Consider the following 144,179-nt stretch of genomic DNA (forward strand, 5'->3'; position numbering starts at 1 on the left):
TCAAATTCATTCATCACTGGAAAATATTAGATTCCTGTGGCTGAAAGACAAAATTGAAAATAAAAAAAGGAAATTAATGGAGGAAAAGGGCTTGGCATCGAGAGGCCGGAATCCAGGCTACTGATTGTTGAGATGCAGCTGATGGGAGCGGTGATGAGCTCTTCAGCTGCACAAATGTTTTTGGGAAGAGCCTGGAACCCAGGGTGGCTTTTGTGCATCCTGATTGGCATTGAAGTGCTTGCATTATCTCTTTGGCCCTCATATAATTTATTTCCCTAAAAAAAAATATATATATATAATATATATATTTATATGAACCCCCCACTGTTACCCTCTGTGGTGCTATATGTAGGAGCCAACGCCTTGCTGCCCCATCACCCCCCTTGCACTATGATATTTGCGATAATAGCTTTACAGAGGACCTCTAGCGCTAGAAGCTCATGCGCAATGTGCAAGGAGAGTCCAAGCTTACAACTTCCTACTTGGGCTGACAGGAGGATTCTGATACAGTCCGCACTGAGGGATCATGGGAAATATAAATTTGATCATTTTTGGGTCTGGATTTCATTATGGGTTTTCCCTTTCCAAAGCGATATTTTCGATATGAAGTCGCTCGGTGAGGCTAGGTTTCCACTTGGTTTTTTTTTGCTAAAAACGCCAATTCAGCCACACAGCGTTTTTTTTGTGAAAAAAAACGCAGCAGCCAGATGTAAGCTGTTCTTCAATAGGAAATCGGACAATGCCATATCCACTTAGCGTTTTTCTGTTTGCCGTTTTTTCAGTCCTCTGGCGTTTTTCTGCTTTTTTGGGCTCTGTGGCAGTTTTTCAGAATCGCAGCATGTTGACGCTCTGGCGTTTTTTGCAACGAAATCTTGGGGTTTTTCTCCAATAGAAGTCTATGGGAGAGAAAAAACGCCATGAAAAAGCCATGTGGGTTTTTTGCCTTGGCGTTTTTTATGGTGTTTTTTTCCACAGTTACAACGCAGAGGATGGACCCGGTATCTGTGAGTCCTACGAGAAATAGGCTGGAAACAAATAGTTTCACACAAAACAAAGTTCATATTGAATTTTACACCATTTGGAACAAACATCCAATACAAACAAACCAACGGGATCCTGCCTTCCGAAAGCAACAGCAAACAATTTGCACCATCATTTGGGGCCAATCTTCCTAGAGGAGCAGACATTCGGAATAAAGCAGGCCTTACAAACCACAGAAAAGAGACAGAAGGGTCCGCCGGGGCGTAGAACTCTACCAAGGAAATGACATCAGGAGGGGCAGATACTCGCCATTTATCCGAATCCCTTTTAGCTGGGTGAAACTTCTAACTTGGAAAGGCTGGAAAAACTGCCTAAGGTCAAAAAAAGCAATTTCCACAGAAAAAAGCCAGAAAAAACTCCAGAAAAAACGCCAAAACGCAGGTAAATGCAGTGGCAGTTTTCCTGGCGTTTTTCATCAAGAAAATAACGCAGGACAAAAACCCAAGTGGAAACCTAGCCTGAAGCAGGAGTGAATCATGGAGCCGCGAGTCCTTAAGTATGTGGACCCAGCGGTGGTGGAGCAGGCAGGAGGGGGGCCAGCGGGCTGATCTCATGCCTTAGAGCTGACTAAGTAAAGTCTGTCTCCAGAAGAGAGAGGCAGATTAAAAATCTTCTCTGAGAGGGCAGTAACTTGCAATCTTTTTGTAAAACCACAAAAAAAAAAGCCTTAAACTTCTTAACCCCTAAAATGCATCAAAAACCTGCGTTTTCAGTATTTAAGCATCCTCGGGTAACAGGTTACAACAAAGAACTTTGGTTATATTATGATTAGGGATACTTTAATCTCGAATGAATCAGGAACGCGCATGAGAAAGCTATAAAGCTGGGACCTTGTGCATCTCCGGTCAGATCTCACCTAGAGTATTGAGGACCATCCTGGAGACCCCATCTTTAGATGGACATTGAAAGAGAGTCCTGAGGAGGCAACTAAAATAGGCAATGGTTTGTAGGATAAAGATCTTAATATGTCCGGCTTGGGGGGGGGGTGGAGAGGAAAGAGAGGGAACGGGAGGGGGTGGATGGGGGAGAGAGGTTGGGAGAGAGAAAAGAGAGAGGATGGAAGAGAGATATTTAAATACATAAAGGGATTTAACAAAGGACAAGAGAGAAGTTTATTTTTTTTAAAGAGAAAAGTTACAAGAATCTAGCACTCAGCGTCAGGTAATGGAGAGTGGCAGATAAGTGGAACAACCTTCCAGCAGTAGTGGTAGAGGCAAATACCATTAGGGGATTTAAACATGGACGGATAGGCATATAGCGCCTGAATTTTTCATGTTCCCATATGAAAAAAGAGGCTTCTGAGTTCCCAAAAGCTTATGAAACTGTACTTTTTTATATTGGCCCAATAAAAGGTGTCACCATAGACTAGGGATTCCGTTTTCTTTTGGGCTATATCCATTTCTTATTCACTTAAATACAGATGTGACCTTCCTTTTCCATGTTTCGTACTCCTCCTCACGCCCGTGCATCTGTACCGAAGCTTCAGGCCGTAATAGATTTACCCCAGGAAGATACGCTTCATATAATCTGGGGGTAATTGATTTTCGGTCTCCTTTGTGCACTTAAAGCCCGTGGCTATTGTGTTTTTATCACCTGATTAACTCTTTAACCCCCTCTGTGGTACTGGAACAATAAGAAAGGACAATTCCGCCCAGAGAAGAACATAACCACCCAACTTAAACAAGGGTTTTTTTTCTCCTAAATGGGGCGAGTATCGTCTCAAAGGTCGGCGTTGAGTTATCTTGTAAACTGCCATAAAACTAAAAAAAAACTAGAAATAAGGACCTCAGGGCCAATCAAGTTAAATAGAACAATATCTAAAATCTATTTAAGCGTGAATTGTGGCCATTACAGAGAAAGCCGACATTGTGTGGCCTCCTAAAAAACGTCTGGTGGCTTTTCAAACATGAAGTGCTTTTAGAAGGAATGACTTCACTTTCCCCAAATGTGCCTTTTATCGTTCTATCCTCTAAATAAACCAATTTACCTGTGTTTAAAATAAGCATTACACATGTTTTAGAAACCCTTATTATGCCATCATAACCTCCCGGGATCTGCAGGATTATTCCTCCCCATTGTTTATTTTACTACATGAGTTTATTTAGTGTATAGACAAGTGAGAGATCTGCTCTAAGTAAACTATTCTAAATCATAAAAAAAAAAATGTTGGGGTCAGATGCTTGCATGTATGTAGCTGCAGAGCCATGCTGAACATAATTCCTACATTATTCATGCATAGGGGGCGATTTCGTGGGGGGCTTTATTCGGTTACTAATGTACGCTGACGCAAGAGGTGCCACGGTGCCTTTTATGTAGAAAGGTGACTAATGCACTTCATCTTATACCCGATCCTGTTAAGTTTGCTGCGTAGCCGATCATGTTACAATGTACCGGAGGGCTTGTTGGGTTATGTTTTTATAAAGTCCCGAGTCTCTCTTTGTCTTCGGACAGATATATATATATATATAGAACCCGGTGGGGTTTGTGCCAGAACTAACAACATTATTCCAGGACTTGAAAGTGTGGGAGAGGAGAAAGAAGCCAAGGGAGCCAAGAAGACAAGGGGAAGGGACTTGGCCTCCTATGTGTTTGTGTGTGGGTGAAGGTTACTGGGTCAGTGGGTCACCGGCAGAAGAGAAGACCTCAGGCGGATCTTTTTCCCAACATCTGGAGCAGACCGCGGCTTACATCAGCAGTCTGGCGCAGGGATCAAACGTCCGAGCTACAATCATGGCTCGGGACACTATTACAATAGGAAAGAACAGCAACAGACTGGTGGAGAAGATGATGAGGGTGCTGCTCCTGGGGGGCTGGAGGAGAATGGGGGGCTGAAGGAGAATGACACAGGATAAGAGGGGATTCTTGGGTGAGGATAGTTTGATTGTAGTCGCGAGATCTTGAAGGGGAGGAGGATGGAGGGAATGCAGAATGTTGGTTGAGAATATTAGAAGGACAGGTTGTAAGTTCCTCTGGACTGGTGGGTTTTTATTGAACGTCTAAAATTAGAATAAGCAGGAAACAGCCTAACAAAGCTAAGGAATTCCAAAAAATAGATAAAGCATTATTATTGTTTCATATAGCGCCATCGGATTCCACAGTGCTGTACAAAGGGCGAATCATAGAGAGGAGGAGACAATGGCTGAAAAAAGACACTTTCTACCCCAGCAATGCCTGGAAGCGAAGCAAGTACCCCGTAACCTTTAAATAGTTCGGTCCTGCACCTGAAGCTTTTTCTTGCAGTTCATGAGGTCATTTACACCATGAGTGGATCCATTATGTGTTCTCTATATGACCTTTCTATGTCCTGTTTTGGATGGGACTAGATGGTGTACATTGACCGTGTTACCTGTTAAATGTGTTTCAGGACAATATTATTGGCCACTTGACCGGAGTTGCCCATTGTATTAAAATGCTGCCAGACCTCTCCTGCCGGCGGTTTCTTTGTGAGGATATCAGTCAGTCCATATAATAAGACAAGGTTTCTGAGGGCTGTTGTGCTGATGATATTGTCTGGTTGTAATTACCTGAGGTTTAATGGTACTTAGACTCAAAATAAAGGTTAACATATGGGTACAATTTAAGCCAATCTCACTTAAGATAATTAATGTTTCTCTCAACATGGTATTTGCCACCTGCAAATATTATTTCTAGATTGCCTTTTTATGTCGAAACTTAACCTAATCACATGCTCTGCGTGGCTGATAATATGTGCCGCTCCATCAGCGGTGGGTTGGTGGATCTCTAGGTCACTTGAGTGGAAAAACTATTGTGAAGTTTAAAAGGTTTCACTGTGCAGAGTCCTCTGGGCACAATCTGAAGTCTATTTGACCATAAAATATTTATGTCCAAACTAAGACCTGAGGTTGTAAGTTGTATGTGGGCCTCGCTGCCCACAATGCGACCAATGATGATGTTTTCTTCATCATCTGGCCTTAAGGTTGGGATAGCTTCTAAGCCCTGAGGTATGTTTGGAGCTCTCTTACCATATCCCAGGTCAGGAAGCGTGTCACATGAAGTCTAATTGTGCAGGTTACACATGACACTGTTGGTCACCAATTCCTAGTACTTATTATTTTATGTGTCTGTATCAGTTGGTGTCCCAGTAAAAATGTTGTAGTACTATATATGGACTGTCTGATACCCCTTTCTGTCCCAAATTAATTAAATAGTGATTTCCTGCTCAAAGGAATAATCATTAATGGTTCCCAACATATCATATTTTAATGCAACTCGATGTAGGACCTTCAGCAACGTATAGAGCTAAGACTAACTAATTAGATTTTCATAGCATACAATACACAGCATTTAAGAAAGGTAACATGGCGTTTAAGGGCCCTGCAACTATTCTTCACTGCATGAAATCTCCACGTATTGTGAGGGCAGCCATGTTGCATGACAACTTCCAAAGTCCAAGACACAACAGATTTTGCCTAATATGAAAAGGTTACCCATGTCCTAAGATGCTACTCTGGGGCTAGACTTTTAAACCACTTCCTACTAGAGAATATTAGGAGTCCACCACAGGATCATTCAATTGTATTATTGTGTTGAGTTGGGGGTACTATTAAATTGTTTGTGGTAGTGGTCCCTTGAATCTCCTTGACCATGCTATATGGTGGTGATGGCTGGACATGTAAGCATTGGCTCGATGGGTTGACATGACATGGACCTCACTGGTTGGAATGGGCTGTCCTTCCTTCCAGACAATATGGGCGAAGCCGCTTTTTGGCCATGCTGGGGGCTCAGGTGATGTTCCTCTGCCCTCTCTGCTTGTTCAGGTGTCTTGTTAAATCCTCTATTCTCAGATCTTTCAGCTGAACCAAGTGCTCCAGGCGCTGGACTTTCATTTGTAAGATCTGCCAAGGCAAGAGATCATTTTGTTTATAGTCTCCCACTAGTATAAAAATGTTATAATATTGAGGTGAGTTTATTTCACAGGAGTTAGGCTTGAGAAAGACCTGTGTGTCGAAACGTTGCCTGTGAAATAAACTCACCTTACCATTTGAGTGCTGAGCCTCTGCTTCTTTATTTTGGATTTATTGAAGGACTTGGTGGTACCCTCGCTCGTGCACCATCTCACAACTGAGTGCTGTATTCCAACCTTTTTTCTCTGTATAAAATAAATCAAAGCACTAGCAGAGAGTAGCACTAATTGGGTAAAAAAAAAGAAAAAAAAAGTTTGCACCTTGCAGGCATCCTGAAAACTCCACATCTCTTCGACCACTTTGATTTTCCAAAAAAGATTTTTAACTCAAATTTTAGAAAAAAAGTAACCATAACAATGTTGGTCATGGCAGATCTAGTCTTCTTCTGGTGACCTAATGATGACCACCCTCGTTTACAAGGCTTTGATTTGAACATAGAATTGTTGCCCAGTGCTGCTCTTAGTGCTTTCAAGTTGGAGTTGGACATCCTTCTTTTCATAAAATTTGGTCACTAAACCAATTTGTCAGTGAGATAACCCCAAACAAGGCCAGGGAATAGCTATAAAGCTACCACCTACCACTGTGGGGTCTGAATGGGTGGCAGGCGAGTCTATCTACTGCTCTCTAAAACCTGCCCGAAGCTGCGTAAAAAGTGCTGTTACGACGACATCTCTCTACTTATAAACACGCGGCTTAATCTTCAAACACTCGCCACCCGCTCGCTCTTTGCTGTGGTCAACTGTCCTGTAATAGCTCTTCTGACTGCGCAATTTAACAATTGTTTTAACCTTGATGTGGATTTATTTTATAACACGAGAACATCTGACTAGCCCTTCCCCCAAAAAACGAGTTCACGAGATGAGAAACAGCTGTTTGAAGAAGGTCCACTCTTTGTTTTTCTTGGGAGCGGTGTTAACCCTGCTGTCACACGGCAGACATGACACGCTCCTGGCCCATGAGAGCACCAGATAGTCAGCCTTTATCTCCCAATTTACAGGACACTTTTATAAATAATCTTCAGGCTTTAGATCTCCGGGGTTTCACAGAAGCAATAATATGCTGGGTTCAGCTTGGTGTATACTGTATGCCTTTGGTACAGACGCGTGTTTATGTCTGCTGGAGCTTCACAGATATAAACACTATTTGTGTCCTTTTTTTTTAAACGAGCACCTTTATTGGCTGGATTGATACCGCCATAAAGGGGTGCTTTGGAAAAGAAAAGTGTTGTGCAAAGGTTTTCTCTTCTATTGTACGTAAAATGGGGAGTTTTTAGCGCTGTCTCTTCCTAGACAAGGTAGCAATCAGCCCTCCTGCTTTCAACACACAGCACATTATGTAGGATTAACTCTTTGAATGCCCTGGGGGTCAAGGCACACCGGTATTTGGAGAATGATGTAAACAAAAACCTTTTTTGTGTCTAAATAATACATTAAAAATACATAAATGTAATAAATTAATATGTTTGCATATGAGGTAGGGATAGTTTACAGTGGGGGGCACCTATGCCATCATAATCCCTGATCCCTAGTAACTAGTTGGCACTCTAGCCCTTTTGGGACAGCTGTATACCTCAGAAAGGGTTAAAACTTCATGCTGGTCAGCATTCACACACAGTTAACAAAGTCTAGCTATGTAGAAGGCCATCTCGGTTTAATGTGTTGAGAGTTGCTAAACATTTCGTTATGATTTATAATTGCAGGCACGGGTGCTAAAAAACAGAACTGCTGTCCTCGGACTTTGTCCACCGAGCGGAAAGAGCATTTCGTTACCTTTATCGTTGATTTAATAGGATATGAATCAGTGGTTTGGATGTGACAGATTTCTGCTTGCTCGTGCTACATCTGCAGTGCTGTGGTTAGAAATATCATTCCACATTGGGGTATAGAACGTGTCAGCTCTTCGGTTAATCACTGTCTGTCTATAAGGGATCCGGCGGTAATTCACTCAGAGAAGCGAATACATTCCACGTACAATTCCTTGCACTTTTATAACTTAAGTTATAAATGCTCGTTCCATATCAAAAGAATCCAGAGGTAGCTTTGATTATTACCGTCTATTGGCATTCTCCTTCCTCCTTTATTATTTATTGATTCATATCGCACCATCATATTCCCCAGTGCTGTAGTGCCTTCAGTAGCTAATGCCCACCAAAGAGAAAAACTTTGAAGGTCATAGAGTCCCTGGTGGTCTAGTGGTTAGGATTTGGCGCTGTGGCACGGGTTTGATTTCCGGTTAGGGAGGTTTTTTTGTTATTGAATAGTAAGGAAGAATTTGCCTGCTTGTTTCATATCAAAAGGATCCAGTGATACATTCTATAAAGTCTATCCACCTAACGCATCTGCTGGACATTCTCCTGCAGAGGTGGTGGAACTAATGGTTGGTCTTTAAATCATATAATAAAAATACTCCTAGTTTGTCATTTCATGCTTTTAACAAGTGTACATGTTTTGAGGTTTATCTTCAGGGAACTATTTTATATCTGTAGATTAACTACTTACTGCCCTGCCATTAGGCGGTGATGTCCAACAAAGAGAAGATCCATTGATTCAATAGCATCTCTGGTGGTCTACTGGTTAGGATTCGGCACGATTCCCGGTCAGGGAAGCTTTTTCATAATAGGGAGGAATGACCAAAGCATGCCTGTTTGTTTCATAAAGTCTACCCACCTAGCACATCTGTTGGATATTCTTGTTCATTATTTATTATTTACTGTTTTATATAGCGCCATCATATTCCCCACTGCTGCAGTACCTTCATGAGATGCTAATGCCCACCAAAGAGAAAGATAAGCATCATTGTGATATTCCTGGTGGTCTAGTGGTTAGGATTCAGTGCTCTCACCATCGTAGCCTGGGTTTGATTTCCGGTCAGGGAAGCTTTTTCATCATTCGATAGGGAGGAAGAATTTGACCAAAGCATGCCTGCTTATTTCATATCGAAAGGATTCAGTGATACATTCCATGAAGTCTACCCACCTAACAAAGCTGCTGGATATTCTCCTCTACCCTTTATTATTTACTGTTTTATATAGCGCCATAATATTCCCCACCGCTGTAGTGCCTTCATTAAGTGCCACTGCTCACCAAAGGAAAGGTGAACAACATTATAGTATCCCTGGCGGTCTAGGGGCTAGGATTCGACGCTCTCACTGCTGCGGCCCGGGTCTGATTCCCAGTCAAGGAAGCTTGTTACATATTGAAAGGATTCAGTGATACATTCCATGAAGTCTACCCACCTAACAAAGCTGCTGGATATTCTCCTTTGCCTTTTATTATTTACTGTTTTATATAGCGCCATCATATTCCCCACCGATATAGTGCCTTCATTAAGTGCCACTGCTCACCAAAGGAAAGATGAACAATATTAAAATATCCCTGGTGGTGTAGTGGTTAGGATTCGGTGCTCTTGCCGCCGAGGCCTGGGGTTCAATTCCTGCCCAAGGACGCTTGTTTCATATCAAAAGGATTCAGTGATACATTCCATGAAGTTTACCCACCTAACAAAGCTGCTGGATGTTCTCCTCTACCCTTTATTATTTACTGTTTTATATAGCGCCATCATATTCCCCACCGCTGTAGTGCCTTCATTAAGTGCCACTGCTCACCAAAGGAAAGGTGAACAACATTATAGTATCCCTGGCGGTCTAGGGGCTAGGATTCGACGCTCTCACTGCTGCGGCCCGGGTCTGATTCCCAGTCAAGGAAGCTTGTTACATATCGAAAGGATTCAGTGATACATTCCATGAAGTCTACCCACCTAACAAAGCTGCTGGATATTCTCCTTTGCCTTTTATTATTTACTGTTTTATATAGCGCCATCATATTCCCCAGCGCTGTAGTGCCTTCATTAAGTGCCACTGCTCACCAAAGGAAAGGTGAACAACATTAAAATATCCCTGGTGGTGTAGTGGTTAGGATTCGGTGCTCTTGCCGCCGAGGCCTGGGGTTCAATTCCTGGCTAAGGAAGCTTGTTTCATATCAAAAGGATTCAGTGATACATTCCATGAAGTTTACCCACCTAACAAAGTGCTGGATGTTCTCCTCTACCCTTTATTATTTACTGTTTTATATAGCGCCATCATATTCCCCACCGCTGTAGTGCCTTCATTAAGTGCCACTGCTCACCAAAGGAAAGGTGAACAACATTATAGTATCCCTGGCGGTCTAGTGGCTAGGATTCGACGCTCTCACTGCTGCGGCCCGGGTCTGATTCCCAGTCAAGGAAGCTTGTTACATATCGAAAGGATTCAGTGATACATTCCATGAAGTCTACCCACCTAACAAAGCTGCTGAATATTCTCCTTCATCCTTTATTATTTACTGTTTTATATAGTGCCATCATATTCCCCACCGATATAGTGCCTTCATTAAGTGTCACTGCTCACCAAAGGAAATGTGAACAACATTATAGTATCCCTGGTGGTCTAGTGGTTAGGATTCAGCTCTCTCAATGCCTCGGCCCGTGTTCGATTCCTGGTCAGGGAAGCTTTTTCATTATTGAATAGGGAGGAAGAATTTGACCAAAGCATGCCTGCTTGTTTCATAAAGTTTACCCACCTAGCACATCTGTTGAATATTCTTGTTCATCATTTATTACTTACTGTTTTATATAGCGCCATCATATTCCCCACTGCTGCAGTGCCTTCATGAGATGCTAATGCCCACCAAAGAGAAAGATGAGCATCATTATGATATTCCTGGTGGACTAGTGGTTAGGATTCAGTGCTCTCACCGCCGTAGCTTGGGCTTGATTTCCAGCCAGGGAAGCTTTTTCATCATTCAATAGGGAGGAAGAATTTGACCAAAGCATGCCTGCTTGTTTCATATGGAAAGGATTCAGTGATACATTCCATGAAGTTTACCCACCTAACAAAGTGCTGGATGTTCTCCTCTACCCTTTATTATTTACTGTTTTATATAGCGCCATCATATTCCCCACCGCTGTAGTGCCTTCATTAAGTGCCACTGCTCACCAAAGGAAAGGTGAACAACATTATAGTATCCCTGGCGGTCTAGTAGTTAGGATTCGGCACAATCGCCACGGCCTGGGTCTGATTCCCGGTCAGGGAAGCTTTTTCATAATTCAATAGGGAGGAAGAATTTCACCAAAGCATGCCTGCTTGTTTCATATCAAAAGGATTCAGTGATACATTCCATGAAGTCTACCCACCTAACAAAGCTGCTGGATATTCTCCTCTACCCTTTATTATTTACTGTTTTATATAGCGCCATCATATTCCCCACCGCTGTAGTGCCTTCATTAAGTGCCACTGCTCACCAAAGGAAAGGTGAACAACATTATAGTATCCCTGGCGGTCTAGTAGTTAGGATTCGGCACAATCGCCACGGCCTGGGTCTGATTCCCGGTCAGGGAAGCTTTTTCATAATTCAATAGGGAGGAAGAACTTCACCAAAGCATGCCTGCTTGTTTCATATCAAAAGGATTCAGTGATACATTCCATGAAGTCTACCCACCTAACAAAGCTGCTGGATATTCTCCTTCACTCTTTATTATTTACTGTTTTATATAGCGCCATCATATTCCCCACCGCTGTAGTGCCTTCATTAAGTGCCACTGCTCACCAAAGGAAAGGTGAACAACATTATAGTATCCCTGGCGGTCTAGTAGTTAGGATTCGGCACAATCGCCACGGCCTGGGTCTGATTCCCGGTCAGGGAAGCTTTTTCATAATTCAATAGGGAGGAAGAATTTCACCAAAGCATGCCTGCTTGTTTCATATCAAAAGGATTCAGTGATACATTCCATGAAGTCTACCCACCTAACAAAGCTGCTGGATATTCTCCTCTACCCTTTATTATTTACTGTTTTATATAGCGCCATCATATTCCCCACCGCTGTAGTGCCTTCATTAAGTGCCACTGCTCACCAAAGGAAAGGTGAACAACATTATAGTATCCCTGGCGGTCTAGTAGTTAGGATTCGGCACAATCGCCACGGCCTGGGTCTGATTCCCGGTCAGGGAAGCTTTTTCATAATTCAATAGGGAGGAAGAATTTCACCAAAGCATGCCTGCTTGTTTCATATCAAAAGGATTCAGTGATACATTCCATGAAGTCTACCCACCTAACAAAGCTGCTGGATATTCTCCTCTACCCTTTATTATTTACTGTTTTATATAGCGCCATCATATTCCCCACCGCTGTAGTGCCTTCATTAAGTGCCACTGCTCACCAAAGGAAAGGTGAACTACGTTATAGTATCCCTGGTGGTCTAGTGGTTAGGATTCGGTGCTCTCGCTGCCGCAGCCCGGGTTTGATTCCCGGTCAGGGAAGCTTTTTCATTATTGAATAGGGAGGAAGAATTTGATCAAAGCATTTTAGTGTAAAATGCATGTACTAATACTCACTTGAACTGTTTCCTGAAGGGTCATCAGTTCTTGTTCCTTTTCCTCCAATAGCAGACGTACATGGGGCTCTAGTTGCGTGTATGGGTTTGAGCGGCCATCCTGCCTGTAAGACAATGCTCCCATAAGTTAAGTTGTCAGTCCGGCTTCCTATCTGTACCGGCAGCATAAGAAAACATGCAGATGGCCCGTATAAACCTCTGGAACCATGTTAAACCCCCTCCCCCAAAAGCCTTGTCTGTAGACCATAAATCTCTCTGCCTTGTGCACTTGGGATTGACCCCTGAATGAGATAGTTTGCTGACTAAACAACATGAAGTCTACAGAGCAATCGAGGTCGGAGAAAGAAAAACACTGCTGGTTTGTCCCTTTCTGCAGATTAAAAAACTGGCTGTGGTCTAAGAAAATGATTAAGTTACCAAAAAAAAAAAGCTTTTCTGGGCCGCTGAATGATCAGTGCTGTTTCTCATTAGAAAACACATTTTTGTTTCCCGAGAGAATTTCAAGAATATGAAAATGCATCAAAAAACAAGAAGGTCACATGGAACTCGAGTTAATGTCACTTTTTGGCCATTGTATGTTTGCTTGATGAGGTCTTGTAGTTCCCACAAACCTCAGTGTGGACTTAGCTTGGAGTTCAGGAGGTAGCGGAATGGTATGATCCATCTAAAGCACTGTACATGTTAGCAGGGTCTTGGTATAACACAGCACCTCAAGGCCGTCCGCATTGAGGGTGTGCAAATCAGGGCCCTAGGGGAAACCCTACACTCCTACATCATTTGGCCAGCTCTCCGAATAGCATGTCTTTACTTATTGGGATTTTTACAATGTTAGATAATAAAGCCGTGGACACAGTGGACGGGATGATAATTCTTACATATCAAAAATCTCTTTGGACACAAAATTTGGGGTATAAACTATTTTCCTTGAGGGTACCGAGCAATTTTGAGTGAGAGTATGAAAGATTTTCAACTTGATGATTGTTTCAGCTGTAGCTCTAGAATATATTCCCACCTTACTGTTTCTGCTCATTGCAAAACTTAGACGAGGGGCCAAATCGACATGGTATCTGGGCTACTGTAAACCACAGTGTCGCCGGCCACAGGTTCTCTTAGATTACCTGCTACTTCCAACAATGCATGGTATGTACTTACAATCAAACAATTAAAGTCTAAAGGGTTAATAGTAATTATAAGGCCACTAACATTACCTCCAGGAGGTGATAACTGATTATCAATTAATTATATTCAAGTGTATTTTTTTGAATGTTATTTAATTTAGCTTTAAAAAGCAGCTAAAGCTGTTACTAAGCTCTTTTGAAAACGAAAGTGATGTTATACTGTGCTACCTAGTTACCCAAGTCTGTCTTATTACATATTATATATATATATATTTTTTTATTATTATTTTTTTGTGTGTTTTCATTTGGAGTAATTAACTTAATAAATTAAGTGACTATATTAATAATTAATAATAATAACAATATTAATGAAATGATTGCAGGGAGAGAACCCCCCTGCCTCATGGGAAGAAAACTTGGGAGAGACATGGCATACAGTGCTACCTCTGACCTTGGCTTCCTGGCCTTGCGGAGGGGAGGCTCAGCTGTCCACCTCTCCATCACAAGGTCACAGGATTTAACAACTGCAAAATATTAACACTCCACATTCCCAGCCCGTAACCCTCGCACTGCCAGACAGACGCAGAGAAAGGTTAAGCAGAACGTTACCGTTTGGGGTGTCTCTGAGGCTGATCATTGGTCCCCGTCAGGGGGAAAGGCTTTCTTGTGGGGGAGAGGATGGCACCGGAACCTGTAAAATCAGAACTTAAACGTCAGATCCCTGCATTGGCGACACTGTATAGCATTTGCACACCGGATGCATTTCGCCTTGGATTTGGAGTAGATAGATAGCACAGGGTTAAGGAAAGAACCTGTTTAATGCACAAGTTCCTGCATGACCTTAAAAACCAGCATCTGAAGTATAATTCATGTGACAGGGCACAGCCCCGAGTATTAAGACAAGCTGACAAAGTTTAACATGTTTGGAGCTGAAATTCCCATATCAGTGCTTTTATTCTGCAGTCACAAATTCCTGACCGAGCGGCCCAGGAAATGAGCAGGAAATGCAAATAAACGTGTTTTTCAGAAGAATGATTAATTCTAGACCCGTGGAAGTAAAACCTCCTCTCTACTGATCCTCGACTTCAAAGGCCAGTAAGCAAAATTTACGACTGTAGCATTAATTCATCGATTTACTATCCTATCCCGTCCCCTTATAAAAGGCTGTCTGAACCAATCAGCAACTTAACAATAGGGGAGAGATAACTGAATGGGGAGGAATAACCATGAGGATCCGGAAGACGGGAAGTTACCACGGCTGTTTCCATGGGATACACGCAATACATAGACGTTCTTACACTTACTATAGGTTGGGGGTCCAGTGTTCGTACTGTAGTATTCTGACTCCTGCAACTGAAAGAACCAAGAAATGATGTCCAATACCCGTCATAAACCAAGGAGCTGAACTCATCCACATCTAGTTTTATTATTTATTGCTTCATATAGCGCCATCATATTCCGCAGCGCTGCACAAAGGGGGGGACAGGACTTAACATGTAGTGCATCACATACATACCAGGGAACTGGTGGGACGCCGGAGCAGTCTTTAACATTGCCCAACCCCCAACCCCTCCTACTCCCATAGAAGTCTAGGTGCTCTGGGGCTAGTCCCGCCCCCATACATGTCTAACTATGCCCCCTTGTCAAGCCACTCCCCCAGTACAGGGAGCACTTTGGTTTCCCAGGTATGATCACGTAACAATTTGGACTTATAGGCCCTCTCAGCCTCTTTGGGGGAAAAGCTTAGAAAGGGGCAGGGCTAGCCCCAGACACTTTAAAACTGTATGGCGGCGGGAGGGATATTGGGCGGGAAGTGGAGGTACCCGGTGTGACCCCCTTCTAAACAATTTTGAACTCGTACAAGGAGACGGGAAGAAGGGGTCACGTGACCCCGTCTTGAAGGGGTCGCACCAGGTACCTCCACTTCCCGCCCAATATCCCTCCCGCCGCCATACAGTTTCTTTCTAAACTAATTTGAACCGGCACGGGGAGACAGCAACGTCTCTGAGTCACGTGACCCCGCTGTGTATGTGAGCATGGATGTGTACTTGTGTTTGTGAGCATGCATGTGTTTTCGTGTGTGTGTGTGAGCATGAATGTGTTATTGTGTAAGTGAGGTGAGATGGAGTGTGTGTTAGTGAGTATGAGTACGTGTGTGCACTTTGTGTAAGTGTGTTTACATCTGTTGTATGTTGGAGGGGGGCAAGGGGCAATGAAGGCACAGACCAGTTGTTTAGGGCCAATGATGGCACAGACCAGTTGTTGAAGTTGGGGGGCCTGTGGCAATTTTTACCTCTGCTTTGGAACGAATACAATGTTTTGTAAAATCTAGAAAGATTCCACAGCAAGCTATCAGGGTGCAAATAAGACGATTGCCCCTTGCCGCCAGACAGACCTTGGCTTGCTGCGTGTCCTTCTCCTTCTGCTTTCCTTGGAGTCTTTCATCGATCTTCTGGCGCAGAGTGTACAGCACCGGCTCAATCACTCCCGGGGCATTAGAGACCAGCTTTCGCACAATGTCCTCGGGGACGTGAAAGTTCAGCTTGGAAAATACCTTCCTGTGAAATAATAATAATACGTCGTTACTGTATGGCCAGCACGCGGTAACGGGGAGCCCCCTCCATTCTAACCTTAACACCGAATTATAAGTAAATAATTCTTTACTCGTTATTTGATACTTATTGAAATGTTTATTCATATAATAATTACTCATTCACTGATAATTATTTAAATAATTATTTACATATTATTATTCACTGATAATTATTCAAAGATGTATTCACTGAAAATTATTAAATTAATTGTTCTAATAATTATGAGTGGATTATGGCTAAATAATTATTTGAATGAATTAGAATATAATTAATTATGACCAGTACAGTAGCTTGTATTAAATTCAGGGGGGGGGGGTGCAAAAATGTTCTTGCGTCTATGAAACTGAGGAACTTATGTGTGTCCCATGGAAGCGGCCATCTTAACTTCCTGTTCTTAGAACCTCCATGATTATTCCTCCCTATTAAGTTATCTCCACCCTATGAAGTTGCTGATAGTTGCTGATTGGTCCAGGCAGACTTTGTCAGGGTAGGGAGAGGAGAAAGGACAGGAAGTTGATTTGATAACGCCAGTACTGTGACATTTTGCCACTTAATAGGGGAGAGATAATGTAATGGGGATACCAATGAAACTGCGTGACCAGGCCACGATGTGGACCTGTGATAGATCTCTATATCCTGACGAGTATCTGAGACATTGGAAGCCACAGCAGGCTGTGCTCAGGTGATTCATTCAGAACTTCAAATGGAATGACAGCGTCTCCTCTCAGATATAATGCGCTTATGGGTTTTATTCATGTCCCTGCAATCAGTTCGTAATCACTCTCTCTCTCTCTCGCCCTCTCGTTCTCTCTCTCGCACTCTCTCTTTCTCTCTCACACTCTCTCTCCCCCTCTCTAGGAGCGGCTGCTGGGTTAAACGAGAGTTTGGAGAGCTGGCTTCCCTTGGGCATTTCCTGATTCATTAGTGAATAGTAGAAGGGATTTAGGTGCAGGAAGACAAGATGGATGCACGGCCCCCCGGGGAGCGGACACAAGCTCTCCATTATTGTTCTTAATAGCCCTTAGTCATTAAATCCAGGTTTCTCTGCTTCTATCCAGACCTGCCTTTTAACCCCGTATATACCATAACTCACATGGCAGCCTCTTTTTAAAGAGGGCTCTCTCACCTTTTTCATTCCTAGTATCAGATTTTCCAAAATATTGCTTTGTTTTCTAATTTACCCCGTTTTTTTGGCGTTTTCAGGCAGCTGCATATCAGCCATTTGTATGAGGTTCTCGCTCTGTTATCTGATCCCCAATCTACTAAACCCCCCGACTCCTTATCATACTGCCTGTGGGGAATAATAGAATGGCTCAGTCTTAATCTCACAGCTGGACTCTCTGACTAATGACAGTCTATGGAGGAACGGACTTCATTAGCATCGCCATAAAGCATCAACTCTATGCGGTGTTTAAACCGTGAAAGTTACCCAAAATATCACATGACTGACAGCGACGCCAGCTCCAGGTCTGCAGATAAAGGAAGTTTATTGGAGTGACCTAAATTCCTGTATACAGTACCGGGGGGTATATTACTGTAAACAGCGCTGGGGGTTATATTACTGTATACAGCGCTGGGGGTTATATTACTGTATACAGCGCTGGGGGGTATATTACTGTATACAGTGCTGGGGGTTATATTACTGTATACAGCGCTGGGGGGTTATATTACTGTATACAGCGCTGGGGGGTTATATTACTGTATACAGCGCTGGGGGTTATATTACTGTATACAGCGCTGGGGGTTATATTATTGTATACAGCGCTGGGGGGTTATATTACTGTATACAGTGCTGGGGGGTTATATTACTGTATACAGTGCTGGGGGTTATATTACTGTATACAGCGCTGGGGGTTTTATTACTGTATACAGCGCTGGGGGGTTATATTACTGTATACAGTCCGGAGGGCTTGATTGTCCCCCTTCCCTATATCATAAGCCCCTAGCCGGAGCACTTACCGGTTGAGAGCCCCCCAGTTGCTCAGCTTCTGCTGCGTCGAGTTGGCCGGGATGTAGTTGTGCATTTCGACAATCTTTGGAAGGAAATGCTTCACGACCTCCGCCACCATCACTGAGAAAGAGAGAGGGGGATAAACGCACATTGGGGTCCGCAGTATACTTCACTCTCTCCGACAAACCCCTGCCACACGCTCCCCACCTTCCCACAATTCTGCCCTCCCTTCCTGACCCGTTTGCACTTTGACCTCTTACCCGTGGAGGACACCAACCCTCAGCATCCCTCCACTACCCCCTCTGCTCGGTCCAAATCCTTCTCCATCCCTCTTTCTTTCTAGTAGGCCTGTGGACATCCCTCCTAATCCTGGTCCCCACGTTTCTCTCCGTTCCCACATCCATCTAGGGCAATCCCCTAACTCCATACCTTCCCCCACTCCTTCTAGAGCGTAAGCTCCTGTGCCAAGCCCCATTACTAGTTCTGTCAGACGCTTTGAAGGTAGGGACTGTAAGAAGTGCCACGGGAGTTGTTGGTGCTATATAAATAAAAGGTAATAATAGTTTATTAAAGGGTTAATATTTGGGGTATCTTGGGGGGGCAGGGAATTCATTCTCTGCGCATGCGCTGCCGTATATACAGAGACTACAGGCAGGGGAGCATGGGCAGCTACAACTCCCATCAGTCTCAGGCAGCCGAGGACTGTCTAGGAGTTGCATCCATAGGGCTGTTTATGCAGATATATAGATCCCTCCGCATTACCCCACGTCCCACCCTCCTGCCCCCCCCCGTCGCTGGGGCCGGGGCCGGGGCATTACCTCCGTCGCTGAAGTCCCGGCTGATGCTCCTCTTGGCCCGGCTGAGCGGAACCCGGTCTATCCAGGCGTATAACTCCTGCAGCCGCTCCTCGCCAAGCTCGCCGCCTGCCCACATCGCGTTATTCACTAACGATCCGAGCCGGAGCGGCCTCTGTTGTCATCAGTTGCCGCGGAGACCGCACCGTTGCTAGGAGACGCACAGCTCAGGACCCGGGCTACAGGAAGCGGGAAGGGACAGAAAGCGTCGACTCAAAGCCAGAAATTCGTGTCCGTTACAGACAGAGACTTGAATTTTTGCGTATTTGAATATTTATAAATTATTTTTATTCACATTTTTTGTGCATTGTTTTAGATTTATAAAGGATTTTTATTCATATTTCTGTGCATTGTTTTAGATTTAAATATTTTTATTCATATTTCTGTGCATTGTTTTAGATTTATATATTGGGTTGGTTTTTTTTATTTTGTGTGCATTGTTTTAGATTTATATATTATTTTTTATTCATATTTCTGTGCATTTTTATATTTATATATTGGGTTTTTTTAGATTTTGTGTGCATTGTTTTAGATTTATATATTATTTTTTATGTATGTTTTATGCATTTAGATTTTTTGGCCATTTCTATATTTTGTATATTATTTTTTATTTCGTTTTTTGACGGCATTTATTTTGTAGATATACACATGCTCTCGCGCAATATTTTAGATTATTATATTTCTATTTTTATTTATCCTTTGATCTTAACTACCAAGCCAGCAAAACAGCATGTTCCAGAAAAAAAGCATGACTTATATGTAGTGCATAAGTCCCCAAGCACTCAGGTGTTCAATCGTTGGGGGGGCAGGGTGACAAGTGGGGCAGGACCACGTGCCTATTTGCCCTGCCTGCCACCTTGCAGCACTAGAGCAAAAATGCCATGGACCTCAATCGACGTTACACATAGCTGCCCCATGCGAATCGGGACTGTCGCATGGGAAACAGGCAGTTGGGAGGTATAGTAGTGTATCAGTGTAGGATCAGGATTGGGGGGCTATTCTGGAATGTGAAAAATCCCCACAAAATACAGTAATTAACGTGTTTAATTGTTTCTATAGGCATATGACGCATGCAGAGAGCAGTTGTGGCTCGTGGACGAGTCCTCCGACTCACCTGTGATGTGATCCCGGAGTGACTCAGAACCCGCTTTATTCGTCAATTTGTATAAATCCGGACTATTTTTAAGACAAATATATGATGAAAACTGACTCAGACTTTAAGAATCCCCCACCCGATTATACCCTTAGTCAGGGCAAATCCGTTCAAGATCCATCAAAGTGTCTTCTTATCAAGATTACAGGACATTCTTTCACTTCAAATATTTATCCCTGAGCACTGATTTCGACACACGCATGCATGCAAACGCACACACACGCATGCACTCGCACGCTCGTAAATCCTCACAGAGAGGCGTGGAAACTGTACACTCGGTGACATCCATTATATACACTTTTTATTGTTTAAAAAAAGACACAAAAACATTATAATTTAAGCCTTTCCATGGTACGGCAGTCACCGTTTTACGATCTATTGCACCCACCCCACCCCCGTTTGTAGGGTCCATGGACGATAACATGCGGTCCTTCTCCATGGTGGGAGGAAAGGGGAAAAGGATGATAGACGTAGATCCGATGGGAACGGAGAAAGTACCATTGAGTTTGCGTCTTGCTGGAGAAGGTCGTTGCCCCGACGAGGAGTCACATGCAGTCTCATGATCGTATACATGTCAGCGCGTCTCTAATTAGACTTCCCCGGCGGGCCAGGAACACAAGACACAGTTTGGTTTGAGATGAATCACAAGTCTTTCCTTTCATCCTTCACTTTAAAACCCAGAAAAGCCGGCGATGAATTCTTATCTCCGGCTACGAGGAGGTGCAAGACCATGAGAGGTCAGATGATTGTGGATGAAACGTGAAGACCATCCAAAGAACCAGTATAAAAAGTCTGACCGTATAACTGAAACATGAATGTACCCATAATTCAGTGCAGAAGATTGCATTGATATAACAAGTGTACCTAACATATGTAAACCGGAGGTCGTCTCGCTTATAACGTCAAAAAACAAACACATTTCTTGGAATGTATACGAAGGAAACACAATATTCTCCAAATGTAAAGAATTTCTTAAATATCAAAAAACGTGCAAAAAGAAAACCCATAAAGTTGGAATAATTTAACGGCACTGGTGAAAAGTACGAATCAGATCCCTTTTTGTATCCGAGACGCGATCGGTTCGGTTGTACGTAAAGGCAGTGCAAATTAACTTTTTTTATATAGAAAAAGTGTCTTGTATAAAGCAGCAGTTTTTTGATTGAAAATTCCTTTTTTTTTCTCCTCGGATTGTGCACTCGAATCGCTTCGAGTGAATAGTGCAAAATTTGCAGGGCAAAACCACCGATATAATGCACTGTTTAAGTGAACCTTGAACCGTCTTCCAGAAACTAGGTCAATTAGCCCTAAAAATGTCCTCTCCTTCATCAAGTGCAAGTCTTCCTGCATAGTAGTTGAGCTTAGCCCCGCATGCCAATTAGAATTCCAGTCGTTCTTCCAGTTCCGTTTGGGATCCGCGGAAATGTTCTAGAAGCCCTGAAAAGCACCCAAATTACCCGGACTGCTTGTAAAACTGATGATTTGGAGGAAAAAGAATCTTCCCAAAACCTAACTTTTCTTCTCCACGTTGGACAGAGATTGTTGGAATCCTGTCTTCATCATCAGTCGTGCCCTTGCTACGTTGAGACCTTCATCTTCAGAACGTATGTAATAAGGCACTCGATGGAACGACGGAATAAGCCTAAACCATTTCGAACAGTCGGCAGCCAAGCAGTCAAAACGTTTTGTGCAATTGTTTAGTCAGAGGCGGACGGCAATCCAGGCAAAGGGTCATCTCCGCTGGATAGGAGGCCTTAAGGCCACCTTCTGAGAAGAAAACAAAAAGGAGAAAAATTGTTCAAATGCTTAAAGATTCAAAATACAAATCATTAGAGGAGATTTCTGGAGAACCTAAGTGTATTTATGGTATTTTTTTTTCTGTCAACATGTCATTGCTTCATTTTTGGAATGGTGAAGCCCAGAAAATATGCTACCCTCTGTCACAATATTAACCAAAAATATTAACGAGCCAGAGGTGACAACTGTCTTGGAATCTAGGTGGATAAGAGAAGATAAGGTGGACAACAGAAGGTAAAATGGATAGCAGAAGACAAGCGGTGTCCCTTTTGGACATTCGACTGCGTAAGAAGTGAAACACTTATGTTATGGATCAATAAAACTTGCACATCCATTGGGCAGATTCGAAAAAGTGGATAAAGAGTAAGACGCCGACGGTCTCGGACAACACTTTTCTCTACACCCCACCAAGCACCACACCAATATGGTGGCTCACCTGCAAGGACACCTCTTTCATGCGAAATTCCGAAGGTTTCACCGGTGGTGATGGCTTCTGTTTTAATTCCTGGAACAAAAGCATTGGTAGAGTGTAAGCTATCTTGATATGGTCAGACATCTCATACAACGTCTAGTTTTTTGCTGTTGTGCTAAATTTGTGGACTTAGTTGGCGGGGGTTTGTGTGTATTGGCGATGACTCAAATGAGTATTTCAACTGGATTGAACCAAACATTTCTCTGGATTTCCTCGCGCTGGAGAAAATTGAGAATTTATGTCTTTGTCTATGGCAACTACCATATCTTAGATGATGAGGTGACCCTCATGAAGAGAGTCACCACAATGGGCAAAGTTGTTCTCCTTTCAAAAAGTTGAATGAATCTCAGCGATCGGCCCAAATGGACCAAAAAGCTCTCTTTTCAAATTATTGATTGAGCAGAAATAATATAAACAAGTGGTTAAAAAAAGTCCCCATTGAGACCCAGCGCTCTTTAATGAGACTGTGTCTTTAATAAGAAAATCCCAACAAGGAGAGGCAACTGTGAGGATTTTTTTGTCATGCTGATTCACTGGCTGTAAACCGAATACAATCCAGATGTTGATTTTTGGATTCTCGAACGTGCTCCTCCTTGTTGAAGCTTTCTCGCCCGTGGGGAGTTTCAGGAGTTGCAGAATCTGCCGAAACTCATCTCAAGCAAAGAACCAAAATTGGTGCTTGGTGTGTGTTACGTTACCCAAATAAAACATAATTACCGGTTTTGTTTTCAGTGTCGGCAATGGTTTGTTTGGAGGGCTCGATGTCTGTAAAAATAAATAAATACAAAAATATATTTTTTATAAGATGCAAATTTGATGGCCTTAAACCCAAATTTCTAATTTTCTTAGATCACTTTACCATGCTTCAGCCCTTTGAAATTCTACATAAATTCGCCTACCTGTGGAAATCCTAGTCTGGCCTGTTGTTTAGCGGTTGGTGGAGGAGGCACAGGAGGTGCTACTCTGGGTTTTGTCACCTGGAATGACAAAAATAAATTTAAAGTTTAAAGGTAGTGGGGCCCACTAATTTCATGGTCAATATTCCCTTTAAAAATTGACATTTCAGATAAATAAATCACAGAGTTACAATCTAGACTTAAATTTAAATTGAGGTGCTAGAGCACGATAAGCTCAAAATTTTGGTGAGACCCAAAACCTCATCATGAAACACAGCAAAAAAAAAATCCAATGGGCTTGAAAATTCCAGAATTTAACAAAAATGTAAGCTTGGAAAAGATACTCAGCACAACAAAGTACCTGGGGTGATTTGGGAATTAATATTGGAGACCTCGGCTGGGGATCAGAAATGAAGGCTGGAGCCTACAGAAGAAGAAGAACAACGGACAAAAATGAGCGCTAAATTCTCACTAGCGCTAGATGGATACAAGATATGAGATCTGAATTAAGAACGAGGCAAGAAATGAGAGACGAGGAGAAGATACGTCTGTGACAGAAGACATGAGAAGCAATGGCCGGTCGAAAAGAAGACCTATTAGGCCACGTGTGGAATGGAATCGCCATGTTCTGTAATGTATCAGGAGACATTTTCTTTTTCTCACCTGCTCTGCGTCCTCACAAGGGACTATTGTTATGAATGCAGATCTAGAATCCTCCAGATTAGAAGTGCTAGCTATTAGCTGGGGTCGACCAATCAAGTGATTTGGGACATCCTTCTTGACAGGCCTGTTGCTTCTGCTGTCTTGGAACAGAGGATTGGTCAAGCCGGAGCCGGAGTTTGTCTTGATTGTCCTAAATCAAGAGATAATAAAGGTATAATTTTCATGAGTATAACATAATTTTATTGAATTTAGAAGCTGAAAAGAAAGGCTTTGTGAATATGGATCTTCATTGGATTTGTGGTATGAGGACTATTCAAGGTCATCTAAAAGGCCTTTCCAATTACTTTTGCTGGTGCATAATGGCATGCGTTTTACCGATTGAACATTTTATCTGCCTAATAGTCACCGAAATCAATACTTGTAATTTTTTTTTGTCCTTTTAGAGTCAGTATCTCCGCCCCGACTGCAAAACGGGTTAAAAGAATTATTCATGGAAGGAAAGGAAGCAGTAAATAAAAAAGACCGGCTGACTCATATATATATATATATTTTTTTTGCAGAGATATGTCATAAGATCCTCTTTCCTCAAAAAAAAACAAAACAACCAAAACCACTAAAACTGTACACAGATGGACATCTGGAGCGTGAAGCCATTACAATTCCATGTCCACTCAAGAGGAAGTGGTCACCGATTTCCGTAGGAAGCAATTTAGGAACTCAGCAATAACAAGAGATGATTAATTGTGAAATATTAGGAGGATGTAGAACTTCCACTTTTCACTCTTCTTCACCCATTAAATGTTGGACAATGAATCCATTATTGTGGACAAACCTCGTCGAAACTGTTACCTTTATTGATTGCTCGAGGAATGAGTCCAATGGCCAAGAACTGAAAGGAACTTACCCAAAGACAACTGATTGGGTTTAACCCCTTAATGACAAAGCCCATATATGTACGGGCTCAAAATGCATTGTTTTCAATGGGTTTAGGGACCGCCCATTGTCCTAATAAACAGGGACTGTGTTGAGTCTGATGGTGATGTATTAAATATGATTTCTAGCACCATAAACTCATATTACTAACAAGTCCTGTGTCTCATCATTTCGAGCCAAGAACACATAGACTATGTCAGCTCAGGATTCGGGGAGGAGGGGGGGGGGGGTTGAGAACAGCCGATGTAACATGAGTCAGACTCCCAGATTAGAGAATTTGTGAAGATTGATTCTTCCTGACATCAGAACTAATCAATGATCGGCCGCAGAGCTCGGGAATTACTGAAGGTAATTACAGCTCGGAACGTCAAGCCTTCTTACAGGATTCCATAAATGATACAACGAGGAAGGCATGTTGATAACTGACTCTCAACGTGCATTTCTGCTAAAGAGCTGCTTTCTCTCCAGTCCCATATCGGCTTCTCTTGGTGATAAATCATTGACTCTCAACCTAAATAGACTTGTTGGACTTCTATGTGCTTTCAACCTAAATGACTGATGTTACATCTGCAAAAATGCCTGAACGCCAAATGCTTTTAAGAATTTTTCTTTTAGAATAAGCCAGACTTACCCTATTGACCCTGAATATATAGAGCGGAATCTCAATTTGTGGTATTAGCATTTAGACCAGACAACATTTGTCGGCCAGGGAAGATGTACACAAAACATTCACTTTATAAGCTGATAATCATACTATCCCGGAGATGGTTATCATTTTATATTAAATAAATAAATAAAACCTATCCACCTGGCACCAAAAATGGTTAAAATGTGTCCTAAGTCACATTATTAATTTTGTTATTAGTATTATTATTAATGGAATACGCAATATTTACCTTTTTTGAGGATAGTTCCTCAGCCTCCACTTGTAGTAATAAATCCCAGCAATAATCAAGACTCCAAAAAGAAAAACAGCCACCAAAATCCCAACGATCAAGAGCCAGTTTCCATCGCCTGCGGAGACGGGTACAAGAACGACGGTTAGTCTTCGGACCGACTCGAACATTTACATAAACAAAGCCCTCGCTGATGAATTTAGGTGGAATAACGTTGTTATTGTCCGAATGCAAGAACGCGAAGAATCGATTACCTGCGGTGATCTCGGTAAACTTGCGGTCACAGAACGGAGGTGCCCATCCTGGCTCGCAGTGGCACTGCCTTTTGTGATTACATGTCTAGACAGGAAAAGGTGTATATTCAGTGAGATGTTACATATGTAGCGTAGTCATTATTAGGTCACCTTTTCAGGGTAGACCAAGATATTTTCATAACGTTCCCCCGATGGGGGTCTCGAGGGGATGAAGACATGGACATTTTGCGCCCATTGTTGAGGCTCATTAAGCCAGCAGGTTTATATGTGATGACTATAAGGGTGGACTGACCTAGGTGTCCACCAAACTGACCGGGGGACCAAGAGTTCACATATGACTCTCGGCAACATACCTCGGACTTTGCCCACACGTGAAGTACGCTAGCGGAGTAGTCAGTCTCTATCACGGACAATTAGACTATTGAAGGGACCTCAATAGATGATATTTGTATGCGACCACAGATGAAGCCGTTGTGGAGAAGACTTACCCCTCTACTGTTACATTTCGCTGAACAATTCTTTTCTCCAAATACTGAAAGGTCCCGGCATTCCCCTTCGAAGCAAACCTGGAAGAAACCAAATTTTAGTGTTTAGCGGGATATCCTCCTCTGGCTCTATCAGTGATCTGCAAGCAAAGTAGAACCGTACCATGCCAAAGCCACACTTTGTCCCGGTCTGGATCATGCCAGGGTCAGAGATGAACCCACTGTCCTTATCCGAGACTTCGGCCACCTTACACTCCTGCCCGCCGATCAGCGTCAGGACGTATTTGTTGTTGGTTATTGGGAAGTCTTTGCCTCTGATACAGTGTAGACGCCCACACTTGACATCCCTGTAAAGATAAGACAAAATGGTTTTTAGACCGAACTGTATGAAAAGCTTTCAAAATACGTACATCTAAACAAAGATGGCTTGGAAATAATGTGTGACGTATAATAATAGAATAATATAATATGTAATATATAGGTTAAAGTGAATATAGGCTTTAAAAAGAGCCACATTTGATATTTCGTACTTTATTCTGCAGCCTCGGTATCCGCTCTCTGTCTTTTTGCAGTGCAGATGCTTGTTGCCTTGAGTGTTGCTCTTGAAGCACATATCCGGAGCAACCTGTGCATCTGGAAGACATCAGAGGGACATTTTGATTAGATTTCAGAAGTCTATGCGAATATAACTCCTCAAGTATCTCCAAATAGAACTTCTCACAAGACCACGGGACAATTTGCTTGGATGACTAAGACATTGGTTGTAACTTGGAGGAGGACCAAAAAACCTGCACGTGCTGTGGGTGGTAGCTGAGGATCGACTTTGAGAACTTGATTTGGAAAAGCTAAACAAAGTATGAAGGTGTATACATATTACATTAGGCTAAAGTATACCCAAGCCTAAATGAAGTTGGACGGTATGGCCATCTTTAGGGGTTTGGTGCTTTGATCAGCACCAGATTATCTTCTCCTGCTAGTGGGATTCCCTAGCAAATCCCTCATCAGTGAGGAAGGTGAGATATCCGTGTTTAAGAGAGGCAGATATCTCCTTGATCTCCTACTAGACCACCACCTTGAAGGATTCCATGAGCTACAGCATGGTTCTGTCTCCAGGATTTAGGATCTGGTCACACTTAAACTTCTGCTCCACCACTGACTTCCTCTCGTTTTCAAACGGGTTCCTCATACATTCTACATTTTTTCTACCACCAAACCACCATTATAAATCGGTAAGCATTACCAGAGCCCCAAAGGGTCTTGCACTGTTGGTTGAGGGACGGGCATTCTCCGTTGTAGCAGTACCCACTGCCATAGCCACAAGAAACTCCATTCTCCTGGAAGGCCTCTTCAGGACATTGTGCAGAGTTCCCAGTGCAATACTCTGGCAAGTCACAGTCCCCCTTTTTTCTGCGGCACATCTCACCAACTGGTCTTATCTGTGAAGATGGAGCATCGGTAAGCTACAGTCTCTATACCTATTACTGGGTAATTATCCCTAGCCTGGATCATGACGTACCTTGCACTGTCGGCAACACTCCCCCTGTGCGCATTCTGCGCCCTCCTTAAGCCGGCAGGTGGTAGCGTTGCAGCATGGATTGGTGCATTCCTGCCACAAAAGCAATCAGAAACATAGATAAGTATACAACTAGATCACGGTACACGTCTACTCAACTGATCAACATCTAAAGTGTGTAGGTCAAATACCCATAACAAACCCAACACTAAATGAATTACCTCGGGGGATCCGCAGTCACATTCCTCTCCGCTCTCCACGAACTGGTTTCCACAGATGGGTCCACCGTACAGCTGGTCGGTGTCTGGAGCATTGAGTAGACAGGTGGGGCTCACGTCGCTTAGAAACGTTTCCAGATCTGCTTGGCTGCAGCTGCTGAACCGTTTGGGGTACACGATGCTGCAAACATAGGACTATATGTTAGATGTCAACTATCATCATGTAGGCTGTAGGGTTTCATACTCAATGGGACCATTCTTAGGAGAACCTTCAATGGAGATGAAGCTTTGTAACTACAAGCGTACAAACATGGCCGCACTGGTCCTGTACTTACCCCACACTTTGAGACATGACACAACCACCATTCTCTCTGGACTCGACACATCGGCAACCTGCCACATCTTCATCGTGGGACATTCCCAAGTTGTGTCCCATTTCATGTGCCATTGTCGAGGCGGCTCCAATTGGGTTGATGCTGTGATCCTTGAGGTTGGGAAAATCCGATGTTAATGACATCAATGCAGAAAAACAAAATGAGAAGGAACTGGGCAAAAGCAATGGTGGGAAACCAGAGAAAGATCTGCGTTGGCTCATTGATGCTACTCAATGGTTATCACTCACTTGGTTAATAGCTCCCGAATCCCCCGTACACATGGCCAGCTTGGTGGCCAGTCCCACTGTAGCACCGTCAAAGTCAATCCCGCTAGATAGAAGAAAAAATGATATCAAAGTTAGGATGAGTCTAGTCTATCATGGGATGTTTCTAAAACCTTTTGGCCTCTAATACAAACTATGTCCCTCTGATATCACTACACGTGTCAATGGGGGACACCAGGAAGGTTGCATCCTGCAGTTAAGAGGTTCTTATTTTGGAAGCAGGGAGGGATATACATCCTGTATCCTCATCACGGTGACCTTTTAGGACTAGTGCTGACTCTGCTGGCCATTTGACGGAGAACACAATGATTGTTAAACTCCTGCTCCCTGCCTCCGACCCACCCCTGACTCATGATGCGTCATGATGTTTAATTCAGCGCTTATTCACACATATCACCAGCCAATAAAACGACCAACAATGCATCTGCAGCCCCCCCCCCCCCGCATCTCCTGGTTCTTACGTAATGAGTTGCGCATTATCGTGGCGCCTTTTGGGGAGAAGGTCTCTTTTGCGCCAGGTCAGGAAGTTATCAAGGGTGGTGCCCGCGTTGGGGCTCACGGTTATCTTGTCCCGATTGGTCCACACCTCCATGCCGATTAACGCTACGCGGAATTTCAGGGACCGATACAGCTGCAAGAAAGAACACAAGTGGAAACTGTGTTATCATACACATCAACAGGGCCATCACATGGACATGGGGACATGATACATAGAATAGGAGTGTATTTTTGGCCAGAGGAAGGGGCGTGAAGAAGCCTAGATTGGCGTCCATGCTGCCCACAAACCCCCATAGGTTCTTATTTATGACATCATTTGTCACATGGACTTACCTTGTCCACATGATTGACAATCTCTTTCATCCGATGCTGAAGGGTAGCCATGTCTCCGAACTTCCGATACTGAAAGGATAAAAAGTAAAACCGGTCACGTCACGCTCTGAAGACACGCGGCCGGGAGAGTGCGGGGCTTCTGTTGCGTACTTACCTCTGCGTTATCTACCACGAGGTAGAGCTCCACGTATTTGGTGCCTGTCTGTAGGGGGGCGGCTTTCTGAAAGAGAATTGACGCCGTACAGATGGTTAGGAACGTAGACAACGACATAAACTGTAGCATGTTGCCCACAGATGGAATCACACTTTGCTTCTCACCCATGGCTGAGGCTTGAGCATTGCAGCTACTTTGGGGCCGTAGTCGTACACCGCGCTCCCGTTACCCCCTTGGCACGCGCCCCTCTTCATCCTGAGGTGTTCGTGTTTGTAGACGGCGTGTACGCCTTGGTCGCCGGCCCCAGGCAGCGGCTCGATCAGGTACATCTCCCCGCCGACCAGCAGGAAGCCACTGGAAGAGGAACTCAATAAATGAATCATCCATATATATCAATAGGAGAATAATCTATAACTCATCATTAACCTCTTCACTACCAGAGTGTCTGAAAAACCAATCAACCGCAGTGTCAGATGTCTCACTTTGGAGGCATATTAGTATTTGGGGGAATGTGGGGGAGGGGCGGTGACTTGCTTGTTGCACCACCAATGTTATAGTTAACTGAGAGGGTAGTAGATAAGGGAATGGCCTCCCAGCAGAAGGTTAATATAGTGAGGGAATTTAAACACACGCATGGGATAGGCATATGGCTCCTGACGAGACCAACGGGCGACTAGATGGGGCCGATCTCCCGGCAGAGTTAACCCCTTCACTTGTCACTTGTTCGTGTATAGGAGCTCTCACTCATATGTAATAACCGCGACCGGTCTCCTTTTGGACTTCTTCGCACTTGTGGTTGTATAAACTCGCACGGGGGGAGTTGTAGTGTAAAACGTGTAAACACCCGCCGCTTCTTTCCTAATTGTACACTAGTAGCGAGGTTCTTCCTATACGACCTATACATTACTGGGGACAGAGAGCGCCCGGCGGGCTCAGTGTTACAGCCTCGGGCCAGGAAACGCACAGAGTGAGAAATGACCTCCGTTCGCCTCATTTCCTGGAAGCCGTTAGGAGATCTGATAACCGAAGCCACTTCCGCTCGGTGGAGCTCCTCGGGGCTCCTTACTCACTCGTTTCAGGTCTACGCCATTAACGCGTCCATCAAGCCCCTCTTACTTCTTTCTGCCCTAAAGACTTGGCTTTTATTTTATGTTATTAGTGCCGTCATCTTTTTATAACCGTCTCGCCCGTGTGTCGCCGCACGTCTCATTAGAATAAGTAGACAGGTAATAATAAGAGGTAGACGTGAAGGGGCCGAGGGGTTTATGGAGGGGAGTCACGCTCATCACACTCATCACTAAAAGTCTATGCAGCTGAAAGGGTTAACAAACTACACATTCATTAATGAACTACAGTTCAGAGATAAGAAATATATAAATTAACAATAATAATTATTATAACAACAATATAAATGCTACTAATAATAAAACAATAATACTAATAATATTAAAACTAGTACTAATAAAATAAATACTAATACTACCACTAACAATAATACAAATACTACTACTACTACTACTAATAGTAATAATAAATTACTACTACTACTAATAATAATAATAATATAAATACTACTACTAATAATATAAAAATTACTACTACTACTACTACTACTACTAATATACCGGTAATAAATACTACTACTAATAATAGTAATAATAAATTACTACTACTACTACTAATAATAATATAAATACTTCTACTACTAATAATAATATAAATACTACTACTAATAATATAAAAATTACTACTGCTACTTATAATAATAATAATATAAATACTACTACTAATAATAAAATAATAAATACTACTACTACTAATAATAGTAATAATAAATTACTACTACTACTACTACTAATAATAATAATATAAAAATTACTAATAATAATAATAATAATAATAATGAGGTTCACACCTTATTCCATTGCAGGTGCTGATGCTGGCCGAAGACTCGACGTCACCTTCCAAATGTCCGTGATAGAAGCAGTGATCCTGGAAACCAAAGACATAGTGAGAAAGGAGACTGGTCTAGAATGTATTCCACCCAGCAAGTGTGCACCATCTCTGCCAAGTGTCCCTGTGCAGTGTGGCCAGTCCCTCTCTCCTCCCCTGATGCCCCTCTTTTCTAGGAGGTCAGAATGTTTGCTGGGTATGAGGGTATCGCAGGGTTCTACGGCCCTAAATGCCCCGATAATGTGTATAGAAACAGGAATGGCTTTGTTATTAACGTAAAAATTCTCCGTGTGGAATGCTTTGGAGAGTGACGGGTCGGCTGGAAGGAGTTAATGCGTCAATGGCGGTAACAGAGACTGTCAGAAACACCTGACGTTCCCCGAGCGCGCTGTCACTCTTATCGGAGCGTGTTTCCAAGGACAGCGTGTGCTAAGAGAACAGATGGAGACAACGCGTTTCCCGGCTCTCCGGGAACAAACTGCCAAGTGAGCTCCGCGGGAGAAACCAGCACAAGGATTCGTATCGAGCGCAGACCCCCTGACGGGGTGATACACAATGGTCACATGCCTCTACTGCCAATGTTGAGCGCAGACCCCCCCTCTACTCAGCCCCTGACGGGGTGATATGCCTCTGATCCTCCAACAGGTTACATATATTATTATATTACATTATTATTAAACCCGACGCATTTCATCTACAGGAAGGGCTGAGCCCTGTATAATGTATAGTTAAATCAGCAAGCCGACCCCCTGTATAATGTATGGTTACGTCAGTGAGCCGGCCCTGTATAATGTATAATGAAGTCAGTGAACCGGCCCTGCATCATGTATGGATAAATCGGTGAGATGACAGCTCAGGAGAAACGCATTGGGTCAGCCGTTATGCTGATACGATACGTACGTGTGATCATCCGTACCAATAATTATTTGTGAAAAGGCAAAAAAAATAAATATAAAAAACGTCACTTTCGAAGAATGAACCCATTTGATTGCATACAGAACGAAGGTACCCCCGAGAAATGCCCCCTTACCTTCCCGTCTGAGGCTTCTGTCACCTGCCCCCCATTTTCCAAGTAATAGGTTAAGGTGTAGTTTTTGCTGATGAGTTCCCTGGAGAAAAAAAAAGATAAAAAATTTAATTTGGATTGGAAAAAAAAAAATGTAAGTCACCAAAAAAAACAAAAACACATTTTATGCAATAAAAAAAATCCAAATTTTATAGACCCAGGAAAGAAGCGGTTAACGCTCGTTACTTAGAAATAGTGATTAATAACGACACAGGACATCCTGTACAGATATATCTGTTTAGTCATTAACGACCCAATTACGAGAGAAAAAAAAACAAAAAAAAACAGGCTTAACCCTTTCACCGCCAGCAGATTAAAAGGCGGATGCCGGGAAGCAGAGAGATTTTCACGATGATGTAAACGTTTTAAAGGGGCAGACACACATTTTTAATTTCATTTCGTCAAGGACTAGTGGGGCAGAAAAGGAGATAAACCCCTAGGAATAGAGTTTCTCCTTAAAAAACATTATATTTTAATAAAGAGAAAGGGTTTTTCAATTAAAAATACATTTAAAAAATATAAAAAATATTACTTTTTTTTTTTTTTTTTAAAAAGGGCCACCCTTTGAAATTCTGGCCATTTTAAGAGCTTCGGGTGCCATAACCGGGATGTATATATATATATACATATATATCGTACCCCCCCCATGGGAACCCCCCCGCCCATCAAAGTGCCAACTGTACCTGTTCTTCTGTAGATGGAGGGTATAGTTTTTGCCTCTGAGATTCAGGGCGTACCGCGCATGTTCTGGGTGCAAATTCTGCAAACAGATAAAGAGACGGGGGTCAGTCAATCTCTTCACACGAAAGCCCGACAGATCGGCATGTCATCGGACCTGTTGTACTACGCTACTGAGTTTGGTGGTGTTATATAAAGCGATAAATAATAATAATAAAGGGGTTCAAACCCACAGCATACAACGACGCAGCGCCCATCGAAACGGTGAAAAAAAAAGTAAATAAATGAATGCGCATGCACAATCTTTAGGACCACACCTCTGAGCATCCCACGGCGGCCATCTTGAATTGTGACATGTACTTAAAACGTAAGGGCCGTGAAACTAAAACACTAAGAAGGACAAACCATAGAAAATCATCCAAAACCACCTAAGAAGCCGATTACTGCCCATGCCCCGGTCTGCGGATTATCTTTAGGGCCACGCCTCTGAGCAGCCCCACGGCGGCCATCTTGAATTTTGACATGTACTTAAAACGTACTAAAACACTTAAAAGGAGGCCCAATGTGTCCTGATTCCATGTACCGGTACTGGAAGGACTATCCTTTATGGTTACTGCCATGTCTGCAGGTACATACATTAAAAAAAACAAACCCAGAAGGGGTTAACTCCTACGAGCGCTGTTTTTGATCAAGGAGGGGGGGGGGGCGTGAGAACGTACATCATGGATGGAGACCACAGGAGAAGACACAGAGAGGCCACAGCAGACTAAATAACCCCGGCCCACATACCCCGACGGTGGTTTAAAGAAGCGTCCCATAATTCATTAAAGATCCCCGCGCAATAAATAACCTTTAAATAAACTCCGCCGGGCCGCTGCATACCTTCTTCATTTATATTACATATACATATACGCTGTAACGGGACAGAAAGAAATCCGGGGCGGAAAAAAAAAATGGCTCTAAACTTTTCAACGTTTTGAAATATTTTCCAAGAATGAAAAACATTTTCTTTATGCATTTCAAATTAAAAAAAAAAAAAAAAATTAAATAAAAAATAATAATAAAAAAATGTAATTTTGGGTGCGATTTTTGGATTTAGTTATTTTAGCGGCGGTTCCGATTTCTTTATTTAGGTTCCATTTCTAGCAAAATAAACATTTTGTGAGTAAAAGAAAATATTTGGGTTAAGAGATGAATTTATGTGCGGAGTAGAGGTTCGGTACGCAAAATGAATATGTTTTGTTACTGGAAAATTGTAGAAAAGAATGTTTTTTTTTTTTCTTGTGGGTGAGTTAAGGGGCTCTTGCGCCCGTCTTGTTTATATTATCTCTGTGTCTGGATTATTCCTCCCCATCCTCCTCTCTCTGTGTGAGTCAGGGACTCACAGACTTCACCTTATCTCCTCGCTGCTTTCATCTGACATGGAAAAAGGGCTTAATATATAGGGGCGAGGGGCGAGGAGGCATCCAGGACTGGTTTATGGTTTATGTTACAAGGGGGTCGGCCATCTTGTATCTGTCATGTTTCAGCTGGCGCTCCCAAGACATTCCATGTATACATTTAACCTCTTCCGTGACCGATGGTCTGCCTTACTTTAAAGGAGGGGGCGTCAACCTTTTAATATTTTTAAATAAATAAATGAATTAATAAAATTATTAATTGAATGAAATTATTTATTAACGCTGTCTACATCGGTTAGAATTTGATGACAGATTAGACCCATTCGGCCCCATCTAGTCGGCCCTTGGTCTTTCCATAGATATCCGTATGTCTATCCCATGCATGTTCCCTCACTGCATTAGCCTCTGCCACTTCCGCTGGGAGGCCATTCCACGTATCCACTACCCCCTCGATAAAATAAAATCTGCTTACATCGCGTCAATGGTTTTGCAGATATTTGGTTGCCAAAGAGAAATAATTTTGAACACCTGTAAGACAAGCTGTATATTGGTGCATAGTACCCCCCACCCAAATCCTTGTTATGGTGGGCTTCCAGCATGACGTTCAGGAAGGAAACACTTTCGTACCTGCGTCAGGTCTCTCTTCGACAGATCCAGGTGAAGCCTCTGTGGGGTTACCCTCTCGTACTTCTCCACATGGGGGAGCTCCACCATTTCCGAACATCCTGCCGGGGGGGGGGGGGGGGTTAGAAACGGAGAACAGTCAGTGCCACCAATCTGCGGACTACAGTAACCTACCCCCCCCCCTAAACCAAATATAGTCCTTTTCTTTATAGACCATGATAAGTCAGAGTTAAATACATATATATGTTTTATCCAACCAGGATCAAGCACGAGTTCCATAGGCATATTTATAAACCAGGAAAGAAACAGTTAAAAAATAATAATATGTATATATATATATATATATATAAATAATAAAAAATAATGTAAATATATAATAAGAAATAATATATACATATTATTAATCTATTTATAGATAATAATATATATGTATATAAATAATAATAAATACATTTTATACACATACACACATATATATATATATATATATATAGGGTTTCCCCATACAGTAAAGAATGTAATTGGGTCAAGGATCAAATCACATTTTGTCAACACACAACCTTCAGCATGAATGCTCATAACAACTGTGAATGCCCATTTATATACATTTACAAAAAAAAAAAAAATCACACAACAAAAGTTTAAAAACAAACAAAGACCCGGAAACACTTAAAATCAGCATTTAAGAGGTTTAGACCCCAGAGCCATCCCCCTTAAAAAGTTTTCTAATATTAGAACTGGGAGGGAGAGAGGCTTTTGTAAAATAATAATAATAAAAAAACATCTGTTTTTCAATGAGTGAAATAAGTATAAATAGCAGCAAGTCATGCAAAAATAAAAAAAAAATAAAAAAAAATAAAAAGCCAAAAACAAAATCAAAAATAAAGGCCCCACACAAAACCATCTCCTTCCATCAACAGGAGTCTGTAAAACACACTGTAATTCCTGCCCATACATTAGGAGTATCTATAGGTCCCTGGCATGGATTTCCACCCAATAATTGCAATCATATTTAAAAAAATGATTTCAAATATGTGTCATATATGTCTACTTGATGCATAATTATTATATATTGATTTATATAGCGCCTCCATATTCCATAGCGCTGTATGATGGGTGGACAGGACAAAACAGGTATGGAATATAATGTGATAACATAATACACTATTTAATAGATAAATATATAGCCACATGTGATACAATGCATATATATATTATATTATATATATATAATGCAGTATAACGTAATAAAATAATACAAAGTTCTATAATTATGTAAATTAAAAAAAATTATAAATAGTAATAATATAATACAATGTAATATTATGATCTAAAATGAAATAATGTATAGAATATAATGCAGTATAATATAAAGTAAGAATATAACACAATGTGATATAAAAATCTAAATGAATTAATATAAAATTAATATAAATAACGTAAGTTAATATGATCTAAAAAAATGTACTATAATGGAGGATAATATAAAATAATAATATAATACAATGTAATATCAAAATATAAATTCAATAATTAATTAATATAAATAGCATAAGTTAATGCAGTGATATAAGGTAATATAATACAATGTAATATAACAATACGAATTCAAATAATGTATACAATTTAATTCAGTGCAATATACAGTCATATAATACAATGTAATATAACAATTGAAAATGAAATGATGTATATAATATAATGCATTATAATATAAAGTAATAATATAATACAATGTGATATAAAAATACAAATGAAGGAATTAATATATAATTAATATAAATCATTGGTTTCATGCAGTGTAATATAAGGTAATATAAGACAATGTAATATCACAAGATGACTTCAAATAATGAATATAATTTAATGTAGTGCAATATAAAGTCGTCTTATAATAAAATGTAATATAACAATTTAAAATTGAATCATGTATATAATATAATGCAGTGTAATACCAGGTAATAATATAATACTATGCAATATAAAATATAAATGAAGTAATTAATATATAATTAATATAAATCAGTTAACATAATGCAGTGTGATATAAGGTAGTACAATGATATGAATTCAAATCATGTATATAATATAATGCAATGTAATATAAAGTCATCATATAATACAATGTAATATAACGTATGTAATATCACTTTACGCATTTGTATTTGTATTGTATATATTATTTATGTGTTCTTTTATATGGGTTTTTTTTTATGTATATGCATAGAATGAATGTATCCTAAAAAAATACACAACTGTATCGTATTCGCTGTAACTCTTTGTATGGAACATTTAGTGAGAGTTACCCCTCCCGGGGCATGGAAGGGTCTCCCAGTTCCCAGAGCTTCCAGTTACATTGCATCCATCACTCACCCAGTATAGTCCAGAAAGCCAGCAGCTGGATGACGGAGTTCATTCTGCTGGCTCCTTACCCTGCCTTATCCCATCGACTCCCCCAGCACTGACTATATCAAGGGCTCATTAGCATATATACATATTCTAATGAGAAGGAGGCTCTGATTGGACGGAGGCTGAGTCACACACTTACTTGTCTGTGATTCATTCATTTCAGGAAATGAGAGATTCAGGGAGATCACCGCATGCGCCTGCTTTGTGCTACAAAAGCATATTATTAGAAACATTGCACTTTTTTTTACGCTATTTATGGCCGAATTGGTTAAATTGTGGAAAGCTACCTTTTCTAGTAAAAACCACCCTATTCCAGTAATGTAGTAAGGCAGTAAATGGATTTTCGGTGGAAGACGTTGGAACGGAGCCCACATGAAGTCCGTGAAGAGGCTTCTGAGGGCTGAGGTCCATCGTTGTCAACGATAGCTGAGATAGTGGTAGATAGGTGGAGCAGTCTCCCAGCAGATGTGGCAGAACGTAATACAGAGAGGGAATTTGCAAGGCTCCTGAATCTAAGACGAGACCGAGGACTGATTAAGGTTTGAGGCTTTACATCAGGAGAAACGGCAACTAGACGAGGCCGATTGGGTCTGGTCTGCCGGCGGGTTCTAGGTTTCTACCTGCGCGGCTCTCAGTAGTTGCCCTTTTATAGGTATAATGAACTATATGTATCAAAATGCCCCATCCTTCCTGGTACATACATGAGTAGCAACAAGTCCAGCAGGACCTGGGTAGGAGCCTCAGAAGCTTCATGTTGGGTTTGTTAAGCTATTGACGGGTTGCCGCTCAGTCATTCGGGGTATTAAGTTACCCCTCTCTATAAACAGTTGGTGTTACTCCCACCGTAATAGGGTTTTCTGCCTCGATAGTAACTTGAAGGCAACTATAGCCATGCTGGTCCAAGAGAAGATGGAGTCCTTTTACTGGCCAACAAAGAAGAAGATCACATAAGCTTCTGGGACCTCAGAGGTCTCTTCTTCAGATGTTTTGGAAAGGAACAGAACCCCCAAAGAGGGTGATATCGACCCATAGAAACGTGGACAATCTCTCTCTTGCCCCACCATGTGGCGTCCATTCTTAGGGAACATAGGAAGCTTGTAGATCAACAGGTAGCCGTCCAGGCATCAGACAACTACAATTCCCATGATCCTCAGACCCGCAGACCGATTTTAGTCGCCTCCTCTGAACTCTCTCCAGAACTGTCTCTACTACTCTAGGTGAGGCACAGACCCGCCACATGTTGCACTGTCCTCAGCAGCATCTCTTTGTACATTTAATGAGTTAATATTTACATTATTCTGAGTGGGGGGTGAATAAGTGGAACAGCCTCTCAGCAGAAGTGGTAGAGGCTAATACAGCGAGGGGATAGAGACATCTGAAAGACCAGACTGAGGACTGAAAAACAGGGGACTAGGGGGCCGATCTGCCGGCAAGTTAACATCGTGCATGTCCCTTTAATTATCATTCGTCTTGCAAGCAGGGAAGATGGGGAGGAATAAAGAGGAGGTAATGAACAGAAAGTCTTAATACAATTAACTTTGCTCATGAAAACTACAGTGAGTCACCACCCCGGGGGGCTGTTCTGCTAATTCATTTGCCTCCCAATCTCATTAGAAAGGCAGTTTGTTTCACGTCACTAACTGCATTAAAGTCCGGGGCAGCTGGATCTGTCTACACGTCACATATGCAGCACACACGCCACGGCACATGGGGCGTCAGACATACCCCGACAATCGCCCAGTGTCTCCAAGTCCTAAAAAAACAATCTTGGTTAAAAACAAATAAAAAAAAAAAGTTAAAATCTCCAAGTTTTGGATAAAGTGCTATTCTGGAGCACCGGAGCTATCACCTGGTGTGTGTGTGTGTGTGTGGGGGGGGTATTTCATTGGCTGCCACGGTTATTGCACAACATTTACTAAATAATATATTTTATTTAATATTTAGAACGCCCTATCTGTATTCTGATTTTTTTTTTAATTTTTTTATTTTATTTTTAGTTTTTTATTATAAATATCTAAGGGTGTTAATAAGAAAATGGAATATAAATAGTATTTTTAAAACAATTGGGTTAAAATAATAATAATTATATTTTATTTCCCTACGGCCGCCAGTTGAGCGATGGGGGAGGAGGGGTGGCGGACAAAGCATTAGAGTATATAATATAAAGGAGGGGTGCTTATATTGCTGTTGGGTTATCGGGGTCCCAGCATGTGTTAGATGAGTGATTTCTTCCCTTATTTCCTCAAACCGCGGCCTGGGGGCTACATTTGGCCCGGGACACAGATAGAGTCTGTACGGATGAACGACCCCCCCCACCGCTCCCTCCTGATAACAAATCTGTTATTGACATTCGACTCCCGAACACTTTGATCTCATTTACGCTGAATGAAGCCAAATGCCATCTTGACTCAATCGGTGTGAGTCGGCCACAGGCCCTCCATTGTTCCCTGCAGTGTCACTTAGATTGTAGAAAGACTCAATTACCAAACTGTTTTCATGGCTTATCCTGGGGTTACAAGATAACCTACTCACGACACCTCCTTAACTCCTCTAAACAATTACCTGGAGAGGTTTAGGAGGTGTCCGGAGAGATGGAGCAGAAAAAAAATATATATAAACTACTGGGAATTTCCAAATTCTTTGCTGAGATTGTAGTAGATAAGTGGAAGAGTCTCCCGGTGGAAGTGGTAGAGGGTTACCCAGTGAGGGAATTTAAACATGCAAGGGATAGGCATATGGGAAAGAATCTGAGATTGGGCTGAGGTGGCCCCTCCGGACTATACGCTCTCTAGCACTAGCGACCTGTGGCCAGTTGGAAACTGTCCATTTTTACTCCAAAAAGTTCTCAAAAATTCATTTTTTATATCCAGTTCCATCAAAAAATAGCAATTAATGATAAAAATCCCACTTTTTTGTATTTTAAGCACCAAAACATGGCAACATTTTAAAAAACAAGCTTCCGAAAAGTTACGGAAATTATGGTGGATCTGCAGTAGAGCATCTCTGAAAACGGTATCCAATGGCAGGGCGCGGCGCCCCGCTTATCGCGGTTCAGTCAGGTACACGGAAAGGAAATGAAGTTTCCGTGGCAGCCCGATAATCATGCGCGGAAATTTGTGATAATTTGAACGTCATGGTGCAGCTGGAGCGCTGAAAGAGAAGAGAAACTGGGGTTATTTTATCTAGAAGTCGATCTCTCTCAGAGGGTATCGGTTTTCCTACTCCCACTCCAAATGGGTTAGGCCTTCCTGGACAGCTTATGTTCATGTGGTTGTCAGTGGGTTCAATATGGCTCAACATTTTCAAATCATCCGAGGAGGGGAAGGCCGATCTTCTCAATAGAATGTGGTCCACCACAGAAAAATGCTACATATTTTTCCACCCAGACCCATGGACCAGGTGATGTTCCCCAAGGTTCGATCTTCTGAATAGTATGTGGTCCACCACAAGTCAAGATGTTAGACAACATTTTTCTCGACCCAGAACCATGAACCTGGAGATGTGCCCCAGGACCAATCTTCTGAATAGTACGCGGTCCAACACAGTAGAATGTTGGACAACATTATTCTCGACCCAGACCCATGGACCTGGAGATGTGCCCCAGGACCAATCTTCTGAATAGTACGCGGTCCAACACAGTAGAATGTTGGACAACATTATTCTCGACCCAGACCCATGGACCTGGAGATGTGCCCCAGGACCAATCTTCTGAATAGTACGCGGTCCAACACAGTAGAATGTTGGACAACATTATTCTCGACCCAGACCCATGGACCTGGAAATGTGGCCCAAGGTTCAATCTTCATTATAGTACATGGTCCATCACACTAAAATGTTGGACATTATTCAAGACTCAGACCCATAGACCAGGAGATGTGACCCCAAGGTTCGATCTTCTGAATAGTATGTGGTCCACCACAGTAAATGTTGGACAAGATTATTCTCGACCCAGACCCTCAGACCAGGTGATGTTCCCCAGGTATGATCTTCTGAATAGTATAAAGTCCACCACACTAAAATGTGGGGCAACATTATTCTTGATCTAGACCCATGTGCAATGAGATGTGCCCCCAGGTGCAATTGTCTAAGTAATACGTGGTCTGCCACGTTGAACAATAATCTTGACTTAGACTCGTGTACCAGGAGATGTGACCCCCCCAGAACCAATCTTCTGAATACTGCAGTAAAATGTTAGTTAACATTATTCTTGACCCATACCAAGACTTGGAGATGTGCCTATAAGTCTAATCTTCTGAATAGTCCATGGTCCACCCCAATAAAATGTTGGAGAACGTTATGCTTGAACCAGGATATGGGCAACAGTAACGATGTGTATCTTTCATGTTATTTGCAACAAAAAACCCTTTTCAATAGATTTGTTGACATTTTCTGTCATTTCATGCAGTGTCGCCTCGTTATAAGTGACAATTGCTTTCCGTAGAGAATTCTCCACATTGTCATCCGCTCCTCAACACAGAGGAGTTCATCATTTCACAGGAAACCATTCATTATGCTGAGGAGGTGTTACTGTTGCTAGTTTTACATTTATATCAGACAGTGAGAACTAATTTATAAAGAAATGGTGATTTGCACCAAAAATATGTAAAAAAAAAAAAAAAAATACAAAGAATTTTTGATTTTTTTTTGCCTTCTAGATACTTTTTTTAGTTATTAGCGGTTTTTGCCATATCTTCAACTCAGGGCCATCCCTGATGAGGTCAAAAGCCCAGAATGACTTGACTTTTGTGCCACCTCCCCCAGCGAGGTAACCGCCATGGGCCAATGAGAATGCAAGAGCTCTGCTTTTTCTCGTGGAGATGCATCTGGGACTGGTGGGAGCACAGGGCCCGGCCCCCCGTCTTGCCCTATATAAAGGATACCCCTGGTTGCCCCGTAAGACTAATTTTGGTCAAAACATCTTCTTTTCTCGTTAAAAAAAGGAGAAGCTGGTAAAATGGTAACATCACTGAAAATACAGGGTTGCGGTGGTTGCCGTCCTTGCTGTCATATTGCATTTTTTTTTTGTGGTCCTTCAACCATTTAGGTGACCATACAAAAAAAAAAAAAAGATATTAAAACATTAAAAGGATTAAAACTTGATTTACAAAAAGGTATTCTGGAGTCTGGGGTCAACCGGAGGTGTTAAAGTAATCGCTGTAAACAAAAAACAGGAATTATAGCATTAAGATACTTCTTTTGTCACCCAACAAAAAATGTGGAGTGAGTCCGCGCAAAAATAACAAACCAAAGGAAACCCAAAATAAAGATTAGTCAATTGGAGGTCAGTTTGGGTTTTTTTTAATGTCTGTTTCCACCACAAATACAGAATAAACACCACGTGGATCTAGAAGAGGATGTGCGGATTGATCTCCTGGATTTAGTCCTTCTCCATTACATCTTGTCAACTGATACCTCCAGAAGCTTGTCACTCAGCCGAGACCGGCCTAGATCATTAAGAGGCAGCTTGACCAAGTCGCCAAGTGGGAGAACTTCTGTCTTTCAGAAGAAGCAGGGGAGGGTTATGGCCTCCTGTCTTCACCTGTTACCTTCAGATGGTTTATGGTTGCGATGGTGACCCGTGACCCAGCTTCTAAAAAACCCTACTGTTTTTAGTATGTTAAGGCAGAACATACATCACCACCAGCCGATAGATGGCTTTAAGCTTCTGGCTTAGTATGGTCGACAATGGTCACCACCAGTAAAAGGTCAGGTCCATCAAGTAGCTCCAACGTCGACGTTACATCAACGGGTATCCCTCAGGGCAGGTCCTTCATATCTAATACCAAGAACATCCAAAATGAAGTAGGTATCTGGGCCCGTCAGATGTACCCATAGGCTGGATACCTCTGGATCGGGCAGGTGGAATGTACATTTTCCGCGGCACCCTCTTATTGCTGGAGTGTCGCCCCCAAAATGGTGACAATGATACTTGGCTGTGCCTACAATCCCACCCGGGTGTGCGAAGCGAGGCATAAATGAAAAGCCTTAAGCGTACATTCTGAGCTGTTTATTTATGTGAATGATATATATTTTTGCCTTTTTAGGTAATAAGAGCAGTATTTGTCTGCCTTTTTCCTTTTGGATTTTTTTGGGAGGATTTTGACGTGTTTTGGAATGTCTTGTTGATCAGATGCTTGTTTTTTTGTACTACGTCTCCATCTGCTGGCGGTATATTTCTATATTTTTGTTTTTAGAGTTTATTAAAACACTAGCTCTGTCTTAAAAGGGATCTCTTGCCATTTCTTCATTACTAATATTAGATCATATATACATTTTCTTTTTTTACCCCATTGTAGTTTTTGCCCCATAATATAATGTTTTCGGGTAACTGCATATCAGCCATTTGTAGCGAGAGTTCTCGCTCTGTTATCCCCGATCTACTAAACACCCGATTCCGTATCACACTGCCTGTGGGGGACAATAGAATGGCTCAGTCTGAATCAGTCTGACTCTTTGACTAATGAAAGTCTATAAAGGAACGGACTTCATTAGCATCGCCATAAAGCATCAGCTCAATGTGGTGTTTGAGCCGGGAAAGTCACCCAAAATATCACATGACCGACAGCGACGGCGGCTCCAGGTCTGCAGATAAAGGGAGTTTATTGGAAAAACATAACATGTCGACCTACATTACTGTCTACAGTGCTGGGGGGTTATATTACTGTATACAGCGCTGGGGGGTTATATTACTGTATACAGCGCTGGGGGTTATATTACTGTATACAGCGCTGGGGGGTTATATTACTGTATACAGCGCTGGGGGGTTATATTACTGTATACAGCGCTGGGGGTTATATTACTGTATACAGCGCTGGGGGGTTATATTACTGTATACAGCGCTGGGGGGTTATATTACTGTATACAGCGCTGGGGGGTTATATTACTGTATACAGCGCTGGGGGGCTATATTACTGTATACAGCGCTGGGGGGTTATATTACTGTATACAGCGCTGGGGGTTATATTACTGTCTACAGCGCTGGGGGGTTATATTACTGTATACAGCGCTGGGGGGTTATATTACTGTATACAGCGCTGGGGGGTTATATTACTGTATACAGCGCTGGGGGGGTTATATTACTGTGTACAGCGCTGGGGGGTTATATTACTGTGTACAGCGCTGGGGGGTTATATTACTGTGTACAGCGCTGGGGGGGGTATATTACTGTATACAGTGCTGGGGGGTTATATTACTGTATACAGCGCTGGGGGGTTATATTACTGTATACAGCGCTGGGGGTTATATTACTGTATACAGCGCTGGGGGGTTATATTACTGTATACAGCGCTGGGGGGTTATATTACTGTGTACAGCGCTGGGGGGGGTATATTACTGTATACAGCGCTGGAGGGTTATGAAAGGAAACCACATGTGAACTCAGACCCCAGACTATATGTGGATGTAATTCAGACATGTTCCTGGGCATTTATTGAAGAATAACTGACAATGCGGGAGGGGGGGGCTTCCTTGAATTTCTTACTTTATTTTGGTAACGAAAGCTCCGTGTTTCTTCCTGATCAGTACAATAAATCCCCCCCAAAAATCACACGTCTGACGGTTTGGGTTAAAAAAATAGTTTTCGCGTATTGAGCGACACGCAGGGGATGGAATTCCGAACAATCACAGTAACGGAATTCCCACCATCAGACTAATTAACACGTGCGTGACGATATCACCGGGGTGTTAACGCGGCTGTTTGCGGGTTTAAAGAGCGTTATTCAGAGGATATTGTGTACCCCGCTGTGCAGACGGGGCTTTGATTTTTGTTACCCCCCCATTCAGACGCAGACAGGGCTTTTAATACATAAACATAAGCAACACCTGGATGAATTTGCAAGTGCCCCCCTACATAAACAGTACATCTAGACATACTTTATGCCTATTCCATGCATGTTTAAATTCCCTCACTGTATTAGCCTCTACCACCTCTGCTGGGAGGCTGTTCTACCCTCTCAGTAAAGTAAAACCTCCTTCCATTCCATCTCTGGCCCCCTCTTCTATCATTTCTCCTCCTTGGAAATAAACTGGCTGTAGACCTGTCCATCTAGCGGGTTTTACCATATCCCGTGGACGTATTTTTGACGAATAGCGACCACACTCAGGAAAAACAAAATGTGTTTATCGGTGCAAAGTGCGGGATGAAAATCAAGGACTACCTCCAGAAATTTCAAGGGAATGCTGGCGCTATATAAACCAATAAATAATAATAATAAAAGGAACTGGAGACCCTAGCGCCACCTAGTGGTCAGATGTTAGTACTACGTAGGGCACGTTGGAGATAGGACATCTTGTCGAATGTCGATCATGCTGCCATCTAGAGGCTACATGTATGTACTACAGTCTGCATCCTTCGCCTATTGCCCCAGATGTACGCTCCCTGAAAGGCTCCTTCTCTGACATATTGGGGCTAAAGGTGGGGCGTATCTGCTGGCCCAGCAGGACCGGTCAAAAATTATTTAAAAAGGGCCGGTCTGACCAGCCACATGCGCAGGCAGGAGCACAGGGGGGGTCATGTAACGCGATATGTGAGCAGCTGTAAAGAAGGGCTTTGGGTAAGGATGTCAGGTGGAAAGTAGGAAATGGAAGGGGGTGGTAAGTGATAGGAGTGAGGTGTGATTGGAGTGATGTGAATGATATTTGATTGATAGGTGTAATTGGAGTGAGTTGTGAAGCCAGCGAGGGGAATGATGTGTGAATGATAGGTCTGATAGGAGTGATGTGTGAATGATAGGTGTGATGAGAGTGAGAGGAATGGTGTGTGATGGGAGCGAGTTATGATTGGAGTAATGGCAATGGTGTGTGATAGGTGTGAGCCGATGTGTGTGTGATAGGTGTGATGGGAGTGAGTTGTGAAGGCAGTGAGGGGAATGATGTGTGATTGATAGGTCTGATGGGAGTGATGTGTGAATGATAGGTGTGATGAGAGTGAGAGGAATGGTGTGTGATGAAAGCATGTTATGATTGGAGCAATGGCAATGGCGTGTGATAGGTGTGAGCTGATGTGTGTGTGTGATAGGTGTGATGGGAGTGACGTAAATGATGTTTGATTGATAGGTGTGATGGGAGTGAGTTGTGATGGCAGCGAGGGGAATGATGTGTGATTGATAGGTCTGATGGGAGTGATGTGTGAATGATAGGTGTGATGAGAGTGAGAGGAATGGTGTGTGATGAAAGCATGTTATGATTGGAGCAATGGCGTGTGACAGGTATGAGCTGATGTGTGTGTGTGATAGGTGTGATGGGAGTGACGTAAACGATGTTTGATTGATAGGTGTAATGGGAGTGAGTTGTGATGGCAGTGAGGGGAATGATGTGTGATTGATAGGTCTGATGGGAGTGATGTGTGAATGATAGGTGTGATGAGAGTGAGAGGAATGGTGTGTGATGAAAGCATGTTATGATTGGAGCAATGGCAATGGCGTGTGATAGGTGTGAGCTGATGTGTGTGTGTGATAGGTGTGATGGGAGTGACGTAAATGATGTTTGATTGATAGGTGTAATGGGAGTGAGTTGTGATGGCAGTGAGGGTAAAGATGTGAGATTGATAGGGCTGATGGGAGTGATGTGTGAACGATAATACATCACATTATGAACCCCAATAATCAGCCTCCTAGGGGGCAACTTATCAAAGAAAAAGAACAAAAAGATCAAAATACTGCGGCGTCATTGGCAGGGAGATTATAAGGACTGCTAGGGGTTTTTCAGGAGTGCATATATTACCCTTCTCAGTACTAGGGGTAATAAGGGGATTTTTGCTGGGTATCACAGGTCCTAACGCCCTAAAAGCCATAGCATACATGCCAAGTACCCCTGTTTGGTGGGGCCAGTCCCTCTCTCCCCCTCTGATGCCCCCCTTTTCTAGGAAGTCCGATGTTGCTGGCTTTATAAATTAAACCCATTATTCTTCTTCCAAATGCCCCAGTCACGCCCCTAACCACACCCTCTAAAACAAAAATGCCCCTCTTGGTGACATGTTGGGAGGGGGTGATAATATCGTCTGGCCATTTAATGACAGCCCCTTGGGACTGGCTGCCCTAGGGTAAAATAAATACCCCCGTGTTCAGCCCCTGCTCTGATGGTCGGGGTATATGGGCAGTTAATGGCAGTTCCGGAAACCCAAAGGACTCAAAGCCCACCGCAAACATGACACTCTCGGCAACACTTCCAACCTGGTCTCCTTGGTGACGCCAACTTCCGGCTGCCGGTGACGCTACATCTCCCATGATGCCGCGCGGTGGTCACGGACCCTGCTGCTGCAGTCCTTCCGTATGGACGTCACCGCGCAGCCGTTTCCATGGCAAAAAAAGGAAGCCGCGCTAGTGGAAAGAGAAAGCAACGCCTCAATGGAGTGGGCGGATCCGACTGACGTCACTAAGTGGGCCGATGCGCTGAAAAGAGTCGGTAGTTGTGAAGGGGCCCCAGGTGGGGCAATTATTATAAGTGAAGCAAAAGGTGAGCTCTGTGGGGAGAGAGCCTCGGCTGGGGGTATTATTATATTATAATAAGTGGAGCAGAGGGTGAGCTCGGGGGCAGGGAGCTTGGGGTGGAGGAATTATCTTATTATAGTAAGTGAAGCCTGGGGTGAGAGAGCTAGCTGGTGGGGGTATTAATGGAGTCATTATAATAAGTGGAGCATATGGTCCAGTTTCCTTATGATGGGGGGCATTGAGCCTCAGCTTGGGGTATTAATAGTATTATACTATCCCTCACTCTCAGCTAGCGGGGTAACACACGTGCTATATGCCCATCTAGAGCTTTCTTCACCAGGAAGTCGTTCCCTGGTATCTCTTTAACCCTCAGCCCCCCCCCCCCCAGATCTTGGTTCTGGGCTCCCTTTTTGGTTTATGATGTTTCTCGCAGGGCTGTAGTCCCCAGAGCGGATCTAATAACATCCGAGGGTTATTAGAATAGCACTCGCCAAACGCTTTACTCGTTATCATCGGGAGAAAAACGGGGATCCCGCTACCCGTTTTGCTCCCGATGATAACGAGTAAAGCGTTTGGCGAGTGCTATTCTAATAACCCTCGGATGTAGCCTGCCTTCCAATTTTTTTTACTTGACCAAACCTTTAAGGCTTCAACCATCTAACATGTGTCTTTTGCCCTGTAGGTGTTGGTCTCCAGGAATATGGCGGACCTCTTTTGGGTCTCCACCAGCATTGTGAGCCCAGGGTAATAAAGCTAGTCTGGAAGTAGATCACCTCGTTATGAGGAGGAAAGGTCTGCCTGTGGGATACGTGGCAGGAGAACATGCCTCATGTGGTGAAGAAACCGTCGGTGTTTGTCCCTTCACAGATCGTGTTGAGGTGGACTCAGAACCATGCGCGGACGCTGAAATGCAGGCCGCCACAGAGCATACAAGGACGTTTATAGACATGAAACGGGAAACTAGTGAAGAAGACTCTAAAACAGATCCATCATCAGGACGTCTTTCATTTCATGCTAAGGAGGAATCTTCTCCATATCGGGAGGCAGATGTCTCTGACGGCGTTACAGAACACCTGCACACTAATGAGAAATTAAATATCAGTCACGCGTGTACAACAGCTGCTATCTCTGTGGAACACGCCAATATTTACCCTAAGGGGGAAGATGTACATGAAAAGGAAACTCGCAGTGATGGCCAAGTACATGCCTTTAATGAACAAACACACTCAACGTGGGCTTCCACCGGTGAGCAACCCAACAAGACCAGTCTGACGCAGGACCTCTGTAACCATAAACCATCTCACCAGAGAGTATCCGATACCTCCTCTCCACGTGAGGAGCGTTCTCACCATGTTCAACATCAGAACCTTCATCTGGATAGTACCGACCAATCAGATCGCAGAGACGAGGAGGGCAGTGCGGTAGAGAAGCCGCCATTTACGTGTTCTGGGTGCGGGAAGTCGTATAAAAATAAATCTCAGTTTAATCTGCACCAGCGAATACACGTTGGCGATAAACCGTTCTCGTGCTCCGATTGCGGGAAATGTTTCGCCCGGAAGTCGGAGCTTGCCTCGCATCAGAGGACTCACACGGGGGAGAAGCCCTTTCCGTGCTCTGTGTGCGGGAAGCGATTTGGTACGGTCTCGAGTGTAATTGCACATAGCAGGATTCACACGGGCGAAAGGCCGTACGCCTGCTCCACGTGTGGGAAACGCTTCACCACCCGGTCCGGCGAGAAAGCGCATCAGAAGGTCCACACGGGAGAGAAGCCGTTTGAATGTTCAGACTGCGGGAAACGTTACGCCAATCGGGGATTGCTTATGGTACACCAAAGAACTCACACCGGAGAGACGCCGTACTCCTGCGCCATGTGCGGCAAGCGCTTCACCAACTTGTCGAGTGTTGCAGCTCATCGGAAGGTCCACTCGGGAGAGAAGCCATTCTCGTGCACTGATTGCGGGAAGTCCTTTGCTATCAAAGGACATCTCTATACTCACCAAAGGGTCCACACCGGCCAAAAGCCATTTTCATGTTCCGAGTGCGGTAAATGTTTTGCTCATGCGTCGGGCCTTACTGTCCATCGAAAGTCTCACGTAGGAGAGCAGCCCTTCCCATGCCCCGAATGTGGGAAATGTTTTCACAGCAACTCGAATCTTCTTCGTCACCAGAGAATACACACGGGGGAGAAGCCGTACTCTTGCTCCGAATGCGCAAAGTCTTTTAACTGTAAGAGCAGTCTGGTTACCCATCAGCGGATCCACACGGGGGAGAAACCCTTCTCGTGTCCCGAGTGCGGGAAACGGTTTACGGATCAGTCCGGCCTCGTCGCGCATCAGAGGATTCACACCGGGGAGAAACCTTTCTCTTGTGCTGCATGCGGAAAGCGGTTTAGAAACCCTTCGGGTCTCCTTGCGCATCATAAAATCCATGCGAGAGACGAAGCAATTAATGATCGCCTGACAAGTAACATAGAAACATAGAAAGTGACGGCAGATAAGAACCAGTCGGCCCATCCAGTCTGCCCAACCTCTGAGTTCTTTCCTTTAGTACCGGCCCTTATCCTATATCTAGCTTGGCCTTATGCCTATCCCATGCTTGCTTAAATGCCTTTACTGTATTAACATCTACCACTTGACCAGGCGCCTGCCCGCCATTTGAATTCTAGGCTAGCAGAACTGGAACTTTGGTCATTTTATGGCAGTTCTTTTCCCGATGGCTTCTAATCTTTGCTTAACCCAACGAGGAAAGAGTTTTATAAAGGTGCAATCTAGGTTCTCGTCAATCTTTTTTGACTGAATCTCATGCTATTAACATTTTCTGAGAAACCTATTGGATGTGTCTTAGTGTATTGTATTATAGAATGATTATAAGTGCGAGTATCGTGCTAGAGTAGAGATATATATGGTGTTGGAGTATGTGTGTCTTAGTTTATGGTGTTAGAATGAGTGTGTGTGTTAGAATGGAGACTAGTGGGGGGGCGATAAAGAAATGCTCCCATGCGCCAGTAACCCTAAACTCACCTCTTAGTGGTATTACACAATTACACATGGAGTTATGTTGGGTACTTTGTACTGTACCTTAGAGGGATCTCAGTCCAGGGGGATATCGGTTAGATTCATAAAGTATGACAAGGGGAGCAGTCCATTCTGTTTCCTGTATTCAGAAACATTCCTATAATTTCTAAAATCATTCCTAAAAATAAACATAAGAATTACCTTTTAATTAAGATGATACATTTTTTTATATATATATATATTTTTTAATAGCAGTGGCAGTTTTCAGCAACGACACCTATTCTTTGGTAAAAAAACCCAAAAAACTGGGTTTGTTTTATGATTGGCGTGGAAATGGCTGCATGAGAAGTGGTGCCTTTTGTGAAATAGCCTAAACATGTAAACATGATGTGCATATAATATTTTACTGTAAGTGATCCCCGGCATCTGAGATGTTTCCCCAACTCCTGATAAGTTGTCTATTTATAATGGATAAAACTGTGAAAATGTGTTTTATTTTTCTAAATTATGATGTATTTATATTGATATGGTTTAAAAGATATTTAGTTTTATGAGAAAGGTGAAAATCACTGCTGGACAAAGGCATGGTGAAATTTAAGGAGTAAAAAAGTTTGGTCCTTATGCAGCTCTAATAAAGTCCAGCAGTGTGGTTTCAGCCCGAACTTTCCTTCTGATTAGTCGACTTTGCCAATTAGGAAGGCTCTAGTCGTCACCGATTGGTTTCCTCTTTATTGTCCCGTTGGGACATAGAGTTCTTTAACTATATAAGAAGCCAGTTTGTCAGAGGAGCCTCTAGTTATGGTGTTTTATTAGTTTTTCTTTCTGTGATTTGACATCGCTTTTTGCTTTGCGTCCATCTTGCTCCCCTGGTTTGATGACCAGGTATTCGCTGTTCCTGCCTAACCTCGGCTCAGCTTTTTTTTTGTCTTTGTGTCAATCTCCTACTGTAACAATTGATGTTCCTACACTACAGCCCATCTTTAGCCTTATGTCACCCCAAAACAGCTGAGCGAGGCTTCTAATAACATATGAGCCTCTTCAAAAGAAGTAGGGGCCCTGCACCCAGCAACATTACGATACATACTCCAGGTAGTGCTACCTGGAACAACTGGAAGCCCCCCAGCTAGTGTATCATTGTTCCTCTGGGCACTGACGGGACCATCTGAGGGAACTGGACTCTATTGGGAGGGGGGTTGTACGGGGGATTATAAAAATGAGTTCTGTAGGTAGTGTAGCTGGAGATTACTTATTCCGTGTATTTCAAGTTAAGGGCTAAGGTTTTTAACTTACTAATGTACCCAACAGGAACAAACTCTTATATAAATACAGGTCTTATTGATGCGCTACTTATAACTCAAATGATGGCTCCAGTATGTACAAATCTGAACTAATGCGCTACCTGGGTAATGCAGGGTAATTAATAGTCCGGTTCTTACCACAACTCCCGCAGGGTGCAGTCTGGGTGCCGGAGACCCTCACACAGAAGTTTTACTCCTGAGTCCTGAAGGTTATTCCCTGACAGATCCAGTTCCGCCAGAGATCGGTTTGTGATAATAACATCTCGCAGATCCTCGCAGCAGAATGAGGTCAGACCACAGCGACGCAACCTGCAGAGAGATGAGAGAAAGACAACAGAGAATGCGACCTGATTCATAACTTGGCAAGTAATTAGTTGCCAGGAGAGATGTATAACTGAAATGTTTCTCAGTATGGGCAAAGGCAATGATAGGGAAACAATTTGCTTCGTTGATCCCTTACAAAAGTTGACATGACTTTCCATACAAAAAATGTAAAAAGGATAGTCCTGCTCTCACCCCAGCTCCCGCAGGGTGCAGTCTGGGTGCCGGAGACCCTCACACAGAAGTTTTACTCCTGAGTCCTGAAGGTCATTCCCTGACAGATCCAGTTTGGTCAGAGATCGGTTTGTGATAATAACATCTCGCAGATCCTCGCAGCAGGATGAGGTCAGATCACAGCCACACAACCTATAGAAACGCAACAGAGAATGTGACCTGATTCATTACTTGGCATGTCAGATACTGATCACAATACAGTATAGACCCACAGCTACTGACTACATCTTGATTTCTAATTCTGTGTACTGAACACTGCTATCAACTGCCCAAATGTATTTAGTCTTCCATGAAGGCCAACTATCTGCTGAACCATGTCATGATCCCCTGCTGTGTTTACCAAATGGAGTTGTCAAAGGTACCTGTACCAGTAAAATGTAAAAACCCTTTTGCAGAGAAGTGCCTGCTCTAAAGCCCCTCTGGCAAAGGTGAAGATTTCCAGGACCAACCACAGAGGGAAAATGTAGGACATGGACAAGGCAAATAAGTGATATTCACTGGGGTCAGAAACAATGCTGGAATCGGAAGCCTCAAGTCAGCAATTGTGCCAGGCGGTAACAAAGCTAGAGTCAGGAGTTGGATAAATAGTCCCTAGTAGAAGCACTAAAGGGTCGCACAGGTAGGGTGTGCAGCGAAGCCTTGGTCAGGAGCCAGATTAACATTCACCAAGCAGAAGTTAGGTCCAAGATTTATCCTAGATCAGGAGCCAGAATGCCAGCCCACCAGCAGAAGTACCAGCGAGCAGCTAATGCAGCTGGTTTGAGACAAAGAACTAATCCAGACAAGTGGCACAGGACAAGTAAGGGTCAGGAACGATCATCCGGCCAGGGACCCACTGAGTTAAATTATTTCATCGGTACCTATCCACTGACCATGTTTCAATATCTTGTTCTGTTTACCAAATCAAGCTGTCCTCTTGAAATTCTCCTGTCCTGTTGTTTCTTCTATAACAGAAAGTTAGAAGCCTGGTGGCCATCAAGTATTCTGAGGTTCAACTTCTGGGGGAAATGTGGCTGTTGCAGGTTGATTTTTATACAAAAAAAACCTCTGGTTTTAATTTTCTAATCACTGAACACACTATTTTCAGGCTTTTTTCATGAAAAGGAAGTAGATGTCATACAAATCTTTACCTTTAGCCTGGGTTTTTACTTTTCTGTTGCCTGACCTGAGAGAATGACTATATCATTGCCAGGTCTTACCCCAGCTCCTGTAGCATACAGTCCGGGCGCTGGAGGCAACCACACAAAAGCTTTACTTCTAAATCCTTAATTTTAAATCCTGACAAATTCAGTTTGACCAGAGATCGGTTTCTGTTAATAACATTTAGGAAATATTCACAGCATGATGAGGTCAGACAACACTGATCCAACCTGCAGAGAGAAAGACAACACGAAAATAACTGAACATGAAGAGAATATTGCATCACCCAAGGTTGTTTTTGATATAATGAGAAGTAAAATCAATGTCAACGCTCACAGCAAGATATTACGCTCAAGGAATTCAGAGTCGAAAGTTTTTCATGCCTAACCTAAGAAATGGCTGAAGTAGGGAACAAAAATCGGATTCCTATTTGGGCGAGAGGTCAGAGGTGCAATGGAATCCCTGTGAAGGAAGTATATTTCACGATGTTTGGATGCCCTCACTGTATTAACTTCTGCCACTGTGATGGCGATATCAGGACTGGAGGTAGAGTATATGACCAGTATCGCAGATTTTTAGATGTTCTGAGAGAAGGGAGGACAGGAGTTTTGGAGAGGAAAGGTAGACTAGTGTGCCGTCAGCATAAGGGGGACAAATCGTATGATTCTTACCCCAGCTCCCGCAGGGTGCAGTCTGAGTGCCGGAGACCCTCACACAGAAGCTTAACTCCTGAGTCCTGAAGCTTATTCCATGACAGATCCAGTTTGGTGAGAGATCGGTTTGTGATAATAACATCTCGCAGATCCTCGCAGCAGGATGAGGTCAGATCACAGCTACACAACCTGCAGAGAGAAACACAATAGAGAATAAGATTGTGAGTTTGCGAGCAGGGCCCTCTTTACCAAATGTGTCTTAGTCTGTCGGTTCTAGTTTTGTCATCCCATTTGAAGATATGTGTTGTAAGGATCTCAGTATAAAGTTTAGGCACTATATGAATAAAAGATGATAATAATAATGATTAAGTAAATATATTATCGCTTGTGACGTTAACACAGCGCTAAAAAGGCTACAGTTTATTTTGTGCGTTAGATATTTCAATGCAGGTCTAGAAATTTGTACAGGTTTAAAATAATATTGCCGTCAAAAGGTTACACACAACTTATGCAGAAATAGAACTTTTTCAGCATAAGAATATGTGTGCGAAACGTGTTAAGCCCTTCCCACTCTTAGAGTAATTTACATGAATAAACAAGGTTTTTGCTGCCTGTTCTGGCATAATTTGGCCTGACTATTTGTGGTATGAGATGCCGCTTATCGTTTTGATTTGTTGGTGTATTTTTACAGCTGGGTTAGGGTAATATCTTTTTTATGACCACACTTTACAATTAATTTGATCTCGATTGGCTGCCCAGAAAAATTCTGCTACTTGTGTCCCTCTCCTAGTTTTTTGGTTTTTATCTAATTTGAAAGATAAAAGGGTGAAAGAGAGGTCACATCCAACTATGACTTACTTAAGGAAGTTAGGGACATCATCGCTCACACATTAAGATACAGACTTTTCAACCACAATTCTCTACTTTCAGCTGCCCCAGCTTAATTGTATTGCTAAACAGTCTACTACTCACCGCAGCTCCTGTAGGGTACAGCCTTGGTGCTGGAGACCCTCATGCAGAATTTTTATTCCCAAATCTTGCAGTTTATTCCATGACAGATCCAAGTTGGTCAGAGATCGGTTTGTGATAATAACATCCCGGAGATCGAGACAACAGGATGGGGTCAGATCACATCTACGCAACCTGCAAAGATAGAAAAACGCAACAGAAACTTTGACCCGACCTGGTCTTTCCAGCCTTGGGCACAAATCAGAAACACAAATGCTGGTCCAAAAGACACCACTCTGTTAAGAACTAACTTATTATTTTATATATATATATAATTTTATACTTAATTGTTAGTTCTTACTTCAGCTCCTGCAAGGTGCAGTCTGGGTGCCGGAGACCCTCACACAAAAGTTTTACTCCTGAGTCCTGCAGTTTATTCCATGACAGATCCAGCTTGGTCAGCAATTGACTTGTGATAATAACATCACGGAGATCCTCGCAGCAGGATGAAGTGAGTTCACAGTCATCCAACCTGCAAAGGAATGACAAACACACAAAAGATAATGAGCCAGATTCTTCAACTTTACTCTGTTCAGACAAAAATGAGTTTGGATGAGTTTTAAGGTAGTGTCATTCAACTGCCTGGCACAGAGTCCAGCAACATGCTAATTGTTTATCCACCTGCCACCTAAATTAGCTGTAAAAATGTGTCCAGATCCCCCTGATATCAACTGAAGTATGAGATCCAACCTTAACACACACATACACAAAAGATATGAGAATCAGAGAAATGAGAATTGAAACGTTTAAAAAAAAAAAAAAAAAATATTACAATGCTGGCACCTTTTTACATTTTAACAATAACTTAATTCCGTAGTTATTAATATATCGACAATTAGTATTATTATTGTTATTAGTGATTGTTAAAGTTTGTATCAAGGGGATCTGGACACAATTATTCAATTATGTTGATCTCAATTGGGCTGCCTGGAGCACATATATACATAATTTATATGTTAAAGTGTATTTAGACAAATGTACACATGCTCTATATTTAACTTTTTGAGGATGCCAGTATATTTCTAGACCTGCATTTTTATTGTCTAGAAATTCTGACTAAAATATATAATTTTAATAATGTTTCAGATGTTTTGGTTATAGAGTTCTCACCCCAGCTCCCGCAGGGTGCAGTCTGGGTGCCGGAGACCCTCACACAGAAGTTTTACTCCAGAGTCCTGCAGTTTATTCTCTGACAGATCCAGTTTGATCAGAGATCGGTTTGTGATAATAACATCTCGGAGATCCTCGCAGCAGGATGAGGTCACGTCCCCCATCCTGTAGAGGAAAAAGAAAAACAAAATAGGCAATGTGACAGATTGGCCTCATGTGTCTAGTCCACTGTTTCTCCTGCTGTAAAGACTGAAATCTTAATCAGTCGTTGGTCTCGTCTTAGATTCAGGAGCCGTATGTCTATCCCATGCATGTTTAATCCCCTCACTGTATTACCCTCTACTGCTTATCTACCACCACTCAGTAAGTAAAACTTCCTTTAAAGACCTCTAAGCCACCGACCTTCTCGTTTAGATATTGGCTTATTGCTCTAATGTTTCTTCTCTTGATATAAACTGCCCACCAGTACTTTGTTAAAACTTCCTTACACTAAATGCAATAAAAAGACTTTCCCTACCAGGAATCAACCCTGGCCGTGGGAATAAGAGCACTGAATCCTAATCACTAGACCACCAGGGACACTGGTTTGACACGTCATGAAGACTAGTTAAGCAAAAATATTTAATGTTCCCTACATGTCATGAAGCTATTAGGGGAGGTGGCGCATCTTACATGTAACAGTCCTATCCACCAAATTAACCCATGTAATGCTTTCTACAAATGAATATAATCTCTATGTTATATAAATCCACCGTGTGTGAATCATAGAAGCAGCAGTTCCCTCTTCGCAGGATCTGTTGGATTATTCTTCCGCCTTCTTTGAAGTTAAATGAAATCTCTCTAAAACCACTACTCCTTCCATGAGCTAATGAAGATGACATCAGAAGGCATCATTTTGCATGTCATGATGGACTTCAGTGTTAAATATGAAAACACTTTAATAGGTTGAACCCCTTGATAAGCAGATCATATCCATATTTCAACCAGGGCTTTTACCTGTTTATACTGTCCCAGTTAACATACATAAGATACAATTGTTTATATCAATTAAAATACCCATAGGCATGTTTTAATTCGTTTTTAGATCCATGAGTTTAGCCACTTTATGGAATCACACTAGTAAAGGAGACCATTTTTCGCAATACAAATGCCTCATTAAGCTATTTACAAACCTACTCACAGAATCAGATGTGGAACAAACACTCACATGATCTCTGAACACTTGCGAAGTCCTGGAGACAGCATATTTATTGCCTCGCAAGTCAGTGTAGAGCATTGGAACTTCACTGTGTGAACTGTATCGCTATTCCTCAAACAGTAGGCCGCAGTCCGAACAGTGAGGGATTCTGCAAATTCTTCATCGTACTCGTAGAAAGAAAAATATTGAGTACGGATCGTCAAATGAACCAAAAGAGACATCATTCTCTTCACAAAGTCCTTGTCTTGTGTCTCATACAAATAGCACAGGATTTCATTGCTATCTGAGGCTGTGGATATCTTTTTCTTCATCCATTCTTCCAGAATAGGTTTCAGTCCCGATGACATTTTACACCCAACGCTTTTTGCAATTTCATTTATTTGGTTTTCCCAACAGAGGCCAAACAAGAATTGGATGGATGACTTTAAGTGCTCATGTTCATCAGACTCATTAAGCAGTCGCCAGACTTCATCCATATGACTAGTAAGATCAGTTCCCTCATCCAAGACATAATAGAGAGCCGCGAAGAACTCCTGTACACTCAGGTGGATGAAGCTGTAACATGTCTGAGTTTCAATGTCCCTCTGAAACACGTTCTCGTTCAGGAAGAGAGATTCTTCTTCTGACAAATCACATCCGTGCTCTTCCAGATCTCCTTTCTCAAATATGATCTTCTGGTTCCAGACTCCATTCTTGGCCAAATCACTCAGCTTCTTCATGTAGGACTTTATGGGCACATTGGAAGTTCTGCTGTGATATTTTAACAAACCTTTCCAGTAAAGCGTGTAAACAGAAGTGGATGTTTTATAACGAGTCACATTAAAAGTCTTTTTTATCTCCTGTTTGAGTACAGTGCATACAATCCAGGATATAATAGGGACGGCACACATAGTAAAGAGCACCGCATTCTCTTTTATCGCATTGAGAGCTGCTTCAGCTTCGTCTTTCTTCTCAAAGAAGTTGAAGAAATAGTTTTCACGTTCTTGCCCCGTAAATCCCATAATTTCTACATAACGAGGACGTACGATATACTCGTTTAACTTCTCCAGCGCGAAAGGTCTTGTTGTAATGATCAGTGAAGACGTCTCGAGAACCTGTTTTCTTATCAAGCTGCTTAAGATGACTTCTTTGGGGGCCACCTGAAAAGGATGGCTACAGTCCTCACCGAGACCCATAAATGACTGATCCAATTCATCTAACCCATCAATAAGGAAAAGGATTTTCTCAGGATCTCGTAAAATTGACTCCATCGCACTCTGTGAGCATTTTAGCCGACACATCTTGGATATAAAATCAGCAATGCTCATTTCTCCGGTCATTCGGTTTATCTCCCTGCAACTCAGATAAAACACATAATTAAACCGGTCCTCATACAGTTTTCCCGAGGCCCAGTCCAGCATGATCTTCTGGGCTGTCATAGTTTTTCCGATCCCCGCAGGTCCCTGTAACACCACAGTTTTCGGAGTAAACCCATGTTTATCAGGATCAAAGAGGTCTGCGGTACTGGTTGGGGAATATTCTTCTGAACATCTATGCTCCATCATCTCAAGATGCTCTTTGCCCAGATATGTTATTTCCTCCTTTCTTTCTTCCTCATTACGATGTTTTTTTATTAGTAGCAGCTTGGTGTAGATTTTCTCCGTGCTGACAATCTCTCCTGTCAGGCCATTTTTGAATTGAATCCATTGGAACCAATTCCTTACACGTTCCACATAATTTCTTCTAAAGTCTGAAGATGAAACAACATATAAAAAATCATAGTACAGTAAACTCTATTGCTTTGATTGGTGGTAGGGGCAGAATCTGGGGTAAAATGTTGGACACCATATTTTAGCAGCAGAAGACAATGGTGGTGGGTGGGGGCTCCATTGTGGTATTTTTAGTGCATATACTTCATCCAACAAAGACACAGTAATAAATACAATATATGTGTAGAAAAATGCTAGGTAAACATGCCCAATGCAATACGTGGGGGTAAAAATGCGCATGGTGTGCTCATCACCAATAAACCTATATGATACAAGCCCAGATTGTACCTTCTCTGGTGGTCTGAAGAACCCCGGGCTTCTTGTGTCCACACCCTTAAGCTTCCATTAAGGGCTACGATAGATCACTGGACCTCCAAATCTTCATATAATAGGGCCACACTCCCAAAGGGATATGTGACCACCTTCTTTCCCTCCTCAGCCATAAGGCCTGCAGGAGGAACCACTGACGTGGTCAAGGGTGACCCATCTCGCCTAGCAAAAACCAAATCTTCTGGGGATCTAGCTTCACTATGACCATTCATTCTCTTAGATCTACATCACTTAATTTTTTTAATTTTCTTATCATTCATTTTGGGTAGGGGAATATGAAAGGTAACACATCACAATACATGGTGTATGTATGTGTAATATATATATATATATATATATGTTTGGATATATAATGAAATTAAAGACTCATTGCCTCTCACTCTACTGACAGCAGCTGTTCTGGTGTAGGGAAAATGTGAGCACTTATGGTGCCAGAAAAGAAGGAAATGGGGCTAAAATGTAAATTTCTGTTGAATAACGAATTTGCTTCATTACACTCACTGATGTATAGCAAAAGTGTTAATTGTTTCATGAGAATACAGAACCTTCCAAATAAGTTTACATACCTTGAATGTCTTCTGAAAGTTTTATCCCAAATGAACCTGAAATATAAAGTACGGCCAGTGAACGGGGAGGTGAATGAACTTAAATACATATCTTTATAGGAACATTGAAAGGGCGATCTTTCAGACTGTGAGCCATGGGGAGAAAACACCAGGATGATTTAGATGACTGAGCCATTATCCATGTGGGAAGACACAATGTGTATATTAAATACATATGGGACATGTCAGGGTATGGCTAAGGGGTTGGAGACATTTCAATGTCTAGTTTCAAACCTAACAGGACCTTGTTTTTTTTTTATCTTTTGTTGGTTCACTTTGGGATAATCAGAACTGTGAGAAACAAAATATTCCACAAAATATCCCTCGAGTTTATCCCCATTTCTGCATGAGCTAAAAGCTATGGACTTTCATATCATATTATTGGGTTTCATACATTCTTTTGAAGTCCAGCACCTTGCCTGTTCTCCAAAATCTGTGGAATGTTCTTCTCCCTCATGTTACGGGGTTGTAGTGATTTATTGTAGAAAACATGGCATGGCAAGAAGTGAAAGTTGCTCTAACGTATCATTTTATTTTTTGATTAGAGTTCCTCAAACTTACAAGATTTTAGTGTCTCCTGGAGTTTTTCTACAAGTCCCATCAGACCAATTGACTGTAAGACTTGACTCGTCGCATCCAGAGCGTTCCTCTCTCCATAATAATCCACGAGACGCCATGAGATATCAACAGGGTCTGCACCTTCCAGGAGCCCCCGTTCTAGGGGTCTTTTATCTTTATATCTAAAATCTGACAGTTTACTCCGAAATCTCTTGAAATCTTCTCCTCCCAAATCATACAGAAAGTGCTGGAGAATGTCCAGAATAGATGGTTTATCAACATCAGTGGACGAATCTGAAGCAGCCATGTTGGTGTGGAATAAAGAGATTATGTCTTTCTGAATCCTTTTGATACATGATTCACCAGGTCAGATTAGGCTCACCTTTTGAAGAGAATGAAGCCATTATGAGGATGATTCATGCATCAAAGACCTGCAGAAAATATAAAGTGTCCATCATAATGATTTAACGGTTTCTAAGTAGTTTTCATGACGTCCTTCAATAGCCTAATCAATGGAATTTACATGTATCAAGTTCATCTTCTGGTGATAATGCCTATCCCATGAATCTTTAGATTCCCTCACTGGATTAATCTCTATCACTTATCTTCTTGCCTCCCAACTTCTAAGTATAGTTAAACGTCCTTTAATGACATCGAAGCTTCTAACCCTCAAGATTTAGACTGACATCTTTTCATGAGATTTCTCTAAGTTTGAGAAACCTTTAGTTGGCATTAAAGTTCAAAGTTACGGCACATAATGTCAAAAAAAGATAATCTCGCCATGCAACATGGACAATGACACCAAAAGTGGACAACCGCGCATCAGATGAGAGAAACACGCAGACACTGCTGGTTCTCGAAACTATATAAATTGGAAAGTGAAAATGTATTTTCTGGTCTGCATATCACAGGTCTAATAAAATTCAGATTATTTCATCCTGATTATGGAGCAATCCATTAAGAAGGGCTTCATACATTCAGGTGGCCATTTGTAGACCCTACAGAAGTCCATCTTGGAATAACATTAAAAATGTATATATATTCTCATGCCATGGAAATAACATTTTATCTAGTCAACATACCAGGCAAGCAAACTCAAATACTAGGGACGAACTTAAATTTAACAGATTTTAAACATCATTAAAAATAAAACATTCCATTGTTGCTTTCTGTTTAGGGGTATGAGATGGATAGGGGAGGCTTGATGGGAGTCGGAGTTCTGTTGCCCAGCAGGGAAAGAGGTATTCTAGCATTGGAAGGCCACATAGAATAAAGACAGAACCAGGCTGCCTGCTGCAACATCGAATAACTTGGAGAAGCTGCACACATCTTAAACCATTCTACACAGGATAAGAAGCAGAAGGTCGGAACTTATCCTATTGGTCGCTTTCCCACCATAAGAGAAGAAGCAATCCCCCCAAAAACCATCTTATCCTATTGGTCGCTTTCCCACCATAAGAGGAGAAGCAATCCCCACAAAAACCATCTTCTCCTATTGGTCGCTTTCCCACCATAAGAGGAGAAGCAATCCCCCCCCAAAACCATCTTCTCCTATTGGTCGCTCTCCCACCGTAAGAGGAGAAGCAATCCCCCCATGAACCATCTTATCCTATTGGTCGCTCTCCCACCGTAAGAGGGGAAGCAATCCCCCCACGAACCATCTTATCCTATTGGTCGCTCTCCCACCATAAGAGGAGAAGCAATCCCCCCACGAACCATCTTATCCTATTGGTCGCTCTCCCACCATAAGAGGAGAAGCAATCCCTCCACGAACCATCTTATCCTATTGGTCGCTTTCCCACCAAAAGAGGAGAAGCAATCCTCCCATGAACCATTTTATCCTAGCCCTGCGTGTGTGCAGTTTTGCCTCTCCTGATTGGTTGTTTTTGTGTCCATGTGGTTTATGCGTTCAAAGGCTTTAATAAAATTGATTTCCATCGTTCACTCACCTCCCCATTGTTCTGATGTCTACAAAAGACCCGTGGCCATGCTTGTTTAGCTGCACTCAGTACTCTAGCTCTGTGAGGCAGACACAGTACAATACAGTTATAGTTACTACAGCCGTAAAGTAATAAAGTGCCGTTATTAAATAATAGACAAACCAGACGAAGGAGAACAGGATAACAGGATGAAGCGGGAGATTCTTCCACCAGGAGCACCAATTTATATAACGATACTAATGATTTTCTCAGAGGTGTCATTAAAGCAACGAGCGTGAGCTGGAGCCTACCTTTACCTTTGGTTACCGAGAGTCAGCACACTGACTGTGGGCCCGCGAGACTGTGTTTGCTCGGGGAAAAGGAGGGGCATATAGTATAGCGTATATACGTGTTATCGGGCAAACAAGTCCGACTGCATTCCAGGGGACAGCAAATACATCCTGCTGAAGAAAGAAGTCATGTCCTGCCTCCCCGGGATTATAGAGCAGACATAGGGCGCGGCATCGGGGATCACCAAGCACGTGTGTCCATCCAAAAACATCAAACTTTATTGATTCACAAGGACTTCTTAAAAAGAATGAGAAGAACGTCTCACGCGTTTCGCACATAGCCCCAAAATCTAAAAAGAAATAGTGATAAGTGGGCCCTGACTAAAGTTAACCCATTCAGGTCTCAGTTCTCTTAATTAAGGCAGCGTACAGAAGGTTTGACGCCCTCTGTACATCAAACACCGATTGTGAACTACAAAGGGTGAAACGATGTTACAGAGCTTTTTTTTTTTTAAAGTCACAATTTTAATAATTTATTAAAACATTAACCCTTTCCCAACCTTATTTTACTTTTTTTTTGTTTACAATGTTATTTAGTCTATTTTTTGGACATTTAAAAGCTTTTATTAAAACTAGTTTAATTTAACCCTTGCAGCCACCTGCTATTTCTCAGGTCGCTGGGATCAGTACGTTGGAAGTGGTCGGCAGGTGACGTCCTCTCCCCCGTTTGGAAGATAATAAATAGTTAAATGCCATAATATACTAAATAAACACAGTGGGAGTAGAAAGGACACTTATTTTTTATTGAGCTGGTCAGCTGCTGGAACAATGTGAAGAGTGGCAGCAGTACTAAAGCAAAAATAAATATCTGGGGCAGCAAATAAAAATAAGAAAAAATAGAAATAAATATAATAGAAAAAAAGGCCAGGAGCGCTACCAGTCTATAAAAATAATGAACATTTTCATACAAAAAAATAAAATTATGTAATTCTTCCAGGATGACTAGTTTATTTTTTTGGATAAAGTCCGTATATATGAAACAAAAAAAATAAAACAATCTTTTTGCAGCCATTCTACCAGTGGGTAACGATCTAAAGGCTCCTCCTTGGCATTCTACGTAGAAGGTTTCCGCACAACGCGTTTCGCCCGGCCCAGAGGCTTCCTCAGATTTTATTTAGCCTTTTAATATTTTCCAATTAATTTGTGAGACAGCTCATTGGTCTTTGACTCACCACCGGCGATTGTAGGCTTACGTACCGGATGCCTTGCATTTACACGTGTCAATTGCCCCAGGCGGCACTTTTGAAGCGCCCCAAGCGCTTTTTTTTAAGCGGAGGAGAGAGAGGGGGGCCGAGTGGTTTTCGCTTACCCACTCGGCGCCCCTCTCTCTCTCCTCTGCGGCGAGTCTCCGTGCTCTGCCACGGTGCCCGCTTGTAATGCTGAGCGCCGGAAGTGACATCAATTTACGGCGCTCAGCATTACAAGCTGGCACCGTGGCAGAGCAAGGAGACTCGCCGCAGTACTGTTTAAAGGTAAGTACCGGGGGGGTTTAGGGTAGATAATGGCGTCGGCGAAGTTTAAAATGCCGCCCCCCCGGCGTCGGCGGGGGGGGGCGGCATTATAAACTTCGCCCCAGGCGGACAGCTACTCTAAAAACAATTTCCATTTCCATTTGGAAAGTGATAGAGAGTAATTAGGGGTAAATAATTAGATGAGCAAGTGCCGGGGCAGAGGATAAGAAAACCCTGTCAGTAAGCCAGGGACATTCTTAACCCCTGAAGGACAATGCAGTGTAAGTCCATACATGTACAGTCTTTGTCGTGAAGGAGTTAAAGAATGTTACTGAAGAATAAAGCTCCTCCCATTCCCAGTAAAGGGCAAGTTCTCCCAGCACACCCAGTCCATCCTGCTGAATGTATGCACGCAGGCAGAGGTAAGGCTGCACGTCGCCCTCATTTTACTTCTCGTTAGTGATGACACCTCCATGAAATCAGCATCTCCCAGGAAACCAGGTTTTCTTCTTATGATGGAAAGTAGCTAATGTACGTAGGAAATGAAATAACGGGGAGGAGGAGAGCAAAAAAAACAACCCCATTTCCTTATTTTTCGCTCCTTCATTTTGTTTCACTTTCAATTTCCGCCCCTCCTTTTTTCTCTTCCCTTTTACAGTTTCTGCTTTTATTACCATTAATTTCCTTGGATTTGTATTATTTCTCTTTTCCTTGAATCGCGTATAATCATTATTTTTGCTTTTTGTTACACAATTTATCTCCTGAACTCCCGGTTCTCTGTTTGTTTATCTTTGGTTTAGCTGTAACTCGGAATGTGTAATATTTCCTGCTCCTTCCACGGAGAAAAATTAACCTGTTGTGGGTCCCTAGAGTCTGAAGTTTGCAGGAAAGGAGAAAAGAGTCAGAAGGAAGGGGGGTAAATAAACCTAGATATTTTGCGGGGTTCGCAGAGCAGTGGAAAAAAAAAATAGACAAAAATGACAAAAATAAACAATTGTAGTTGTAGACATAGTTTTAAAGGGACCCCTGCAATGTCGTAATGACATTGTCCAGAATTTAGAATGGCATTATTATTTTATTTTCCCCCGCCATGTCTTTCCCAGATTCATCCTCTGATGCTGCATTTACCTCCAGCATGTCTTCTCCAGACGCGTCCTCCAGGGCTGATACACCAACTGTTCTGGACATTCTCCAGCACTTTCTGGATGATTTGGGAAGAGAAGATTTAAAGAGATTTCGGAGTAAACTGTCAGATTTTAGATATAAAGATAAAAGACCCCTAGAACGGGGGCTCCTGGAAGGTGCAGACCCTGTTGATATCTCATGGCGTCTCGTGGATTATTATGGAGAGAGGAACACGCTGGATGTGACGAGTCAAGTCTTACAGTCAATTGGTCTGATGGGACTTGTAGAAAAACTCCAGGAGACACTAAAATCTTGTAAGTCTGGTGAATTTCTGTTACCATAAAGACATTTATTTAATGAGTTTATTACATGATGCTGACTGGCCGTACATTACATTTCAGGCTCATTCGGCCTGAAACCATCGGAAGAAGTTAATGGTATGTAAACTATAGATATTTTTCTTTATAATGCTAACAGGTAAATGGTGTGAGTTAACACAGAAATGAACCAGATTCTTTTAGATGTATCGATTTACAGGTATGGCCCCTCCCTGCGATAACGTGGGTAGGTGGACAACCCCCAATGCTCGTTGGTTCCTGACTACCTCCCATAAAAAAAGGAGAGCTTCCGCGTATTCTACCATCATATTTATTCTTATTATGACATTTGGGTTTATTTACAAAGAGAGAGTTTACAAGAGAGTTGTGGTTTCATCTCCTTGTCTTTAGCAAACGTCATAAATGTCCAACCCTACTGAACTTCTACTCCAGAAAGAGCTTGGCTGGTCCTGTTTAGTATATTGGCAAGATTTCTTTAAAGTCTTCTTATACATTGAATTATGCTCAGCCTTCCTAGTTGAAGAAACTTGCAAGCCGTTCATATAAAAAAGTGAAGTTGGGAGAGTTGAAACCATATCTCTCCTGAAAACTCTGGCCCAGTCTTTAAATGTCCCATACTGAGGTGATCTGATATATTTTATCCTCCACAGAGTGTAGAAGAAATTTCCTGGATTTTGTAAAGAAGCAGCACCAAAGGATTCAATATAAAAATGGCCGAATGGGAGAGAACGTCAAAATGGAGACGATCTACACCAATCTGCTACTAATAAAAACGCAGCGTGACGAAGAAGAGAGAAAACAGGAAATAAGAGGTTTGGGTAGAGAACATCTAGAGATGATGGAGCAGAGATGTTCGGAGGATTATTCCCCAACCACTGTTGACAAGCTGTTTGATCCTGAGGAAGATGGGTTTACTCCGAAAACTGTGGTGTTACAGGGACCTGCGGGCATCGGAAAAACTATGACAGCCCAGAAGATCATGCTGGACTGGGCCTCGGGAAAACTGTATGAGGACCGGTTTAATTATGTGTTTTATCTGAGTTGCAGGGAGATAAACCGAATGACCGGAGAAACGAGCATTGCTGATTTTATATCCAAGATGTGTCGGCTAAAATGCTCACAGAGTGCGATGGAGTCAATTTTACGAGATCCTGAGAAAATCCTTTTCCTTATTGATGGGTTAGATGAATTGGATCAGTCACTTATGGGTCTCGGTGAGGACTGTAGCCATCCTTTTCAGGTGGTCCCCAAAGAGGTCATCTTAAGCAGTTTGATAAGAAAACAGGTTCTCGAGACGTCTTCACTGATCATTACAACAAGACCTTTCGCGCTGGAGAAGTTAAACGAGTATATTGAGTGTCCTCGTTATGTGGAAATTCTGGGATTTACGGGGCAAGAACGTGAAAACTATTTCTTCAACTTCTTTGAGAAGAAAGACGAAGCTGAGGCAGCTCTCAATGCGATAAAAGAGAATGCGGTGCTCTTTACTATGTGTGCCGTCCCTATTATATCCTGGATTGTATGCACTGTACTCAAACAGGAGATAAAAAAGACTTTTAATGTGACTCGTTATAAAACATCCACGTCTGTTTACACGCTTTACTGGAAAGGTTTGCTAAAATATCACAGCAGAACTTCCAATGTGCCCATAAAGTCCTACATGAAGATGCTGAGCGATTTGGCCAAGAAAGGAGTCTGGAGCCGTAAGATCATATTTGAGAAAGGAGATTTGGAAGAGTACGGATGTGATTTGTCAGAAGAAGAATCTCTCTTCCTGAACGAGAACGTGTTTCAGAGGGACATTGAAACTCAGACATGTTACAGCTTCATCCACCTGAGTGTACAGGAGTTCTTCGCAGCTCTCTATTATGCCCTGGATGGAGGAACTAATCCGAACCGGCATAAGAAGGAAGTCATGAGACTACTGGAGAAGTCTGAGAAAAACCTGCCTTTAAAGTCATCCGTACAATTCTTGTTTGGTCTCTGCTGGGAAAACCAAATAAATGAAATTTCAAAAAGCGTTGGGTGCAAAATGTCATCGAGACTTCAATCGATGCTGGAAGAATGGATGAAGAAAAGGATATCCACAGCCTCGGATAGTAACGAAATCCTGTACTATTTGTACGAGACTCAGGATAGGAACTTCGTGAAGAGAATGATGTCTCATTTGATCCACTTGAAGATCAACTACAGATATTTTCCTTTTTTCAGAAATGACGAAGACTATAGAGAAACCCTCATTATCAGATCTCTGCTCTACTGCTTGGTAAATAGTAGTACGCTTCACACAGTTCATTTCAGAGGCTGTAAACTGACGCTTGAGGCAGTGAGCATGTTGTCTCCGGGACTTTGCAAATGTTCAGAAATCACGTAAGTCTTTGTGCCATGACTTGATCCTGCAAGAAGGATCTCAAACCGGTGTCATATAAGATCCCTTTCCTATCATTGTTTGGGAGGTAGATGTTTAGCAGGGCCAAGAGACCCGAGCACTTAAAGAGTGTACATGTTGGGGGGGGAATTGTCTATGGCGCTCTCTCGCTGTCAAGCAACCACAGGTGTGGGACAAATATTGGAGGAGAAACGTGTAGGAGCAATAAGCTAACCAAGAATGAGGAAGATGACAGCTAATATAAAGCCAACCTTAAGGAGGCATGATTAGATACGCTAACGCACATACCGAGGAGAAGGTTGCCATTTTAACAGGGATGTCTTAGGGGTAAAAGCAAAAGGATAATATGAAAGAGAGGGATAATACGAGAAAGGACAAGTGAAGGGAGTTATATAAATAGATAAAGATCTTGCCAAGGCCTAAGGCCAGAGGAAAATGAAGGAAAGGGACCTTGGCTAGAAAGGAGAAACAATAGAAGACCTAAAGCATGTGTGATTACAGAGCAAGTGGTCCTACTGAAAGTCTACAAAGTAAAAAGAGACACATCAATGGGGTCTGATGAGATCCACCTAAAGTTCTTGAATGTCTTGGCAAAACCATTTCTTGATTTACTGGAAAATCCATTAGCAGAGTTATTTTACCAGTGGCTATAGGCCGGAGTGGTTCCAGAAGCCTAGACGGTGGCAACTGTAGCACCATTTTACAAAAAAAAGGTAGCAGGGAAGACCCAGCTAACCACAGACCAGTAAGTCTTACGTCCGTAGTTAGGAAATTAATGGAAACCCAGACACAAAAAATAATCATATTCCCGACTGCAGCAGATTCTACAAGGGTTGTTGCTTGAGCATGTGTAATAAAAATATATATGTATAATACCTATGCACCAAGTGGTTGGAGGATGCATTACATAATGTACAGATTTTAATTTACCGGTTTGAACTTGAAACTACCTGCCCCAAGACGTATGTTTTTCTGGGGCTATTACATGTGTCTACTTAATATAAGGGAGTGAAAAATGTAGGATTTTGATAAAAAATAAATAATCCACCTAAAAGTAATAGGCCGCATTGTTTCTCTCTTCGCAGGTTGGCACGCTGTAATTTGACGTCATCCTGCTGCGAGGTTTTCCGAGACGTTTTTATCAAGAACCAATCTTTACGAAAACTCGATCTGTCGGCTAATGAGCTGGATCGTTCAGGGGTACAACTTCTGTGCGAGGGTCTCCGGCACCCAGGCTGTACCGTGCGGGAGATGGGGTGAGAAGTGGACAGTTAAGCAGTGTGACTGAGGAAGGGAAATGGGGGCTGATGGCACAGCTTAGAAGCCTCATATTTTAACAGAAAATATATATTTTAATCCAATGTTAAAAAAACAATAACAAAAACCACTATACCGAATATGTATGGCCCAGGGTCCTAGACTACAAAGACATCAAACGGATTTAACACTCATATCCGGCACACTAAGGGTTACACCTGTGACCTTTTCTATACCAGGTTTCTCAATTAATGAAAACAGGGTAAAAAAAAACCCACTTTTTTTTACTAACATATAGATCAACTGAAGTGAGTCAAGGCTCCGTTACAGGTAAGAGGACTTGGGGTAAGTAGGATCCTGGTCCTGAGTACTTGCTCTCCATTACCCTTCCTTACCCCCCATCACTGGGGTTAGATAGTGAGTGTCCTACATCTTCATCTCACCTGTCCATTCTTTCACCAAAAAAATGAGTCATACCACGAAAATACCAAGCCACGGGCTTGTCCTTTGAGATATTTGGAGATTGCTCCATAATGGCGAGGTGCGCGCTCATAATGCCCCATCTACAGTTCATTTTCCCGTCTTTAGTTCTATGGCGTCTTATCGATAATGAATTCCCGTTGCGTTATCTCCTGCATTTCTCCAATCTTTCTTCAGGCTGCACGGTTTCGATCTGATCTCATCCTGTTGCGAGGACCTACGAGATGTTATCATCTCAAATCGGTCGCTGACCAAACTGGATCTAAGAGTGAATCAACTAGAGGACGCAGGAGTCAAAGTTCTGTGCGAGGGTCTCCGGCATCCATACTGTACCCTACGGGAACTGTGGTGCGAAACTGTCTATTAATCACATGATTGTTTTGGGTCAAGGCATGGAAAGGTCAACATCTGGAATAGAGCTATAGCTGTATTAAAAGCATAAAAAGCTGGGGCAATCATTTAAAAATAAAAAATTAAGATATTTATCACTTGGGGTAGAGGGGTTGAAGCATTTTATCTCGCCTGCTGGCGGCGCTGTCTCTCTCTGAGCAAAATAAATTAAGTAAAACAATGAAGAAAAGGATTTATTAATAAAAATAAAATATAAAAAATAAATATGTCATTGGGAGATGCATTTTACATCATAATAACATTTTTTTAATACATTTATTAGCGATGCAATGTTCCACAACAACCAGAGGTCTCACTAATACCAAGTTCATAGGATAGGCGTATGGCTTAACTGCCTCTAAGATGAGACCTCGTGTTAAACTGTCTAAATTTCCAAAAGCCAAGTAATAAATACGGTCTCGTTTTCTGTTGCGTGTGTCTCTCTCTGTAGGTTGCAATACTGTGATCTGACCTCATCTTGCTGCGAGGATCTGCGAGATGCCATCATCGCAAACCGATCCCTGACCAAATTGGACCTGTCGGGGAATGAGTTGCAGGACTCTGGAGCTAAACGTCTGTGCGAGGGTCTGCGGCACCCGGACTGTACCCTGCAGGAGCTGCGGTGAGGGCCGGACTATTATTCTGAGCGAAGACTAAAACTATAAGAAATATAAAACATGCACCAATAAAAACTAAAACAAAAATCTTACACTATATTATTCAGTATTTATTGGCAATATATGTAGTTGAGATACGTTTTACCTCCTATTACGTTTTTAGCGTCTCAAATTGGAAATGAGGTCTTATACTCTGTTGTGTTTCGCTCTACAGGTTGGAGCACTGTTATTTGTCATCCTCCTGCTGCGAGGATCTCCGAGACGTTATCATCACAAACCGTTCTCTGACCAAACTGGATGTGTCGGAGAATGACCTGAAGGACTGGGCGGTTAAACTTCTCCATGAGGGTCTCCAGCACCCAGACTGTACGCTGCGGGAGCTGCGGTGAGGACTTGGCTGTTAAATGCATGATAACCGTCACAGTATGTGGAGTGGTTGAGATCAGGGGCTAGAGGTATACCCCTCTATTTCCTATATGTCATCCCGGAGTCCGGGTCAGGGGTCTGTAGCTAAGGGCTGTAGGTCAGAGTAGCATGCCCTTGAATACAAACTGTTTAACCCTTAATAATACATGCTTTATGACCTGAGATGTGACTAAAGTGGCCTGTTTCTCTTGTCTCCATGCAGGTTTGAACAGGTGGATTTGATTGTATTCACCCGTGCGGATCTCCAAACAGAGCTATAACAAACCAGAAATGAGCCTAGTATCATCTGTGAAAGAAATGCTCCTTGATATGTCTCCAACTGAGGAGGTTGGCACCGTTGGCCAAGGCCAATGCTACTATGAGACGAACTCCACAGGGTTACTCCTAGTCCTTTGCAACTAATCGGAAAGCAAACTTTGGCGATGATGATGATGATGACTTCCTCGAGACTGCACCCCAAATGTACAAAGGTCTAACACCAAAGCACCATTCCGTTACGTTCATTTACCTTCCACTACTGAGATGACATGTGGCCTTATCTGACCTTCTTCCCAAGACCAATTACCTTCATGAATGTGCCATAATTCCATACCAGATTTTCATGATAACTTATTATTTATTATTTATATAGCGCCAACAATTTACCCAGCACTTCATACAATACATACATTTAAGGGGTCTGACAAGACGAGAATTGACAGACAAACCGATAAATTAGGAAGAGAGGCTTAGCTCGCTAGCTTACAATCTTGAGGGAACGGGGTGAGGACAGATGTAAGGCATAGAGAAAGGATGAAAGGTAGCGTGGGGGGTATCAGTGACATGGATGTTATGGTGCGGTTTTGAGATGTTGGGAGGGAGGGAGAATGCTGAAGGTTCGGTTCCAGAGATATGGGGCAGCTTGAGTGAAATCTTATAGACGGGAAAAGGAAGAGGTGATAAATGAGAAGGAGAGCCTCCACGGGAAGAACGTAAGGATCAAGTAGGAGAGTATTTGGGAGGGGGCAGTATTATGGTGGAGCAGTGTTATGGAGTTCCTTATATGTTTGTACCAGGATTTTAAATGTAATTAGGGATCCAGTGGAGGGTTTCACAGAGTAGGGATGCAGAAGAAGAGCGGCATGCGAAGAAGATAAGCCTAGCAGCAGCATTTAGGACAGACTGTAGAGGACAGAGTCAAGATGGTGGAGTGCCAACCAGAAGAGTGTTGCAGTAGTCAACATGAGACTCAACCATTGTTTTTGTGGATTATTGGGGGAGATCAACGTCTTTGAGTTGTCCACCTTAAAGTTCTAATTGAGGTGTAACGATTTAAACCAACCCCCATACACCCTCAATGCTCCGTCTTTCTGTTGCGTCCGGTTTGAACACCGAGCATATGGGATTAAAAGGCTGTGTGTTTTTGCAATAAAGTGTTTTCCCCTCAGCATTGGTTGTGTCTGATGATCGGGGACGGAGTGCAGTAATAGCTCACCCCTTTTCAGGACAGAGGTATCCCTCTCCCTCTCTGCTGCGCCAGTTTTCGGTTCAGACTAAAATCGCAGGGCTTTGGGAAACAAAAATTCTTTGTCACTCACCATGATTCGGCCTGTTAGGGGTATTAATGAGATAAAATAGGCAAAATCAATATTCTATCACATGCACCAAATACTGACGCTATTAATTATTGTAGGAGCACATCCACAATATTAATATAAAGAGATACCCTATATTTTATCTGTGTCATAATATAACACAGAAAATATATCTTCAAATCAATCAAAATGAATCAAATCAAAAACATTGTATTATGGATTAGTTATCAAATATGAATCATTATATTATGAGTCTAATACATAGAAAATGCAACAGGCGAAAAAGCACATGGCATCGACATTTCAGCTTCATCAATTATCACCTTATATAAACGGCATTTATCAAACCAATTAATTTCCAATCCACTCAGCAACCAAAATAAAACCAAAAATATTACTAATCAGGGCGGTAACAAAAAGATCACGATCTCTCTATATTAGTCTGTATCAGTGTTACTAATACATCAATAAACAATTAATAATGTCTAAAGGAGTATTCGTGAAATATCTAATAGATGCAAATAATGTCAAACTTCAGTTACAGGTAAAAATGGGCACCGTTGTATTTCCTTCATTTACCTCTAAGAGACGCTCCGGTCTAAGAAATAACTTTAAGGCCATGACATATACATCTGGAATTTGTCCTTGATCTCTAGAAGTTACCCCCTAGGTAAACCAATTTACCCCCAATTTACATTCCTAGAGATAAGCAGCTTCTACCCCTTACATTTTCTCATAGAAGATCCATTAATTAGGAAATATTTGCTGAAACAGCTATATTCATAAAAGCTTCTTTGTTCTCAATATAGAAAAAAAGTCATTTATATGATTAAGGAAAACAAAATGGCTCTGACTCCATTTTGTGTTCATGTAATATACACAAATATAAAATACTTGTTTTCCAGTCTGAAATATCTGACAGGTCTCTCATGCTATTTCTCACACATTCTGGCGTCCCGGTGAGCCTCTGGGCACGCCCGCTGCCCGGTTCCGCCATTTTGTGGAAGTTCACCAAGCGGCCATGATAACGAAGACAGGTTCACTGAGAAAGAGAAGGGTTTCTGCGTCTCTCTTTCTCCACTAATCTATTTGCATTATTATGGTCTCTTTGTGAACTTCTGCAAAAAGGGGATGTGCCACCGTTCCACCAATCGGGGGAGAGGGTATGCCCGGAAGCTCCGCCATTCATTGGTCATGAGGCCATGTCTACGGAGCAGCAGACAAAGATTGGGAGACAGGGAGAGGAAAACAGTCGGCCGAAGGTAGGAAGACATTGAGGGAGAGAATGAAAAAAACAACAACAAATTGTGATGTCTTTGCTTGGTTTTCGTTTGTTTTGTTCGAGGTCCCTCATTGTTTTCGGAGATTTGCATGAATTTAAGAAAATTTGCAAGTTTTGTCAAAATTGCATTTTGGACAATTCTAAATGCACAAGTCTAACATATATATATAAAGATTTAGCATCTTCCTGAAGTAGAAGGTGATTCATTGGCACTGACCTCCAATTTTGCTTTGAATTAAGTGAAAACATAAAAGATGGTTTCGCAACTGGCAGATAATCTATGGATCTTGTGGGTCTTTAAAAAGTATGGGAGGGGAGCGACATTTCATCCTTATCTTGTGCCGTCACTGGGTCGGCCCGCTGACATCAAGTTTTCAAGTTAAAGAAAACCTGCGTGCAACTTGTATGTTCCTAGCACAGCGATGCTTATATATAGGGCTGGAACAACTAATCGATATAATCGATAATAATCGATAATGAAAATCATTGTCAACGATTTTCATTATCGATTGGTCAAATCGATTTTTATCAATTATAAAAAGGGGTTTTTTTCAGAGCAAATGCTCTGAAAAACTCCTCTCCTTATAATAATCCGATCTCAAACAGAGATCGGATTATAACACCGGAATCCAGATCCCCCGCAATGCTGCAGGGGACCTGGATTCCCCTCACTGTTGGCCGGTCTCTCGCTTCCGTCTCTCCTTCACTTACGCTGAGGCTTCTATGAAGCTGCAGTTGATCGCCTCCTAAACGCTTTTAAAACGGGCGTCCGCCCGAAGCATTACAGTAAGGCCGTTTAGCTTAGAAAGTGATCGTTGATCACTTTCTAAGCTTATTTAATTTTTTGACGGTTCAGGACCGTCAAAGGTCATTTAGTGACCTTTATGCCATGACGGTCCAGAACCGGCAAAGGTCGCGAAGGGGTTAATGTCCATATTTCCCTCTAAGGACTCTTTCTACGTTGCAGACTACGCCTGTGTTCGTCAGTGTCACAGGCAGGGCTATCGGCCGTGACGTGGGAGTACGGGTGTAACAAGGGTTAAACGCCAACCAGACTTCCGCTGCGTTTGGTCACTTTCCCCCGCAGGGCACCAAGCAACCACCACCAACCCCAACCAGTCACCCCAAAACTCCCAGCGTAAAACACGCTGCCACCACCAAGAACTTTAAAACCGGGCGTCTTAGGTTACCCAAAAACAATCAGACTGCGATAACTGCACAATCCCCAAACTGATATCTATATAGTTAACCGCTTAGTAACGTGACGTATCTATATGTATACAAAAGGCTATCTCCAGGCTGAATTCGGTTAGAGAACAAAGACAGAACTGATTAAAAATGTTTAATCCAAGTATAAAATGGGTCACAGTGCTGTTACACAAAAATGCATATAAAAAGAGACATAGACTTAGATAGTACAAAAACAGTGTAAAATAAAAGGGATAAAACAGAGTATCATACCATACTTCCTCGGAGCCTTGATGTTGTCTCTGTGATGGTAAAAACAGGCTCTCTCTCTATTACCAATTGCCCACCTTTTCATCCCCCCCAAGACCGCCCTTTTCCTGTTACCTGAGCAAGAGGATGGGAGTAGGGGGTTCAGAACTATGACCTTCTGAAGGCGGGGTTATATCTTCTCAACTTTGGTCTGGGATCACAAAATATGTAATATGACGCTGGCTGAGCTTGGCATAATTATGACACCAGGATCATCGTAATTCTCTGGTCCTAGTGATCATTTTCATACCAAACTCCACACCTGTATCAGTTGGCACCGGGACAGTTCGCATAACACGTGTTATGGTCATGCCTGCATGGCGTGTTTGGTCTCCCTGAAACCAGCACATCACAGGCATAAGGATGCAATGTACGATGGGGCCCAAAAGTTATGCACTCATCATATTTTGGACATTATGCATTTAATATTTTTTCCCTGTGTACCTTGATACCCTGTCTCCACACCCCAGGGAGATGTAGCCAGGATGTCTTCCACAGGCATACCTTCCTGTCCCAGGTGACAATAACCTTAGCCTCAATCAAATCCCTTAACCCATTCAGTGCCAAGCCCCAGTTACTCTAATGCCGTGGCATGACAGTCAGGCCAGTGTAATCTGATCTCGCTATGATTACAGAGACGCGTTCAATATTATACCGATCTGCTGTGTCGTCCTGCTCTAAAAAACAATAGCTCTAAGCGCTCAATAAATTTCCAAAATTCTTTTCCAAGGTTTCCCAGTATTTCCAATGAAAGCGTTGCAGCAGTTTTCAATTCAACTTGGAAGATCATGTAAAGAATCCTGCAGAGAGACGAGAGAAGAACAACATTACGCAACCTAGTTTATTAAATTTCTAGCCTGAGATCCTAATCAGAAAGACCGCCGAAGAGGAAGACTCCTTCAACGATACCCCAAAGTAACCCAACATCGAAGAATGAGCCAATGGCAGCATAAACCGCTCAAAGATTTGGGGTGTATTAACTGGTTTCATGGAAAACAAAGACATTTCTGGCTGTAACATACCGTAATTTGCAAAAAGGCTTCTAACCATCAATTAGCCTTTTAAACTTAAACTTGGATCAGCGAACACAACATGCCATTGGAACACAGGAGTGATGGGAGTGATAAAGGGCCATTGGAACACAGGAGTGATGGGAGTGATAAAGGGCCATTGGAACACAGGAGTGATTGGTGTGATAAAGGGCCATTGGAACACAGGAGTGATGGGAGTGATAAAGGGCCATTGGAACACAGGAGTGATGGGAGTGATAAAGGGCCGTTGGAACACAGGAGTGATTGGTGTGATAAAGGCCCATTGGAACCCAGGAGTGATTGGTGTGATAAAGGGTCATTGGAACACAGGAGTGATGGGAGTGATAAAGGGCCATTGGAACACAGGAGTGATTGGTGTGATAAAGGGCCATTGGAACACAGGAGTGATGGGAGTGATAAAGGGCCATTGGAACACAGGAGTGATGGGAGTGATAAAGGGCCATTGGAACACAGGAGTGATGGGAGTGATAAAGGGCCATTGGAACACAGGAGTGATGGGAGTGATAAAGGGCCATTGGAACACAGGAGTGATGGGAGTGATAAAGGGCCATTGGAACACAGGAGTGATGGGAGTGATAAAGGGCCATTGGAACACAGGAGTGATAAAGGGCCATTGGAACACAGGAGTGATGGGAGTGATAAAGGGCCATTGGAACACAGGAGTGACGGGAGTGATAAAGGGCCATTGGAACACAGGAGTGATGGGAGTGATGGGAGCCTCTATATACCTATGAAGATATTCCATTGAAAACAGCCATTTCCAGCTACAATATTCATTTACAGCATTAACCCCGTCTGCTCTGGATTTTAATGGACAAAGTGCGTTTTTCATTCAAAAACAAGGAGATATCTAATCAACCCCAAATTTTTGAAAAAAAAGAAAATATAGAAAAAAAATAGAAACACAAAATACATCTTTCATATACATACAATATTTTAATTGGAAAATTATTTTAATGACATTTTTGTAGTCTTTATTACGTTACATCCTGGATCCTGTTACAGTGAAGGTTCCGTTTTCTTGCTTTTCCGTGCACCTATCACTTGCTATTCTTACCCAGGTACCATGACATGACTCTGGCTATTTATTATACATTATTATTTTGACAACTGATATCGTCACATTTAGTTTTTTCTGATACTATAATGATGTAGAGGTACTGTAATTTATCTATAGCTCATTCTTTTATCCTTCACGTCCTGAGGTCAGGGCAGTAGTATTTGATTAATAGTGTTATTCTCACCTCAGCTTCCACAGGATCCAGTCTGGGTGCCGGAGAGCTTCACACAGTCGTTTTATTTCGGAGTCCTGCAGTTTATTTCCTGACAGATCCAGTTTGGTGAGAGATCGGTTTGTGTTGATAGCATCTAGCAGATCCTCGCAGCAGGATGAGGTCAGATCACAGCCATGCAACCTGCAGAAAAAGCAGAGACATAAAACACATATCGTGACCTCGTTGATTAATTTTAATTGAAAAATGTATACAGTAATCAGAGGGATGTATTTGAAAAGGAAATTGCCTCCAGAGACACGCCAAACCTATCCCATAAAAAGGCCAGTCCGACTTGGATCGGCTCACTTTCAGGAGCAGGAACGCAGTGAGGTAATGTGGCCAAAGTTCAGCAGCTCGTACAGCGTGTTAACAGAAGAAGGACCCGGGAGGGTAGGAAGGTGAGGGGATGGAGGAAGAGATTGAGATGATGAGGGAGTTATGTATGTTACTATCTACGTGTTAGCATGAGAGTATGAGTGGGAGCGTACATATGTGTACATGTCAGCAAGAGCGTATATATGTGTGTGTTGGATGAGTGTGTGTTGGATCATTGTGTATGTGTTAGCATGAGTGTGTAATTGTGTGTTAGAATACTCAAAAATTGTTACGTGTTAGAGTGTGCAAATATGCGTCCCATATTTGGATTCAAGGGGGCAATAGGGGCACTTTATGTGGCATTACCTGCCCCTTGGACAAGAAGGTGCCAGCCCTCCCCTGCTAAAGTGAGAGTTGTCTCGCCTAAATGGACAGCAATATGGAGGCGCTTGCAGTGACGTCCAGAAGCCGTGAGAGACAGAGTGAACAAGAATGTAAGAGAGTGAATGAGAGTGTGAGTGAATGTGGACCAGGAATGTCAGAACAAAATTCTGAGATTTTTTCTTAGTTTTCGTCCATTTCGTGGGGGATTTCCGGGCTTTGTACAAATTGCAGAATCCGGTAAATTTGCAATTCATATGAAGTCTAATAACTATAGCTCTGTCCTAGATTTTAACCCCTCCAGTTTGGTTTGAGATGATAAGTCTGTAACTAATAGTCCGGCCCTCACCCCAGGTCCTGCAGGGTGCAGTATGGGTGCCGGAGACCCTTACACAGAAGTTTTACTCCCGAGTCACGCAGGTCATTCCCTGACAGATCCAGTTTGGTGAGAGATCGGTTTGTGATAATAGCATCTCGCAGAACCTCGCAGCAGGATGAGGTCAGACCACAGTTATGCAACCTGCAGAGAGATGAGAGACAAAACACATATCGTGACCCCATTCATTCATTTTAATTGAAAAATGTATACAGTAATCAGAGGGATGTATTCGAAAAGGAAATTGCCTCCAGAGCCACTCCAAACCTATCCCATAAAAAGGCCAGTCCAACTTAGATCGGCTGACTTTCAGGAGCAGGAACGCAGTGAGGTAATGTGGCGAAAGTGCAGCAGCTCGTACAGCGTGTTAACAGAAGAAGCATGTCTATGTTTTAGTGTGTGTGTGTATGTGTCTGCATAACTGCATGTGTTGGTGCGATCATTAGCATAAGTGTGTGTAAATGTGGGTTTTAGCATCATTGCGTATGTGTGTTAGCATGAGTGTGTAATTGTGTGTTAGAATATAAGTGTGTGCAGCATCATTATGTGTCAATACTCATTGTTATGTATTAGAGTGAGTGTGCAAATATGCCTCAAAGAACATATGTTAGTTACAACTGGATTCAAGGGGGCAATAGGGGCACTATATGGGGCATTACCTGCTCCCTGGACCAGAAGGTGCCAGCCCTCCCCTGCTAAAGGGAGAGTTGTCTCACGTAAATGGACAGCAATATGGAGGCGCTTGCAGTGACGTCCAGAAGCCGTGAGAGACAGAGTGAACAAGAATGTAAGAGAGTGAATGAGAGTGTGAGTGAATGTGGACCAGGAATGTCAGAGCAAAATTCTGAGATTTTTTCTTAGTTTTCGTCCATTTCGTGGGGGATTTCCGGCCTCTGTACAAATTGCAGAATCCGGTAAATTTGCAATTCATATGAAGTCTAATAACTATAGCTCTGTCCTAGATTTTAACCCCTCCAGTTTGGTTTGACATGATAAGTCTGTAACTAATAGTCCGGCCCTCACCCCAGGTCCTGCAGGGTGCAGTATGGGCGCCGGAGTCCCTCACACAGAAGTTTTACTCCTGAGTCCTGAAGGTTATTCTTCGACAGATCCAGTTTGGTGAGAGATCGGTTTGTGATAATAAAACCTTGCAGATCCTTGCAGCAGGATGAGGTCAGACCACAGCCCCACAACCTGCAGAGAGATGAGAAAAACACAGCTGATAATGGGACCCCATTCATTACTTGGCATCCCCCCCCAAAAAAAAACTGTGAGTGCTGACAAGAGAAATCCATCTCAGAGGAACATATGCTACCAAGAATAATTTGAATTATGTATTATGCGTAAAGCAGATAATGTATGGTTTTCCATTCCTGTCTGGACCTTGTTAGCACTCATGCCTATCCGCTCCACCAACCCCCCCTCCTTAGTAGGAACTTCCCCCTCCCCTCCACTTCCTGTATAATCCTCTGGATTCCAGTTCCCACATACTGCCTTTTTTTGCTGGGCCTTGCTGTTTCATGGGCGGCCCCACTGACACCGGTTGGCATTTCTGCTGATGGTGGGCGTTCCTGCTGATGTCAGGGGCAGACTCATTAACCTCAGTGGGCGTTCCCATTGATGTCAGTGGGAACTCCCACCAATGTCAGTGTGCATTCCTGCTGACGTCGTGGGACTCAACCCCATTTAAGAGGGAAATATGCGTGAAGTGGGGCCTGTCAGGACCCCACTGCTGTGACTCGGAATATTCAGGTGCCTAACTGGAGAAATATCGCTTCTCTCAGAGTTCCCCTGGGCAAAAAAACAATATGTTTCCAGAAATGTTTATTAGTGCCCCCCCCCCCCCCCCGAGATGAGTAGCGATAGCCCTCCTCAGCTGCTAAACAAGACAATCTCACCGCAGCTCCTGGAGGGTGTAGTCTTGGCGAGGGAGACCCTCACACAGAAGTTTTACTCCCGAGTCACGCAGGTCATTCCCTGACAGATCCAGTTTGGTGAGAGATCGGTTTGTGATAATAACATCTCGCAGAACCTCGCAGCAGGATGGGGTCAGACCACAGTTATGCAACCTGCAGAGAGATGAGAGACAAAACACATATCGTGACCCCATTCATTCATTTTAATTGAAAAATGTATACAGTAATCAGAGGGATGTATTCGAAAAGGAAATTGCCTCCAGAGCCACGCCAAACCTATCCCATAAAAAGGCCAGTCCGACTTGGATCGGCTGACTTTCAGGAGCAGGAACGCAGTGAGGTAATGTGGCGAAAGTGCAGCAGCTCGTACAGCGTGTTAACAGAAGAAGCATGTCTATGTTTTAGTGTGTGTGTGTATGTGTCTGCATAACTGCATGTGTTGGTGCGATCATTAGCATAAGTGTGTGTAAATGTGGGTTTTAGCATCATTGCGTATGTGTGTTAGCATGAGTGTGTAATTGTGTGTTAGAATATAAGTGTGTGCAGCATGATTAGGGGTCAATACTCATTAATTGTTATGTATTAGAGTGAGTGTGCAAATATGCCTCCAAGAGCATATGTTAGTTACAACTGGATTCAAGGGGGCAATAGGGGCACTATATGGGGCATTACCTGCTCCCTGGACCAGAAGGTGCCAGCCCTCCCCTGCTAAAGGGAGAGTTGTCTCACGTAAATGGACAGCAATATGGAGGCGCTTGCAGTGACGTCCAGAAGCCGTGAGAGACAGAGTGAACAAGAATGTAAGAGAGTGAGTGAGTGTGAGTGAATGTGGACCAGGAATGTCAGAGCAAAATTCCGAACTCTTTTCTTCATTTTTGTCCATTTTGGGGAATTTCAGGGCTTTGTACAAATCGCAGAATTTACCTAAATTCGGTAAATTTGCAATTCGTATGAAGTCTAATAACTATAGCTCTGTCCTAGATTTTAACCCCTCCAGTTTGGTTTGAGATGTAAGTATGTAAACTAATAGTCCGGTTCTCACCGCAGGTCCCGCAGGGTGCAGTATGGGTGCAGGAGACCCTCACACAGAAGTTTTACTCCTGAGTCCCGCAGTTTATTCCCCGACAGATCCAGGTTGGTGAGAGATCGGTTTGTGTTGATAGCATCTCGCAGATCCTCGCAGCAGGATGAGGTCAGATCACAGTCACACAACCTACAGAGATGACAGAAACAGCTGATAACAGTCCAGATTCATTACTTGGCATTTCCCCCAAAAAATTGTGAGTGCTGACAAGGAAAATCCATCTTGGAGGAACATATGCTACCAAGGATAATTTGAATTATGTGTAAAGCAGATAATGTATGTTTTTTTTATACTTTTTTATTATAAACTGTATTATTCCATTGCTGTTTGGAGCTTGTTAGCACTCATGCCTGTCTTAGTAGGAACTTCCCCCTCCCCTCCACTTCCTGTATAATCCTCTCGACTCCAGTCCCCACATACTGCCTTTTTTTGCTGGGCCTTGCTGTTTCGTGGGCGGTCCCACTGACACCTGTTGGCGTTCCTGCTGACGCCATGGGCGGTCTCATTAACCTCAGTGGGCGTTACCGCAGATATCAGGCCAGACCATCAGATTTAAAGTTAAATTCAGATTTTGGTTTGAAGTCCTGACATGGTCACACTTGTCATTATATTCTAAAAACTCATGCATATCCACCCGCCGGTTATAATTCATTATTATTTTTATTTACATTTATTATCTTTATTATCTGTGTTTGGTTTGCACTCTTATTCGTGGCAATGTTTTGCTTTTTGTATATATTTCTTTTTAACCTCATGGCCTCTAATTGGGTTGTTATTTTTTTGGTTTCCAGTGGGGGGGGATGACACGAGAGCAAGGTTTTGGATGTAATTTTTCCCCCGGCTGCACTCGTTGGTAACCAATTACTCTCGAGTGAGGTCTTTTTACACATTTAACTTTTTATTCTAACATCGTAACTCTACGAGGTAGGGCAGCTGACGGTTTCTGCTCACAGGTAAAGTAGACGTGTCTCTCGTAACAAATCCCCCATAAACACCCTCCCATCCTCCTTCCATAAATCATACTCATGAAACACTCACATGATCCTTGAACATGTGGGGGAATTTTGGGGCTTTGTACAAGTTGCAGAATTTACCTAAATTCGGTAAATTTGCAATTTGTACGAAGTCTAATAACTATAGCTCTCTCCTAGATTTTAACCCCTCCAGTTTGGTTTGAGATGATAAGTCTGTAACTAATAGTCCGGCCCTCACCGTAGCTCCCGCAGGGTGCAGTCTGGGTGCCGGAGTCCCTCACACAGAAGTTTTACTCCTGAGTCCCGCAGTTTATTCCCTGACAGATCCAGTTTGGTGAGAGATCGGTTTGTGATAATAACATCTCGCAGAACCTCGCAGCAGGATGAGGTCAGACCACAGCCACACAACCTGCAGAGAGATGACAGAAACAGCTGTTAACGAGACCCCATACATTACAAGACAAATTCATCTCAGAGGAACATATGCTACCAAGAATAATTTGAATTATGTATTATGCGTAAAGCAGATAACGTATGTTTTTTTTATACTTTTTTATTATTAACTGTATTATTCTATTGCTGTTTGGAGCTTGTTAGCACTCATGCCTGTCCGCTCCACCCCCACCCCCCTCTTAGTAGGAACTTCTTCCTCCCCTCCACTTCCTGTATAATGCTCTGGATTCCAGTTCCCACATACTGCCTTTTTTTGCTGGGCCTTGCTGTTTCATGGGCATTCATGGGCATGGCGTTCCTGCTGATGTCAGGGGCAGTCTCATTAACCTCAGTGGGCGTTCCCACTGATGTCAGTGGGAACTCCCACCAATGTCAGTGTGCATTCCTGCTGATGTCGTGGGACTCAACCCCATTTAAGAGGGAAATATGCGTGAAGTGGGGCCTGTCAGGACCCCAATGCTGTGATTTGGAAGATTTTGGTGCCTAACTGGAGAAATATCGCTTTTCCCGGAGTTCCCCTGGGCAAAAAACCAAGGAGTTCCCAGATATGTTTATTAGTGGCTCCCCCCACCTGGCTTGAGTAGCGATAGCCCTCCTCAGCTGCTAAACAAGACAATCTCACCCCAGCTCCTGGAGGGTGTAGCCTTGGCGAGGGAGACCCTCACACAGAAGTTTTACTTCCGAGTCACGCAGGTCATTCCCTGACAGAACCAGTTTGGTGAGAGATCGGTTTGTGATAATAACATCTCGCAGGTCCTCGCAGCAGGATGGGGTCAGACCACAGCCACGCAACCTGCAGAGAGATAACAGAAACACAGCTGATAACGGGACCCGATTCATTACTTGGCATTTCCCCCCCCCCAATAATAGTGAGTGCTGACAAGAGAAATCCATCTCGGAAGAACATATGCTACCAAGAATAATTTAAATTATGTAAGCAGATAACGTATGTTTTTTTAATACTTTTTTATTATTAACTGTATTATTCCATTGCTGTTTGGCACCCCCCCTCTTAGTAGGAACTCCCCCCCCTCCCCTCCCTGTATAATCCTCTCGACTCCAGTTCCCACATACTGCCTTTTTTTGCTGGGCCTTGCTGTTTCATGGGCGGTCCCACTGACACCTGTTGGCGTTCCCACTGATGGTGGCTGATGTCAGGGGCAGTCTCATTAACCTCAGTGGGCGTTCCCACTGATATCAATGGGAACTCCCAACGATATCAGTGGAAACTCCCACCGTCAGTGCGCATTCCTGCTGATGTCTTGGGACTCAACCCCATTTAGGAGAGAAATATGCAGGGAGCGGGGCGTGTCAGGAACCCACTGCTGTAACTAGACGTATCTCTCATAACAAATCCCCCATAAACACCCTCCCATCCTCCATCCATAAATCATACTCATGAAACACTCACGTGATCCCTGAACACTTGCAAAGTCCTGGAGACAGCATATTGATTTCCTTACAGGTTAGTTTAGCGTGATCGAAATCAACTGGGCAAACCCTTTCACAAGTGTCCAAGCAGTAGGCCAGAGCTTGGAGCGTTAGGGTTTTATAGTTTTCATCACAACTGAAATAAGGAAAATATCTAGAACTGATCTTCAAGTTAACGAAATGAGACATCATTCTCTTCACAAAGTCCGTATCCTGAGTCTCGTACAAATAGTACAGGATTTCTTTACTATCTGAGGCTGTGGATATCCTTTTCTTCATCCATTCTTCCAGAATAGGTTTCAGTCCCGATGACATTTTGCACCCAACGCTTTTTGCGATTTCATTTATTTGGTTTTCCCAGCAGAGGCCAAACAAGAATTGTACAGTTAATTTTAAGTGCGATTGTCTCTCAGACTCCTCCAGCAGTCTCCTGACTTCCTTCTTATGCCGGTTCGGATTAGTTCCTCCATCCAGGGCATAATAGAGAGCTGCGAAGAACTCCTGTACACTCAGGTGGATGAAGCTGTAACATGTCTGCTTTCCAATGTCGCTCTCAAACACGTTCTCGTTCAGGAAGAGAGATTCTTCTTCTGACAAATCACATCCGTACTCTTCCAGATCTCCTTTCTCAAATATGATCTTACGGCTCCAGACTCCATTCTTGGCCAAATCACACAGCTTCTTCATGTAGGACTTTATGGGCACATTGGGAGTTCTGCTGTGATATTTTAACAAACCTTTCCAGTAAAGCGTGTAAACAGAAGTGGATGTTTTATAACGAGTCACATTAAGAGTCTTTTTTATGTCCTGTTTGAGTACAGTGCATACAATCCAGGATATAATAGGGACGGCACACATAGTAAAGAGCACCGCATTCTCTTTTATCGCATTGAGAGCTGCTTCAGCTTTGTCTTTCTTCTCAAAGAAGTTGAAGACATATTTTTCACGTTCTTGCCCCGTAAATCCCATAATTTCTACATAACGAGGACGTACGATATACTCGTTTAACTTCTCCAGTGCGAAAGGTCTTGTTGTAATGATCAGTGAAGACGTCTCGAGAACCTGTTTTCTTAACAAGCTGCTTAAGATGACCTCTTTGGGGACCACCTGAAAAGGATCGCTACAGTCCTCACCGAGACCCATAAATGACTGATCCAATTCATCTAACCCATCAATAAGGAAAAGGATTTTCTCAGGATCTCGTAAAATTGACTCCATCGCACTCTGTGAGCATTTTAGCCGACACATCTTGGATATAAAATCAGCAATGCTCATTTCTCCGGTCATTCGGTTTATCTCCCTGCAACTCAGATAAAACACATAATTAAACCGGTCCTCATACAGTTTTCCCGAGGCCCAGTCCAGCATGATCTTCTGGGCTGTCATAGTTTTTCCGATCCCCGCAGGTCCCTGTAACACCACAGTTTTCGGAGTAAACCCATCTTCCTCAGGATCAAACAGCTTGTCAACAGTGGTTGGGGAATAATCCTCCGAACATCTCTGCTCCATCATCTCTAGATGTTCTCCACCCAAACCTCTTATTTCCTGTTCTCTCTCTTCTTTGTCACGCTGCGTTTTTATTAGTAGCAGATTGGTGTAGATCATCTCCATGTTAACGTTCTCTCCCATCCGGCCATTTTTATGTTGAATCCTTTGAAATGTAGTCTGTACGGAAGCCATGTATTCTTTTTTGTAGTCTGTAAAGGAAAAGATATAACAGGTTATATATGAGCATACCTATGAACTTTTATGCATTGGCTACCTGGAGCTCCACTTGCGGGATGCAGCCAGGACTACCTGCTGACGTCAAGGGGCAATCCCGCAGCCAGTCCCACCAACATATATTTATAATTGACATACCGTTAATTTGTTTGGAGGTTTTTGTCCCAAATCCACCTGAAATGTAAAGTACAGCCAGTCAGAGGAGCGTGAAAAAACAATAGACTTGTGCATACGGATTTGTACGAACTTGTTTTTTTTTTAATGAAAATTGACATTACATTACATTCGTACAAATGTCCGGAAACGAGGGCAACCCTGACGAAACTAACGAAAATAAATTGCAAAACCTGCAGAAGTTCCATTAAATGTGTTCATTAGTTTGCCTGCTATAGATGAGTCATCTCTCTCTCTCTCACACATTTTCTGGTTAAGGTTCAAAGTGGGTACGCGTGTTAAGCATTCAAGTCCAATAAATCTAACTGCTTAATAAGTATTAGCAAAATACAAACTCCACAGGAAACAATCTAGGACAGGGTGCATGAGGTTACATGGAGAACATGGAAGCAAAAATAACCATTGAAATATCAGCGATCTCTATACTGGAAAAAAATCTTTTCTCAGACCACACTGAAATTAAACTTTTAATAATATCTTTAGAAATCTCAACCAAAACACCAACTTATACTAGCCAGGTGTAACAGGGATTCTGTGGACTAGAGCCCTGCACGGGACTGTTTATTAAAACCCTCTCCCGCTGATTTTGTGTCCATTCCCACCCACCACATTTGTGGTCAATCCCGCCACATTTGTGGTCAATCCCGCCCACGCCCTTACAAGATTTCTCTCGCAGTCCCTCAAAGCTGCCTTCGCGTTGCTCCCTCACAGCGTCTCTTCTCTTGTTCCGCCCAGGAACACAGCGGAGTCATGGCAAGTGACGTAAAATCACATGATTGGGTTCCTGGGCGGAACAAGAGGAGAGACACTGTGAGGGAGCGGCGCGAAGGCAGCCTTGCGGGACTGCGCGGGATTACCGTGACCCACAGGTACAGTGCCTGACCAAGCGCAACCCCAGCAAGGTCCCCCACGCTGTTTTGGCGGATCCTGGGAGACCCGCATCCCAATGCAGTCCTCTACTGTGGACTTCAAGTTACTTGTACTGGGAGAGAGAGACTTGTCTGTTCTACAAAATGTAAGGGATGCCCATCTCCCACTGTCGTAAGTTACTGTAGTAAACTTTAGTTCTCCGAACTCACATGTTTTTCGTTCCTCCTGCAGTTCTTCTGCAATTCCAATAAAGCCAATAGCACATAAGACTCGATACATCACATCCAGGGCATTCTCCTCTCCATAATAATTTACAAGAAGCCTTGAGGTGTCGTGAGGTTCTCCTCCTTCCAGGTGTCTATATCCTATGGGATCGCGATTGTTATAGCTAAAATCTGATAGTTTACTCAGAAATGTCTTGAAGTCTTTTGCTCCCAGTTTATCCATATATTTATTCAGAATGTCCTGAGTAGTTTTACCATAGCGCAAGGATGAGCCTGGGAAAGACATAGTGGTGGTGAATGCAATGATTGAGTTTTTTTTTAATCTTTGCGACACACACATGATTAACCGCTTTATAAGGAAGGCTTCATACTTCAGGATCACTTTTTTTTTACTTGTTAGGGAGAACGCCTAATGCATTTACAAGGACTACAACCTGCATGTTCACTATGATATGTAAATAGCTCTTATATAATAAAATCCCTACCTTGCAAAGCTCTATACAGCGATAATCTAACTGGATTACTCACGTTAGTTAAGACTCACCTTGTAAAAAGGAAACCATCATAAAGACCTGCAAAAAACAAAACACATGGCACATTCATGGTAAATACATTTTTCAAACCAACCAGGAAAAAAGGTACAATATACGGTATTTGCTCGACTATAAGACAAGCTTTTCAGAGCAAATGCTATAAAAAATACCCTTGTCTTATATTCGAGGTCGCAGCGTTGCAGGGGACCAGCGATGGATGCACACAATCCCCGCTGCTGCCGGCACTCCCGCCAGGGCTGTAACAGAGCACCGGCGTCACATAGATGCCCCGGCGGAACTAACGTGCAGCAGAGGTTGTCTACGCGCATCGGGCAGACTCCCACCAGCTGCACCCACTAGACACCAGGGAGTCTAAAGCACCGGGTGCAGGGGTGCAACAACTAATCGATAAAAATAATCGGCCAACTAATCGATGATGAAAATAATCGTTAGTTGCAGCCCTAAATAAGTGCAGTTGTAGTAATCATTGGTTGTGATTCCTGTATTTGTGTGATTGTTGTTTGTGCTTTTGTTGTCTCTCACGTGCCGCCCCTGTCCATGTTTCACAAGTCCTGCCCATGGACTTTAACCACTCGTATCTTGGACACCGCTGACCGCACCAGAGCACCCCTTGCGCGGAATTAACCCACAGGTGGTGGGGTATGGACCAGGCATGGTTCGCAGAGGAAGCCTCCTGTGGATTCCCGGTAAATCGGGGGGGGGGGGGGGGTTATATGGGGGCATAAGGTATTTCTGTAGGCAGTGTCCCATGATATACCAGAGACCAAGGTCTCTTAATTGTGTAGCGAGGTTCAGGTGTCATTAGACAGGGGGGAGAGCTTTCAAGCCTTACCGCTCCACAGCCAAGTCAGCTCAGGAATGGGAGCTACTGCTGGGCCTGCTTTTGGCTGCCTGCTGGGCCTGCTTCCTTCTTCAGCTTCTGCTGGGCCTAACTCTTCAGCTACTGTCGGGGCTTTTTTTCTTCAGCTGCTGCACCCTTGTCCTTCAGATGCTGCTGGGGTCTGCTCCCGCAGCAAATGCCGGAGGCCTTCTCCCTCAGCGGCTGCTGCACCCTTCTCCCACAGGAAATGCCGGGGCCTTCTCCCTCAGCGGCTCCGCACCCTTCTCCCTCGGCGGCTGCCGCACCCTTCTCCCACAGGAAATGCCGGGGCCTTCTCCCTCAGCGCCTCCGCACCCTTCTCCCTCAGCGGCCTCCGCACCCTTCTCCCTCGGCGACTGCCGCACCCTTCTGAACTCCCAGCCAAATGCCGTTTTATCTATCTCCAGCCGTGAGCTCAGGGGCTCCACCTGCTGGTCACTACACAGAACTGCAGCTCAATCAGTGACCGCAGAGATCCATGTAATATCTACACAACCATATAACTGACCAGAAACTCACTAGTGTTCAATCTATTGAGGAACTTTGTGATGATTTTTGGTGAAGATTTTCTTGTAATTATTGTCTCTTCATAAAATTTGAGACATTTAACATCCTCCTTGTCTAATCACGTGTTGATAAATCTTTGGATCAAATGATATATATTGAAATACTTTCTCAATAATTTTTTTTTTTTTTCTTTTTCCATTTTTGAGATCATTATTATTATTATTATTGTTTTTGTTGGGTCACATAGCGGTAGCTTTCTTCGTATAAACTGAATGTTTTCTCTACATTTTATATTGTATTCTGAAGAAGGAACAGCTTGACCCCCTGGTTTTTTTTTTCCAGCTGCTGTCTCCTAAATTTGGAATTAATCAGTACCCCGAACCTCTCACCAGAAAGGATTATTCTAATTTATTTTATTTAGTTCATATTTAGCATGCCCCCCCCCCTGTAATCTGTATGCTCCTTTAAGGTTATAGAAACCGGGAATATGTTCAGCCCGCCCACTACGGTAAAAATTATGAAACCCCGCTTGAGGTCCCAATTGTTGCCCAATTGATACCCAGAAATACTAATATATAACATGATTTTTCTTTCTGTATTCGTGGTAGTCTGGACTGGTCAGGTTGTTGAGACACGTGTAGTATATATATTTTGGTGACTTGATCTGGCTATGAGTCTGTAATCATCATTGGGTAACTGCGGCCCAAGTTGCTCCTCTGGTCACTTTGGCTTTACTGGATGGACAGCTACTAGACCCAAGCGCCCTTTTGGCAGTATTCATTTCTATCATGTCCCCCGTTCGCTGTGAGAACCGTAAATCCCACAGCGTTAGGAGCCGTATCCATTCCCATCACCTTCTCTTTTGGGGGTTTTCTGAAGTCCATCCAAACGCGATTCAAACGGGAACATGAAAAATTAATTGTGAAAAGAAAACGTTTGAATAAAAAAAAGTTGAATAAGTCACTTCATAGTCAGACGCAACATAAAGAATAAGCGATATTCACACTGAATACCTTAATATATATATATTTTTTTTGATCTTAAATATTTTTGTAACGGGTTCACCAAGAGAGCTGTAGTAACTCCCAGAGATCACCCACATGTATCCTGTTATCCCCGGAATCACTTCCAGCACCAGTCAGCATGCGCACCTTGGAACCCTGCTATGTGTACCCAATAAGTAGACACAACTACTTTGAACTGAGTACAGCAGGAATGAACAGTTTATTGTAGTAAAACATAGACTGATATAGCCACAGAACTTCATTAACATAAATTAACAGATACATGTATTCAACCCAACCTTTAATCCCCAGGCAGCAATCCTATTGATGGGATTAATTACACAATGGAGTTCCTGCCTGCGCTATCTTTCTTTGGCAGCCGGGCTGGAGCCATCTCTGGGTACCTTGGGGCCTGTATGACAGCTCATTCTGTTAGTTTTAACGGATTTTTATTTGAGATTTCCTTGGGCTCATCAGGCGCATTAAATATAAGAGCCACCAAACAGGGCCGGCCCAAGACAAAATGCCGCCTGGGGCGAAGTTTAAAATGCTGCCCCCCCCCCCCCATTATCTACCCTTCTTCTCCCTCCCTCCCTTTTATCTACCCTTACTCTCCCCCACCCCCCCTTGTACTTACCTTACAGCAGTCCTGCGGCGAGTCTCCCTGCTCGGTCTCGGTGCCGGCTTGTAATGCTGAGCACCGGAAATGACGTCATGTTCTGGCGCTCAGCATTACTAGAGGGCTCGCAGAGGAGAGAGAGAGGGGCGCTGAGCGGGTGCTGACAACTTGGTAAGCGAAAACCACTCGGCGCCATCTCTCTCCTCCGCTTTAAAAAAAAAAAAAGGGCCGCCCTGCCGCCAAATTACTCTACAACCGTTGGCAAAGCCATAAGTCGAGAGAAGAAACGCCTCAGCCGGTACATTACTGGAATCCCTACCCAAATAATGTGACCTTTTATCACATAATACACTGTTTCTGGTGGCTTTGTGTAGTGTAGGTTCAGGGTAGGGCTGAACTTTCGGAAGTTGGGAAATGAACAGTGGGATGCATTGGGTTGAAAAATAGTAGCTTGGTGGCGATGGGTACAAATGCTCGTAGTTTAGGGAATAAGATCCCTGCACTTACTGCGTATTTGCTTGATTATAAGATGCCCCCCCCCTCAAAATTTAAATATTATTCTGGGGAAAAAAAAGAAATATAAGACTACACCATAGGAAAAATGTTTTATTAGTAAATATTCACATGTAAAGTATTTTTTCATGTTTACTAAAAACTATGATTGAGAAAAATGCATTTTTTTGTTTTTATACCCCTGTATTTGACAACCTTTCTTCCAGTTATGCAGATCTGCTCCCAGGCTTGCCACTCTGGCCCCCAGAAAAGCCTTATGCCCCCCCCCCCATATGCCACTCTGCACACAGGCAACTTCCAGCGGGGCTTCTATGACTGAGCACGGGAAGGTCTTGTCACGCCAGCACTCCATCATAGAAGCCCTGGCAGGAACGGAGGTTGCCTGTGCGCATTGCGCAGACGTCCACCGGCTGCCAGAGAGGAGGATCCAGGTCCCTGCAGCGCTGCGAGGGATCTGGATCATAGTCAGACCTCTGTTTGAGGTCGGATTAAAAGAGCATTTTCTTCAAGCAAATACGATATAAACGATAGAGGTGGCAGAAAAGGAGCTGGGGTCACCCTTTATGTTTAATCTTATACAGTAAGGAGGAGAACCTGGAGACAGTTTGGGTAGCTCTAGAACAAATAGACCCCTTGGACATGCAGAGGAGCATCCGCCACTGGAAGAAATTACTAAAATGTCAATTAAATGTTATCATTATGGGAGACTTTAACCCCCCTGATGTAGATGGGAAGAACTGATTCTAACCTATGGGTGCGCCCTGGAGCTCAAGGAGATAGCTGATCGACAACCCGCTTACAGTCACTCCCCACCTCCACAGAGGGCCACATCCGTGCTTTACCTATTACCCCGTATTATAGATCTTTAATACTATTGGCTTAAGGGGTCGGTGTAGTGATGTTTTTTTTATATATATTTTATTTTTATATAACATTTTTATGCAAAGAGGGGATCAAGATTTAGAGCAATAGATATCTCGACCACAAACAGCAAAAGGCAGTCAGGCCTTCCGTTTTTAATGCCCGTGATTGACGTTCAGCAGGTTTCCAATCCAATTTTTTATTATTATTACAGAAATAAGGTTGCTCCACGGTGTAGATTCAGAGATGTTTAACTGCTGAAAACATTTCTCATACATCTCACTATTTTTTTTTCCCATCCGTGTGAGTCCACTGGTGGCGGATAAAATTTGCACTCAGGACAGGAATAATGCTGCTCACCTGTGTGAATTCTGAGATGTTGAACAAGGTGAGACATACTGCAAAAACATTTCCCGCACTTAGAACACGAAAAAGACTTCTGCCCGGCTTAAATTCTGAGAATCCGACCAACGTCTGAGTTTCCTGCACTCGGGACAGAAATAAGGTATGAAATCTGTGTTTTTCCCCAGAGTGGAGACCTCTGTTCTTTTTTGATGGATGGTCTGATGTAGAAGAAGATCAGAGTCACTGGTAAACCGTTCCTGACACTCGCGGCAGCTATATGTACCCTCATCGGGGGGTGTTTCACGCTGAAAATGTGTGGTAGTGGTTTGGGTTTTATCATAATTGGGAGCAGCGGTAGAAGTAGACTTCTTCTGTTTGGTTTGTGTACAGTAAGCATGGCCCTTCAGAATGGACTCCTCCTCTGCATAGACAGGCATATAACACCCCGCCGCATGCTCCGTGTGTGTATCGTGGGCTGAGACATTTCCGCCCTCATATTTGTTGGGCTTGTCTCCATGACGAGTCGATGTGAGCTCTGAAAGAGCCTCCACCGACAGTCTACAAATGTCCGTGTTATGTGGACAGACGTATTATCCCCCCCGTCGTGCTCTGTGTGCGTATCGGGGGCCGAGACATTTCCGTCTTCATCTGAGGGGGGTCCGTCCTCATTACGAGTCGCTGTGAGCTCTGTCTGTGGAGACTCCGCCGGGTCACAAATGTCTGTCTCTTCACATGAGGCGGATTCCTCCTTAATAAAATGAGACGTCTTACAGTCCAGCGGAGAATTAGGGGCTCGATCTCTGACCTCGGACGCGTCTGTCGGAGAGAAATCATCAAATTAAGTGAAGCAGCCGCTTTCCCAAACAAGCAGATTTCAGATCTCTCGCGGCTGCCTTATTGCCGAGTATTTATTATACGGACCTCACATTTTACACGTTATTTGTTACAGTGAAGATGCCTTAATATCTACACACAGACCGCAGGGATTAAACCTCTTACCCGGAGAGCCGCGGGGCTGGTGGGTCTCCATCATCACGTCCCTGTAAAGCTCCTTGTGTCCTTCTAAATACTCCCACTCCTCCATGGAGAAATAGACGGTGACATCATCACACCTCACAGGAACCTGAGACACACAATGAGCCGTCACCATCCGTGAAGTTGAAGACAGATTCTCGCACCGGGGCCCTGAAGTTTCTAGTTACGCCCCTGGTAGGTATGGTATGTTTTCGTGTTCTTTCTTTGCTCTAAGTGCCTTGTTGCAAAAGAATCAGAGTCCGCCACGACAAAGGACAAGTTGTCCCTTTCTTGACCTTCTGTAAATAAAGATTTCACAATTTCACATGTCGGGGGGGGGGTATTTTTTTTTCCAACTGTGTGGTCTAGACGTTATGCTAATAACTGTTTGCGCTTCTTTGCCTATATATTGTTAGAAAATTAAGGAGGGGGAGAGAAGTCTGCGGACTGGACTTGAATAAGCGGAGCTCCAGCCGCGATATCCTGCCCCGGAATCAAGGAGAAAGCGGCCACACCGGAGATCAGTACTGAGTATGGTTACAAAGTTGAGTATAACCAGAACCCCCAGCATTTACCTGCACGCACACCTGCCAGGGGCTACAGGGAGAGTGTCAGCTCCTGGGCCCAGACTGCCCCTCCCCCAGCATTTACCTGCATACAGACCAGCCAGGGGTTACAAGGAGAGTGTCAGCTCCTGGGCCCAGACTGCCCCCTCCCCCAGCATTTACCTGCATACAGACCAGCCAGGGGTTATAGGGAGAGTGTCAGCTCCTGGGCCCAGACTGCCCCCTCCCCCAGCATTTACCTGCACACAGACCTGCCAGGGGTTACAGAGAGAGTGTCAGCTCCTGGGCCCAGACTGCCCCTCCCCCAGCATTTACCTGCACACACCTGCCAGGGGTTACAGGGAGAGTGTCAGCTCCTAGGGCTCAACGCCTTACAGGGGAAGTAAGTTCTTCTTTGATCTTCCCCAGTCTGTATTTCTAAAACCATCAGTGTTATACGTTACTTCCGGTTTGCGTTCCATTTAACTTCCGGTTTTGCGTTTCAAATGCCTGCGCTACTTCCTGTGCCCCGAGAAGCTCTCTTGTGAAGATTACTGGTTTGTAGTCATTGTTGGCCTTTTGGTTTTGACTGATTTAAGGGTGGTGGGAGTCTTCCTCTCTCTGCGGTATACATAATGGGAGTTGGAGTCCTTATTTAGTGAGTGCTGGTTAATGGCTGTCAGAGCCCAGTGCATAATGGGAGGCAGATGATGGGGGTATCTGGATGAAGGGAATTGCACTCCTCCTTTGCTTTATGCTAAACTTGGCATTATCTTAAAGGAGACAGGTGTGTGATGGGAGTTGCAGTCTTTATGGAGTATAAGCTGTGTTTGCATGTGTTATAAAATAGTACTGAGGATTATAGGAGTTGTAGTTCTCTTTATAAAGCAGTCATGTGACATCTCCAGGCCCTGAGCTGCACATATAGGGATTGTGGGGTTGCAGATCATTCACAGGCAGCGCCATCCGAATAATTCTTATCATTTAATGAAATCACTAAAATCCAGCTCTGTCTGCGGCCCTCGGGGCCAGAACTGGACACTGCTGAGTTACAGGTTATAACGGGGATTACACAGGGTGACCCTGCCATCTGGAGCCTTGGCGGGTTCCGGGGCCGCCGTAATCAACCAGAAACCCGATCCTTCCGTATTATTGTGATGTCATTATATCTATTCTATATGGTGAGAAAGGTGTCTCCGCCCCCTGAATATTATTGTGACGTCATTATATGTATCTATATGGTTTAATATAGTGAGAAAGGTGTTTCTGCCACCCGCGTATTATTGTGATGTCATTATATGTAATCTATATGGTGAGAAAGGTGTCTCCGCCCCACCGTATTATTGTGATGTCATATGTATTCTGTATGGGTTTATATGGTGGGAAATGTGTCTCTGCCCCAGTGTATTATTGTGATGTCATTATATGTATTCTGTATGGGTTTATATGGTGGGAAAGGTGTCTCCGCCCCTAGCGTATTATTATGATGTCATATGTATTCTGTATGGGTTTATTTGGTGAGAAAGGTGTCTCCGCCCCTAGCGTATTATTATGATGTCATATGTATTCTGTATGGGTTTATTTGGTGAGAAAGGTGTCTCCGCCCCTAGCGTATTATTATGATGTCATTATATGTATCCTATATGGGTTTATATGTGAGAAAGGTGTCGCCTCACTATCTATTCCCTGCAATGTGGGCGTCTGTCGGGAAGGTGATTGCCCCCAGGGGGCCGCTCTGTGCAGGCAGATGATGTTCTGTCTTTCTTTAGGTTGATGTTGCTGTGAACGGAGAGCACAATGGTCATCGGAAGCCACCTCAAGACCGGCCATTTGGCTGAGGAGATATTAACCCTCAGCCTGAAGATTATCTGCCTACTGACTGGGCAGGTGAGGAGTCTGGGCAGAAGGGCACCTGGAGACCACCCAGGAGACTGATAATTTGGTTTATGGTGGTCCTTTAACAAATAAAGTTGGGTAAAGGGTGTGGTGTTTAAACCAAATACAAAAATATAACAAAGGTTACAGGTATTTATTATAAGGTAACAACACAGCAAACACATTTCTCATATACACGCATAGCCAAACCCCACAGGACAACAACCCCCTTTTATCTCTCTCTCTATACATATAACAATTCCCGTCAACACAATTTGATCTCCTCCACTGTTAAGCCTCCAGATCCGATAATAGCTCACTGCTGAGAGCTGACTCTTACCAAATCCACCATGGAGGAAAAGAACTGGTGGAGTTCATGTGTGGCATTATATTATATACCCTTCATTTGACATCACATCCTGTTTCATCACCTCCTTTAGTGAACTGTGGGAGGGAAGGATTCTAAGAACGGCCACCTTAACCTATTTCCTTTGTTTATGGGGACAAGACAAGTTACCACAAAGGCATGGACACCTTCTTTCCATTGGGATAAAAAGTTGTTTTCTACATGTAGGATTATATAATTGTAAGGAAGCATGGAGACCGCATCCCCCATGAGTCAGACGGGACACAGAGCCCCAGCCCGGTGCCTCCACCTCACTCGCTGACCCACGAGAGGAACCGCGAGCAGAAGATCCTGGAACTGACCAACAAGATGATGTCCCTGCTGACTGGAGAGGTGAGCGCTGCTGGGAACGGGGCGTTATACAGTAACACCGAGGCGTGTGTCTGGATGGTGACGGCTCATTGTGTGTCTCAGGTTCCTGTGAGGTGTGATGATGTCACCGTCTATTTCTCCATGGAGGAGTGGGAGTATTTAGAAGGACACAAGGAGCTTTACAGGGACGTGATGATGGAGACCCAGCAGCCCCGCGGCTCTCCGGGTAAGAGGTTTAATCCCTGCGGTCTGTGTGTAGATATTAAGGCATCTTCACTGTAACAAATAACGTGTAAAATGTGAGGTCCGTATAATAAATACTCGGCAATAAGGCAGCCGCGAGAGTTCTCAGGAGCCTGGGCCGCTGTTAAGACTTGAGAGTTTTACAGATTCTGCCAGACGGGGAGCGTTTAGAAATGGCGGCGTCTCCGCAGGTGGAAGACATTTATCTGAAAGAGACTCTGAAATCTGCTTGTTTGGGAAAGCGGCTGCTTCACTTAATTTGATGATTTCTCTCCTACAGACGCATCCGAGGTCAGAGATCGAGCCCCTAATTCTCCGCTGGACTGTAAGACGTCTCATTTTATTAAGGAGGAATCCGCCTCATGTGAAGAGACAGACATTTGTGACCCGGCAGAGTCTCCACAGACAGAGCTCACATCGACTCGTAATGAGGACGGATCCCCCTCAGATGAAGACGGAAATGTCTCAGCCCCTGATACACACATAGACCTCGAAGGGGTGGACTATATGTCTGTCTACGTAAAAGAGGAATACATTTCAGATGCTTATTGTATCCCAACCGAACACAAGGAATCTACTTCTACTGGTGAACCCCAAACCAGTAACACACATTTTCAGTGTGAAACGCCCCCCGATGAGGGTACATATAGCTGCCCCGAGTGTCAGGAACGGTTTACCAGCGACTCTGATCTTCTTCTACATCAGACCATCCATGATAGATCGGCGGTCTCCTCTCTGGACAGCGGGAAAAGTTCTCACTCTAAATCTAAACGCATTAGGCATCAGCGAGGGGAGAAGCCTTATTCCTGTTCAGAGTGCGGGAAATGTTTTATTAGTAACTGGCACCTTGTGCAACATTTCAGAGTTCACACCGGGGAGAAGCCTTATATATGTTCCGAGTGCGGGAAATGTTTCAAGGGGAACGCTGACCTTCTTCGACACCTCAGAATTCACACCGGGGAGAAGCCTTTTTCATGTTCCGATTGCGGGAAGCGTTTCAAACAAAGGACACATTTTTTACGCCACCAGCAGACTCACACAGGAGAAAAACCCTTTCCCTGTTCTGAGTGCGAGAAATGTTTTACCAGCAACTTTCACCTTGTTCAGCATTTCAGAACTCACACCGGGGAGAAGCCTTTTTCATGTTCTGAGTGCGGGAAAAGCTTTGGCAGTAACTGGCTCCTCGGCCAACATCTCAGAATCCACACCGGGGAGAATCCTTATTTGTGTTCTGAGTGCGGGAGATGTTTCAAGCAAAAGTCACATTATGTAGTCCACCAGCGGACTCACACGGGTGAAAAACCATTTCCGTGTTCCGAGTGCGGAAAGAGTTTTGGCAGTAACAGGGAACTCATTCGACATCTCAGGATTCACACCGGGGAGAAACCTTATTCCTGTTCCGAGTGCGGGAAATGTTTCAAGCAAAAGTCGCATATTGTAGCCCACCAGCGGAGCCACACAGGAGAAAAAAAATTTCTGTGCTCCATATGTGGGAAAAGTTTTATCAGTAACTGCCACCTTGCTCAACATCTCAGAATTCACACTGGGGAGAAACCTTATTCCTGTTCCGAGTGCGGGAAACGTTTCAAGCAAAAGTCCCATATCGTAGCCCACCAGCGCACTCACACGGGTGAAAAATAATTTCTCTGAGTTTGGAAATCTCCAAACTCTTATTCCTGTTCCAGAGAAAGAGATGCAAAACGCTTCTCTTTCTCTTGGTCTCCTTCCTTCGTTTTCCGCCGGCCTTGTCTTTTTTCCCGGTTGGGTTGTGGTTGGGGAGCGCGTCTCCACCTCTGTCGTCCGCCATCTTCCCAACTTGTGTGCCATGTGTTTCTTTCTTTTCCTGGCCTGCCTGCTCCTGACTCACAGCGTTTTCTCTTGAAAAATATTGTAATCTGCTGATTTTTTTTCCCTTATTGTTATTTTTGTTTGCCTTTAACCGCTTCTGTACTGTAATACTCTACCATATTAATCTCTTATTTTGTTTGTGTTTATTAGAACGTAGGTACGTTAATTGTTAAAAGAACTGTTACTAATCAACAATTTCTGATGTCCTGTTAAAGGTTTTTGTTTTATTAAATGTGTCACGCACCTCAAGGTAAGACTTTGGAAAGGGGGTATTCTCCCGAGACACATATTCTTCCGAGTTTGGGAGACGCTGTAAAGGACAGTATTAACTTTGGTACGGTCTCCTGTAAGGGGAAGGATCATGGCGGTTGTGATCAATATGGCAGAGAACAAGACTTTCAATTCAGCCGTTACCAAGACCCCTATGACCTACTGCCAGAGACAGAAAATAATATATATGTGCTTCTTAGCCACACAAAAGACCCTCAAAGAGCGAGGAAGACATTTTTATGCTGTCCCGTCGTTAATGTCACAAGAATAAAAATTTGTCCTCACCAGGCTTTACGGAATCTGACGATTATTGCCTTTTATTAATCACCAACAAATTGCGTAGCGCTGTGCAATTTAGATGAGGTTAACAAATATACACTTGTATGTATATATATATATATATATATATATATAAACACAAGAGGAAATGGTGGGCTTATGGGTGAAAAGAGGGGATAGTAGCTACCTGGGGTAAATGGCTGGCGGGTGCACAGAGGGACTGTGTGTGTCGGTGTCGGTTTGGAGAGGGCTTGGGGTCAGGGCCAGCCCAAGACATTGTGCTGCCTGGGGCGAAGTGTCAAAGGAAAAGAGCGGATCTCCAAAAGGATATAGAAATGTTGGAGAAAGTTCAGAGAAGGGCTACTAAAATGCTTCATGGATTACAGGATAAACCTTAAAGGGTTAAAGGATCTTACACACATATATATATATATATATATATATATATATATACAGCCTGGAAGAAAGATGTGACAGGCGGGGGATATGATAGAAACATTTAAATACTTAAAGGGATTTAAATTGTGACAGGACTGGCATTAATAACATGTTCACGAGGTCCCTAAGAGGACTTCTAACATTTTTTTTAAAAAAAAAAAATATATATATATAAAAAAAATACATCCCCCCCCCAAACCCGTTAAGCCATAAGCATAAAAATTGTAGAAAAAATGTACACCTTATAGTTTGTTCCCTATAAGTGGTGGGAAAGTATGGAAAATCTATATAAATTCGGTATTTCTGAAATCAGGAGACCTGAATTGATATTCCAATATTTTACCTAATTTTGTGAGAATTTAGAGGGATTTTTTAAAAAAAAATTAATGTTTTTTTCTAATTTTCACTAGTTATTACTAAATTTTTCAGCTAATCATCCAACTATGGTATGAAAGGAAGCTCTATCACTCCTTGAAAAAACAATATATACACGGGTACACTATTCACAGGAAAAGAGACTAATCGCTGAACTGACATAGCGCAAAATTGCTCTGGGACTTGAGGTACCAAAAACCCCTGGGATTAAAGGGGTTAAGGCTGCCTGACAGGAAAATAAACTACTCTGCAAATGCTCCACCCACAGCCCTCGCAGAAATGGCGGGGGAAGGCAGATACATGTGGATGTGATGTCACAGGAAGTGAGTGCACAGGGCTACCATCTTTGTTTCAGGCAAGTTCCCCTCACAGCTCTACTGGGAGTCCTGGCATGTAACCCCCACAGGAAGCATGGGTCACGTTACATGTGGTGAACGCTCCCAATGTCTTGAGACAACTGTAGAAGTGACTTGCGTGGAATTGAAAGATTGCAATCCAATGCAGGTCAGTTGGCTGATAAAGTTGTCGTGTTTACCAAATGTAAGCCCCCCGGAGTAGTGTTATAGTGTGTATGTATATATAGTGTTATAGTCGGTGTGTTTGTATAGTGTGTATGTGTACAGTGTTATAGTCGGTGTGTATGTATATATAGTGTTATAGCCCTTACGAAAAATTACTGCAGTTTTTCTGAAGTAATACTGCTTTTTTTTGAACATGAAAAAACTGCAATACTGCACTTTTACTGCATTTGTACTTCACTGTACTGCAGTTTTACTGCACATTTACTGCACTTTTACTGCATTTGTACTTCACTGTACTGCAGTTTTACTGCACATTTACTGCACTTTTTTTTTTTTATATTGCAAACCTACAGTTGTACTTCAATGTACTGCAGCTTTATTGCATTTGTACTTCCGTACAAAAATAACTGCAGTAAAACTGCAGTACAGTGAAGTACAAATGCAGTAAAAGTGCAGTAATACTGCAGTAAAAGTGCACTAAAAACAGCAGTATTACTTCAGAAAAACTGCAGTAATTTTTTCGTAAGGGAGTCGGTGTGTGTGTGTGTGTGTGTAATATATATATATATATATATATATATATGTGTGTGTATGTGTACAGTGTTATAGTCGGTGTGTATGTATATATAGTGTTATAGTCGGTGTGTGTGTGTGTATATATGTGTATATATATATATGTGTTATAGTTGGTGTGTGTGTTTATATGTATGGTGTTATAGTCTGCGTGTGTGTATATATATGTATGGTGTTATAGTCAGGGTGTGTGTGTGTATATATATATATGTATGGTGTTTATAGCTAGTCAATGTGTGTGAATATACTATAGTGTAATTATGTATGTGTGTATATGTATAGCGTTATGGTCAGTGTGTGTGTGTAAATATACTATAGTATTATTGTGTATGTGTGTATATGTATAGCGTTATGGTCAGTGTGTTTGTAAATATACTGTAGTATCATTGTGTGTGTATATGTATAGTGCTAGAGACAGTATGGTCCAGATTCAGTGTGTATGAGTGCATAGTGTTATATGTAGGGCTGCAACAAACAGCAGAAAAAAACGGAGAAAAATGCATTTCTTGTCTTTATTGCCCAACCTGTCCCCCGAGTTATGCACATTTAAGCCCAGGCTTGCCACGCTGCCTCCCACATATGCCTTAAACCACCTGATACGCCACTGTGCCCTCTCATATCCCACTCTGCCCCCCCCCAGATATACCTTATATCCCCCAGATACCATAGTGCCCTCTGATATGCCTTATACCCCAGATATACCACTCTGCCCCGAATATGCCTTATAACCCCTATATGCCACTTTGCCCCCCTGATATGCCTTATAACCCCAATATGCCACTGTGCCCCAATGAAATACCTCAACCCCCCCCCCCCCCGCGTGCTCCAGACTCCTTGGTGTCTAGTAGAAGCAGCAGGTGAACGTATGCGCGTAGACAACCTCTGGTGGTGGCTGGCACTTTCGCTGAAGCTTCTAAAACTGAGCACCGGAAGATCATGTGACGCGGGTGCTCCATCATAGAAGCTCCAGTGGAAGTGCTGGCAGTAGTGGAGGATGTCTGCGCGCATCGCACAGACGCACATCGGCTGTTAAAGAGAATGATCCGGGTCCCCTCTGTCTCTTGCAGCCGGTGAACTTTGCACAATGCGCCCAGACAACATCTGCTGTGCTGGCCGATATTGGAAAAAATTCATTAAATATATATATATATATATATATATATATATATATATATATATATATATCACTGCTAACAGCAATGACACTCCTATCATGCCCAGGCATACCCAGATTCCAGCATATTGTTATTGAATTTGAATTTTTCTGTCCAATTTTGGTGTGTTACTTTTAATAAAAGTGTGGTTAACACACCAAAATTGGACAAAAAAAATAATATATAATAATATTATATATATATATAAATTGCTAACAGCAATCACACTCCTATCATGCCCAGGCAGCCAGTACATGCTGGAACCTGGGCATGATAGGAGTGTGATTACAGCCTCCCTATGCCATGTATCACCCCCCCTTTACACATCCATGCTGTCAGACACACTCATTCCGAAACTCATTCTCTTAATCACGCATACTTGCTCATAAACCCTCCCCCACCCCTTACCTGAACTACAGATCTCTCACCCGCAGACTTCTGCAGGGGCGCGGCTTCTTCCCTGTGCAACTACTCTTGTCCCGCCCCCAGGGGAAGAAGGAGGTGGAGCAGAGTCATGTGACTCTGCTGGGTTCCTGTTCTCCTGGCTGGTACAAGAGACGCTGCTCGCACACTGCAGGGGATCTGGATCTTAGTGTTATTATATGACCTCTATTTGAGGTTAGATTATAAAATGAGGGGTATTTTTCAGAGCATTTATAATCGATAAAATTGATTCGTTGTTGCAGCCCTTGTTATATGTATAGTCATATATATAAACTGACACTATACATATGTATAGCGTCAGTCTGTCTGTGTATGTGTATAAGAGTGTGATGCTAGCCTGTATTTCGGCATATAGTGTTGAGTGTGTATTAATGTACGGTGTTAGCATGTGTGTTAGTGTTTGCATAAGATGTTAGCGTGTGTTAACCGGGTTTATGGGGTTTGTTATTATACGCATCAATGTAGTTAATGCCCAACAGTGGGGTGGCAGGCGTCACAGTTGCCTGAGCCTGATTAGGCTGCCGAATATCGGAGGGGGCAGAAACATCTCTGTTCAGTGAGATTAATTGGCTTGCTAGCGTCACTAGGGGTTGTGATGCCAGGAGTCTCTGTAAATGGGGAGATATTAGGGACCACCAGGTTTGGGGGAACCTAGAAGTCCTCCACTACAGGCACAGGTTACCATGTGGTTGCAGAGCATGACAGGGTTTATTGCTTATGTTCCCAAATGGACACCCTGGGTGCCCAGCTGGCTGGAGGCTGGAGGCAATAACGATGTACCCCAGCTTCCAGGGAGTGGAGATCTCTTCCGGAATGGTGCCTGCGTCTGTAATTCGCTCAAACGCCATCTTGTCGCAGAATTCAGACAGTCGCAGTAAAATAAATCTGCTTGGTGTCGTGTGATTGGGATCGCGCTTGGTTCCTGTAACTCCGCTTGTGTCTTTAGCCCAAGTTCTTTAGCGAGTGTTTCTTAGAACCGCTTCCGGTATTAGTGACTCTGTCTGGTGAGCGCTTTGAGTATAATTGGGTTGTGTATTTAAGTACCAAGCACATGGTCAGTGACTCCATTTTGACACAAGCACATGGTCAGTGACTTTATTTGAAAAAAAAAAAAAGCACATGGTCAGTGAGCTTTAACACAGCTCGATAGGTTTATGGTTCTCTCTCTTACTCGCTTTTCACACGCTTACATTTAGGTGTAAGTGACACTTTCTGAACAGCAGGTTTTCTGAAACTTTTTTTTTTTTTTTTTTTTTATTTCTTGTACAAACAAGAGACTGTAGAGACCTCTGCCCTCCCCTCATTTGATTGCAACAAGTATGAAAAGAATGCAAATGACCACATTGTAAGAAATCTGGACACCTTGAGAAGGAAATCTATTGAAAAAAATGCTGTAGTTGATCTAATTTTAATATCATAAAACACATGGTTCTCCTGGGAACATCAGGGAATTTCACCATCCGGTGTATCAATAATCAAGGTTTCATTCCCTTTGATATGCAAAGTAGTGATCCCAGTAACCTTGTCTCCCGGGTGGTGGATGTCATACTGTCTCCACACCTAACCGATGAAAAGGAAGATGAGGGTTTTCTCACCTCTACGTCCTGGAGCCAGAGCTCTCGCATATGCAAATGACCAGGTGTGGGTGGACTGTCTCCCGACCTCCTTGAGTATTCGGGAAACTATGCAGTGCTGACTCAAACTCCAAAGAGAAAATATGTATAAAAACCTCACCCAAGCTGAGGGGAGACTCTAAGGAGAAGCTCGTGGGAAGGAAAAGGCCTGCAGGGACTGCAGTGTACAGACCTGGGGTGGTAACTCTATCTGCCCCTGGCTGTATGTTCAGGTTTGCGGTGTGTTTGTTTTGGATGCTTTCCAATAAAGCCTTTCTTCAGTTGTTGAACTGCTCCAAATTATATGAATATAAATGTACGTGCACGGAGAGAGAAATAAGACACACGACACACTCTGGGTCAGGTCCAAAATCACTGTTTTATTACGTTTAGGGTATAGGTTATATAGTGTACAAAAAGAAGGACGTCTTAACATATAAATCATATTAATTGGTTATTCCTTAAAACTATACGGATATAGGCAGAAAACCGTTAGAACAAGATGCTATCTTGTGGTTAGCGCGACAAACGGTACATTTCCTGTAGCTAGAAAAACTGCTACCTTGTGGTTAGTAAGACAAACATGAACGTTTAGAATACTGCTACTTGCGTCTCTCACATATTTCTGTGAGGTGTAACTCTTTATACTAGTCAAAGCCAGCTTATATTCACTAAAACCATAAGCGTTTCTTGCTGATATATATATATAGTTATAAAACTGGGTTCCATAACATGTTCTTTATTGTGTATATTATATTGTCTGTGTGTTTGTAGTGTTCATTTTGTTGGGTGTTACTAGTTTGAGGTGTCTGTTGGTTTATTGCTGTTTATAACCCCCTTAAAGCCCCTGCCCTTCTCTCTCTCCTGATGCCTCATATAACATTAGAAATAGAACACAAGTCAGAGGAAGGTCTTGTTCCTAATGGGGCCCCTAAGAGATCGGTCCTAGGGCCCAGACTTTGTAATAGACTTTTACGTGGTCCAAACCCTTCTGCACGGAGCTGACGCCTGTTTCTGGTTTAATTTCCTTACATAGTTTGGTTTCATCTGTTAAACATATAGCTATTGCTTTCCGGACCCTGTTCCCAATCATTGATAATTTAAATAAAAAGAAAGAGACCAAAGACAGAACCTTGGGGTAGTGGACTCAAACGTCCAGCTGGAAAATGCCCCATTACCAGAAACGCTTTGTGTGTGTTCACCAATTCTCTGTGTTTGAAATAATATATAAACATGATTATTTGATTATTTTTCTCTTTCTTTCATTCTAGGAGTATAAATATACCGACTATTCTGACCACGTAGATCGAAGATCGTCTCCTGCGTCATCTTTCTCATCATCACGTCTGAAGAAACAAATACAATCACAAGGAAAATCCTGAAACGATCCGTAACGAGGAGTTTGGGGATAAAAGTGCCGCCACTCGCAGCCGAGGAACCCCAATCTCTGGTGGATAAAGTGTTTAGTGAGCAAAATAGAAACATTCATAGAAATTTGAGGTTCTGTTTTTGGATACTTTGGATCCAATCTCGGCCGTACAGAAATGGATCAAACAGCAGAGAAATCCTTTCCGTGTTCCGAATGTGGGAAAAGCTTTGCACGAATGAGTGATCTTAGAGCACACAAGAGAATTCACACCGGGGTTAAACCGTATGAATGTTCCGAATGTGGGAAACGTTTCACCTTGCTAGGAAATCTCAGTAGACATGAGAAAACCCACACGGGAGAGAAACCGTTTGCATGCTCTGAATGTGAGAAATGTTTCATTTCAAGCTGTGAGCTCACAGAACACGAGCGAACTCACACCGGAGAGAAACCATTTGAGTGTTCCGAGTGTGGAAAAAGTTTTGGTCATAAGGTATCACTTAGGTTGCATCTGAGACTTCACACCGGAGTGAGACCGTATCCGTGCGCTGAATGTGGGAAACGTTTCATCACAAAGCCACAACTTACCCAACATGAACGAAGTCACACCGGCGAGAGACCGTTTGTGTGTTCCGAATGTGGAAAACATTTTGCCACAAAACAAGTGCTTACCAGGCATGAGCGAGTTCACACCGGGGAGAAGCCGTACGCGTGTTCAGACTGCAAGAAATGTTTTTTTACAAAGCCAGAGCTACGCAGACACAAGCTGTTTCACAGTGGAGAAAAAACATTTGCGTGTCCGGAGTGCGGAAAACGTTTCACCTTAAAGTCAGAACTCACCAGACACAAGCGATTTCATACTGGAGAGAAACCTTTTCCGTGTCCTGAATGCGGGAAACGCTTCACTACGACGGGGAACCTCAGTGATCATATGAGAATGCACACGGGAGAGAAACCTTTCGCGTGTCCTGAATGTGGGGAACGTTTCGCTAGACAATGGAAGCTTAATATACATGAAAGGTTTCACAAAGAAGGAAACCCGTTTGTGTGTTCTGAATGTGGGAAAAGTTTTGCCACGCAGAGAAGCCTTAATCAACACGAGAAGCTTCACACTGGGGAGAAACAATTTGCTTGCTCTGAATGTGGCAAAGGTTTTCTGAGAATGGAACATCTCAAGAGCCACGAAAGGCTCCACACAGGAGAAAAGCCGTTCGGGTGTACCGAGTGTGGAAAATGTTACACAACAAAGACCGCACTTAGCATTCATGAGAAAAAGCACAAAGGAGAGAAATCATTTGCGTGTTCCGAATGTGGAAAATGTTTTACCACAAAGTCAGAACTTCTAGTACATGAGCGATATCACACTGGAGAGAAACCTTTTAGATGTGCCGAATGCGGAAAACGGTTTACCACAAAGTCAGAGCTGGCTCAACATGAGAAATTCCACACAGGCGAGAAGTTGTTTGCGTGTTCGGAATGCGGAAAGTGTTTTTATACCAAAGCACATCTCAAGCAGCATGAGAGAATTCACACGGGAGAGAAGCCATTCGCATGTTCAGAATGTGGAAAATGTTTTGCCACGAAGTCGGAGGTCAATCGGCACCTGAGGACTCACACGGGAGCGAAACCATTCCCGTGTTCGGAATGCGGAAAATCTTTTCAAACCAAGTCACACCTGAGTAGGCATGAGAGGACTCACACCGGGGAGAGGCCATTTGCATGTTCTAAATGCGAAAAACGTTTTAACACGAGCGAGCACCGGAATAGACACGAGAAAACACACATTTCAAAGGTTCCAACTGCATAGAGGAACGTGGACAGAATTTAAGAATAGGAAGATGATTTTGGCCCCAATCTTTGGCTGCCCCAATCTTTGGCTGCAAGATTAAGTTTTATAACAATTCGTTTTGCTTTTCCATCTTTAATTTTTAAACCGCGTGGTGCAAATTCTAACTTGTGTGATTTATTTTATTTATTTTTTTTTATTTTTTTTCTTCCTCTCAAAACTTGGATTACACGCAGGATCTTAACCCTTTGCGGTCCAATATATTTTCTCTAAGACTAAAACCACATCATTTTTATACAAAAGTTATATTTTCTTATTGATACAAAGCAATTAATAAATACAATTTTAAAACCATATGTTAGTCTCAATATTTTTTCATTGTATGAAACTTTAATAATCATCCTCTTCACTAAAATCATTCAGAATCACCCCATAATAATAATATGGCTAATCTTTATCATAGCGACATCTAGTGGTCACTAGGAAATCTGACATTGGACCAAGTACACTAATCGAAACCTTAATGAAATCTGTGGCATAAGACCAGAGATCAGAGAAATCGTTCGGACAGAGGGATGCAGTAATACTTATACTAAGCTTGAAAAGTGTTCCTACAATGACTTAAATTTTGTTTTAAGGCAGTGTACATGTGTGTGTGTAAAGGCAGTGTGTGTTTGTGGGCAGGTATGTGTGTGTAAGAGCAGTATAGTGGTGGTAAGGGCAGGCAGTGTACATGTATATGTGTGTGCGTTTATGGGCAGGCGTGTGTATGTGTGTGTGTGTGTATGGGCCGGTGTGTGTGTAAGAGCAGTATAGTTATTTGGTAGCTGGTGTGTAAAGGCAGTGTACACATATACATGTGTGTGTTTATGGGCAGGCCTGTGTAAGGGCAGTGTATGTGTGTGTGTGTGTGTGTGTGTGTGTGTGTGTGTGTGTGTGTAAAGGCAGTGTGTAAGGGTCCTGGGAGGGAGGCTAACATTAGCCTTTTTTAAATAAATAAATAAAAAACTGCTACTGTGGACTATTCCAGTGATACTCAACCAGCATTATGGTGGACACATGGCTGGCTGAGAATCATGGGAATTTTAGTTCACAGCTAGCATCTGCAGCTTTACTGTTGCTGCACTTCCTATGACGCTCTCTTAATACTGAGACTTATTTTTGCGTAAATTTGTATTTTTTTCAATACCTCATTTACATAATACATGCTGGTAAAAAGCACCATTTACTGGAAACAGGAGAGAAGGTCATGAATGTATGCGCTATAGAGGTGAGCTGCTAGTATCTAGAAATACTGCAATCCTCACCATAAACAAATGTTCTCGACTTCCTCCTATGTGGGCCAGCAAAGTATTGGCCTGAAGGGGACAGACACGCAGGCCCAGCATGACTGGGCTGACCATAAATTGCCCAATGTATCTTTTTAGGTGGTAACCCAATAGGGACCCTCTGATAAAGTTTATGGTAATATTATCTGTTACCCCTCCCAGGGGGTATTTATTTCTGCACAGGGGTAATTCCTTTCATTTTTTAGAAAAAATATACAGTAGTTTGCACCCATCCTCCCTTGTTTTGTTGGGTATGGCAGGGGGTCCCTCGGGGTCTGGCGTCAGTGCGGGAGTTGGCCATCTGAGGTACATGCAGGACTTCTCAAGGGACGGCCCCGCGGAGTTCATATCAGTTTTGCTACCGTGCAGGGAGGACGCCGGTAAGCGCTTTAACATTGTTTACGCCTGCGCCAGCATTCCTGGGGGATCCTGTCCTAGTAAGCTAGGAGATGGCTGCTACTGACTGCTGGGTGACCCCAGTGATCCATAGCAGCCAATCCCCCTCAGTTCTGTGCACCGCACCTAATCGCTTCTGAAGCGAATCACGTGTACGGAACCTGAACATTTAGTGAAATCTTCAAGAGAAGACGCAGTACCCAAATTCCGGTAGCGAAGGGGTTAATGTTTGTTGAACTTTTGCGTCCAATTTCGGTGCGTTACTTACTTTTAATAAAAGTGTGGTTAACACACCAACATTGGACAAACAAAATCAATAACAAAATTATATATATATAATTGCTAACAGCAATCACACTCCTATCATGCCCAGGCAGATGTATATGCTAGAACCTGGGCATGATAGAAGTGAGATTACTTTCTCTCTATGCCCTGCTATCCCCCCCCCCCACTTACACATACATGCTATCACACACACATTCTTTCACATTCATTCGCTCATTCATATACTCGTACACATTCAGTTAATGTCTGCCATAGTGCATAACTCCCATAATTATATACCGAACAAGACATTGGCAATGGTACAGGCTACAGCATAACACCCATCATATACATTTATATATGCACTAGACATGCATTTTTCACTACATAATATGTACTTATCTCTTTGAAGTAAAGATCACGATTGAAATGTGATTTCAAAATAACAGCTAAACTGGCGGTTTCTTTAATATCAGACCCTGCTGCCGATATATATAAATATTAGACCCTGCTGCCAATACACTTTATTTTGAAAAAATTGGACCATATACAAACATCTCCTTGGGGCCCGCTCCACAGCATGCAATCACTCCCTCCACTCCCGGACCAAAGTTAGGTATAGATCAAATAAAACAGGACTTGCATGTATAGATCAACGGAATAAGACATACAAGCCTTATATTTGCAGGTATACATAATTAATGTATGGAAACATAGCATTGCAGGTATAGATCAACAGAATAACACACAAACCCAGCATTGCAGGTATAGATCAACCTGACAAGCACCCAGATAACACACACATAGGACTTGCCATCTTTGTCCCCAAACAGCCCAGCTTGTGCCATCTTTGCCTTTCCACAAATCAATTATACATCTATGATACACACAAACACTTCTACAGTCACTCACTAATTCACACTTTCCTTCACATAATCCATTCATACAATAGTTTATTCTCTCACGCATTCACACATCTTCATTAACCCCTTAAGGACGGGCTTATTTTTTCTTTTTGTACCCTGTGGGGCCGAGGCTGTTTTAACACTTTTGCGGTGCTTGTGTTCCGCTGTAATTTTCTCCTCACCCATTAAGTGAACCCACACACGTTCTATATTGTTTTTTTCAGCCCGTCTTCAGATACCATTATTTTGATCATATCTTATTTACTGTAAAAAAAATAAAACATGGTGAGAATTTGAAGAAAAAAAGAAAACACCTTTTATGACTTTTATTTGAAAAATCTTTTACTCACCTACAAAAACATAAGCTGGTTTTTGTAAGTTATAGGGCAATAAGTACAAGTAGCATTTTATGATTTCCAAACTTTTTTCCAAATCTGGTTATTCTGCCTCCATATCCTCTTTGGAACATCTTTGAAGCCGGTTAACTCAATTTATCCCCATGCATGAGATTCTATCAACAGCCTTTGCCAAAGTTTGTGGTAGTATTTTTATTTTATTTTTTCCACACAAAAATTGTACTTCAGGAATGAATTCATAGCTCCTGGCATGCGTCACTATCAAACAACAACAACACAATATATGTTCAGTAACATCTCCCGAGCTCAGTGATACCCCACACGCATGGGTTTGCCGGGTTGTTTGAGATTTAAAATGCCACATTTGGGAAGTGAGCTTTTTTTCTCCATTTTGGCCAGGCTGTGTCTATGCCCGGCCACTTCAATTTACCCCATCAAACCATTCATTTTCTATTAAATTAGACACCCCTCGGGTATTTGAAATGCTTTAACTCTTTCCATGTCGAGATTATATTTTTTTTGAAATTTTTATTAATTTTTGAACAAAGAACAAAAACATCGTAACATAACGTCACAGCTACTGTCGCAGATGTTAAGGAACAGTACACAATCCCAGATAAGGGAGACAAGTGACAATAACATAAAAACAAAAAGGAAAACAAGTCCCCCCCCCACCCCCAACAACCATTTAAACCCATGGCCATGGGAAAAAAAGAGAAAAGAAAAAAAAAAGTAATATATATATATATATACACACACACACACACACATTTTTCATCAGTTGTCCAGTCAAACATAGTAACAACTTAGGTGCAAGGGGTAGCACCTTGAAGTAATCGGGCACTGAACCATGAGGTATCCTGAAAGGTATATATAATTTGTGTCTTAAGGGGTTCGTCCAACGGTTTCCCATTTCGTAAAAAAAAACAAAAAACGTATAGTACCTTTGTCTTTATTAAGGGACGCATCCAACAAGTCCATTCGAAGCAAATACAACAATTTAGTATGAACTAGGGACAGAACGGTGGGGACGCCTGTATCCAACGGTGCAAAATAGGTTTCCTAGCCACTGCCAAAATTATTCTAATTAATGTCACATCTCTGGACCCCCCTATCTTAACCAGGCCATGAATTGCCGCAGTTGGGTCGATACAATAAGCATCAGCTGATAACTGCCTCAAAAAGGTTTAAATAGTAGTCCAGAAGACACGAATTAGAGGGCAAGCCCAAAATTATGAAACAGATCAGCACCTTCAACACCACATTTTGGTCAAGCGTCCACTGGTATTATGCCGATTAAAAATTGTCTATGGGGGGATAAGTAGGCCTGATGCGCTATCTTAAGTTGCATGTTTAGATAGGAGCCAGCTGGTAACAGTTTACAGGTGGGCCATGTCGAGATTTTTAAGATAAAGCGTTAATTTTAGCATTTGCTCATAAAAACTTTCAAAAAATTTTTTATTCTTTTTTGGACTTTGTTTTTTAACATTTTGCTGGTACTGGATGGTTCCTCTGGTGACATTACTGCACAATTATTTTTAAATATTAGCAGTTTTTTTTCTTTTAGCAATTTGGTTTCCATAATTTTAAAAAAAACTATTTGAATATTTTACTAATCACATTGTGATTAGAAAGCTGGGCTCCATTGACTTGCATGGTTATAAAGCTAAGCTAGATATAGGATAAGGCCAGGGAATAAGTACAGTATTCAGAGGTCGGGCAGACTGGATGGCCGAATGGTTCTTATCTGCCGTCACTTTCCATGTTTCAATATTCTGTAATCTGTTGGATTTTTGTTTGATAGAAAAAAAAAATGGTATCCCACGTAATTAAACATCATACACTTTTTACACCGGCCACTTTTCAAGATTAGTATAACTATTACCTCATCACTCTGTCCGCAGGATTTTTCAGAATATTTGTTTTACGGCACATATTGCATTCAAGTTTCGATTCTTACGGGTTTAGGTTTATTGTGGTTTTCAAATATTCCTATAAATCTTTGTAATTTAGACAACTTCTCTAAAGCTTTTGCTGCAGAATCTATAAAAACGAAAAGGACGTTCCTTCTGACCGTCACTTTCTTGTAGAACTTTAACCCTTTGCGGTCCTGTGTCGGAATATATCCGACAAAATATTTTACCATTTGTGGTCCAATGTCCGATTTCCTGGTGACCAGTGGATGCCGTTATTATAAAGAAGAATTAGCCATATTGGCTCGATTATAGGCCGCACCCTAGAAGTTAGGTGCTTTCTTAAAGAAAAAAAAATTATATTTTTAGAAAAATAACACATTAGTGGAATAGTAAAACCATATTCTCCCAAACATACTGTATTTTAACATTTTGGTATCTATTATGCAGGTAGTCAACATATGTTACATACAAACAGAAAACCAATAGCCATTTTAATGCACCTTACTTAAAGATATGCCACTCTGCATCCCTCCCCCCCGACTTACCAAATCAGACTTCCTGGTGTCCACGCATGCACAGCTTCTTGTAGGGGTGGTTGTTTGAGTGCATCCCGCAGACGTTCACCAGCTGCGGCAATGCGCGCAGACAACCTGCGCAGTTGGCAGTTCCACCCGTGCTTCTGTCACCCAGTGGAAGTGCTGACAGCGGAGGTTGTCTGCGGGATGGGTTCAAACAACCTCCCCTGTCTAGGCGTGTTGCGCAGGCATCAACCAGCTGCCGGAGAGTAGGATCCAGGTCCCCTGCAGCGCTGTGGGGGTTCTGGATTCTAACCCTTCTGCCTGCCCAGCTCCCAGAACTGCATGTCCCGGGCGATACGAATTGCAGTAAACCCCGATTATAGCCCGCTCCCCTATATTCAGGCAAATACGGTATTATTATGGAGTGATTCTGAATGTAATTTTAGTTATGAAGATGATAATATAAAAAAAATAGAACCTAAAATATGATTTTAGTTTAGTATTTATAAATATTATAGAAAATATAACTTTTGTATAAAAATTAAGAATTTTTTCCCGATAATTAAATTGGACCCGCTTGGCACAATTAGTGAACAATGTATTGGGCCGCAAAGGGTTTAGATCCTGAGTAGGACCACATTTAGAGGGGGGGGGGGCGGGGGGAGAAATCACAAGGCGAAACTTGCACCACAAACAAAACATGAATTGTTATAAAATTTCAAATCTTGCAGCAGATAAAGAGCCCCTTGGGGTCAAAGTAATCTTCCTATTCTTCAAGTCTGTCCACGTTCCTCTATGCAGTTGGACCCTTTGAAATGTGTGTTTTCTCGTGTCTATTCCGGTGCTCGCTCGTGTGAAAACGTTTTTCGCATCTAGAACACGCAAACGGCCTCTCCCCGGTGCGAGTCCTCTCATGCCTACTCAGGTGTGACTTGGTGTGAAAACGGTTTCCCCCCCGTGTGAGTCCTCAGATGTCGACTGACCTCAGACTTAATTTTCCGCATTACGAACATGTGGACGATTTTTCTCTCGTGTGAATCTGCTCATGCTGCTTGAGATGTGGTTTGGTATAAAAACACTTTCCGCATTCCGAACACGCAAATTACTTCTCGCCTGTGTGGTATTTCTCGTGTATGGTGAGCTCCGGCTTTGTGTTAAAACATTTTCCGCATTCCGAACACGCGTACGGTTTCTCTCCCGTGTGCGTTCGCTCATGCTGCTTGAGTTGGGGTTTTGTACGAAAAGACTTTCCGCATTCCGAACACGCGAATGACTTCTCGCCTGTGTGGTATTTCTCGTGCGCGGTGAGCCTTGACTTTGTGGGAAAACATTTTCCGCATTCGGAACACGCAAATGGTTTCCCTTTGTGATTTTTCTCATGAGTTCCAAGCGCGCTTTTGGTCGTGTAACTTTTTCCACATTTGGTACACGCGAATGGCTTTTCTCCTGTGTGGATCCTTTCGTGGTACGTGAGCTCCACCATTCTCAAAAAACATTTCCCACATTCAGAACACACAAATGATTTCTCCCCAGTGTGAAGCTTCTCGTGTTGATTAAGGCTTCCCTGCGTGGTAAAACATTTCCCACATTCAGAACACACAAACGGGTTTTCTCCTTTGTGTAACCTTACATGTATATCAAGGTTATCTTGTCTAGCGAAACGTTTCCCACATTCAGAACACGCAAATGGTTTCTCTCCCGTGTGCGTTCTCATATGAGCAGTGAGGTTCCCCATCGCAGCGAAGCATTTCCCGCATTCAGTACATGAGAATGGTTTCTCTCCCGTGTGCGTTCTCTTGTGAGCACTGAGGTTCCCCAGTGTACGGAAGCATTTCCCGCATTCAGGACATGAGAACAGTTTCTCTCCCTTGTGCACTCTCTTGTGAGCACGGAGGTTTCCCAATGTAGCGAAGCATTTCTCACATTCAGAACACGCAAATGGTTTCTCTCCCGTGTGCGTTCTGATATGATCACTGAGGCTCCCCGTCGTAGCGCAGCGTTTCCCGCATTCAGGACACGAGAATGGTTTCTCTCCAGTATGACATCGCTTGTGTGCGTTCAATTCTCCCTTTAAGATAAAACATTTTCCGCACTCCGGACACGCAAATGGTTTTTCTCCACGATGAAACAGCTCGTGTCTCCGCAGCCCTGGCTTCGTCAAAAAACACTTCTCGCATTCCGAACACGCATACGGCTTCTCCCCCGTGTGAAATTGCTCATGCTGCTTGAGTTCTGAGGGACTACGAAAACACTTTCCGCATTCCGAACACGCAAATGACTTGAGGCTGATGTGGAATTTCTCGTGTACGGTGAGCTCCGGCTTTGTAGCAAAACATTTTCCGCATTCGGAACACGCAAACGGTTTCTCTCTGGTGTGAAGTTTCTCATGAATGCTAAGCGCGGTCTTGGACGTGTAACATTTTCCACATTCGGAACACGCGAATGGCTTTTCTCCTGTGTGGATCCTTTCATGGAACGTGAGATTTTCCTCTTTCATAAAACCTTTGCCACATTCAGGACACACGAACGGTTTCTCTCCCATGTGCGTTCTCATATGAGCATGGAGGTGTCCTGTCAAAGTGAAGCATTTCCCGCATTCAGGACACGCGAACGGTTTCTCTCCCGTGTGCGTTTTGATATGATAACTGAGGCTTTCTGCCCTAGGGTAGCATTTCCCGCATTCAGGACACACGAATGGCTTCTCTCCAGTATGAAGTCGCATGTGTCTGGTGAGTCCTGACTTTACGATGAAACGTTTTCCGCACTCTGGACACGCAAATGGTTTATCTCCACTGTGAAACGCCTTGTGTTTCTGTAGATCTCCCTTCATAAAAAAACATTTCTTGCATTCTGAACACATGTACGGCTTCTCCCCCGTGTGAGCTTGCTCATGCCACCTGAGATGTTTCTTTGTATAAAAACGGTTTCCGCATTCCGAACACACAAACGGTCTCTCGCCGGTGTGACATCGTTCATGTTGGATAAGTTGTTGCTTTGAGGTGAAACGTTTCTCGCACTCAGCACATGAATACGGTCTCACTCCGGTATGACTTCTCAGATGCAAAGTAAGCGATTCCTTACAGGTGAAACATTTTCCACACTCGGGACACTCGAACGGTTTCTCTCTGGTATGAATTTTCTTATGCTTACGGAGATCTCCTATTAAGTTGAAACATTTCTCACATTCAGAGCAGGCAAACGGTTTCCCTCTTGCGTGGATTTTCTCGTGTCTGGTACAATTTCCCATTGTGGTGAAACGTTTCCCGCATTTGGAACACGGAAAGGTTTTCTTTGTGGTTTGATCCATTTGTGTATGGCCAAGTTTGGATCCAAAGTATCCAGAAGACAAACAGAACCTCAAATTTGTATGAATGTTTCTATATTGCTCACTAAACACTAAATTCACCAGAGATTGGGGCTGCTTGGCTGCGAGTGGCGGCACTTTTATCCCCAAACGCCTCTTTATGGATTGTTTCAGGATTTTCCTTGTGATTGTATTTGTTTCTTCAGACTTGATGATGAGAGAGAGATGACGCAGGAGACGATCTTCGATCTACGTAGTCAGTATATTTATACTCCTAGAATGAAAGAGAGAAAATAATCAAATAATCATGTTTGAATATTATTTAAAACAGAGAATTGGTGAGTTTCTGGTAATGGGGTATTTTCTAGTTGGACGTTTGAGTCGACTCCCCCGAGGTTCTGTCTTTGGTCTTTCTTTTCAGTTTAATTATTAGAGATCGGGAACAGGGCCCGGAAAGCTATATCTAGATATTTAACAGATGAAACCAAACAACGTGAGGAAATTAAACCACAGGGGTGTGGAAAAAATTTCTACCTGTCCAAGAGACTAAAATGGTAGCCCAATCTACTTGTTCTTCATGACAATCTATTTGTCCCGATAGCAAAAAATTTTAATCAAAGCTATTATCCCCTTCCGTACCGGGACGTACCTGGTACGTCATCCTCAAAATATGCCCCCCACATCGTGGTGATCCCGGGGGCGCTGCTGCTGCTGGAGTCTGGGAAGACCAGCACAGCCACTCCGAGTCCGCCCCGATTCTGTAGGCTGAAAACGCGATTGCAGGAAAGCCAGCAATCGCGTTTTTAGCTGCCACAGGCAGCTTCAGGAAAGGGGGTTGAGTGTTGAGTGGGCCCCCACACAAGTGAGGGGACCTGACACAACATCCCCCTGCTGCCTGATCACTCCATGAGAGTGTCAGTGCAGCGTTAACCTCTACATTTTAGAGGGGGCTCTGCTGCTGGTGGTCTGCAGACCAGCAACAGCAAAAACGAGCCCCCACAAGCCCTTTGATGACTCCCCACATGCATGACTACTTCCTCCTACAAACTCTGGTGCGGCCAGAAACAAACAGGGCTGCGTGACCTCATATCCTGCGCAGCTACAACACAGCGAGGGGGAAGAGGCTTATTACTTTTTTTATTTAATGGATAAAAACCAAATATGCTATTTTTTTTTTTGTTAAAATTAAATGAACAAACTAGGTGTTAAAAACAAACCACAGAATAAAAAAAAATAAAAAAAAATTAAAATTTACATTAACGTGTCATTGCACACAACACTGTAATAAAATGTATACGGCCAATACAAACTTCAAATAATTGGATCACATATAAATGTATGTGCGTCAAAAATAGGCAGAGTCACTTAGATGCAAACAAAGGTAAAACATTTAATACGAACAAAAAATAGAAGAAGAATATAAAAAGTAGATAACAAAAATAATATAAAACAAGTCTTACAAAACCTTGGAGAGGAATTTAGTTCATGACATCTGTCCTATGCGTTCCTGAGGATGGAGGGAGGGAGTGTTGGGACGAGAAGAGTCCGTGGATGGCAAGTACATCTCCCCTCTACCTCTCCTCCATGCTTCTCCAAGGCCTTAACTTATATACACGGTTTGAATAATGATGTCAGTCTTGTCAGTATTGGTCTTCACCTAATTGGGTAAACATGCTCACTAAGATCTTTACACGTCGAAACCCTATTTTAGGTGGTCGCTGTACGTTTATTGTAATCCCCTTTTACAGTTACAACTATACCATGCATTAGCAAGTTACTATCCTATCTATAGAATGCCTGTTCAGCAAATCCTTCATTCCATATCTTAAGGTCAAGGAAACCTTGAAGCCTATCATTGAAACATATTAATATATCTTAATAATCATTTATTTATGAACAATGATTACATATCTTAGACTATTGCCTATACCAATAATTATATATGGTCCATTTCTTAATTGAGGTTAAAAAATGTATTAGAATCTTTTACAAACACTTATCACAGCGGCATTTCCCTAATCGCCTTCTTATTTTACCGACTTAATAATAAAAGCTACAAGAACCCAAACACAATATTTCTTAAACTAGGTTTTAATTCCTAAAAGTTTTACTGGTAAATATTAACCCCTTCGCGACCGCAGACGTCCCTAGTACTTCACGTGGACATGGTACAAGCGGTTCCATGACGTACCAGGTACGTCATCCAAAAAAAGTCTTAAAAAATGCCCCCTCACGTGGAAATTGTAACGTGCTCATTTCAGTTTTCACATAGGTTGTAAGTGACAAGTTTAGGCTGCTGTCATCGATTAGGGAGACCGATCAATAATCAGTGACTTAAAATATCATCGACAAGTGATCAGGTACTAATTACGTATTTCTTATTAATAATTTGTGTGTGTGGGGGTCATTATTACTGTAGATGACTCTTCTCTCTTTGTAGGGCAGGGTCATCCAGGGGAGTGATCTGATCATCATCATCATCACCATCATCATCATCCCGCTTTTGATTCTGCAGCAGTTTTTAACTTTCAAGCCAGTGTTTATTTTTTTGAAACTCTTTCAATGTGCTGGTGGGGACAAATATTAACCCCTGCATCATGTCACACAATCGCGGCATTGAAGGGGTTAACACTGCACAACTGCTCTTAACAGAGCAATCTGGCAGCAGGTGTGGGGGGGAGGGGGACGCGGGTGGTCTTCACACAGGGATCTTCAGTCTCCACGTTTCCCCCTGTCCCTGCAGCTGCCTCTGCCAATCACCAGCGATTGCAGGGACGAGTGTCTGATCACTCCTCTAGTATGAAGACTTGGGGCCCGCCGCTCCACGTTCATTTTACACTAATGTTATACAAGGTATCAGGAGAGAGAGAAGGGCAGGGGCTTTATGGGGGTTATAAACAGCAATAAACCAACAGGCACCTCAAACTAGTAACACTCAACAAAATGAACACTACAAACACACAGACAATATAATATACACAATAAAGAACACACCGCAAACCTGAACATACAGCCAGGGGCAGATAGAGTTACCACCCCAGGCCTGTACACTGCAGTCCCTGCAGGCCTTTTCCTTCCCACGAGCTTCTCCTTAGAGTCTCCCCTCAGCTTGGGTGAGGTTTTTATACATATTTTCTCTTTGGAGTCTGGGAGAGTCAGCACTGCATAGTTTCCCGAATACTCAAGGAGGTCGGGAGACAGTCCACCCACACCTGGTCATTTGCATATGCGAGAGCTCTGGCTCCAGGACGTAGAGGTGAGAAAACCCTCATCTTCCTTTTCAGCGGTTAGGTGTGGAGACCCTATGGCATCCACCGCCCGGAAGAGAAGGTTATTGTGATCACTACTTTGCATATCAAAGGGAATGAAACCTTGATTATTGATACACCGGATGGTGAAATTCCCTGATGTTCCCAGGAGAACCATGTGTTTTATGATATTAAAATTAGATCAACTACAGCATAGAGACCAATTCAATAGATTTCCTTCTCAAGGTGTCCAGATTTCTTACAATGTGGTCATTTGTATTCTTTTCATATGAAAAGAGGGCAGAGGTCTCTACAGTCTCTTGTTTGTATAAGAAATAAAAAAAAAGTTTCACAAAACCTGCTGTTCAGAAAGTGTCACTTACACCTAAATGTAAGAGAGAGAACCATAAACCTATCGAGCTGTGTTAAAGCTCACCGACCATGTGCTTTTTTTCAAATAAAGTCACTGACCATGTGCTTGTGTCAAAATGGAGTCGCTGACCATGTGCTTGGGACTTAAATACACAACCCAATTATACTCAAAGCGCCCACCAGACAGAGTCACTAATACTGGAAGCCGTTCTAAGAAACACTCATTAAGGAACTTGGGCTAAAGACACAAGCGGAGTTATACGTACTAAGTGCGATCCCAATCACACGACACCAAGCAGATTTATTTTACTGCGACTGTGAATTCTGCGCCAAGATAGCGTTTGATCGGCGAATTACAGACGCAGTCGGCATTCCGGAAGAGATCTATCCAAACAACACAATACTCACCCAATACAATCTGCCCCCGAACACTAGCAGAGATTATAATGTTTAATAAACAATAGAAACTTAAACCTGCTCTAACAAAACACCAATAATTTCACCAGAGAGACAATTATAAACGCAGCGTCCAAATTACCGCAATAATAACACAACAGTCACAGCAGAAGCACCATACGCCGGTCACTAATAAATATTGTATAAACAGCGTGATACCCGTATACTTATCAGCTCCTGGGCAGTCTCACGGAGACAACGTAACCGGAAACGATGGAGGACTGGAGACACGCGGCTGGATCAATTCAGCTAAAGTCACGCTCTTCAGAAGAGTTCCCCCTGATCTGGCCTTTTAAGTTTTCACCGCCTGTAACCAGCCTACTCTCCCTGCCTAGTTCAGCCTACTTATTGGTTGCCCTGGCCCCCTGCTAGTAGACTGGGAGACCCTGTTGCCCGTGCTTCTAGCTTGGAAAATCTCCATTGTGTTGGGGAATATCTGCTAAATGGTTATACTGTATTTTTGTAATTTTGTGACTTTTTCGGTTGTAGGAACTCAAAAAGAGACGTAGACCGTTCCACATTTATCTGTGTCCATAAAACCTCCTTACACCCCGCGGGGGGATCTGGAGCCTCCGCTCCCAGGGAGACGGGGTACATGGCTTCGTTATTGCCTCCAGCCAGCTGGGCACCCAGGGTATGGATGTGGAGTCAGTTGGGAGCAAATCTAAGCCAGCAATAAACTCTGACACAGAGCTAACTTATATATAACTATGTACTGCTCAATAACACAATACTATGCGGGAATATAGGGGTTAAATAATGCAATAGTCAGTATAGTGTCCATATAACCGTCACCCGCCCGCAACCAGTACTGTGGCCCTCCCCAGGCCTCACCCTCGGGGTAGTTGGGTACCGTATGTTGGGGCACATAGTATGGCTCAGGTTATGCTGTAATCTTCACCGGGTATCGGAGACCGAGGTCTCTTAATTTTGTAATTAATACACACAACACTATACGCTGACATACACACTCAGGCTAATGCCATCCTGTAACAAACACCATACACACAAACCGACACTATACATATATACAATTACACACGCTAACACTATGCACACATACACACTGAAGCTGGCACTACACACACCGTCTCCATCACTATACATATATACATGTACAGCGGTACTACAGTATATTCACACACACACACACAATGACTATAACACAATACATACACACACACCGACTACAGCACTATTCTTCTACACAAACACACAGCGATACTACAGTCTACACACACACAAACACACTGACCATAACACTATACATATACACACATACAGAGTGATACTACAGTATATTCACACACACACACTATGGACTATAACACAATACATACACACACACACTGACTACAGCACTATACATTTACACACATACAGAGTGATACTATAGTATATACACACACTAACTACAGCACTACACATATACACACACATACACACACACACTCATACTATAGTATATATACACACACTAACTACAGCACTACACATACACACACACTGATACTATAGTATATATACACACACTAACTACAGCACTACACATTTACATACACATACACACTGGTACTATAGTATAACACACTAACTACAGCACTACACATATACACACACACAGAGCGATACTACAGTATATTCACACAACGACCACAGCACTATACAGTTACACACACATTGGTACTATAGTATATACACACACTAACTACAGCACTACACATATACATACAAACACACTGGTACTATAGTATATATACACACACACTAACTACACATATACATACACATACACACTGGTACTATAGTATATATACACACACTAACTACAGCACTACACATACACATACACACACACACTGGTACTATAGTATATATACACACACTAACTACAGCACTACACATATACATACACACAGAGCGATACTACAGTATATTCACACAACGACCACAGCACTACACATATACATACACACTGATACTATAGTATATACACACACAAACACACTGATACTATAGTATATACACACACTAACTACAGCACTATACATATACACACACACACTGATACTACAGTATATATACACACACACACTGATACTACAGTATATACACACACTAACTACAGCACTATACATATACATACACACACACTGATACTACAGTATATTCACACACTGACCACAGCACTATACAGTTACACACAAACACACTGATAATATAGTATATACACACACTAACTACATCACTACACATATACACACACAGAGCGATACTACAGTATATTCACACACACACACTAACTACAGCACTATACATATACACACACAAACTACAGCACTACACATATACATACACACACACACTGGTACTATAGTATATATACACACTAACTACAGCACTATACAGTTACACACACACTGATACTATAGTATATACACACACTAACTACAGCACTATACAGTTACACACACACTGATACTATAGTATATACACACACTAACTACAGCACTATACAGTTACACACAGACTGATACTATAGTATATACACACACTGACCACAGCACTATACAGTTACACACACACACTGATACTATAGTATATATACACACTAACTACAGCACTATACAGTTACACACAGACTGATACTATAGTATATACACACACTGACCACAGCACTATACAGTTACACACACACACTAACTACAGCACTATACAGTTACACACACACACACTGGTACTATAGTATATATACACACTAACTACAGCACTATACAGTTACACACACACTGGTACTATAGTATATATACACACTAACTACAGCACTATACAGTTACACACAAACACACTGATAATATAGTATATACACACACTAAATATGATGACTTCATCAGCCAACTGACCTGCATTAGATCGCAAACTTCCAATAACACATAAGTCTCTTCCTCAGTAGTTTCGCCAACCTGGGAATCTACTCCACGTTTCCTGCGGGCTTTCTCTGCTGTGCCAGGACTCCCAGTAGAGCTGTGAGGGGAATTTGCCTGAAACAAAGATGGCTGCCACGTGCACCCACTTCTTGTGACCGTTCCCCGGCCATTTTGTGCAGGCTGTGGGCGGAGCATGCGTAATGTAATAGATTCTCTTCTCTCAAACAGCCCAGAAGTAGTGGTTATAAGGCTAGGATCCTCTGTGGGTAACCAAAGGTAGGAACTATAGGGTTAGGACACCCTGGAGGATCCCAGAGGTAGTGGTTACATGGCTAGGATCCTCTGTGGGTAACCAAAGGTAGGAACTATAGGGTTAGGACACCCTGGAGGATCCCAGAGGTAGTGGTTACATGGCTAGGATCCTCTGTGGGTAACCAAAGGTAGGAAATATAGGGTAAGGACACCCTGGAGGATCCCAGAGGTAGTGGTTACATGGCTAGGATCCTCTGTGGGTAACCAAAGGTAGGAACTATAGGGTTAGGACACCCTGGAGGATCCCAGAGGTAGTGGTTACATGGCTAGGATCCTCTGTGGGTAACCAAAGGTAGGAACTATAGGGTTGTGACACCCTGGTTTACACTGGAGGTAGTAGGTACATGGCTGGGACATCCTGGGGTAGACTGGAGGTAGTGGTCACATGGTTGGGATTGCCAGGGTAGGCTGGACGTAGTGGATATTGAGCTGGGACTGCCACTAAGACAGAGTTACAATAGTCAAGGTGGGAGATAACGAGGGCATGAAGCAGAGCCTTGGTGGCATTTGGGGTTAGAGAGGGATGAAGGCGGGCAACGGTTTTAAGATGGAGGCGCCAGCGTTTAAAACAGGTTGGAGGACACTGAGGCAGCGGGGGTGATGGGACGGGGAGACAACGGCACCATTAACATTGCGGGAAACTCTTTAAAGCATTGGAGGAGCGATAAGAAGTTCAGTTTTGGAGGGATTGAGTTTTGTGAATCGTGGCGACATTCACAAGTGTCAGGAACGGTTTACCAGCGACTCTGATCTCCTTCTACATCAGTCTGTCCATAACAGATCGGGGGTCTCCTCTCCGGGCCGCGAGGAAAGCTCAACTCACACCGGCGAGAAGCCTCGTTCCTGTTCCGAGTGCGGGAAACGTTCTGACAGGAAAACGAAGCTTGTTCTACATCTCACGACTCACACAGGGGAGCAGCCTCGTTCCTGATCCGAGTGCGGGAAACGTTCTGACAGGAAAACGAAGCTTGTTCTACATCTCACGACTCACACAGGGGAGCAGCCTCGCTCCTGATCCGAGTGCGGGAAACGTTCTGACAGGAAAACGAAGCTTGTTCTACATCTCACGACTCTCACTGGGGAGCAGCCTCGCTCCTGATCCGAGTGCGGGAAACGTTCTGACAGGAAAACGAAGCTTGTGCTACATCTCACGACTCACACCGGGGAGCAGCTTCGCTCCTGATCCGAGTGCGGGAAACGTTCTGACAGGAAAACGAAGCTTGTGCTACATCTCACGACTCACACCGGGGAGCAGCCTCGCTCCTGATCCGAGTGCGGGAAACGTTCTGACAGGAAAACGAAGCTTGTGCTACATCTCACGACTCACACCGGGGAGCAGCTTCGCTCCTGATCCGAGTGCGGGAAACGTTCTGACAGGAAAACGAAGCTTGTGCTACATCTCACGACTCACACCGGGGAGCAGCCTCGCTCCTGATCCGAGTGCGGGAAACGTTCTGACAGGAAAACGAAGCTTGTTCTACATCTCACGACTCACACCGGGGAGCAGCCTCGCTCCTGATCCGAGTGCGGGAAACGTTCTGACAGGAAAATGAAGCTTGTGCTACATCTCACGACTCTCACTGGGGAGCAGCTTCGCTCCTGATCCGAGTGCAGGAAACGTTCTGACAGGAAAACGAAGCTTGTGCTACATCTCACGACTCACACCGGGGAGCAGCTTCGCTCCTGATCCGAGTGCGGGAAACGTTCTGACAGGAAAACGAAGCTTGTGCTACATCTCACGACTCTCACTGGGGAGCAGCCTCGCTCCTGATCCGAGTGCGGGAAACGTTCTGACAGGAAAACGAAGCTTGTGCTACATCTCACGACTCTCACTGGGGAGCAGCCTCGCTCCTGATCCGAGTGCGGGAAACGTTCTGACAGGAAAACGAAGCTTGTGCTACATCTCACGACTCACACCGGGGAGCAGCCTCGCTCCTGATCCGAGTGCGGGAAACGTTCTGACAGGAAAACGAAGCTTGTTCTACATCTCACGACTCACACCGGGGAGCAGCCTCGCTCCTGATCCGAGTGCGGGAAACGTTCTGACAGGAAAACGAAGCTTGTGCTACATCTCACGACTCACACCGGGGAGCAGCCTCGCTCCTGATCCGAGTGCGGGAAACGTTCTGACATGAAACTCCTTCTGTGCCTGAGGTCGGGGGCGCGCTTCTCCCTGCTTCCTCCGGAGCCGCAGCTAGCTCCTTCTGTGCCTGAGGCAAGGATTGTGTTTATGGATACTCAGAAATATCTAATATTAACACATTTTATTTCCCTTTGATAGGGTGTTTTTTTTATAATTGTATATACCTCTGGAATGATCACTTTTGTCTCTTTGAAGTTTTTTACTTTTAATTCCTATAATGGTTTCTTCCATTTTTTTGTATTTTTACTTTCAAATGTTCAATGTTAGTTTCTACTTCTGAGGGATCTTTATATATATATATATATATATATATATATATGTAAATATATATATAAGATCTCCCGTTTGTCTGATCTCTTCCTCTAAAGTATTTAGATTATCTTTTTGAAATATCACTAACCGTTTCATTAAGTCTATAGAGCACTGATCTAGGATTTTATTCCATTTATTCATAAACAATTCATTATCATTTCCAAAGGCTGGATGTTTCTGTATCCTCAAGCCTCTGGGTATTAAATTATTACCCACCTGATACTGCACTATTTGGGGTTTTTACCTATATTCCAGATTTTAAGAAGAATTCCAGTCTCCTTGTTCTTTACTGCTACTCTTGTTCACACATTTATATAGCACTAGTGTGAATGCTCAGTAACTTTGAGACACAGATTCTTCCCCAAAGAGTTGAATAAGCAGATTTTATTGCTCGTCATCAGCCAGACTACTCTCCCTCAATGAAAACAACACGTCTTATATACCTTCACAAACAAGACAGCTACGCGCTAAGATCTGTCTACGTAGCAAGTGTCCTGAAATATACATACAGAAACATACAGAAAACCATTCATCCTATTATGGTCAGTTTATGGCAAGGACCATGTTTGCAGCTGAGATGATCAATCACTTCTGACCCCCCTCATGGTGGTCCTTGAATAGACTTGGTCAGTTTCTTTTAACTTACTTGGAGCAAGAAATAGCCAACCACCTGTCCACTCTTAACCTTTCATTGCACATAGAGTCACACAGAAAAGGACACTCAGGGTTAACATAAAAATATCTGCTGAGAAGCTGAAGGCACATATTCAATATTCGCACTAGCGTGTTAATTTATTACACTATTGTTGTTTTTTTATTTTTTTCCACATGTTTTTGTGCCCCGTTCCTGACGTATCTATTATATGAACACTTGTGAGGAGTGTTTTTTCTGCGAGCTGCAGAACGTGTAGGATACATTTCTTTATATTCATTTTTTTTATTACTATTTTCACGTGACCGGTGGTAGTTTTTCGTATAAAAAATACCACTCTATAGGGTACCATATGTAAGGGATGGATATGGCTCTCTAGAAAGACAAAACTAAGGATGTGGGGTATTTCTTTACTCTGGAGAGGCGGCTGAACACTTTTCACCGGGTTTTTCTGCCGTAACGCATACCCTGTGCAAAAAAACTAATCAACACAAAAACGTGCAGAAAATATTTATTCGGCCACCTTCGACAGTTATTGCATGAAGAGCCTAAATACCCCTGATAGGATAGTGCGGGTTGCCTGCTTTAGAGAAATATATCATTTTATGGGTATTTTTGGTTTATTTGTTTAAAATTAGAGTTGCAGTCCCATCGTACCTAATGTAAAAATTCTATGGCTTTGTGAGAAATAATGTCCACCTTATAGTATGTTGCCTATAAGTGCCGGGAAAGTATGGAAAATCTTTATAAATGAGGTATTTCTGAAATCAGGAGACCTGAATTGATAAACTTGGAGGGGATTTTCCATCACTTTACCTAATTTTGTGAGGGTTCAGAGGGGACTATATGTATATAAAAAATTAGGGGTTTTTTTAAACTAAATTTCTCATCCTAAATTTTCAGCTAATTATCTAACTATGGTATAAAAAAAGCTCTATCTCTCCTTAGAGATAGTTGACACGGGTACACTATTCACAGGAAAAGAGAATAATCGATGAACCGACATACTCCAAAAATGGCAAAATTGCTCCGAGACTTGAGGAACCAAAAACCCCCGGGACGGAAGAGGTTAAACCATCGTTCTCTGGGAAACGCCAAATTCCTGAGACAACTGGTCGTCCAAGATAGCTTCTGATGTTTAGGGATCATGAATTCTCTGACGCCTACTTATATGTGACATGGAGTTAAAACATTTTTCGTCGTTCAGAAAACAAATGGTTTCTGTCCCGTGTGAGCGGTAGAGGTTAAAATTAAAGGTGATTTTTTTCCGAAAATTTAATTGGACCTGCTTGGCACACTTAGTAGTACAAGGTAAAATTTGCACCAGCAAAAAAATTGAAAAAAACAAAACATGAATTGTTAAAACGTAAAATCTTGCAGCAGATAAAGGCAGAAATGGCTTTTCTCCTGCGTGGAGCCTTTCGTGGCACTTGTGCAGTTCGTTTCTCAAAAAAACCTTTGCCACATTCAGAACACGCAAATAGTTTCTCCCCAGTGTGAAGTTTCTCATGTACGCTGAAAGTGAAACCTTTCATGTGTATTAAGGTTCCTTTGTGTAGCGAAACCATCCCCGCATTAAGTACGCACAAGCGGTTTCTCCCCTGTGTGCGTTTTCATGTGGGCACTGAGGTGTCCTGTCGTAGTGAAGCATTTTCTGCATTCAGGGCACGCAAACGGTCTCTCTCCCGTGCGCACTCTTTTATGAGCACTGAGGCTTCCCGTCGTAGTGAAGCATTTCCCGCATTCAGGACACGCGAACGGTTTCTCCCGTGTGCGTTTTCATGTGGACACTGAGGTGTCCTGTCGTAGTGAAGCATTTCCCGCATTCAGGACACGCAAACGGTTTCTCTTCTGTGTGCACTCTCTTATGAACATTGAGGCTTCCCGTGGTAGTGAAGCATTTCCCGCATTCAGGACACGCAAACGGTTTCTCTTCTGTGTGCACTCTCTTATGAACATTGAGGCTTCCCGTGGTAGTGAAGCATTTCCCGCATTCAGGACACGCGAACGGTTTCTCCCCTGTGTGCGTTCTCTTATGAACATTGAGGCTTCCCGTGGTAGTGAAGCATTTCCCGCATTCAGGACACGCGAACGGTCTCTCTCCCGTGTGCGTTCTCTTATGAGCACTGAGGCTTCCCATCGTAGCGAAGCATTTCCCGCATTCAGGACACGCGAACGGTCTCTCTCCCGTGTGCGTTCTCTTATGAGCACTGAGGCTTCCCATCGTAGCGAAGCATTTCCCGCATTCAGGACACGCGAACAGTTTCTCTCCCGTGTGCAATCTCGTGTGAGCACTGAGGCTTCCCATCGTAGCGAAGCGTTTCCCGCATTCAGGACACGCGAACGGTCTCTCTCCCGTGTGCGTTCTCTTATGAGCACTGAGGCTTCCCATCGTAGCGAAGCATTTCCCGCATTCAGGACACGCGAACAGTTTCTCTCCCGTGTGCAATCTCGTGTGAGCACTGAGGCTTCCCATCGTAGCGAAGCGTTTCCCACATTCAGGACACACAAACGGTTTCTCTCCAGTGTGCGTTCTAACATGATCACTGAGTTTCACCGTCGTAGCGAAGCGTTTCCCGCATTCAGGACACGCAAATGGTTTCTCTTCCATGTGCGTTCTAACATGATCCCTGAGGTTCCCCATCGTAATGAAGCATTTCCCGCATTTAGGACAGGCGAATGGTTTCTCTCCCGTGTGCATTCTCTTGTGATCACTGAGGCTTCCCGTCGTAGTGAAGCATTTCCCGCATTCAGGACATGCAAATGGTTTCTCTCCCGTGTGCGTTTTCATATGAGCACTGAGGCTTCTCGTCATAGCGAAGCATTTCCCGCATTCAGGACATGCAAATGGTTTCTCTCCCGTGTGCGTTTTCATATGAGCACTGAGGCTTCCCTTCGTAGTGAAGCATTTCCCGCATTCAGGACACGCAAATGGTTTCTCTCCCGTGTGCGTTTTCATATGAGCACTGAGGCTTCCCGTAATAGCGAAGCGTTTCCCGCATTCAGGACACACGTACGGTTTCTCTCCAGTGTGCACTCTCTTGTGATCACTGAGTTTCCCCCTCGTAGAGAAGCATTTCTTACATTCAGGACACGCAAACGGTTTCTCTCCTGTGTGTGTTCTGATATGATCACTGAGGCTCCTCATCGTAGAGAAGCGTTTCCCGCATTCAGAACACGCAAATGGTTTCTCTCCCGTGTGCGTTCTGATATGATCACTGAGGCTCCCCGTCGTAGTGAAGCGTTTCCCGCATTCAGGACATGAGAATGGATTCTCTCCAGTATGACATCGCTTGTGTGCGTTCAATTCTCCCTTTAAGATAAAACATTTTCCGCACTCCGGACACGCAAATGGTTTTTCTCCACGATGAAACAGCTCGTGTCTCCGCAGCCCTGGCTTCGTCAAAAAACACTTCTCGCATTCTGAACACGCAAACGGCCTCTCCCCGGTGTGAGTCCTCTCATGCGCACTCAGTTGTGGCTTTGTGTTAAAACATTTGCCGCATTCCGAACACGCGAACGGCTTCTCTCCCGTGTGAATCCGCTCATGCTGCTCCATATGTAGTTTTCTATAAAAACACTTTCCGCATTCCGAACACGCAAATGACTTCTTGCCTTTGTGGTATTTCTCGTGTATGGTGAGCTCCGGCTTTGTGGCAAAACATTTTCCACATTTGGAACACGCAAACGGTTTCTCTCCTTTGTGATTTTTCTCATGATTGCTAAGTGCAGTCTTTGTCGTGTAACATTTTCCACATTCAGGACACGCGAAGGGTTTTTCTCCTGTGTGGATTTTCTCGTGCCTGCTACAATTTTCCAGTGTGGTGAAACGTTTCCCGCACACGGAACACGCGTACGGTTTGTCCCCGGCGTGAATTCTCTCGTGAGTTCTAAGATCACTCATTTGTGTAAAACGTTTCCCGCACTCGGAACACGGAAAGGCTTCCTCTGCTGTTTGATGTTTCTATTTTGCTCACTAAACACTAAATTCACCGGAGATTGGGGTTCCTCGGCTGCGAGTGGCGGCACTTTTATCCCCAAACTCCTCGTTACGGATCGTTTTAGGATTTTTCTGGTGATTGTATTTGTTTCTTCAGACTCGATGACGAGAGAGATGCCGCAGGAGACGATCTTCCATCTACGTGGTCAGAATAGTCGGTATATTTATACTCCTAGAATGAAAGAGAAAAATAATCAAATAATCATGTTTATATATTATTTAAAACACAGAGAATTGGTGAAAAGACAGAGTTTCTGGTAATGGGGTATTTTCGAGTTGGACGTTTCGAGTCGACTCCCCCGAGGTTCTGTCTTTGGTCTCATTCTTTTCAGTTTAATGATCAGAGATCGGGAACAGGGCCCGGAAAGCGATATCCAGATATTTAACAGATGAAACCAAACTACGTAAGGAAATTAAATCACAGGGGTGTGGAAAAAAATTCTACTTGTCCAAGAGACTAAAATGGTAGCCCAATCTACTTGTTCTTCATGACAATCTATTTGTCCTGATATTATTAATACACATATAACCGGTCCAATAAGTCATTTGCTGTTGTGATGTCATACTTTGTTTTGCATACATTATCCCCTATGCACCAGTCATGTGCATTAACAGCTAAATAACGTTATATTAAAGCTATATTAACCCCTTAATGACAAGACTGTTTCATACTCGTAGGACACTTTGGGACAAAGGCTCGTAACATTTTTCAGTGTTGCTGTTTAGCTGTGATTTCCTTCTCTCTCATTTTGTGCTCCCACACACATTATATATTTTTATTTTTCTCATATCTAATTTACTACAAACAATGATAAAATATGGTGCATTTTTGTTAATTTGTACTATTAAAAAATATAAAATATGGTGAAAATAAAAAAAAATACTCATTTGTTTTGAAAAATCTTTTACTCATCTGCAAAAACTAATGAAAGAAAAACCTGCTGAATTGATTCTACTATTTGTGTTAAGGGCAACCGACAAGGATTAGTGGAACAACGAACCGAAGACCAAGAGGGAGGTCCATTCGGTCTGAGGTGTGCCAAAACCGACGTACCAGGTCGGCCGAGAAAGGGCTACCTCGTGAAAGAAATGGATAGAGAAGAGAGTGGAAATAAAAGGAAGGAAATATATAGGGGGGGGCAACGAAAGAAGCCGTAATAATTTTAGGTGTGAATTTACCGCTCCTGGTTTATGTCTGTGTCAAACACCCCCCCCAATATGTGTTCAGTAACATCTCCTGAGTACAGCGACCCCCCCACACATGCATGGGTTTGTTGGGTTATTTGGGAGGTAAAAGGCCACGTTCAGAAGGCCACCTCTGTGAGATGCGCATTTTTTGGCATTTGGACATCTGGTCAGTTTGCTGGTCATCTTTGAAGCCGTCCAATTCGATTTACCCCATCAAATCATCATTTTTTTATAACTATGCCCCCCACTGGCTTTTAAAACGCCAATATTCCCATGTGACAAGTTTTGTGAATATATAGTGCTAATTGTAGGACTTGCTTATAAAAAAACTTTTTTGTATCTATATATATATATATATTTTATTACTTTTTTACCCGAATGGTTGAATGCAGTACTTGAGTTCTCTAGAGGGCCTGGATAGACCCTCTGTGAACTTTGATTTGTCACAGTTGGCGCCGTCATCACCCCCCCCCCCTTATCCTTAGCACTGGATGTGTTATCAACACAACTTTGTCTGTTCTCCATGCAGCGTTATTCACATTGGCTGCGATTTCCCTGACTTCTCTGATGAGCGGGGCATACGGAGGTTCTCTCTGTGGTGCAGTGTGGCCCGGGGACAGAAGCGTGAATAAATGCGTTTGATTTCCCTCGTCCTTTACGTCGCATATCATAAAGAAATTCATGCCGTTGTTTTTTAACGTCACCTATTTAGTTACAATAAAAACACTGTAAAGGGTCTTTGTTCCAAATCCTTTGCCCCCTGGGAGCCACCATATGGTTCTTGTTAAACTCCTGGGGAGGGGAAGGGGGGGTTTTAAAGGAATTAACCCTTTCCTTTCTGTATGTGAAAACCCCTGTTAATAGCAGCCACATTCATTTTAACCCTTTCATGTTTGCATTCTCTCCTGATTTTATCGATAAATGCAGCAGCGTCCTCAAGTGTTTGCGTCTCCGAAGCAATTGCTATACTAGTAGGATCCAAATATTTAACCTCTTAATGACAAAGCCCATACATGCACGGGCTCAAAATGCATTGTTTTCAATGGGTTCAGGGACCGCCCATTGTCCTTAAGGGGTTAAACTTGGCAGGACATTCATCACCGGGAATGTTACGTTTCTTTCTTTGCAGTTCCTCTTCTGGACCGACCTCTGCTTCGACCTCTGCATTTTCCGGCATTAAGCTGTCTTTGCTTATCTCTCCTTGTAATTATAGAAGCTTCTTTCAAGTCCTTCTGCAACTCTGAAATTAGCAAATTCTTAATTTCCAAACAATCGGACAAATCGGAAATCTCTTCTGTCATTAAATCACATTTAGGACATTCCTTTTCTATCGCACACACATTGTGCATCTCATCTTTAACCCCGTCACTACTCTACATTATTAGTCAGATCATCACCACCAGCAAGTAATGCATGAAAAATCTTTATCATTTTCATGACATTTCCCAACTTTTGTTTCTCCTTCTTCACAGAAAATATCTTTTTATTTATTTCAATATTTATTTATTATTTGCATCTTCACACCGACGCCATAAATCGGGCCACAAACTTGCGTCACTAGCCGTATAAGGAACAAACTTTAATTCAAGTTTACTATCCGAGGAAAAGGTGTCAATAAAACCCATGCTTACTGTAGATCAGCTGCGATCAGCGCGATACACGATGCTCCTTCCTTCTCACCACGTGGTCTGGTCGTGTGGAATCACTCTCTCTTCTGGACACCGCTAGGTTCTTGAGTCAGAGAATTTGATCTCTTCAAAGTGCACAATATCCCCCCACACACTTTGTTGGAAGAGGAAAAAAAACAAAAAAATAAAAAATAAAATAAAAACGTGCAGTAGAGGCTGGCCGTAGAAAACAAACACCGGCTGGCTGGCTCCTCAAAACGTCTCCAGTGACCAAACAGCAATGAAGACCACGGCTTCTAAGTCTTCTTCAGTAGATTGATTTAGTAACCAAATAACATGCAAACAGTACTGGCCGACGGACAGATGGTAGTCGTAGGTGCTGTAGGCTCAGTATGTTTGGTGAGGTGAAGATGGAAGAGCGGAGAAAGAGTATTTATACCCCTTTCCATTCAGGGTATCAGTCATAGGATACACCAACATTCCACAGAAGAGCTCCGTCACGCGTTTGAAAACATATGTTCCTGGCACTCGAATTGCATTCAGGCCTAACGTGTGTTGGACAGAATAAAAGGATAAAAATGATTTCTTACAGGGGTATAATGCTCTGCAGTCTGCAACCAAGCCAGCCCGGGAAGCAGAGCTACCCGATATTCGGCAGCCCACTCAGGCAACCGTGACAACTGCCACCCCACCGACCCACATGACATCAAAGAAAGTGGGGCATTAACCTGCCCTCCTTCCATGCCTTGCAGCAAGTATGTAAGGAATGCAAGTGGCTGCACAGTGTGAGCAGTATTAACTTCAGCCTCTTCTGCTGGGAGGCTGTTCCACATATCCACCCCCCAGTGGAGTAAAGCTTCCCAACATCTCCAGGGATAGTTTATTCGCATTGCAGCCTTTCTGGGAGCATTTGCTTTGGGCTACGCTTGGTCTGTTTTTGCTGCGGCCGCCTCTCCCCCATTCTTCTAACATTAAACTGCAGCCGCCGCGCTCTCCCCCATTCTTCTAACATTAAACTGCAGCCGCCGCGCTCTCCCCATTCTTCTAACATTAAACTGCAGCCGCCGCGCTCTCCCCATTCTTCTTACATTAAACCTCAGCCGCCGCGCTCCCCCCATTCTTACATAGTAACATAGTTCATAAGGTTGAAAAAAGACCAAAGTCCATCAAGTTCAACCTATATACATATTGTGTCCCTACTGTGTTGATCCAGAGGAAGGCATAAAACCCTTATGAAGCAGATGCCAATTGCCCCATACCAGGGGGAAAATTCCTTCCCGACTCCAAATATGGCAATCAGAATAAATCCCTGGATCAACGTTCTGTCCCTATTAATCTAATATCCATAACTTGTAATATTATTGCTTTCAAGAAACACGTCCAGGCTCCTTTTGAACTCTTTTATTGAGTTTACCATTACCACCTCCTCTGGCAGAGAGTTCCATAGTCTCACCGCTCTTACTGTAAAGAACCCCCGTCTGTGCTGGTGCAGAAACCTTCTTTCCTCCAGCCGTAGAGGATGTCCCCTTGTTATAGATACAGTCCTGGGTATAAATAGGTCCTGGGAGTGATCTCTGTACTGTCCCCTTATATATTTATACATAGTTATTAAGTCCCCCCTAAGCCGTCTTTTTTCCAAACTAAATAACCCCAATTCTGATAATCTTTCTGGGTACTGTAGTCCTCCCATTCCCCTTATTACTCTGGTTGCCCGTCTTTGAACCCTCTCCAGCTCCACTATATCTTTCTTGTACACTGGTGCCCAGTACAGTACACAGTAGTGTGGTCTGACTAGTGACTTGTACAGTGGTAGAATTATTTCCTTGTCGTGAAGGGGTTAAAGTATGTTACAGAAGAGTAAAGCTCCTCCCATTTCCAGTAAAGGGCGAGTTCTCCCAGCACATCCAGTCCATCCTGCTGAATGTATGCACGCAGGCAGAGGTAAGGCTGCATCTTCCCTCTCATTTTACTTCTCGTTAGTGATGACACCTCTATGAAATCCGCATCTCCCAGGAAATCAGGTTTTCTTCTTATGATGGAAAGTCACGGAAATAAAATAACGGGGAGGAGGAGAGCGAAAAAAACAACCCCATTTCGCTCCTTCATTTTGTTTCACTTTCAATTTCCGCCCCTCCTTTTTTATCTTCCCTTTTAAAGTTTCTGCTTTTATTACCATTAATTTCCTTGGATTTGGATTATTTCTCTTTTCCTTGAATCGCGTATAATCATTCTTTTTGCTTTTTGTTACACTATTTATCTCCAGAACTCCCCGGTTCTCTGTTTGTTCTTCTTTGGTTTAGCTTTTCTCTTTACTCTTTTATCCTTTCTTCTCCTATTCAGCAGGCTGTCCACAATTTGAGGCTTAAGAACTAAAAATTAATGAATAATCTCACTTTACAGCATTTATGACCGCAGTGACCTTGTAACTGGAATGTGTAATATTTCCTGCTCCTCCCATAGAGAAAAATTAACCTGTTGTGGGCCCCTAGAGTCTAAAGTTTGTTTTTTTCTGTGATGGATTTAGATTCTTTGTTTCTATGTCAAGGATTTACAAAATAAAACAAAAAGTAATAATTAAAAATAATATAAACACCCCCCAAAAAACAAATACTGTATTGGCCCGAATATAGGGCGCACTCCCCCCCCCCCCACACTTTTAGTCTTTAAAGTGGGGATGCAGCCTATAATCAGGGTTTAGAGCAGGGATGCGCAATTCGTATCACCGGGACATGGAGTTCCGGGCGCCGGGCTGGAGTTTTTTTCTTTATCAATGACCCATGCTGCGGCCAAGCAGCAGGGTTAGGCTCCGCTCAAGTTGTCTGAGCGCAGAGGTTGTCTACGCGTATCACGCAGGCGTCCACCGGCTGCCCTCGCTAGACACCATGGAGTCTGGGGATGTGTTGGTAAGTCTGGGGGAGCGGGCAGAACGGCATATCAGGTTATATGTATCAGTTTGGGTGCAGAATGCGAACGTAGATCGCTTTCTGCACCCATTTGAAGTCATTCCGGTCCTAGCACGTCAATTGTGCCCGGACTGTCAATTGTCATTAAAGGGTTAATAGAGTGCCTACCACCATAACTGCCGGGGCTTCCCTTCCTTCTGGTTCCTCTGTATGCTGGATGAGTTGCTCTCTCTTGCTGCAAGTCAATGAAACAATGCAAGCCCTTACTGTGAGCAAGCTCCGTGAGTGTAGCCACTTGTTGAAGAGAAGGAAGCGTTAGGAAGCGATATTACATTTAATGCTGACAGATAGCGATACGGTGTTACATGCGTCTGAAGATGAACTCCTTGGAGTTTTGGCAAAAAAATACAAAGTTCTTTCACAAAAGCTAAAGGCTGTTTTTTAGTCTGTAGACGGGGACGGCTACTCTAAAAACAAAAACTTGTGTATACTAAGAACCCGCAGATCCATTTGGAAAGTGATAGAGAGTAATTAGGGGTAAATAATTAGATGAGCAAGTGCCGGGGCAGAGGATACAAAAAAACCCTGTCAGTAAGCCAGGGACATTCTTAACCCCTGAAGGACAATGCAGTGTTAGCCCGTAAATGTACAGTCTTTGTCATGAAGGGGTTAAAGTATGTTACAGAAGAATAAAGCTCCTCCCATTCCCAGTATAAGGTTAGTTCTCCCAGCACACCCAGTCCATCCTGCTGAATGTATGCACGCAAGCAGAGGTAAGGCTGCACGTCGCCCTCATCTTACTTCTCCTTAGTGATGACCCCTCTATGAAATCAGCATCTCCCAGGAAATCGGGTTTTCTTCTTATGATGGAAAGTCACTTATATACGTAGGAAATAAAATAATAACGGGGAGGAGGAGAGCGAAAAAAACAACCCCATTTCGCTCCTTCATTTTGTTTCACTTTCAATTTCCGCCCCTCCTTTTTTCTCTTCCCTTTTACGGTTTCTGCTTTTATTACCATTAATTTCCTTGGATTTGGATTATTTCTCTTTTCCTTGAATCGCGTATAATCATTCTTTTTGCTTTTTGTCACACTATTTATCTCCTGAACTCCCCGGTTCTCTGTTTGTTCATCTTTGGTTTAGCTTTTCTCTTAATGCTTCTATCCTTTCTTCTCCTGTTCAGCAGGCTGTCTACAATCTGAGACTTAAGAACTAAAAGTTAATGAATAATCTCACTTTACAGCATTTATGACCGCAGTGACCTTGTAACTGGAATGTGTAGTATTTCCTGCTCCTCCCATAGAAAAAAATTAACCTGTTGTGGGCCCCTAGAGTCTAAAGTTTGTTTTTGTCTGTGATAGATTTAGATTCTTTGTTTCTATGTCAAGGATTTACAAATTAAAACAAAAAGTAATAATTAAAAATATAAACACCCCCAAAAAAACAAATACCGTATTGGCCCGAATATAGGGCGCACTCCCTCCCCCACACTTTTAGTCTTTAAAGTGGGGATGCAGCCTATAATCAGGGTTTAGAGCAGGGATGCGCAATTCGTATCACCGGGACATGGAGTTCCGGGCCCCGGGCCGGAGTTTTTTTTTCTTTATCAATGAGCCATGCTGCGGCCAAGCAGCAGGGTTAGGCTCGGCTCAAGTTGTCTGAGCGCAGAGGTTGTCTACGCGTATCACGCAGGCGTCCACCGGCTGCCCTCGCTAGACACCATGGAGTCTGGGGATGTGTTGGTAAGTCTGGGGGAGCGGGCAGAACGGCATATCAGGTTATAAAGCATATTAGGGGGCAGAGTGGTATATCTGGGGCAGCGTGGCATATCAGGGGTTATAAAGCATTGTCACAGGTTCACCAAGAGAGCTGTAGTAACTCCCAGAGATCCCCCACATGTATCCTCCTCTTGTCCCCGGAATCACTTCCAGCACCAGCCAGCATCACACCTTGGAACCCTGCTATGTGTATACAATAAGTGGACACAACTACCTTGGATTGAGTACAGCAGGAATGAACAGTTTATTGTTATAAAACATAGACTGATATAGCCACAGAACTTCATTAACATAAATTAATATTGATAAACAGGTACATGTAGACAACCCAACCTTTAATCCCTTTTAGCTACTGAATCTCCCCCTGGCAGCCATCCTGTTAATGGGATTCGTTTACACAATGGAGTTCCTGCCTGTTTGGCAGCCAGGCTGGAGCCATCTCTGGGTACCTCGGGGCCTGTATGACAGGTAGGGCTGCAACTAACGATTATTTTCCATCCCATTAATTTCCACCCCATCAACCATAACTGCCCCTAAATTAACCCTAAACACCCCATCAACCATAACTGCCCCTAAATTAACCCCCCCACCTCCCCTAACTTTTAGCAACCCAAATATTCATTTTATACTCACAGTTAGATGAGTGTCACAGCCATGTCTTCAGTGTGACTGCAGGGAGGGACTGGGAGACAGAAGGGGCGGGGCCAATCAGCAGTGACTGCTGGGAGGGACTGTAAGTAGTAACTGCTGCGAGTCTCACTGAATGAAATGGATTTTATAATCGATAAAAATTGATTCAACTAATCGATGATGAAATTCGTTGACAATGACTTTCATTATCGATTATTATCAATTTTATCGATTAGTTGTTGCAGCCCTAATGACCGGTCATTCTGTCACAAGCATATTAGGGGCAGAGTGGCACAACAGGGGTTATAAAGCATATCGGGAGGGCAGAGTGGTACGTCTGGAGGGCAGAGTGGCATATCGGGGGTTATAAAGCATATCTGGGGGGCGGAGTGGCATATCACGGGTTATAAAGCATATCTGGGGGCAGAGAGGCATATCACGGGTTATAAAGAATATCTGGGGGGCGGAGTGGCATATCACGGGTTATAAAGCATATCTGGGGGCAGAGAGGCATATCACGGGTTATAAAGCATATCTGGGGGCAGAGAGGCATATCACGGGTTATAAAGCATATCTGGGGGCAGAGAGGCATATCGGGGGTTATAAAGAATATCTGGGGGGGAGATCGGCATATCACGGGTTATAAATAATATCTGGGGGGCAGATCGGCATATCACGGATTATAAAGCATATCAGGGGGGTATATCTATAAGTAAGGTGCATTGTGAATTAAGGGGGGGACCTTAAAATGGCTACTGGTTTTCTAAATTTCTGTTTGTATATAACCTATGCTGACTGCTTAATAGATACTAAAAGTGATAATGTTCATTAGATAAAATACTGCTTTACCGTTCCACTCATATGTAGTTTTTCTCTAAAAATATTTTTTTCTTTAAAATAGCACCAAACTTTAAGGGTGCGGCCTATAATCGGGGGTTGCCTATAATCGGGGGGCGGCCTATAATCCAGCCAATACGGCACAAAAATAAAAGTGAATAGTAATTAAAAAAACAGTTGTAGTTGTAGATATAGTTTTAAAGGGGCCGCTGCAATGTCATGATGACCTCATCTGAGGTTACTTTTAGGTACAAGAAATATCCTGGTGGTTTCCAAACATAAATAAAATACAAAAAAAGGAAAAATGTAAAAACATAAAATTTAAATAACGCTAAAAACAAAGTCTCCAAGTATTCTGTGAACCTTAAAAAAGCCTTTAGGTTAGAAAAACCCTTATTTGCCCAAAAATGTGAAAAAATGTAATAGATGTTTTGGCCCTTTAAAAAAAATGAAAATGCAGATTGGGTGGGTATTTAAAATGAGATAGCTGTAAGTTAGTCCTTGGTCTCGTTAGGATAGCCATATCCCTGTCCCATGAATGCTAACCGTATGTGTCCAGAATTTAGAATGGCATTATTATTTTATTCTCCTCCGCCATGTCTTTCCCAGATTCATCCTCTGATGCTGCATTCACCTCCAGCATGTCTTCTCCAGACGCGTCCTCCAGGGCTGATACACAAACTGTTCTGGACATTCTCCAGCACTTTCTGTATGATTTGGGAGGAGAAGATTTAAAGAGATTCCGGAGTAAACTGTCAGATTTTAGATATAAATATAAAAGACCCCTAGAACGAGGACGCCTGGAAGGTGCAGACCCTGTTGATATCTCGCAGCGTCTCGTGGATTATTATGGAGAGAGGAACGCTCTGGATGCGACGAGTCAAGTCTTACAGTCAATTGGTCTGATGGGAGTTGTAGAAAAACTCCAGGAGACAGTAAAATCTTGTAAGTTTGGTGAATGTAGAAGATTCGCCCTTTCTATTTATTTAATGAGTTTATTACATGATGCTGACTCGCCGTACTTTACATTTCAGGCTCATTCGGCCTGAATCCGTCGGAAGAAGTTAATGGTATGTAAACTATAGATATTTTTCTTTATAATGCCAACAGGTAAATGATGTGAGTTAACACAGAAATGAACCAGATTCTCTTGGCGATGGCGTGGGTAGGTGAATAACCCCCAATGCTTACTGGTTCCTGACTACCCCCCATTAAAAAAGGAGGGCTACCATCTTTTAACTGTCCAGCATCAAGATTTATTCCTATTATGACATTTGGGTTTATTCACCAAAGAGAGCTTAAATAAATAAATAAAAAAGAAAAAAAAATAGTTAAAAAAATTTCTCCTTCAACTTCCAAAAAATGTAAAAACAAATAAATAAAAAAGGCAAAAATAAGTAAATATATAAATATTTTTATGAGCAAGTCTTAGAATTAGCTCTTTAGCTTAAAACAATTCTCGCATGGAGTTAAAATACTGGCATGTTAAATGCCCACGGGGTGTCTGCTGTCTAAATGTATGATCTGATGGGGTAAATTGAATGGGCCGGGTTCAACAATGTCCCAATTAACACGGGGGGAGGAAGACCACACGTCTAATTTCCAACTTGAGAAATGCACACGTCCCAAATCTGGCCTTTTAGCCCCCAAAAACCCGACAAACCCGTGCATGTGGGGAGTTGTAAATGCATACCTGAAATAAAATGTGTGTAAAAAACAAAAAAAATGACTACCACAAAGTTTGACAAAGACTGGTGGTAGAATTAGTGCATGGAAAGAGTTAAAACACCAGCATTTGAAATACCCTGGGGTGTCTAGTTTAAAAAAATATATAGTTTGATGGGGTAAATTCATATCAAAGATACCCGAAATAGCACATGGGGGAAAGAATTACCAGATTTGGAATAAATGGTTTTGAAATAGCAAACGCTACCTGCACTTATTGCAGAAAAAAACTAACAAAAACATATCATGGGTTATTTCTAAACTCAGGACAAATAGTAGAATTTATTTAGTAGGTTTTTTCATTAGCTTTTATAAATGACTAAAAGATTTTTCAACTTAAAGTTAAAGTCATTTTTTTCCTCAATTTTTCACCAAATTTTATACTTTTTTATAGTAAATAATATGATACAATCAAAACAATGACATCTAAAGAAATCGCTTCTTGTCCTGAAAAAACCCCCATATGTAACTTGTGTGGGTTCAGTAAATGGGAAAGAATAAAATTACAGCCAAACACGAGCAGGTACAAAAAATAAAATCAGCCATTGTCACGAAGGGGTTAAATGTCCCATACTGAGGTGATCTGATATATTTTATCCTCCACAGAGTGCAGAAGAAATTACCTGGATTTTGTAAAGAATCAATACCAAAGGATTCAACATAAAAATGGCCGGATGGGAGAGAACGTTAACATGGAGACGATCTACACCAATCTGCTACTAATAAAAACGCAGCGTGACGAAGAAGAGAGACAACAGGAAATAAGAGGTTTGGGCAGAGAACATCTAGAGATGATGGAGCAGAGACGTTCGGATAAATATTCCCCAACCACTGTTGACAAGCTGTTTGATCCCGAGGAAGATGGGTTTAC

At 42.9% G+C, this 144,179-nt stretch overlaps 8 protein-coding genes and 1 non-coding gene across 9 annotated transcripts in view; 5 read left to right on the plus strand and 4 right to left on the minus strand.

The window, feature by feature from the left end:
• Window positions 1-3,725: 3,725 nt before the first annotated feature.
• On the minus strand, window positions 3,726-18,928 carry LOC149275505 (sperm flagella and cilia-associated protein 1-like). Its single transcript, XM_089504623.1, has 7 exons — window positions 18,814-18,928; window positions 18,004-18,115; window positions 15,846-16,008; window positions 14,704-14,803; window positions 14,060-14,141; window positions 12,334-12,436; window positions 3,726-3,869 (listed from the first exon to the last, which is right to left on the minus strand). The coding sequence occupies exons 1-7, from the start codon at window positions 18,926-18,928 to the stop codon at window positions 3,726-3,728; spliced, it is 819 nt and encodes a 272-aa protein (XP_089360749.1).
• TRNAE-CUC (transfer RNA glutamic acid (anticodon CUC)) lies at window positions 12,187-12,258 on the plus strand. Its single transcript has one exon. It is a non-coding gene; the product is annotated as a tRNA-Glu (tRNA).
• Window positions 18,929-21,730: 2,802 nt separating the features above from the next.
• On the minus strand, window positions 21,731-35,580 carry ADAM8 (ADAM metallopeptidase domain 8). The gene is made up of 22 exons (XM_089504624.1): window positions 35,494-35,580; window positions 33,472-33,548; window positions 32,753-32,831; window positions 31,685-31,761; window positions 29,934-30,123; window positions 29,770-29,835; window positions 29,616-29,684; window positions 29,246-29,415; window positions 28,749-28,830; window positions 28,462-28,610; window positions 28,130-28,307; window positions 27,912-28,001; window positions 27,636-27,831; window positions 26,926-27,028; window positions 26,559-26,742; window positions 25,911-25,995; window positions 25,657-25,774; window positions 23,828-24,017; window positions 23,526-23,588; window positions 23,168-23,245; window positions 22,233-22,301; window positions 21,731-21,766 (listed from the first exon to the last, which is right to left on the minus strand). Exons 1-22 carry the CDS (start codon window positions 35,578-35,580, stop codon window positions 21,731-21,733), a joined length of 2,436 nt encoding a protein of 811 aa, XP_089360750.1.
• A 13,525-nt stretch (window positions 35,581-49,105) lies between these two features.
• LOC149275508 (uncharacterized) lies at window positions 49,106-50,806 on the plus strand. Its single transcript, XM_089504625.1, has one exon. It carries the CDS (start codon window positions 49,106-49,108, stop codon window positions 50,804-50,806), a length of 1,701 nt encoding a protein of 566 aa, XP_089360751.1.
• Window positions 50,807-52,772: 1,966 nt separating this feature from the next.
• On the minus strand, window positions 52,773-61,850 carry LOC149275509 (NACHT, LRR and PYD domains-containing protein 12-like). Its single transcript, XM_089504626.1, has 8 exons — window positions 61,547-61,850; window positions 58,312-60,031; window positions 57,105-57,269; window positions 56,296-56,466; window positions 55,959-56,129; window positions 55,005-55,175; window positions 53,155-53,325; window positions 52,773-52,947 (listed from the first exon to the last, which is right to left on the minus strand). Exons 1-8 carry the CDS (start codon window positions 61,848-61,850, stop codon window positions 52,773-52,775), a joined length of 3,048 nt encoding a protein of 1,015 aa, XP_089360752.1.
• Window positions 61,851-67,444: 5,594 nt separating this feature from the next.
• On the plus strand, window positions 67,445-76,184 carry LOC149275510 (NACHT, LRR and PYD domains-containing protein 12-like). Its single transcript, XM_089504627.1, has 6 exons — window positions 67,445-69,096; window positions 70,201-70,371; window positions 71,030-71,200; window positions 71,694-71,864; window positions 72,074-72,244; window positions 76,109-76,184. Exons 1-6 carry the CDS (start codon window positions 67,445-67,447, stop codon window positions 76,182-76,184), a joined length of 2,412 nt encoding a protein of 803 aa, XP_089360753.1.
• A 2,746-nt stretch (window positions 76,185-78,930) lies between these two features.
• Window positions 78,931-87,505, minus strand: LOC149275511 (NACHT, LRR and PYD domains-containing protein 12-like). Its single transcript, XM_089504628.1, has 8 exons — window positions 85,875-87,505; window positions 85,086-85,256; window positions 84,249-84,419; window positions 82,995-83,165; window positions 81,935-82,105; window positions 81,060-81,230; window positions 80,010-80,180; window positions 78,931-79,105 (listed from the first exon to the last, which is right to left on the minus strand). Exons 1-8 carry the CDS (start codon window positions 87,503-87,505, stop codon window positions 78,931-78,933), a joined length of 2,832 nt encoding a protein of 943 aa, XP_089360754.1.
• A 9,997-nt stretch (window positions 87,506-97,502) lies between these two features.
• LOC149275512 (uncharacterized) lies at window positions 97,503-109,229 on the plus strand. The gene is made up of 6 exons (XM_089504629.1): window positions 97,503-97,592; window positions 98,155-98,319; window positions 98,401-98,524; window positions 98,822-100,171; window positions 107,599-107,915; window positions 108,756-109,229. The coding sequence occupies exons 1-6, from the start codon at window positions 97,503-97,505 to the stop codon at window positions 109,227-109,229; spliced, it is 2,520 nt and encodes an 839-aa protein (XP_089360755.1).
• Window positions 109,230-144,000: 34,771 nt separating this feature from the next.
• LOC149275513 (NACHT, LRR and PYD domains-containing protein 3-like) overlaps window positions 144,001-144,179 on the plus strand; it is a 22,494-nt gene continuing 22,315 nt past the window's right edge. Inside the window, exon 1 of the mRNA XM_089504631.1 lies at window positions 144,001-144,179. This exon is cut by the window's right edge and continues 1,443 nt beyond it. Coding sequence (XP_089360757.1) covers window positions 144,001-144,179 — 179 coding nt within the window.

Source organism: Sceloporus occidentalis, unplaced genomic scaffold, assembly GCF_023333645.1.
Source record: "Sceloporus occidentalis isolate IW3139 unplaced genomic scaffold, rSceOcc1.0.p SCAF_282, whole genome shotgun sequence".
Taxonomy (NCBI): domain Eukaryota; kingdom Metazoa; phylum Chordata; class Lepidosauria; order Squamata; family Phrynosomatidae; genus Sceloporus; species Sceloporus occidentalis.

What these genes read in the sequence shown, in the direction of transcription:
- LOC149275505 (XM_089504623.1), bottom strand. Translation starts at nt 18,928, where the DNA reads ATGTGGGCAGGCGGCGAGCTTGGCGAGGAGCGGCTGCAGGAGTTATAC. An exon ending in CCGGGACTTCAGCGACGGAG is followed by an intron (nt 18,116 to 18,813) that starts GTAATGCCCCGG and finishes TCTCTTTCTCAG; the next exon opens with TGATGGTGGCGGAGGTCGTG. An exon ending in AGGACACGCAGCAAGCCAAG is followed by an intron (nt 14,804 to 15,845) that starts GTCTGTCTGGCG and finishes TGGTTCTTTCAG; the next exon opens with TTGCAGGAGTCAGAATACTA.
- ADAM8 (XM_089504624.1), bottom strand. Translation starts at nt 35,580, where the DNA reads ATGGTGGAGCTCCCCCATGTGGAGAAGTACGAGAGGGTAACCCCACAG. An exon ending in CTCCATCTACAGAAGAACAG is followed by an intron (nt 32,832 to 33,471) that starts GTACAGTTGGCA and finishes TTTTTTCTCCAG; the next exon opens with GGAACTCATCAGCAAAAACT. An exon ending in GTTTACCGAGATCACCGCAG is followed by an intron (nt 25,775 to 25,910) that starts GTAATCGATTCT and finishes CCGTCTCCGCAG; the next exon opens with GCGATGGAAACTGGCTCTTG.
- LOC149275508 (XM_089504625.1), top strand. Translation starts at nt 49,106, where the DNA reads ATGAGGAGGAAAGGTCTGCCTGTGGGATACGTGGCAGGAGAACATGCC.
- LOC149275509 (XM_089504626.1), bottom strand. Translation starts at nt 61,850, where the DNA reads ATGGCTGCTTCAGATTCGTCCACTGATGTTGATAAACCATCTATTCTG. An exon ending in CCAGGAGACACTAAAATCTT is followed by an intron (nt 60,032 to 61,546) that starts GTAAGTTTGAGG and finishes TTTCATCTTCAG; the next exon opens with ACTTTAGAAGAAATTATGTG. An exon ending in TGCACCTTGCAGGAGCTGAA is followed by an intron (nt 56,130 to 56,295) that starts GTAAGAACTAAC and finishes CTATCTTTGCAG; the next exon opens with GTTGCGTAGATGTGATCTGA.
- LOC149275510 (XM_089504627.1), top strand. Translation starts at nt 67,445, where the DNA reads ATGGGAGAGAACGTCAAAATGGAGACGATCTACACCAATCTGCTACTA. An exon ending in TGCAAATGTTCAGAAATCAC is followed by an intron (nt 69,097 to 70,200) that starts GTAAGTCTTTGT and finishes CTCTCTTCGCAG; the next exon opens with GTTGGCACGCTGTAATTTGA. An exon ending in TGTACCCTGCAGGAGCTGCG is followed by an intron (nt 71,865 to 72,073) that starts GTGAGGGCCGGA and finishes TTCGCTCTACAG; the next exon opens with GTTGGAGCACTGTTATTTGT.
- LOC149275511 (XM_089504628.1), bottom strand. Translation starts at nt 87,505, where the DNA reads ATGGAGATGATCTACACCAATCTGCTACTAATAAAAACGCAGCGTGAC. An exon ending in TGCAAGTGTTCAGGGATCAC is followed by an intron (nt 85,257 to 85,874) that starts GTGAGTGTTTCA and finishes ATCTCTCTGCAG; the next exon opens with GTTGCGTGGCTGTGGTCTGA. An exon ending in TGCACCCTGCGGGACCTGCG is followed by an intron (nt 82,106 to 82,994) that starts GTGAGAACCGGA and finishes ATCTCTCTGCAG; the next exon opens with GTTGCATAACTGTGGTCTGA.
- LOC149275512 (XM_089504629.1), top strand. Translation starts at nt 97,503, where the DNA reads ATGGTCATCGGAAGCCACCTCAAGACCGGCCATTTGGCTGAGGAGATA. An exon ending in TCTGCCTACTGACTGGGCAG is followed by an intron (nt 97,593 to 98,154) that starts GTGAGGAGTCTG and finishes TTCTACATGTAG; the next exon opens with GATTATATAATTGTAAGGAA. An exon ending in GCAGCCCCGCGGCTCTCCGG is followed by an intron (nt 98,525 to 98,821) that starts GTAAGAGGTTTA and finishes TCTCTCCTACAG; the next exon opens with ACGCATCCGAGGTCAGAGAT.